This window comes from Furipterus horrens, unplaced genomic scaffold (assembly GCF_987537825.1).
Source record: "Furipterus horrens unplaced genomic scaffold, mFurHor1.1.pri manual_scaffold_13, whole genome shotgun sequence".
NCBI classification, from domain to species: Eukaryota; Metazoa; Chordata; class Mammalia; order Chiroptera; family Furipteridae; genus Furipterus; species Furipterus horrens.
The window spans coordinates 35,532,212-35,675,202 of record NW_028327183.1 but is presented as its reverse complement, the minus strand read 5'-3'; the positions used below and the strand labels follow the sequence as shown (position 1 = coordinate 35,675,202).

General features: G+C 46.0%; 4 protein-coding genes, 1 long non-coding RNA gene, 1 other non-coding gene and 2 pseudogenes across 9 annotated transcripts in view; 3 read left to right on the top strand and 5 right to left on the bottom strand.

The window, feature by feature from the left end:
• Window positions 1-4,084: 4,084 nt before the first annotated feature.
• On the top strand, window positions 4,085-4,387 carry LOC149994491 (non-histone chromosomal protein HMG-14 pseudogene; annotated as a pseudogene).
• A 15,632-nt stretch (window positions 4,388-20,019) lies between these two features.
• LOC149994490 (S-phase kinase-associated protein 1 pseudogene) lies at window positions 20,020-20,660 on the bottom strand (annotated as a pseudogene).
• Window positions 20,661-39,551: 18,891 nt separating this feature from the next.
• On the bottom strand, window positions 39,552-63,331 carry HPN (hepsin). Of its 3 annotated transcripts, XM_090260232.1 has the most exons (13): window positions 63,169-63,331; window positions 62,586-62,654; window positions 57,294-57,395; window positions 57,176-57,217; window positions 51,036-51,165; window positions 50,841-50,963; window positions 50,657-50,697; window positions 50,091-50,256; window positions 49,801-49,991; window positions 40,766-40,861; window positions 40,429-40,571; window positions 40,105-40,269; window positions 39,552-39,886 (listed from the first exon to the last, which is right to left on the bottom strand). In XM_090260232.1, exons 2-13 carry the CDS (start codon window positions 62,599-62,601, stop codon window positions 39,848-39,850), a joined length of 1,254 nt encoding a protein of 417 aa, XP_090116358.1. In that variant the 5' UTR covers window positions 62,602-62,654; window positions 63,169-63,331; the 3' UTR covers window positions 39,552-39,847. The 3 variants fall into 3 exon arrangements, with proteins under 3 accessions (XP_090116358.1, XP_090116360.1, XP_090116359.1); XM_090260234.1 differs by lacking the exon at window positions 50,841-50,963; XM_090260233.1 differs by lacking the exon at window positions 57,176-57,217.
• A 1,891-nt stretch (window positions 63,332-65,222) lies between these two features.
• Window positions 65,223-74,503, bottom strand: SCN1B (sodium voltage-gated channel beta subunit 1). The gene is made up of 6 exons (XM_090260385.1): window positions 74,114-74,503; window positions 72,305-72,471; window positions 71,296-71,536; window positions 66,511-66,652; window positions 65,929-66,005; window positions 65,223-65,846 (listed from the first exon to the last, which is right to left on the bottom strand). The coding sequence occupies exons 1-5, from the start codon at window positions 74,151-74,153 to the stop codon at window positions 65,939-65,941; spliced, it is 657 nt and encodes a 218-aa protein (XP_090116511.1). The 5' UTR covers window positions 74,154-74,503; the 3' UTR covers window positions 65,223-65,846; window positions 65,929-65,938.
• Window positions 74,504-77,098: 2,595 nt separating this feature from the next.
• On the bottom strand, window positions 77,099-99,690 carry GRAMD1A (GRAM domain containing 1A). 2 transcript variants are annotated; one of them, XM_090260958.1, is made up of 19 exons: window positions 99,372-99,690; window positions 90,792-91,002; window positions 90,684-90,704; window positions 90,153-90,237; window positions 89,918-90,021; window positions 89,734-89,829; window positions 88,785-88,865; window positions 85,514-85,626; window positions 85,219-85,369; window positions 84,497-84,695; window positions 83,402-83,545; window positions 82,104-82,222; window positions 81,884-82,026; window positions 81,180-81,283; window positions 80,924-81,094; window positions 80,736-80,823; window positions 79,442-79,549; window positions 79,239-79,359; window positions 77,099-77,549 (listed from the first exon to the last, which is right to left on the bottom strand). In XM_090260958.1, the coding sequence occupies exons 1-19, from the start codon at window positions 99,641-99,643 to the stop codon at window positions 77,457-77,459; spliced, it is 2,424 nt and encodes an 807-aa protein (XP_090117084.1). In that variant the 5' UTR covers window positions 99,644-99,690; the 3' UTR covers window positions 77,099-77,456. The 2 variants fall into 2 exon arrangements, with proteins under 2 accessions (XP_090117084.1, XP_090117085.1); XM_090260959.1 differs by lacking the exon at window positions 99,372-99,690 and adding an exon at window positions 96,553-96,738.
• LOC149994485 (uncharacterized) lies at window positions 96,940-118,351 on the top strand. Its single transcript, XR_016507832.1, has 4 exons — window positions 96,940-97,407; window positions 104,525-104,607; window positions 117,082-117,202; window positions 118,121-118,351. It is a non-coding gene; the product is annotated as an uncharacterized LOC149994485 (long non-coding RNA).
• LOC149994486 (signal recognition particle RNA) lies at window positions 107,034-107,334 on the bottom strand. Its single transcript, XR_016507914.1, has one exon.
• Window positions 118,352-141,885: 23,534 nt separating the features above from the next.
• ZNF792 (zinc finger protein 792) overlaps window positions 141,886-142,991 on the top strand; it is a 7,523-nt gene continuing 6,417 nt past the window's right edge. The window contains exon 1 of the mRNA XM_090261020.1: window positions 141,886-142,329. Coding sequence (XP_090117146.1) covers window positions 142,294-142,329 — 36 coding nt within the window. The 5' untranslated portion in view covers window positions 141,886-142,293. The remainder of the gene's footprint in view (window positions 142,330-142,991) is intronic.

Genomic DNA, 142,991 nt, shown 5'->3' with positions numbered 1-142,991 from the left:
GAAATTTCGTGGACCCAGAACCACAGCACTTTCACTGGAATCTGACACATAATTTTTATTTAACTTGAGCCGATGCATTTCTTTTAGTTTTTAAGTATATTTTATTGTTTATGCTGTTATGGTTGTCCCACTTTTCCCCCTTTGTCCACCCCTGCCTGGTACCCCATTTCCTCCAGCAATCCCTCCCCACTTCGTTCATGTCCATGGGTGGTGCATGTAAGTTCTTTGGCTTCCCCCTTTCCTATACTGTTTCTTATATCCCACTGTCTATTTTGTACCTACCAATTGTGTTTCTTGATCCCTGCACCATTTCCCCATTTCTCCCCTTCCCCCTCCCAGCTGATAACCCTCCACATGGTCCCCATACCTATGATTCTGTTCCTGTTCTGGTTCTTTGCTTAGTTTGTTTTTGTTTTTTAGATTCAATTGTTGATAGTTGTGAGTTTTTTGTCATTTTAATGTTTATAGTTTTGCTCTTCTTTTTCTTAAATAAGTCCCTTTAACATTTCATATAATAAGGGCTTGGTGAAGATGAACTCCTTTAGCTTTACCTTGTCTGGGAAGCACTTTATCTGCCCTTCCATTGTAAATGATAGTTTTGCTGGATAGAGTAATCTTGGTTGCAGGTCCTTGATTTTCATCACTTTGAATACTACTTGCCAGTCCCTTCTTGCCTGCAGAGTTTCTTTTGAGAAATCAGCTGACAGTCTTATAGGAATTCCTTTGGAAGTAACTCTCTTCTTTTCTCTTGCTGCTTTTAAGATTCTTTATCTTTAACTTTTGACATTTTAATTATGATGTATGTTGGTGTGGTCCACTTTGGGTCCAATTTGTTTGGGACTCTCCGTGCTTCCTGGAATTGTATGTCTATTTCCTTCATCAAACTAAGGGAGTTTTCTTTCATTATTTTTTCAAATAATTTTCCATTTCTTGCTCTTCTTCTTTTCTTTCCAGCACCTCTATGATTCAGATGTTGGTATATTTAAAGTTGTCCCAGTGGTTCCTAAGCCTCTCCTCACTTTTTTCCAATTCCTATTTCTTCTTTCTGTTCCAGGTGAAGGTTTATTTCTGCCTTTTGTTCCAAATTATTGATTTGAATCCCAGCTTCCTTCTCATAACTGTTGGTTCCCTATAAATTTTTCTTTATTTCACTCTGTATAACCTCTAGTTCTTTATTTTTCAGCCATACTCAATCATTCCTCTGAGCATCCTGATCACCAGTGTTTTGAACTATGATCTGATAGGTTGTCTATCTCTATTTTGTTTAGTTCTTTTTCTGGGGTTTTGTTCTGTTCTTTCATTTGGGCCATATTTTTTTTTCCTCCTCAATTTGGCAGCCTCCCTGTGTTTATTTCTGTGTACAGGGTAGAGCTGCTTTTACTCCCTGTCTTGGTAGTATGGCCTAATGTAGTAAGTGTCCTGTAGGGCCCAGTGGCACAACCTCCCCTATCACTCAAGCTGGGTACTTGAGATGTGGGATGAGTACAACCTCCTCTTGTAGCTGAGCCTTGGTTGCTGTTGGCAAATCAATGGGTGGGATTTACCCAGCTAGTCTGCTGGAAGGACTGGCTGTGGCCACTGAGCACCAACACCTGCCCTCCATGTAGGGTCAGCTGTGCAGGACTAGGGTGGTGATGCTTTGATGTGGTCTGTAGGTGTCCACTGGGTGCACTGGTCCTGGGGTTTCCTAAGTCGTGCAGACGAAGGTCAGCCCCCACCTGTGTTTTTCCTGGGGCACCCTGTCTGAGCTATAAAGAACCTGAGATAGCTGCTACATGTGCTGGGTTTGAAGATTACCAGGAGAAGTCAAACTGTGAATCTAAGTTGTCTGATGATTGTGCCAGACCTAGAGCTCACTGAGGCCAGCTGTTGCTTGTGTGATAGGATTTAGGAAGTTGTGAAGTATGAGCCAAGACCAGCCATTCATATAGAAAAGCTGCTGGGGTGAGTCTGTAAATTGGGTAGGGCAGAGTCTCTGAGGATCTTCAGGGTGGGTCAAAGAGTGTTAGTCAGGCTGACGGAGTCTCAAATAGGGCACCAGCTTGCTGGCTGTGTGTGGGGAGGATTTAGAAAAGAGACAGTGGCCTCTGCTGGCCTTGATGCCAGACACTGTAGTTTCTCCCTATATATCTCTGGTCATTTCAAGCTGCTACTCTTGTGCTGGAGCTCAGAGAGAGTGAGTCTTAGTAGGTGAGTCTGTGTGTGGGTTCTTTAAGTTGAACTGCTTGGGGGTCCAGCTGTTTCTTCCATGGACTCAATCCCTGATGGTTTTTGCAGCCAAAAGTTGTTGGGACTTATGTTCCTGGCACTGGACCCCTGGGCTGGTGGCCATGGTCTGGGGCTGGGACTCCTTGCTCCTGAAATATCCCTCCTGAATTTTTATTTACCGCACGTGAGTGAGAGACCAGCCCATTCCACTTCTGTGCCCCTCCTATGCATCTCCATGGATGTAATTTCTTTAATTCCATTGTTCTCAGACTTCCATTCAACTGTAATTCTGAGGTTCTGGCTGATGGTTGTTTTATATTTTAGTTGTAATTTTGATGTCGTTGTGTGAAGAGGCAAGGCATGTCTGCCTATGCTGCCATCTTGACTGGATCCTGCAAATGTATTTCTTTTAGCTTCAAACTGATCAAGAGTCTCTAGAGGACAATGAGTGCTTCTCTTAGGTTAAGGCTCTCTCTGTGGACAATCTGGGTGCCGTTTACCTGGATAAATGTCTTTGAAATGGACCTGTTTTCCCTCCCAAATTCCACCTTGAAAAGGGCTAAAAGACCAAAGGACCCACAGGGCTTGGCAGAGACAGAAGCACAAGTGCTTGGAAACTCAACAATCCTCCCATCAAAGGCGGTGATATATGAGTGCCTGGATGCCCGCTTGGTGCCACGAAGGAGTGGATAGCACTCAAAGACGCCACTTAGGGTCCCACACTTCTGCCCAGGTTCACAGGAGGAGGGGGAACAGTGCATGGCTTGGGTGGAAGTGTTATGCTGGAATAGCTCACAGTGCACCTCAGCCCAGATCACCTACATAGCCAGGGGATACCTGCCCCCCATGGAGCAGCTGAAGTGTACAGGAGGCATGCAGTCAGTGTCACTGAGCACAAAGCTGTGTCACATTGGCTGCTTCTGACACAGTGTCAGGCAGCTATCGGGCAGGCAGACTTGGCCCAGGAGCTGGGACACGAGAAGGCATGGAGCTTGTAGTGGCTGTGGAGAGGGCAGGCTAGCTTTAAAAGAAGAGAGATGGGACTTAATATTTAGCCAAGCATTATTATTCTGGAACATTATCATTCAGAAGAAGGCCAAGGGAGAAGAGGGAGGGTTGAGGGGGCCAAAGGCAGGTCATAGGGCATAGGTGAAAGGTGGTGGCATCATGAGTTAATTTAATAGTAATAATGAAATTATGATAATGGTGGTGGTGGTGATGATGATGACAATGGTGATGATGGGATGATGAAGGTGATGAGGATGGTCTGAGAAAATATTTCCTGAACACGCACTATATGCCAGGCCCTGCTTTATGCTTCTTCTAGGTATTATTTCTTATAATTCTTAATATTTTCTTCCTGAGTTCACTGAAGAAAACAGAGCTAGAAACTGTGAAAGGTCATTATTGTCTTATCAATTAAAAAAACCCACCTATAACTGAGCGGTTACCAGTTTACTTTTCACATGCCATCTTGTTTATACTTTACAACAATCCCTTGAGCTAGGGACTTTCATAACACTTTTTATAGATAAGGAAACTGAGGCCCAGAGAGGTTAAGTGACTTGCCTGAGGTCACACAATTCAACTCCTAAATGACAAAGCTACAACTCAAAACAAGGCTTTTGGGCTCTGCTGAACCCACACTCACACTTGGCAAGATTATCTGTGCTAAAAGGCAGGACACACTTCCACACTTGCCTGGCCTCTCCAGCCCACATCAGCCATTGGCCTGCCTGGCCCCACTGGCATTTGGGCTTCTGAGCCCTGATGAGCAGCAAGAAACTGCCTAGAGGCAGGAGAAGTGGTAGGGCCAGGCAGTCCAGGTTAGCAAATGTTCTCAGCCCCCACCAGCCCTCCCAGCCCTGCCACCATGATGCCCAAATGGAAGATCAGCTCTGTGGAGGAAGCGGTGAAGGAGGAGCCCAAGAGGAGATCAGCAAGGTTGTCAGCTAAATCTGCTCCTGCAGAAGTGGAAACCAAGCCAAAAAAGGCAGCAGGAAAGGATAAATCTGCAGACAAAAAAAATGCAAACGAAAGGGAAAAGGGGAGCAAAGGGAAAACAGGCTGAAGTGGCTAACCAGGAACATGAAGAAGCTCTACCTGCAGAAAACAGAAACTAAAAACAAAGAGTCCAGCCTCGAATGAACCAGGAGAAAAAGAAGCCAAGTCTGAGTAATACCACTTATTATGTGTTATTAGTGGTCCCTGTCTCCCTTCATGTACAATCCAGAAGAATATTTTTATCAACTACTTTGTAGACGCAAGTTTTCCATAGCTCTAGAAACATTTTTAAAAATGAGGAATTCCACCTCGTTCCATTTTTTTAAAAAGTGTAAGTACTTTTTTTAAGAGGTGAAATTATTTGTTGGTTGTTTCTTTTCTGGTACAACCAGAGGCTTTGATTGTCTTGGGTGTCATCTTAACGTTCTATAAATAGGGGTAGTTTTTATATCCAATAATATAAAGAATACAAAATGGCAATTTGAAATCAGTTGTGCATTTACTATGTCTTGAACATTTTAAATTACTTTATTCTCATGTTTTTGGTAGAATTGTTTCCTAAAGAAAACCACTCCTTGATCTTGGCTCTCCCTATCATAAATTTGTGCACTCTGTAACATCTCTGTTGTGGTAGTTCAGTTTTCCTAGTAGCTTTGTTACTGTGCTGTGAAAGATTGAAAATTTAACTATGTAGTATATTATATTAAATTGTGAATTAGTTGGACTTTGATGTAACAGCATATCAATATTTGCAGATATTGGTACTTGATACTCTATTGAGAAATTAGTCTCCAAATTTTAAGCTGGAAAGTGACTGGAATAACTTCAGAAAAGAATCACAACTATATGACTTTACATTCTTGTTATGTATGTAAAGAATTGTGTACAAATTGAAATGTCTGTGCACTTATCCTCAAAACAACGAATAAAATCTCACTTATGGGGATAAAGAAAAAGAAACTGCCTAGAGGGATCCCTAAGTGTAAAAAGAGGTGACGGGCAGCAGACAGGAATCAGAAGAATGGACAGGTCAGTGCACATGAGTGTTCAGGTGCTCACGAAGTTCAAGTGCACTTCAACCTAAAGGCAGCAGGAATCAAACCAACACGCATCCTGCTGACTCTCTGAGTGACCTTGTTCAAGTTACAGGAACTTTCGGGGCCTCAGTTTCCTCATCGGTAAAACAAAAGGAATGTTAGGGGGATTGAATAAGCTAATGCCTATATCAGAGTCACTTTCAGCCACTAAATCCTTCCCAGCTCCCTTTGCATATGGGCAGGACCATGACTAGTTCTGGCTAAAGTGTTATGAGCTAAGAGTGTGAATTTCAAGGTAAAGGATTGAGTAGAGGAGGTGCACATATCACCAGGGTGGCATGAAAACAAACTTGAATGGTGCCATAAAAAACAGTGAGTCTGTAAGAATAGAGAATAATCCTTGGCCACGTTGGGCCATGGAGATGTTGGGTTAGTTTGTTACTACAGAGAGTTTACTAACCTATGCTATCCTGGCTGACTTGATGGCATTCAATGTCAGCTTGCATTATTACCGAAACATTCCTTTTTATGCTCACCCGAGGACATGCTTATTAATTTTAGAGAGAAGGGAAGGGGGAGAGAGAGGGAGAGAAACACTGATGTGAGAAACATTGATCACTTACCTCTCATATATACCCCAACTGGGGACCAAACCCACAACCCAGACATGTGGCCTGACTGGGAATCAAAGCTGCAACATGTTGGTTTACAAGAAGATACTCAACCAACCGAGCTATACCAGCATTCTTATTGAAGCATTTTAAGCAGGAAGATCCTCGGGGTGGACAATTATCCAGCAAGCTGTGCAGTGACTCAACTTTGTAGGAAGACATCCTGGAGGTGGCATCGGGCCAGCTGATGAGATCAGGCTGAGAAAGATCCTTCCTTGGCACACTCACCACAGGCCACCAGGTATCTCCAGCACCACATATGGAGGCCACGTCACTGGCATTCCTGGGCACAGCTCTCCAGAATGGCACACAAAGTGTCCCTTGAGCCCTCTGTTCCACAGAGGTCACGGACATAGTTCTTCATATGGACCCAAGGTTCCACGTCTTCAGTGCAACCCCTGTAGGGCCCATTGCAGGCACCAACCCATCTGCAGAAGGCTCAGCATAGGCCTGCCTTGTCCAATGCACACAGAGAGTCTAGGCCTGTGGTGGAGCTATGGACATCAGAGAGCCATGTACTGTTGGAGCCACTGAAATCATCCTGAACGTTCATGTGGAAGTCCCCACCCAGATCACACAGGGTGCCAACTTAGGTCTCAGGCACTGTTACTCAGAGGCTGTAGAGTGGCCAGAGACTGCCTGGACTGTGATGGCCAAGGGCGTGATGGCCCAGAACACACCTCCAGCTAGGATCAGAGGCCAGTTGCTGTTCAGCTGGCACACAGGCACCTGAGATGTCGGCCAGCCCTGGCCAGACACCAGCCCCTTTTAATCCCTATTAGTCACTCCCTGTGAGTCACTCTCCACATGGCATTTAATAAGTCCTTTAAAATCACAAATCAGATCCTGTCCCTCCTTTGCTCAGAACACTTCCATGGCTCCAAACTCCTTACTGTGGTCTGTGCAGCCCAACGAAGCTGGCCTCTGTCACCTCTCTGTCCTCATCTCCTCTCACTCACTCCCTTGCTCACTCTGCTCCAGCCATATATCAGACACCATTCCAACCTCTGGGCTTTACACTGGCTGTTCCCTCTGCCTGGATAACTCTTCTCTCCTGTGCCTACATGACTCCCTTTCTCATTCCCCTCAGTGCTTCCCTGCTTGTCCTGTCTTCAAGTATAATACCCACTGCACTCTCTTGCCTCCTTCCCTGCTTTATTTTTCTCCAGAAAAAACTGTATTAACTTTTTTTAAAAAATTGTAATGCAGTATTTATTTATTTATTTATTTGAGAAAGGGGAAGGGAGGGAGAGAGAGGGGGAGAGAAACATCAATGTGTGGTTGCCTCTCGCATGCCCCAGGCCCGCCATCCAGGTATGTACCCTGACTGGGAATTGAACTGGCAACCCTCTGGTTTGCAGGCTGGTGCTCAATCCTCTGAGCCAGGGCTTTATTAACTTCTGATGTAGTAGAACTTATATATATTACAGTTAGGTTATTATTTATACCTCATTATAATAATTACAATACTGTGTGTTGGTTTACTACCTTACTCCAGGATTTTAGTCTATTTTTCAACAAAATAAACAAAGTCCCTGCCCTTGGAGAATTTGTATGCTGTCAAGAGGAAGGCAGACAGGAAATAAAGAAGTGGTCAATAGAAAATATAAAATAACATATAAGCAAATACTTTGAAGGAAGGAAAATGGAGGATTATAATAGATAGAGACTGGGAAGGGTGACTCCTTTCTTGGGGGTGGTCAGGGAGGGCTTCTCAGAGGGGGTGACATTTGAACTGAAACTTCAAGGATGAGTGTATCAGTTATGTGAGCACACCAAGGAACAGTGTGAGGTGGAGCTGTCTCTAACGCCCCGACTTGGTTGGAAACTACTCTGTCCAGCAGAGGTTTCACAACTACAGCAGAACAAATCTATCCAGGACACTGTATTTTTTTCTGGGGGGTAAGGGAGATGGCTGTTCCCTCTAGTGGAGAAAGTGCAAGACCTCCATCCCTCATGCTTTTTTTAAAAAATCAATTTTATTTATTATTTATTTATTTTTAGAGAGGGGGGAAAGGAGAAGGAGAGGGAGAGAAACATCACTGTGTGGTTGGCTCTCACATGCCCCCAACTGCGGACCTGACATGCAACCTAGTAATGTGCCCTCATTGGGAATCGAACCATCGACACTTGGTTCACAGGCCGATGCTCAATCCATTGAACCACAGCAGCCAAGGCTTCATGCTTTTTATTGAGAAGGGTACACATGGGAGATACAAGATCAAAATTCATAAATCATCAATAGCTTTTAGGCGCCTGGATTACAGTTGACAGTTACAGATTACAAGTGTCAATATAGAGGGCATGGTGACCAGTCTGTGTCAGTGTCTATTAAACATCTTGACACCACACTGGTGTTCGGTGCAAGGTTTCATATGTCCCTTCCTAGAGATTGTTTATAGTTAACTAAGAGATAAGAAAAGCAGAAAATCTATTTCCCATGGAACTGGGAATTATTATTATTCCTGGCACTGCAGCTTCTAGGTCTAAAATTCCCATTCCAATTCCCATTCTTAGTGGCCTTCAGTCCTGTCTCCCACACAGTCTTCCAGTGTTCTGTTGAGACTTAAAGACTTCTCAAGGGAGGAGAAGCCTGGCTCACAGCCAGGGCTACAATTCCTGAAACCACAGGAGCAGTTCTCCACATCTCCCCCTTTTTTGTTTTTTGTTTTTGTAGTACCTATAGTAGAAAGGCCTATAAAGCTTGCTACTTGCTTTTCTCAAATACAATCACAGGTAAATAACTTGTAGACACATCGGAGGACACAGAGTATAACAATGACCAATAAAGATCCAGCTGCTCCTATTATCCATATACATAAATTTAGTCCTTGAAACCAATTTTTAGGGTTAAGTCATTGAAGGTTATCATTTAGGGTTTGAAACACTTTTTGTTCAGCAAGCTGCTTAATGCCTATAAGCTGCTGATGGAGTTCAAATTAGAGCCAATCAATTTGGCCTTTCAGGTTGGCAGAGAATGTATCCCATAGATGATGCTGTATTGTCAGCCCAAGAATGCTGACTAGAGTTCCATTTTAACGGGGTGACAGACAGTGTTCAGAATCCGGGGTTGCAGGCAATCTTTTGTCGGGTGACCAGGGCATGCTGTCATTCCCCTAGCCAAGGTATGGCCGATTCCATGGCTGAGAGTCAGGCTAGGTTTTCCTGATCAATACAGGTCTGGAATAGGGCATTATAGGGACCAGTCTATTGTTTAGTCGGTGGCTGTTCAGGGCCTGGAGTCTTCCGGGTCTTCAGTAAGATTTGGTCCCCTGGTTGAAGTGGATCTAGAAACTTGTCAGGCAGATAGATAAACCTGTAATGACTAAACTTGTCCAAAATGGTTAATTTACATAATAACTTATAAACCAGACTTTGAATCTGTAAGACTGTGGAGACATCCAGTCGCAGGGCCTTTGCTGGAAGGATAGCATTTTTTATGACATTACAAACTTAGGACTTTCTGCAGGTGAAGCAGAAACAAGCCTATTTCTGCAATTTAGGGGTTTAACAGTGGCAGCTATTCCCTGGGAGGGTGTTGGGAGTATAGAGTGGCCCCCATCATTTCTGCTTTAAAGCTGGAGAAAGAGAAACAATTTTATTTTTGGTGATTACTGCATTCCTTTAATGTGCATAAAAGTGGGCTGTTTTAATTATTTAATGACCTTGAAAATTTTCACAGAGACTAGAGAAGACAGGAGAGATAGCAAGCTTGGCACAGCTTATTCCTGGCACTGCAGCTTCTAGGTCTAAAATTTACAATGTTTCAAAGACTTATATGCTTACTTTTCCTTCTTATTTCTTTTCCACTTCCATTTCTATTCTTGAGTTACCGACCCGAATGTCCTTTCTTTCCATGTCACATACAATCTCTTCACTTTATTCCTTCTTTTTCCTTCCTTTTCCCTCACTTTATTTTTTCCTTCCTTCCCCCTACACAATCGTTCTTCAACTTGCACAGACCATCTATGACTTACTTGGACTTTCTGCAACATACAGAATTCTTTTGACCCAACATTCTACAAGAAACATAATAAAATTTTTTTAAAACTTAAGTCTAATTAAGTTGTTAAATAGTTATATTCTTTGAGGGAGACTCCATAGTCCCCCTTTTTAAAGAATATTTTTAAAGGTATGATGGGCTATGTAGCCTAGTTTATTACCAGTTTTTATTTGCTGTGGTAGGCCTAAGAAATTGAATGCCTCAAGCCAATGTACTTGAATATGCTTGGCCAATTTTCCAGTAAGAGCGAAGGCATGCAACACCTCAGAGTAAGTATTTATTGATATATGGAGGTATTTAAAAATTTTTAAGAGGGTGTAATGAGTGACATTTGTTTGTTAAATTACTTGGGGGGTCAATCCTCGAGGGTTGGTCCCATTGCTGGGTGATGCTTCACCCGGCACCTGGCAGTCCGTGTATTCCTGGATAATTTGATCAGCTTGAGAAGGAGGAATGCCAAATTCTTTGAGAAGTGCTTGAGAATGTTGGTGATAAAGTTGACGAGAGGCAACTGCCTTTTGGAAGGTAGTTAATACACTGACTAAGGCATCAGCATGTTCATTGTCTTCTGCCATAGGACCTGGAAGGCCTGTATAAGAGCAAATGTGGGTGACAAATATGGGATGTGCTTTCAATAAAACTTTGTAAAGTTAGGAATAAATAAAGCAACTGGGGGTCTATAAACTTCTTAAGTAAAGCTTGATTTATGTGGAGCATAGTATGCACCGTATAACCAGAATCACAGACTAGATTCAGGGGTTAATTTGGCCATTGTTGGAGGGCCACAATGGCTCCAGAGAGTTCATCTCTCTGGGTGGAAGAGTGGTTGTGAGTTACACAATCTTTCCAACTTTGTCCGTCCTCCATGTAATGGCTGCTTTTCCAGTTTTTCCTGATCCATTTATGAAAATAGTTTTTGCCCCAGATGTTGGGGTAGACTAATTTTACTTTTAATACATAAATTTAATTGAGGTATATTTTGTAAAAGTTTATTTGAAGGAAGATTGACTTTGAGTTTTTTGGTATAATTAGCTATTGTGCATTGAAAATTTAGGGGTTGGAACTTCTGGCCAAGATGGAGGCCTAGACTGACACGCTCCATCTCCCTCCACAACTAAGAAGGAATACAACTACTGCAAAACCAGAACTAACCAGAAGTTTCAGAAAATAAAGCTATATTGAAGTTCAACATATGAAGTCATAAACAAGTGGTACTCATCCAGACGGGTAGGAGGGGTGAAGTCAGGGTGGAGAGGTCAAGTTGTGCTGCCAGGGACAGCTGCAACGATGAGCGGCGGAACTGTGATAAGCACAAATGCTTGTATTTAAGGGGAGGTGAGAAGCACCAGGGGAGCACCCCTGGCTGTAGTTCAGACCCATCAGCTTGCGATTCCAATGCCGGGAAAGAAAGACCCCCATTGCCTTGGGTCGTGAGGCCGAGAGGGCGTGGGGACAGAGGAGGAGGCTCCTGGTCTCTCAGTAGAGAGACAACAGCAGGAATCCATCTTGGACCCCCGCCCCGACACAAAGTGCCACAGTGTGATGAGAAGGGTCACCCAGTAGTGATGAGGGCACGGGGCTCCGCCCCCAATAGCCTATGTACGAGGTGTGACAGGTCCGCCCAAGAAGGAAAGGTAAACAAACCTGTCAGGATGGCAGGGATAATAATAGAGATCCCAATCACGCAGCTGACCAGAAAGCAGATACATGAATTAACGGATGCACAGATAGATCATCTTTCTGAGGCTTAGTTCAGAGCTATAGTTATAAGACAGCTTACAGAAATAACAGCAGGATTTAATCAACATGGGGAAGGAATGAAGGCTAGTCCTGCTAAAATGAATGAAAACACATACAAAGCAAGTGGTGAGGGAAGGAAAACCAGGGATCAAATCAACAAATCAGAACATAGGGAAGAAACAAACAGTCAACTAGTGCAGAAAAAGGAAACAAAAAGTGAGGAAAATGAGGAGAAGCTCAGAAACCTCTGGGACAACAATAAGTGAGCAAATATACAAATTATAGGGTTGCCAGAAGGTGAAGAAGAAGAACTAGAAATTTAAAAATAATGTTAAAAAATAATGAAGCAGAATTTCCCTAACTTAGGGAAGGAAAGAGACCTACAGGTCCAGGAAGCACAGAGATAATTAAAATTAAAGATAAAGAGAGAATCTTAAAAGCAGCAAGAGAGAAGAAGAGAATTATGTACAAAGGGGTCCAATAAGACTCTCAGCTGATTTCTCAAAGGAGACTCTGCAGGCAAGAAGAGACTGGCAAGAAATACTCAAAGTAATGAAAAGCAAAAACCTACAGCTACAATTACTCTATCCAGAGAAGCTGTCATTCAGAATAGAAGGGCAGAGAAAGTGCTTCCAGGACAAAGTAAAACTGAAGGTGTTCATCAGATCCATACCACTGTTATATGAAATGTTAAAGAGACTAGTTTAGAAGAAGGAGGATCAAAACTATGAACATTAAAATGAAAACTGTATCTCAACAACCAACAACAGAAGCTAGGGAATTGAAACAAAGGCAAACTAAGTAGGCAACGAGAGTGGGAAAAGAATTATAGGTATGGGGAACATTATGGGGGGAGGTCAGCAGGGAGGGGGAAGGGGGAAAGGGAGGAAGATGGTACAGTAATTAAGAAGCATAGTAGGAGGGAGTGGAGTAGACAGGAAGATGTTGAAAAGAACTATATGCACAACCAATTGGCATGGACTAAGGGCGAGGTACAACTGGAGGGAGGGGCGTCACTGGGTGGAGGGAAACAGAGGGGAAAGAAATTGGGACAATTGTAACAGCATAATCAATAAAACATATTTTTAAAAAAGAAAATTTAGGGATTGATTAAAAAGCTGTTGTAAATAAACTTGAGTTAAGGGTGTTGAAAAGATGAATAAGCTGGTAGATAGTTATACTGAAGCTAGGCCTTAGCCGATTGATAAGACTGGGGAACACAATTTTTGTTGAGTTAGATATGACACTTGTTTTTGACTAACTTTTGGCATCTGAATCCAAAAATGACCGTAGTTTTTCTCTATCACGTCAACTTTTTAAGGTATAGGATACCCTCCCTTTGTCTCCAAAATTATACAAAATGTACATGCAAAGGAAAATAAAGAAAAAATTACCTGAATATACTGTTTATTTGGAGTTACTTTATTCACATAAAGGCTATATATTGTTACTTTAAGTCAAATTGTGTACAAGTAGTAAAGTTCTGCTACCAAACATACATATTAAGGTTTTTTATCTTTTCAAATGACAGGCTAAGAAATGCCAAAATGAGATACTTGAAACAGTCTCCTTCAGTTAGCAAAGCTTTAACAAATTGTTTCATGAAACCCAGTTTTATGTGCAGAGGTGGTAATATAATGTTCTTTCTGTCAACAAGTGGCTCATGTAAAATGTTTGGATCACCATGTTTGAGGTCAGATCTTGGAGGCCAATTTGACTCCACTCAGTGCTTCTCATAAGCTCTGCTGTCCCACATACACAGAAAACAGGGATACTTGGTGTACCTGCATTACTGACCAGGAAGGAAGAAGACCATTTTAAGGTCAACACAGATGATCCAATTGTGCTTGTGATATTGCAACAGATCAATAATTCTCTTTATGTCTTCATATTCTTCTTGAAAACAAACTGGCCATTTGGGACTGCACCAAATAAATTGCTATTGTGGAGGAGGACACACTTCAAGCTCCGCTTTGAGCTATCGATGAACAGTCACCATTCAGTTACGTTCTAGATTGGAATTCCCAATTCCTTCATTAAACCATGTATGTTATGGCAATACACAAAGCCACCGTCACTTCAAAAGTACTGCAGAAATGCACTTGCTCTTGATTGAAAGTAGGATACCTTTGCTCCTTTTTCAAGCAAGTTTTTTCTCCTGTAGTTTCAATGCTAGGAGTTCTGAAGCTTTTTTGGGTAGTCCCAAATCTCATGCCAAATCATTCATCTCATGTTGATCAAACCCCTTATGAACTGAGTAATCTTCAATTTCAAAATCTTCATCGTTGCTGTCACTTAGTTCTTCACCATACTCCTGTTTTTAGAAAGAGTATCCCTCTTTTTTTTTTTTTCAGTGAAAACTGGCACTGGGATTTCAGGTGAATTAGGCACTTGGCGTATAGCTGATGGTAAACCAGGATACTTTATTTTACATTTATTTTTCTTGTTCTATCCTGATGTTTTCACTATACAAAAGTAACAGTCACTTGAATGATCTCTGGGCTTTCACCAAACCATAGGTGTACCAAATGGCAATTTATCATGTGTTCCCTTCATCACATTCATAAACTCTTGACACACTGCTGCACACCTTGTGAGAGGCCCAAGACTTATCTTGATCACCAATTTTTACTTTAAAATATGCAAAATAGGCTTGCCTGACAAATGCACTGATGTTTGTCCTTTGACTGGGAATGGTTAAACTGCCACAGATATAACAAAATAAATCAGGGTTGTTTAGGCACTTACGATGAGAAGTAGCAGAGGCAGACATGATGTGAAGGAAAGGAAATAAGTACGTTATGTAAATAAACAATAAATTCTGCTAACTCTTTGTATACAGACAAGAACTCGGACTGCACTTCGGAATACGATTCACTATATAGAGCGGCACACAACCTCTCACCACACTGTCTCATGTGTAACTGAATAGCCTAGACAAGTATGAACCTGTCGCTGGTCTCCAAGGTCGTTCCCCACACCCCCACTCGAGATAAGTTTTCTCTCAGCCAATAGGAGAGCACTAGTGCTTCCCTCGACCCAGGATTGATCCAGCCTAGAGTGGTCGCATTAAGATAAGCTATAGAGAAAAACTTAACGTGATAGAAGAAAACTAACTGCAGTTTTGAAAGGCATGCCTATTTAAGTGTAAAACAGCTGAAAATTGAACAACAGGAATTATGTTAAAAATTGTTCTCCTGTGTAATGCCTAACAATTGTTGGAGATTATTGAGAATTAAAGGCTTTAGAGAATTAGTTTGGAGCACTTGAGACTGTTGAGGCTTTGACTGTTGTACTTTTTTAGGAGCTACTTCTAAGTCTGCCTAGGCTATAGATTATTGTAAATGAGCAAAGGTATTAGCCAATTGTTTTTGAGTTTTTTGTAAAATTTTCTTTTTTGACAAAGCTTTCCAAGTATTTTAAAATATATTAAGCCTGGTTGGTCTAGAGTTTTCTTTTTGGTAAGAAGAAAAGGTCCAGCACCACATGCTTCACTGCATTGACTGCTGAGCACTGACTAAACCCTTGGGGGCCCCTATCCATTTGCCCTCCACTCATGGGGCCAAAACAAGAGTATTAATGGAGGTTTACATCTCATATGTCTTCAAGCTGCCAAACTCTTAAGTGACATATTTATTCCTCCTGCCTTGACCCATGACCTTCCTAATGCCCTGGAGGTAGCTGCCAAGTTAGGGCTTTTGACTCCTCAAAATTCCTGGACAGGATATGGTGCCCAAGGAGAGACTGCACTAGACCTGCTTCCTTTCTGCCCAGCACTAGCTGTGACTCACAGTAAAGGACGTCTTGCAAACTCATGCCACCCAGCCTGTGCTCCTCAGCTCAATGTGGTCCCCCCACCTCTTGCACTGGAACCTTGACATGTGCACACTGGCTGCATAGTATACTCCCATGAGGATGGTCAGTGAGGGCCCTGGAATGGTCCCAGAGCCTTTTATGTAGGGAATCCTGGCTTCTGGAGCATGGTCTAGAGAGGGGTTAGGAGGGAGTTCAGGCTCTGGGACGACCTTCCCAGAGGTCCTTGGACTCTGTAGGCCTTGGGGGTAGGGGACACAGTCAGAGGAGGCCAGAGCCTGTCTTCTGAAATATGCAACTGGGACAGGGATCTTCTGCTGAGTTCTAAGGTCACCCCTCCTTCTCCAAAGGGCTACCATATGGTTACCATTCTGTCAGCCTGTTACTTATGTTCATTAGTCATCAAGGTTCCCTGAGACTCAGGACTAGACTTGGGTGATTCCTATCTGGACCACCCCAAATTGTCCTACCAGCAGTGAGAGCCACCATATTGCCATGTCCACACCTGATGGGCCCATGTGGCAGCCCAGGGCTCCTGGTGCCCAGTCTCAACCCAGATGATGAAGAGAGTATGGTGTGACTAGCATGTTCTGGCTAATACCTCCTGGCCAGGCCCTTGAAACTGGTGGTTTGTTTCATTGAAGGCATGTAGGTGGAGGTCTCTGTAGAGTCATAACGTCCCCTAGCACTTGGGGTGGCAACACCAAACTCTCCTGAGTTAGCAGCACAGCTTGTGGGGCCCACAGGCATAAGGGTGGCACTCAAACAGGTGTCCAGGCCCACAGCACATGCACATCTGGTCACAGGTGGCTGGCTGTGGGCAGCACCTTGGTGACCTGTGCCCTGCTGGTGGTAGCCACAGTGAGTGTGAAGCATGCAGACACCTGCCTCCAAGGCAAAGCCCTAGTGGCAGAAGCAGACAGCCATGCACTTGCAGGTACAGGTTGCTGAGGAGTTAAGGCTGGCACAGGTGCCTGGGCAGGTGGTCTACAGAAGTCTTAGTAGCTGTTGGCTGGAAATGCCATGCCTTCAGGAGGAAAGAGATGGGCAGGTGCCACCACCCTGAAACCCTGGATCCCTCAGTCAGAGAGAGAAAAACCTAGGTTGGGTGCAGGGCAGGAAGGGGTCAGGGATGGACCACAAAACACTTCCCAAACTGCCATTGTGACTGGTTAATGCTTTCCCTCCATGTAGTTTATTAGCAAATCATGTCCATGGAGCACTTAAAAATTGTAGCACATAATGAACAATGGGGATGACTCTGGATCAAGTGAAGGGAGGTTAGGTAGGAGGTAGGTTAGAAAGGGGCTGAGAGAAACCCTGGTTCTGGTGTGAGGTTTGGGTCACCAACTCAGGGAGCAGGGCTTGGGGTCTTCCTGGGAATGAGGGGTGCCAATCAGCCGGAGAAGGTGGCATCCTAGCTTGCCAAGGGGTGAGGTCCTCATAAGAAGGTAAATGGGCACCTACTGCACCCCAGGCTGGCTCACCACTCTAGCAGGTAAACACTGCTCAGGTACAAAGTTCGGCATAGGCCTCCAGTGAGGTACACAGCATGTGTTGTCCATGTCATACTGGCAGAGGTTGACAACACAGGCCTGTGTGTAGCATGTGGGGACCTCATGTCAGTATCACTCAGCATAGAGCCTGAGGCAGTTTGACAGAACTCTGTAGTGCTGTTCTATGCAGGGTCCTGTCCTGGCAGGGCTGGGAGTCCCCAGTGTCCTGCTGGCTGCTGGGGGATTCTTGGGCCTCATATTGGCCACCTCCAAGCCTCCATTTCTGCCTCCCCTCCTGGCCAGCCTCTCCCTTCCAGCCCCTGACAGCCCCAGGTACAGTTTTATAAACTCTAAAAAACCCCAACCCACAGTAACAAGTGACTTTTATATTATTGCTCTGCAGTGTAGTTGTTAGAGCATGGATTCTAAAATCAGTCTTGTTGGCTTCGAATTCTACCTTTGTTACTGGGGCAAATCTCTAAATCTGTGCTTTCCAGTACTGTAGTCACCAGCTGCCTGTGGCTATGGAGCACTTGAAATGAAGCTAGTGTGACTAAGGAATGAGGTATTTAATTTAAATTAATTTAAATTAAATAACACATGAAGTTAGTGGCTGCGCATTGGACATCTCCAGACTGTTTTGGTAATGGGAGAGTAGTTCCTTCCTGTTCTTTGAGAGGTGGTAGAGTGGAGTGTTTAAGATTAAGGGCTGTGCCCGATTTCCAATCCCCATTCCATCATTTTCTATTGTGGGAAATGGGGCAGTTACTGATCCTTATGTGCCTTGGTTTCCACATTTGTACTAAGAAGCCCCATATGTTTGCTACTAGTGGCTTGTTTCAGCCTGTTTGTCCTTGAGGCATTGACTGCTTGCCTGCTGTGTGTCACCAGCTGAACCTTTCCCCTAACTCAGGCCTCCCTGGCCCAGGATGCCCACTCACCCAAACCAGCTGTCTTGGGTTGCCAAAGTCAGCATCACTGGGGGCTGGTGCCCTGCTGAGGAGTACCTTGTAATTACTGGGGTCACCACTGAACTTGCCACACAAGCACAGAGGCAACCAGGTACTCAAGCCTCACCCGCATGAATCGCATATTGAGGCTGTCGAATCACACCTGGAGCTGGCGCCCACCTGCAGTAACACCAGGCTCTACTCTGCTCCCACCACATGTGAACACAGCTGCACCAGAGGGCTTACTACCTTGCCATTCACCTGGGGGTGGAGGAGATCAGGGTCTGTCTCCTCCTGACATTTCTCACCCCTGCCCAATGCTATCTGCACAGCACACCCCTCCACAACAGTTATACGGGGTAGGGAGGAAGAAAGCACTAAGGGGAATGTCCAATTCTGCATGTCCAAATCTAAGCTCTCATCTTACCCCAAACCCCAACCCCCCATCTTCTCTATCTTAGGCACAGGTAGCTCCATCTTTCAGGATGCAGAGACCAAAAAACAGGTCACCTGGAACCTGCTCTCTCTCTCTCTCACCCCACATATGATCCTTTTAAATATTTTAGAACCTCACCACCTTTCCTCATTCCCTACTACTCTCCCCCTGATCCCAATCACTGACACTTTCCTTCTGTACTATTATTGAATCAGTCTACCTGCCCCTCTTGACTCCAAAAGTTTGTTTCCACACAAATCCAGAGGAAACCTCGCCTCATTTAAAATTATAACCCCATTCCATACACACATGCACTTCCAATCTTTCATGTTTTGTTTTTTCTGGGACATAGTACAATCTAATATATTATATATTTATCATATTTTTAAATATGTTTTATTGCTTATGCTGTTACAGTTGTCCTAATTTCTTTTCCCTCTGCTCCCCTCCACCCAGTGTCCCCCCTCCCTCCAGTTTTCCCCCCCCTTAGTCCATGCCCATTGGTTGTGCATATAGTTCTCAACATCTTCATGTCTACTCCACTCCCTCCTACTATGCTTCTTAATTTCTGCATCATCTCCCTCTCTTTCCCCCTTCCCTCCCTGTTGACCTCTCCCCTATATGTTCACCATACCTATAATTCTTTTCCCACTCTCGTTGCCTACTTAGTTTGCCTTTTTCTCAGTTCCGTAGCTTCTCTTGTTGGTTGTTGTGATAGTTTTCATTTTAATGTTCATAATTTTGATCCTCCTTCTTCTAAACAAGTCCCTTTAACATTTCATATAACAGTGGTTTGGATCTGATGAACTCCTTCAGTTTTACTTTGTCCTGGAAGCACTTTCTCTGCCCTTCTATTCTGAATGACAGCTTTGCTGGATAGGGTAATCGTAGGTTTTTGCTTTTCATTACTTTGAATATTTCTTGCCAGTCCCTTCTTGTCTGCAGAATCTCCTTTGAGAAATCAGCTAATAGTCTTTTTTTTTGGGGGGGGGGTGTTGTCACAGGCTTTAATGCTAAAGGTTCAAATTTCTTTACATGCATGTAATGTGAAGTTTTCCCCATATAGGATCACTGATTATAAAAAGATGACATACAACTAGGGTTGTCTTTTTTAATTGAAAAGTTAACTATCTAATTATATTTCCCCCCAAACCACAAATTGAGTAGTAACTCAGTCTCTGGCCAACATATTCAAAGCTGAGAGGATCAAAAATACAAAAGCAAGCCCTCAGATCCAATTAAGGGAGCCTTGCTACATATGGGCTAATCTGTATCAGTGATACTTCTTGATTTCAGGGAACTGGAAGACATCCTAATAACTCAAATCAGAACATTAATCTCAAGTAGCCTTTTTCCAGCCTCCAACCCAAGAAGATAATACATTGTTAATTCTATTTCAGAAAACTTTTGCAAGTTGTTTTATTTACAATGGCCAACTTTTAAAAGGTCGCTAAACTAAAGTTAACTGGACAATAAACTAGGCAGAAATCGCTTTACAAAAAGAGGGGAAGCCCAAAATGCCACTTACTATAGAGAACCCACAATTTAGTTTTATTCAAAGCAAAGAGAAAAAAACTTTTCGATCATACTGGAAGAAACTCAGCCATAGTTTTGGAATCTGTACCCAAACTACACATGCAATGAGGACAATACTTTGTTAATACAGTTAATTTGCTGCTGCATTTGTCTACTGTTTGTCTAATATTAACAATTATAAACAGAGCAGTGCAACTAGTATTTGGAACAATCCTTACAATGTTACAGTGTCAGGCACAACATTTCACTTCTCTTCGCACCACTGGTTCTCTTTGCATACCTGGGCTTCCTCTTCTTCAGTAAAGTCGTTTTTGATGTTGAAGGTCTTGCGAATCTCTTGAGGAGTTTTCCCCTTGTCATATCGACAACAGTCTTGCATGTAACATCAAGCAAACCTTTGATGTCTAAATAGTTTGCAGCCAGAATAAGTTCAAAAAGTGTTCCTTGGTCAACTTTCAGGAATTCTTGGTCCCATAAAGGGATATCATCTGTTCATTTTTCTTTGTTCTCATCATCCTCAGGAGGACGGGGGTCATCCTTGTGATGGGTGCACCACTGAATGACCTTTTTTAATATTGCTGCATTAACATTTGGTAGAGGAACTGGATCATCATCACCTTCATCATCCATTCCCAAATCTTCTAACATGGTCTTGATAGTCACAGACTGTTTGGTCATTTCAACATCAACTTCAAATATCTCTCCATCAGAACTCTGCAACTTAATTGAAGGCATGGTGCTCAATCTCAAGGAGAGAGCGGGCCAAGACTGATGAGAGCGGGATAGCGTCAGCAGACACAAGGAAAGGCAGAGAACAACGTCCTTTCAGCTAATAGTCTTATTGGGACCCCTTCATACATCATTTTCTTCTCTCTTGCTACTTTTAAGATTCTCTCTTTATCTTTAATTTTTGACATTTATATTATAATGTGTCTTGGTGTGGTTCTTCCTGGGTCGTTTATTTGGAACTCTCTGTGCTTCCTGGACCTGTAAGTCTATTTCCTTCCCCAAGTTAGTGAAGTTCTGCTTCATTACTTTTTAACGTAATTTTAAAATTTCTAGTTCTTCTTCTTCACCTTCTGGCAACCCTATGATTCAGATATTCACTCTCTTATAGTTGTCCCAGGGGTTTCTGAGCTTCTCCTCATTTTCCTCACTTTTTGTTTTCCTCTTTCTGCACTGGTTGACTCTTTGTTTCTTCCCTATGTTCCGATTTGTTGATTTGATCCCTGGTTTTCCTTCCCTCACCACTTGTTTTGTATGTATTCTCGTTCATTTCAGCAGAACTAGCCTTCATTCCTTCCCCATCTTGATTAAATCCTGCTGTTATTTCTGTAAGCTGTCTTATAACTATAACTCTGAACTGAGCCTCATAAAGGTTATCTATCCGTTCGTCCATTAATTCATGTATTTGCTTTCTGGTCAGCTTCGTGATTGGGATCTCTATCATTATCCCTGCCATCCTGGCAGTCTTTTGCTTCCTGGGTGGGGCTGCCACACCTCCTATGCTTTAGGGGGCAGAGCCCTGTGCACTCTTCACTACCAGGTGACCCTTCTCACCACACTGTGGTGCTTTGTGTGGGGGCGGGGGCCCAAGATGGATTCCTGCCATTGTCTCTCTGCTGAGAGACCAGGAGCCTCCTCCTCCATCCCCATGCCCTCTCAGCCTCACCGTCCGAGGCAAGGGGGGTCTGCCTTCTCTGGCGTTGGAATCGGGAGCTGATGGGTTTGGTCTGCAGCTAGGGGTGCTCCCAGGCGCTTCTCACCTTCCCTTAAATATGGGTGTCTGTGCTTACCGCAGTCCCGCCACCCTTCACTGCAGCTGCCGCCGTCAGCACAACTTGACCTCTCCACCCGAGCTTCACCGCCCCTACCCGTCCAGATGAGCACCACCACTTCTTTTTATAACTTCATACATTGGACTTCCATGAAGCTTTATTTTCTGGAACTTTTGGTTATTTCTGGTTTTATGGTAGATGTATTCCTTCTTAGTTGTGGAGGGAGATGGAGCGTGTCAGTCTAGGCCTCCATCTTGGCTGGAAGTCTATTTATCATATTTTTTTTACTGTCTCTCTTCCACTGTTATATTGTAAGCTCCAGGGAAAAAGGGACCTGACTTATTTGTTCTCTGCTATATCTGCAGAGCCTAGAACAGGGCCTGACACAAAACTGATGTTCAATAAAATTTGTTGAATGAATGGATGATGGATGGATGATGAATGGATGAAGTGATAGAAGAATGGATCGGTAGATTAAGGAAGGAATAAAAGGATGGTGGGATCAATTATATGCTACATTGTCAGAAGGGATTTTTAATGAAGGGATGAGTTAATAGAAGGGTAGATCAATTGAGGAGTAGGAGAATAGTAGGTAGAGGAATGGATGTATCAATAAATGGATGGAAAAGTGGATGAATAGATTGAAGGATGGAGGGATAGATCAATAATTAAGTGAAAGGATGGTTGTAGGGATTGATGGATAGGTGGATGGATGCCTACAGCAAGGGCTTAAATGGATGAAGATAAAATGAGGGATTGGCCTCAATAGGGCTGAGAGTTGGATTTACCCTTCCACCTTCTCACCTGAACTTGCTGCCCTCTTTCCAGAATTACATGGGTACAAGAAGGACACATGCTGGCTGTGGAAGTGCCTGTTAGAAGCCTCCATACTATAGGAGAAGTCCCTAGTGATGGGAACCAGCTCACAGGAATTGGCCAGGTTGTAGGTGCATTAGCCTTGAAAGTGAGCCACAACCCCATTGAAGGTAAAGTGATGAATGTCTCCAGTGGCCATGCAGGTGCCTAGGGGGCTCAGATAGCCCAGCTGGCCACCCCACAGACCATAGACCTCCCCAACAGGGAATTGAGCTGCACTGCAGCCCAAATGCCTTGGTCTGTCACAGCTGCAGTAGTGGGGGCATCCAGTTCATTGGGGTCAGGCCCCCAGCAAGGGACAGAGGTCAGATCCAGCAGGGTCAGGCAGAGGTGTGGGCCTGGCAGCTGGACTGGAAAGAGTGGAGGCCCATGGGCTGATTGAGCATGAAGATGCTCGTGAAAGTGAAGCTCAGAGTCAACAACAGGGGGTGCCTTTTGCTCTATGAGGTTCAGAGGGCAGCAAACGGTGACACTTATTTCCTTCAGCAGAAAGCCCAGGCATGGACACAAAGCAAATACCCAATACATTTTTATTATTATTAGCAATAGTAGTATGGAACCTGAAAAATGGTCAGGACTCAAATGTTAGCCACGAAAATAACACTAACAACAATAAAGCATACAGAGTCTGGTACCTATCAATGCTAAATAATTTTACCTGTTAAAATTATTGTTTTTTATTATTGTTATTATTGTCAGATGGTTCCTTGGGGCCTACCACCCAATAAATGTTGACTAGTAAAAACAATACTAACAACAACAAGTACTCAGCACGTGGAATGAGCTTAGTAAAAATTAGTACTGGTATTGGAATCATCAATAATGTAGATGTAACTTGCAGCGCATTGTAAATCCCCAATCTGCCATCAACACCAGTTGAAAATGGGTGTCCTGGATTGGGGACCTATCCATGGCATGTTTTGGGGGTTCCTGATCTTCAAGATGACCAGCCCCTTCACAGGAGTAATGCCTGGCCCTCTGCTCACCCAGTAGGAGTGGCTGCTATGAGCACAGCCAACTTGCTGGGGGAGCAACACAACTGACTGGGACCCACAGGGTTTCCTCATCACAGGCACAGCACGCCGTGCAGGCGCAGGCAGGCAGGGCTACCACTGAGCCAGTGCCACTGGTCAGAGAGGCAGAGACATGGGCAGCGGGACCAGGGGTCCAGGCAGAGCAAGTAGCGGCTGTGTTTGGGGTATGGCAAGGCTGAGCAGGGTGATGAAAACCTGGGGGATGAGCAGAGGCAGATTTAACCGTGGGTGCACTGGGTGCACGCCCTCGGCCCCGACTTCTGAAGGGCCCTGCAGAAACCCCAACTTTACACTCTTTTCTAATGACACCAAGTTTGGTTTCATATGTGCAATTTTAATTATGTACAAGTTTACAATCAGTGGTAAAACCTGATAGTATGTTTATATTTGCTTATTTTCTTTATTTCATTACTACGTTGCATACTATACACATACTATGCTGCATAGGCCCCACATGGCTGCACTATCACTCATCGCTCATGGGAGCAATAGAATTGTATTTGCTGCTTTGTACTTACAAAGGTTCTCTTGCAGTGCAGACTTACGATGTACGCAAATACGCAAGGATGTAAATTAGTTTGTGGATATGTACTTGTTTCATTTACGGTTTTAAAAATAGCTTTCTGTGCGTATAAATAAATATTCAGGTAAGTTGAAATTATATTAAAATAAAATTAGTTCTTATTGTTGAAATTATATTAAGATAAAATTAATTGCTGTTGTTATATCAGTGCCTGGATTTTTGTAGTTTATGAAAATTTTTTCAATTTTAATTAATCATTAATTTATTGCACTATAACGAAAAATCTCTTCTCTAGTTTTCTAATCACTCATACTATTAAATTTTATATTTTTCTTTTCATTGGTAGCTAGAAAAATGAAACGACATCATAACTGTGATTATTATTATGCTATTATTAATTACATTATACATGTATGTTACATTCAAATTTTATTGGAAATAAACATTAATAGTACATAATGTTTTTTAATGTGTTTTATTGATTATAATGTCCCAATTTCCCTTCCCTCTGCTCCCCTCCACCTGGTGGCCCCCTCCCTCCAGTTGTCCCCTCCTTTTAGACCATGTCCATTAGTTGTGCATACAGTTCTTCTCAACCTGTCTATTCCATTCCCTCCTACCATGATCCTTAATTCCTATATCACCTCCCTCCCTCTCCCCGTTCCCCCTCCCTGTTGACCTCCCCCCAATATGTTCCCCATACCTATAGTTCTTTTTCCACTCTTGTTGCCTGTTTAGTTTGCCTTTGTTTCAATTCCCTAGCTTCTGTTGTTGTTTCTTGTGATGCAGTTTTCCTTTTAGATTTCATAGTTTTGATCCTCCTTTTTCTAAACCAGTCCCTTTAACATCTCATATAACAGTGGTTTGGATCTAATGAACTCTTTCAGTTTTGTTTTGTCCTGGAAACACTTTCTCTGCCCTTCTATTCTGAATGACAATTTCGCTGGATAGAGTATTCGTGGTTATAGGTTTTTGCTTTTCATTACTTTGAATATTTCTTACCAGTCCCTTACTGCCTGCAGGGTCTCCCTTGAGAAGTCAGCTGATAGTCTAATTGGGACCCCTTTGTACATGATTCTTTTCTTCTCTCTTGCTGCTTTTAAGATTCTCTCTTTATCTTTAACTTTTGACATTTTGATTATAATGTGTCTTGGAGTGGTTCTCCGTGGGTCCAGTTTTTTTGGAACTCTCTGTGCTTCCTGGACCTGTAAGTCTATTTCCTTCCCCAAGTTTGGGAAGTTCTGCTTTATTATATTTTCACTTAATTTTTCAATTTCTAGTTCATCTTCTTCGCCCTCTGGCAAACCAATGATTCTTATGTTGGGCCTTTTATAGCTGTCCCAGAGGTTTCTGATCCTCTCATCCTTGCTTCCCGTTTCCTCTCTCTGCACTGGTTGACTGTTTGTTCCTTCTCTATGTTCTGGTTTGTTGATATGAACTCTGGATTTTTTTTCCCTCACCATCTGTCTCGTATGTGGTTTTGTTCCTTTCAGTATGAGTGTTTTTCGATTCTTTCTCATCTTTTTCCAGATCTTTTGTTAATTCTGTAAGCCACGTGATAACAATGGCCCTGAACTGAGCCTCTGACAGGTTTCTTATTTGTTCATCTGTCAAGTTCTTCATCTGTTGCCTGGTGAACTGCGCCACTGGGATTTCTATAGTTGTCTGCCTCATTTTGACAGATGCGTTTTGTTTTCTTGTGCCGGCTATAGGGGGCAGTGCCTGTGTACTCGTCACGACCCAGCGACCGGCGGCAATCCGCAACCTTTTTCGCTGCGCTGTGGCCCTTTGTCGTCACAACCCAGCGACTGGCGCCGTTCCGCAACCTATTTCGCAGCCCTGTGGCGCTTTGTGTGGGGGCGGGGGTCCAAGATGGATTCACACAGTTATTCCGCTAGGAGACCGGGATCCGTCCTCCCGTCCCCTGGGCCTCACTGTTCGAGGCGATGTGGTGGCTGATTTCCCCAGCATTGGGGTTGCAAGCTGCCGGGGGTTCGACTGCAGTCGGGATTGTTCTCCCTGCTGCTGGGATTGTTCTCCCTGCCGCTGTCCCTGGTGCGACCGCAAACAGCACCACCCACTTTCGCTCTTCCTACCTGCCCAAAGGGTGCCGCTGGTTTATAACTTCATACGTTGGGCTTCCGTGTAGTTTTATTTTCTGGAATTTCTAGTTATCTTTTGTTTTGAAGTAGTTGTATTCCTCTCTAGTTGTAGAGGGAGACCGAGCATGTCCGTCTAAGCCTCCATCTTGGCCGGAAGTCCCTACACCAACTCAATGTTTTTTATTTATTTAAAAATATGGTTAACATGTATTTTTATTTTCCCTGTCTCTCTCTCTTTTTTTTTAAGGGACCTAATATTTTCTTCTGCACTCAGGGCCTCAGCCAATCTTAATCCACCTCTGGGTATGAGGAGGCCTAGGATCTGCACATCCAGTGTACCTGCTCCCTGATCAGGTGCTTCAAATTCCGGCCCTGTCCCAAATCTGTTGCTTCACTTCTCTAGGGTCCAGCACCACCACCATGCCCTGCCACAAACTCTAACATGGGCTCTTTATACTGGCATCAGGTTTGTTTTCAGGGGTAGGCAAGTAAAATAAGTTATTTGTGACAGTGCTTGGCACATCATGAGTCCAGGATAAATGTGACCTATTTTTATTCCAGAAACAGCCCCTAGTATGCCTACCTTTCTGCCTCCATGAACACTGTCCCACCCCTCTCCCCTACTCCAAAGCTTTCGAGGGCTCCCTACTGCCTGGGGGTTAGTTAGATTAATACTGCCTCTAACATCATGAGGACAGAGCAAGGTTTTAGGGGTGTCCTGACCCTTAGGATGGCCAAGGGAGTGGTGCCCCCCAGAGAATGTGCCTTGCCCCTACTGCAACTCTAATGTTCAAACCTCTGATCTCCAACCACTAGGGAGCCAGCCAAAACCATGCTGCAGGGGAGGACAGCAGGATGTGTTGGAAATAATCAGAAAGTTCCAAATATAGATTAGGTTTTTCATGATATTTGGGGAATAATTGTTCAATCTGTTAGGTGTGAACAAATCATGGCTTTTTTTTTTTTTTTTTTTTTGCTCCTAATTTATTAGAGTCATGCTAAAGCATTTACAGGTTTACACAATATTTGGGATTGGCTTTACAAAATGTAAATAAATACGGTGAGAAATAGGTGGATAAAACAAGGTTGGCCACAACTTGGCCATGATTGAGCTGCCTGATGGATACAGAAACATTGTTGTTAAACCATTCTTTCTACTTTTTTTTATGTCTGAAATTTTCTATACTATAGAATTACAGAAAATAAGAAAGAAAGACTTGAAGGATATTGCTATATTAAAATTTTTTCCATTGTTGTGTTCAAGTCTCAACAATGTCCTTTATTAGCTGTGAACAAATGACTTTATCTCTGTGAGCATCAGTTTTTCCAACTGTGAGATGGAGATGAAAAGAGTCATTGTCTCTCACTCACAAGGTGTTTCTGATGAGGTGACAGCAACAAGTGCCTGGAGTCCTTAGCCCCATGCCTAGGACAGTGAGGATGCTCAGTAAGTATTAGCAGTTGTTGGGATTATTATCTTGGCATCTCTGGGAATTAGAAGGATGAGCCTCTCAGATTAGGCTTTCTGAGGGTGAAAAAGAACACCCAATTCATTTGACAGGGAGGTAGGGAACAACACAGGGTCATAGAGTAAGCCCAGGGGTGGTATTAAAATATATAACAACCTGTAGAATACAGGCTCTGTACCAATCAGCATGCATCCAGCTGAAGCCTCAGAAGATTCTGGAAGCCCCTGCCACACCAGGCTTTGGCATGTGGGAAGTGACTGAGGGCACCCAGTACTGAAGTGTTTCTGTCTGTGGAGCACATGGATGATTTCCCACCCTGCTCAACGATGACTCCCCATAGAAGGAAGAATTCTGCCAGTACCTGTTGGTGATGTTTGCATCCTGGCTGATTGTGGCTTATGTCTGCAGGGCCAAGCAGAGGATGTGGTCACTGCAGCCAGCAAGACACAGATCACTGGTATACACCCACTGAAATAACTAGTATTATTTTGGGTGAAGTTCATGCATTAAACTATATATGATACATCTGCTACATGTAGGCACTTTCTGAGACACTTAGCATAACTCAGTGAAAGAAGCAGACACCGTCCTTGACATAGCTGGATACATGTGGGTCTGGGTTATTTCCCTGTGACAGGGGGCAAAGGGCCCCTAAGGGTCCTGCAGGAGCCAGCACTGCCTCCTGTCTTACACATTCTGCCCCCTTGACTACAGTCTGGATAGGCAGCCTCATGGTTATCCCATAAGCCTTGCTCTTCTTCTTCAAGGTTAGGCAGGCCTCAGCACCATCCCTGGGATCACTGTTACCATTAAAGTTGCCGCAGAGCCCACTGGTGTGACCCTCATAATGCTGTGACAGGATGAGGCTGAGGCTGTAGGTGAGGTCTGTGCTGAGCCATAGGCCAAAACCAGACTGCATCACAGAGGAGAGGCTGTTCCCGTCCAGGACAGGCCTGCACTCAGTCAAGCTTGCAGGAGGGTTGTGGTCTGCCATTCATCTAAAGAGCAGATAGATAAAGGAGGATTCAGAACAGGACCAGGTTGATTTGGTTCAGTGTTGCTTAATACATAGTAGGTGCTCAAATATATGTAAAATGTTTTTAAGTGAGGACACAAAGGCAGAACTGTAACAGTGAATATTTCTTATTTTATCCGCTTAGTATCTTTTTCTCCTTTCTTTGGATTTCCTTGGGATACCACCCCTCCAGTATCTAGTCATGTATTTCACAGGAGCTTTCAGCAGATGACCCAGACCCAGCCAATCAGCTAGTCCAGATGACTGGTTTAGAGATGGTCACATGACTCAAGCTGGGCCAATGAGGGACAGCTCCGAGACTTTTCAGAAAGAGGTCCTGTTTGTCCAGTGGCATTCACCAAATTGGCAGCCACCTTTGTTTTCACTGTGTGGGGCAACACATACCTGGGAAGGAAGCCACCACAGGAAAAGTAGAGCCCAGAAATAGAGACAAATTCTGGCCCTTTTTTTTGAGCACTTGGATTTAGCTATGCCTGAAACCAACAATTTTTTTTCTTCAGTTGTTTGAGAGGTGTTTCTGTTGTTTTAAACATGCATTCTGACAAATATATAGAGAAAAGTGAGTATAATCATAGCACAGAGATAAAAATGGGAAAACATTGGAGAGAAAATAATCTTTTCCCTTAGGACTGTGGATTTTGTAACTGGCATCTGAAGTGAGGATTATCCTAAAGGACCGAGCCCTTGAACCTGTGGAGTCTGATGCTCTAACTCTGGGTAGTTGCCGTCAGAACTGAATCGAACTGGAGGACATCAGCTGGTGTGCAGAGAGCTGGAGAACTAGTTGGTGACAGGGTAAGGCATGCACATATTTGGCATCAGAAGTATGAGTAAAAAAAGCTCAGAGTGGTTTTTTACATTTTTAAATCGTTGGAAAAAAATTGAAACAAGAATAACATTTTTGTGAGACATGACAACTATATAAAATTCAACTCTCAGGGCCCATAAGTACTGTTTTAATATAACTCAGCCCATTTGTTTACATATTGTCTAGGGCTGCTCTTGCGCTACAACAGAAAAGTTTAGTGTGGCTCAGAAAGTATGGCCCAGAAAGCCTAAAATATTTATTATCTGGGTCTTTACAGTAAAATTAGTAACAAATAAAAGAAGATAATTTCAGATTGAGAAGCTGGGTTGTAAAACAATGAGCGCCTGAGACTTGAGTACAGTGGACAGAAAGACCTCACTGCAGAGGTGACATCTGAGCTGACATCTAAATGATGGGAAAGAGCTTGTCATTTGATACCTGGGGAACAGCATTCCAGGAGAAAGAACAGCAAATGCAAAAACCCTGAGGTACAAATAATCTGGCATGGTCCAGGAACAACAGAGGTCGGTGTGGCTGGAGACAAGTGAGCTAGAGGAGAAGGGAGCGTAGGAGGTGAGGTGAGCTGTTGAACAAGAAGAGGTGGCATGTGAGGGTCTCTTGGGAAGATGTGCGAAGGTCAAATTTCAAAGATGAGGGTAAAGACATAATGGAAAAGAGATTACTGAGGAAGGATGTGTGTGTGTGTGTGTGTGTGTGCAGAGTGCACACACGCGCATGTATATTGAGGGGGAGTGTCTCCCAGTCTCAGAATTAATAAAGGAAGTCAGGAAAGGAGAAATGCTCTGGAGTGGAAGAGGGGAGTTTTTTCAGCTCCAAGTTAATCTTGATTTGGGCACCCAAAGTCCTGGGCAGGGGGAAGTAACTGCACCCTTCCTGGGACATTTTCTTGGTTCTCACTGCCTTGAATGCTTTCACTCAATCAATGTGCTCCCTCCCTTTTCTTCCGCAGCACTCCCCACATGCCCTTGGCTGTCCTTGACTCCAGTATTTAATACTCATAACCCTTCTCCAGCACTCCCCAGCACCTGTCCTGCCTCATTTTGCTTACATACTATCTATGTATTTATCTGCACTCTTTGTGATTTTTTTTTCAATTTCAATTTTAATGTTTTTCAATCGCTGTTGATATTCACTGTTTTATTAGTTTCAGGTGTACAACATAGTGTTTAGGCATTTATATAACTTACAAAGTTATCCACCCCCCATCAGTCTAGTACCCACCATGCACCATACATAGTCATTACAATATTATTGACTATATTCCCTGTGCTGTACTTTACAGCCCTGTGACTACTTTGTAATTGCCAATTTGTAACCTCCCACCTGGCAACCATTGGTTTGTTGTGTGAATCTATGAGTCTGTATCTGTTTTATGTGTTTATTTATGTTGTTCTTTAGATTTCATTTGTAAATGAATTTATATGGTACTTGCCTTTCTCTATCTGACTCATTTCACTTAGCATAATAACCTCTAGGTCCATCCATGGTAAGATTTCATTCTTCTTATGGCCTAGTAGTATCCCATTGTATATAAGTTCCACCACTTCTTTATTCAGTCAGATATTGATGGACATTTAGGTTGCTTTCATATCTTATCTATTGTAAATAATGCTGCAGTGAACATAAGGATGCACATATCTTTTTGAATTTGTGGTTTAGAATTCATCCAATAAATACCCCGAGTGGAATTGCTCATAAGATAGTTCTATATCTAATTATTTTAAAAATCTCCATAATGTTTTCCATAGTGGCTCCATCAATTTGCAATCCCACCAACAGTGCACAAGGTTTCCTCTTTCTCCACATTTTCACCAACACTTGTTGTATATTGATTTATTGATGATAGCCATTCAGACAGGTGTGAGGTAATATCTCATTGTGGTTTTAATTTGCATCTCTCTGATGATTAGTGACATTGCACATCTTTTCATACGTCTACTGGCCATCTGTATATCCTCTTTGGAGAAGTGTCTATTCAGGGCCTCTGTCCATTTTTAACTGGATTTTTTTGCTTTTTTTGTGTTACGTTGTATGAGTTCTTTGTAAATTTTGTATCGTTGGTGAATATGTTCTTCTTTTTGGTAGGTTGTCTTCTCATTTTGTTGATGGTTTCCTTTGCCGTGCAAAGCCTTTTCAGTTTGATGCAGTTCCACTTGTTTACTTTATTCTCTTCATTCCCTTGACCAAGGAGAGACTTACTAAAAGAATAGTACTGAGAACAGTGTTAAAGAGTTTACTGCCTATGTTTTCTTCTTGGAGTTTTATGGTTTGGGGCACTATATTTAAGTGTTTAATCCATTTTGAGTTTATTCTTGTATAAAAAAGTGATCTAGTTTTATTTATATTTTTGCATCTACCTGTTCGGTTTTCATAACACTATTTACTAAAGTGACTATCTTTGCCTTACTGTATACTCTTGTCTCTTTTGTCATACATTAATTGACTATATAAGTGTGGGTTTATTTATGGACTCTCAATTCTGTTCTATTGATCTATGCATATGTTTTTAGGGCAGTACCATGCTGTTTTGATTACTGTAGACTTGTAGTATAGTTTGATAACTCTATTCTTTCTTCTCAAGTTTGCTGTGACTATTTGAGGTCTTTTGTGGTTCCATATAAATTTTAGAGTTATTTGTTCTAGTTCTGTGGAAAATGCCATTGGTATTTTCAGAAGGATTGCTTTGAATCTATAGATTGCTTTGGGTAGTATGGACATTTTAATAATAAGAATTCTTCCTATCCATGAGCATAGTAAATTCCTTCTATTTTCTTCAATGTCTTATAATTTTCTGAATACAGTTATTTCACCTCCTTGGTTTAATTTATTCCTGGTATCTTAATGCAGTTGTAAATGGGATTGTTTCCTTGATGTCTCCTTCTGATTGTTTGTTATTGGTATATAAAAATGCAATTGATTTCTGAATATTAATTTTGTATCCTGCTACTTTACTGAATTTATTTATCATTTCTAATAGTTTTTTTTTGTGTGTGTGGAATCTTTAGGGTTTTCTATATATAGTATCATGTCAGCTGCAAATAACAATTTTACTTTTTTCTTTTCTATTTGGATGCCTTATTTTACTTTCTTGTCTGATTGCTATGGCTAGGACTTCCAATACTATGTTAAATAACAGTGGTGCAAAGGAACATCCTTGCATGTTCCTGATCTTAAGAAAAACACTTTTAGCTTTCTCTTGTTGAGTATGATGTTAGTTGTGGGTTTGTCATATACAGCCTTTATTATGTTGAGATGCGGTCCTGGACCAGCTCCCACTGCACTCTCCCCCTGCAGGTAAACACCTGCTAGGTGACCAGTGGCACCTACTGGGCACTGTTTTCCTATAAGAACATCCAGTGGCAGAAGCCCCACAATGGCCTGGGGCATCATGGCCCAGGTGAGTGAGAAACCAAGAGAGGTTGACCAGTTCTCAGCAAGGTAAAGAGATGACCTGGCTGACCCTATCCCCAATAACACACCAGGTGGGTTTCAACAGTGGCTAGCAAAAGATCTACTTTACCCTCCCTGGCTCTAGGACTTCTGACATCCTGTGTGTAGCTGACACCAGTAACATGGACATCCTGTGGTACTGGACCTTCCACACCAACACCTTTGCAGTTGGTTCCCAATGTTTGTGCCTACAATAGTGAGGCAGTTGGGGCCCAACCTAGTCCATCCTCAGATTCAGGAGTTTATGCCCCAACTTCAAGCACCCCCACTCCAGCACCACTTTCTCTAGAGCCCATTTCCTGTCTCTTAGTGCCTCTTTCTGGAATTGCAGTGTCTGTAGCCACTGGTGCCACTATGGGCAGGAAGGCTGGGTGTGCTCCTGGCTGGAGGAATGCCAGATGGGTCAGCACTGGGCACCTACATACCTCTTGCCATGCTGCCAACCCCCTCACCACCCCTCCTGCTGCTGGGCTCCCAGGATGGCAGCTATGGCTCCAGCCTTGCCAATTTGTCCTGGCCCTTCTTCCTGGTATCTGCAAGGAGGTAGTGTCCCAGTGTCAGAGGCCCTAGTGCAGCTGGTGATCGAAAGGCCCAACAAAACACATGCTGGTGAATGAGGCTGGGGGCTGAGAGGGAGGGTGGAGTAGGGATGGGGCATCTATGGAGTGACGGGCGCAATCAGATGAATGGGTAGTTACAGAGATTGTCACAGAGACTAGCAGGCAGTGAATCAAATGACAGATGAACAGGCAGATAGAAAGAATGACAGGCAGAGAGATAGTGAAGAAGACAGAACATCAGACAGATGGACATACAGATGAGCAGGAAGATAAAATGGTTAGGCAGATGGACAGAGAGTGTAGGATTGGTGGGAAAAAAAGAAGACAGAATGATACTGGAATGAACAGAAGAGACAGCAAGACAGAAGTCACATAGACAGATGGAAATGGTGGACAGATAGCAAACTGAATTGTGGACTTGCTTGAGGCACACAGATGGTCACTGGATGGATGGAGCCTCTCTGAGCCTGGTCCTTACCACAAGCCTCTTTGCCCCTCAGTGTAGCCCTTCAGAGTCTTGGCACGACTCCTCTACTTTACCCTCCCCACCTGATGGCCAGCTTCAGACCACTCCAGGGCACCACCCAATTAGTGCCACAAACAACAAACCCAAAGTGTGGACTCAGCAGGCTCCAGAGCCCTGCTAAAGCAAATTCCACTCTGTGGGGTCAGGCCCCACACGACAGCTTGTCCTCTGTAGTCACTGCCAGCCAGTCTGAGGTACAGTCCCACCCACTGATGTTCCAACAGCAATCAAGACTTCACTATGACAGGAGAGCACACAACCCATACAGGGGACACCCTGGCTCAGGTAAACAGGAGGACTGAGCTAGTGGGCCCCACAGGATACCCACTATATAAGGACACCCAGCCAAAACTGGGACACATAGCAGATATACCTAATAAATAGAAACAAACATAGGGAGGCAACTGAAATAAGGAGACAAAGAAACATGGCCCAAATGAAAGAACAGGACAAAACTCTAGAAAAGGATATACACAAAATAGAGGCTAATGGTCAGATGCAGAGTTCAAAACAGTGGTTAAAAGGATGCTCAACGAACTTAGGAGAAGAATAGATTATCTCAATGAGAAGGCCAACAAAGAGATAGGAAACATTAAAAAGAAGATAAAAGGCATAAAAAATACCATTCAGAAATAAAGAATACAATAACAAAAATGAAAAATATATATATATATATATTAGATGGAATCAACAGCGAATTAGATGAAACAGAGGAATGAACCAGCAATTTGGAGTAGAAGTTAGTAAAAAACACCTAATTGGAACAGCAGAAAGGAAATAATTTTAAAAATGAAGATAGTTTAAGGGGCCTCTGGGACAACATCAAGTGTACCAACATCCCTATCACAAGGATATCAGAAGGAGAAGAGAGAGCAAGGGATTGAGAACCTATTTGAAAAAATAATGGCTAAAAGCTTTCCTAACCTGGTGAATAAAATAGAGATACAAGTTTAGGAAGCGCATAGAGTCCCAAACAAGATGAACCCAAAGAGGCCCACATCAAGACACATCATAATTAAAATGACAAAGATTAAAGAGAGAATCTTAAAAGCAGCAAGAGAAAAGCTGTTACCTACAAGGAAGCTCTCATAAGACTATCAGCTAATTTCTCAAGAGAACTTTGCAGGCTGAAAGGGAATGACACAAAATATTCAAATGACCTACAACCAAGTCTACTCTACCCATCAAAGCTATCATTTAGAACTGAAGGACAGAGATCAAGAGTTTCCCAGGCAAGAAAAAGCTAAAGGAGTTTATCACCACCAAACCAGTATTATAAGAAATGTTAAAGGGACTTCCTTAGGAGAAGGAGAAAATATTTAAAATATGAATAAAAAAATATATCAAAGAAAAATGCTAACTGACAGAAGCAAATACATAATAAAAGCAGTGGATGAATAACTCTAAAGCTAGCACAAAGGTTAAAAGACAAAAGTAGGATGATCATGTGTAATATAACAGTAAATTAAGGGATACACACAAACACACACACGCATACTAAAAAAGTAAAAAATACTGACAAAAACAGACAGGGGTGTGAATAAAAATGTTAGTGATTTTAGAAGTTGTTCAAACTTATGCAATCATCAACTTAAAATATACTGCAATAAACATTGCTTGGTATGTATGAAACACATGGTAACCACAAACCAAAAATCCAGGAGAGATATACAAGAAACAAAGAGAAAGGAATCCAAACACCACACTAGAGAAAGTCAACAAGATGTAATAGAAGAGAATGAGAGAATAAGAAAGGAACAGAGAACTTTAAAAACAATCAGTAAGCTCTGGCCAGTACGGCTCAGTGGATTGAGTGCCAGCCTGCGAACCAAAGTGTCACTGGTTTGATTCCCAATTGAGGCACATGCCAGGGCCCCAGCTGGAGGCACTCAGGAGGTGGCCACACATTGGTGTTTCTCGCCCTCTCTTTTTCCCTCCTTTCCCCTCTCTCTAAAAATAAATAAAATATTTTTTAAAATTGGTAAACAATAAACAATTAATATAGTAGCAATAACTACATACTTATCAGTATTTATTTTAAATGTAAATAAATTAGCTGCCTCAATCAAAACACAATTGGATAAAGAAGCTGTTATATACAATTATAAACAATGGAATATTACTCGGCCACAAAAGAGAATGAAATCTTACCATCTGCAACACATGGATGGGCCCAGAGGGTATTATGCTAGGTGAAATAAGTGAGACAGAGAAAGACAAACACTATATGATTTCACTTATATGTGGAATCTAAAAAACAAAATAAATGAACAAACAAAACAGAAACCAGTTCATAGGTACAGAGAACAGACTTCTGTTTACAGGATGGTATAGGGCTTGGGAAGCTGGGGGAAAAAGATAAAGATATTAAGAAGTATATATTGGTAGTTACGAATTAGTCATGGGGATGTAAAGTACAGCACAGGGAATGTAGTCAATAAATTGTAATGCCTATATATGGTGTCAGATTGGTGCAGGACTTATCACGGGGATCACTTTATAAGTTATATACATGGACTGTGCTGTGCACCTAAATGTTGAATGTCAACTGTAATTGAAAAATTTAAAAAAATTTTTTTAAAGATATACCCAAAGCTGAATATCACCATCTTAGAATACATTTGACACATAAAAACACATCAGAAAAATGCATCAGGCATGTATTAATGTCAGAATTTTATTACCTACATTATAGCAGGCAAATCTTTCAGGCTGAACACTTTCGTGAGGATGACGTCTCTTACTGCAGCTGCTACTGTGCTTCTATAGCAAGTAAGTTCCTGTGGCAGTTCTAAAACATGGCCCAGAATTTTTTGACAGTTCGAGAGTTGGCACCTGTCTCTGTCTCCTCTCTTTTGGTCTGGGAAAGTTTGTGACTGCTTCTACCAACAGAGTAAGCCGCAGTGAGGCTGGGTGTAAAAGCCAGCACTGCTGGAACACTCGGTCTGGAGCCCTGAGCCATGTGAGAAGTCCAGATGCCCTGAGGCAGCCATCTTGGCAGGATACCCAAGCCAGCTGCACAGACACTAAGTTGGTAATCTTAGGGGAGCCCAGTCTCTGAGCCATTCCAGCCCAGACATCAGGCTTGAGAGTAATGAAGCTCAAAATCTCAGTCTCTGTTCACTGAGTCACTCTACCCTTTACCTGGCTGAGGACCTGGACACCACAGAGCAGAGACAAGCTGTCCTGCCTGACTTTCTGAGCCATAGAATCCATGTGCTTAATGAATGGATACTATTTTACACTGCTGAGTTTGGGGTGGTTTGTAATACAGTAATGGAACTAAAACAGCTGCTCACTTAATAATTGCAGCATTTTAATAGTATTTCTTTTCTGAAGAAATTAAAATTCATTCCCTACTTGCACCACTATTGGAACATTCACAGGAATTATTTCTGAATATAAAATGAATTCCCATCATAATCATTGTTAATCATGTGCCATTTTACTTATGGAATAACTGTTGTGACAGAATAATTGTACACTTCTTCTTTAATTTGACTGGGGAATGCAATTTATAAACCACATACGGATCTTTCCATTCCAAGTTACACCCAGGAGGTTTTTCCATATTTAGAAAGTGAATATTCAGCTATAAACCTCACTATGAATGCAGAGCCTTGTGTTATTCTTGATGTGGCTACATTAGATACAACCAGCCAAGCACTTCTGGTTTGGGGATGCACAGCTATGACATAGAGGTAAGAGTTTTGATAGTCATTTTTTCTGAAGACCAAAGTTCCATCAGTATTTCAAAGCAACCCTGTGTATGTTATTATTATTTTTCTAATTTCTGCAGGTTTCTCTGGAGTGGATGGCAAGGTTGGTGGGAATACGAGGAGAAACTGAGGCTCACTGACCCCTAGCATACAGAGGAAGCTGACGAATAACCATTGAGTGAATTGCAATCTCCCCACCCTTTTCCCCTCCAAGGCAGCCATGATGCTGGCAGAGCCCAAGGGGCCCCCTGGGTGACATTTTTCCCAGTAGGTTGCCTATTGATTTTTTAATGCCCAAACTTCAGACAGATACCCTAGAATAGGGCCACAGGCCCTCAGACCCACAAGTTAGGGCCATGCCCTCTTCAGTTCCCTCCCCACAGAGCAGCAGCATCTCTACTTAAGCCAGCTCCCTCCTGGCCAGGATATGATTGTGTCTGCTCAGAACCCTGAGGGTGGGCCATGTTCTCTGAGTCCTAGAACTTCATAAAATACATGGGGAGTACATCTTCAGCTGACAATTACAAAGGAAATTTTACAGTCACAGCCCTGTGACTCAATACATTTCTAACAAAGCCATGTGAGTCAAGTCTCCAATTACATTTCACACAGGATAAGTAGGACAGCACAGCCAGATGCAGATGTCTGGAAGAACTGCGTGGAACTCTGAAAACGAGGCATGGGACTTGGGTGCTCTGGTTGGACAAAGCAATGGTGGGGATCAACCATATTAACAGTTTGGTGTGCAGGGAGTGATGCTTGGAGCATTTTCCAAGACAGTAAGTTATTCAAAGGTGCATTCCTGTGTCTATTTATATTTTAGGAAATTGTTTCGGGGCTTGTAGTTGATAGGCAAAACATTGTAATTTTTGTGGTTTAAAGTCATGAGAAACAGACACTAGTCTTGCAGATCACCTAGTTTTCAGCAACACTTGGGCAAGGCTAGGCAAAAAAGGGCCTCCATTTCTCAGTTTAGAGGCAGCAGCGCCCCCTGGTGGCTAACGGACCCCCACAAGATGGGCAGATGCTCTAGAAAACAGAGTGGATGCCAAAAGCTGGGACCCCACCTCCAAGCCTGGATGAAGGAAGCTGTGGGGTTCTCAGGCTGTGCTCACAGGTCTTGGTGCTCCTGTCTTCATCCTACAGGGCCCTGTTTCCTGTGTTGGTCCAAGGTGGATGTCTTTTTTTCTTATTGGGTATCTATGTTCATTGTTTCTAGAAATAGCACCCCATTTTGGGGGGGGGGTATCCCCTATACTCATGTAGCTCTTGAGAGTCAAACCACTGATCACATCTCATGTGTCAGGTGCACAGTGGTTTGATAAAGGGATGAGCATATTACCCATATCTGTCCAGTGAGAGCCAGGCTTGGGCATTCTTATGCTATAGCTATTGGGAAGGAAGCATTCCCTTTCCATTGGGCCTACCATGTGATCCATGCCTTATAAGCCCAGGATTTGGGTGAGTGGTGGGGACATTGCTGTCTCTGCTTATAGAGGAGGTTGCTTGGAAGTGAAGCTGACCCAGAGAAAAACAGATTTGAAAGGAAAAGAGGTATAGTCCTGATGAAAAATATTTGAGCAGCTGGATCCAGCAGTACCTGAAGCCAGATGCTTCAGGGCATTTCCAGTTACATGAACCAATAGGAATTAGAGGATCACTGTCCCTGCCTGATTTGTTCCAGGCCCTAATTCCTCATTTCCTTCCCCCCAAATGTTCTCATTGCTTCTTACATTTGCTAATTCAGAGGCCACATTAATCAAAACCCATCTTTATTATTTAAAGAACAGCCTGCCATTAGGGACACTTAGATAGGGGTCTCCAGATGGCAGAACAATATTTACAGGGGGATCAAGGAAGGTGAGGCTTGGGTGGTCCCACGGCTGAGTGGGCCCGCCACTATGGAAGACAGGATGCTGGAGAGAAGGTATTCTTGGACGTGTGGGCCAGGCCCAAGAATATAAAAGTTACATTCCAGCCCCAAGGTGGGGCTAAGGCCACCTAGATCAGCTCGGACTCTGGAGGTGTTCTTAGCAAGGAGAAGCATCAGGTCAGAGCTGAGTCACCATGCCGCTGGCTTCGGAGTGAATCTGGGGAAAGACAATTGGGGACTTCTGAGGTCTGAGGGGCTTCCTTGAAAGTCCTACAACTAACACCCTTCTCCCCAAAAGCCTTTTGAAATCCATCTGTTCCATTGGGTGCCTCTTCTAGGCCTGAGCAAAGGTCTCCAGAAAACCCCTGCCTCCCTTTCCCCCATGAGAGCCCCAGACTTTCCCGCCCTCTGGTGCCATTTGGGCCCAACTTTCACCTTTATGGTCTGGAAGATCCACTCCCGGAAGTCACTGACTTTGGTGTAGACGCCTGGCTTCTGGGCCAGAGCACAGCCAGTTCCCCAGCTCACAATGCCACACAGTCGCCAACGTGGGGTCCGAGAAATGCTGTCCTCACACACGAAGGGGCCACCACTGTCTCCCTGGTGGGAGAAGTGGAGGCACGGCTGGAGACCCTTTCGAATGGCATGGGCTGTGGCCACAGAGCCCTCTGACCCTGAGCTAGAGAGCCTGACCACCCACTGCCCTGTGTCCCCATCTCTAGAGTGGCAGGGCCAAGGGCGGCCCCCACAATCCCTCACCTGGCAGGCATCAATGCCACCTTCATGGTAGCCAGCACAGAACATCTTGGGCTTGATCTGGTTCCCGTAGAAGTCAGGGCCATTGCAGACATCATTGCTGATTATGGGGACTCGGGCCTCCTGGAGTACCCCAGCCTGTTGGCCTGGGAGGTGTGCAGGCAAGGCTGGCGAGAGCTGAGGAGCATACAAAATCCCCTTCCCCTCTGATGACCACCCCAGGCTCCTCAGTGTCCCTATGGCCTGGGGCCAAGAGGCACTAAACCTGCCAGACTGCCCTTCCCCAGTCTATTTCAGAGTCTTCCTAATGGTGGCTTCCCAGGTGAAGAATGGAACTCACCATAGTACTGCGTGTTGCCCCAGCCAGTCACTGTACAGATCTTGCCATCCACCAGGGCCTGGCCAGCAGCTGGGAGGCACACAGGCTGGATGTATTCTGTGAGAGAGACCACATCAATCTAGCCCCACCTGGTACCAACTTCTGTCTGGCTACCTCTAGTGCACCCAGCACATCCTTTCCTCTGTTCTTTTATAACAACCACAGTAGAAGTTGCTGTCTATTGAGAGCTCTCTCTGTATAAGGCCTCTTCCTGTATCACTTCCTTTAATCTCCCATCCGCACAAGGAGATAAAGGTGACTATTACTCCATTTTACAGAGGGGGAAAAGAGGCCACCTCACTTTTCCAAAGTCTCATAGTCAATGGCAAAACCAGAATTTGGACCCAGATTGCCCAATTTCCAAGCCTGTGTTCTTAACCATGGCCCAGGAGGCCAAACCCCATTTAGAGGGTGCCTTTGTAAGAAATAGAAAAAGGCACCCCTGTCTTGAGATACTTGACTTTCACTTGTGAAAAACCATAATGATAAATACACAGGTCTACACTGGCCACAGTGAAAATGGCACCCTTGAGATGTGGCATAACTCATGCAGCAGTCCTGGCAGACCTGCCTGAGCCTCAGACGCTCAGATGCAAAATGGACACAATTGTTTCCCTTAGAGCTGATAGTAAGAAATTGGTGAAATGCTGAGTAGCATGCCTAGCTAATGGGAAATGCTCTCATAACTAGTAATAGTAATAAATAATGACAATAGCAATGACTGCTATCATTAACTGAGGGCTCATTATATGCTGGCGTCGCTCTAAGCTTTTTACTCATATTCACCTTTTTCATCAACTCAATGATACTAGGAAGTCATTTAAGAGGTGAGGGAAACTAAGGCACAGAGAGGTGAAGCCACATGCCCCAGATCACACAGCCAGCAAGTATCTGCATCGTAAACCCAAATTGCTCCCATCCTATCCCCTTGTGCCTCCTGAACACTTCCTTACTTCAATGTTGTTAACCCCTCACTCTTTTCACAAAAGAGGGGACTTTGTTTTGTTTTGAAGAAAAAAACATGTGAGAGTGGCGTTGCTAGACAAGCACAAGGAGTGCTGGAGAGGGCCGCAGGACCAGTGGCGGGTGACCCAGTTCAGTGCGGCTCACAGTGGAGAGCTGCAGCAGGCCCACAACAGAGAGAACAGCAGCCCCATATCCAGCTAGATCTCCTCACAGCCAGCCAGCCAGAAAGGAAAATAAGAAACACATGGAACTTTGACCAGGGTCGATCCAAAAAGAGAAGAAAGTGGTAAAAACCAGACATTACTGGGACAAATTCTGCCATGGTATTTTTCATGAGCTATTTTCTTGCCCTCCCAGTTTATGCATTTTAAGTCACTAGTTGTTATATTATAGTTTATTACAAATATCTTATGTTGCTCCTCCCTTTTATTACCCCACCTTAACAGCCAATCTCCACTTCTTACTTTGGTCTTAAATTATATCTTCTCTCCTACTACAACTAGTATCTATTCTTTCAGCTTAAATTTGGAAAAATTTTTCCCTGTCTTAGCCTGTTTTTCACTCCTCATTCCTAGCATAGCTACCCCCTCTATCATCTCAGAATCACTTCCCTTTCTTTTGGACATCTCTTAAACTTTTCTTTTTTCTTTTTTCCCTCTTAGTCTCATCCCACCTATATCAACCATAGCCCAAAGGTTGTGCTGGAGAAAAGCTCTTTCTTTAATTTGCTTCTTACCTACTCTCCCTCTCGCTCTTCTTCTTCATTTTTTTTGTTTGGTTGGTTGGTTTATGCTCCCTCTCACACTAAATATATAATATATAACTTCTGTGTAAACTTAACACTATACTTCATTCTGCCTTCTTCCTTCCCTTTTTCAACATACAATGTAAATATTACTTACTGTCTTTCATTGCATGCCCCTACTCACTACTGTTATTACCCTTCCACCTTCTCTCTCAAAAATCATCTTTCCTTCAGTTAGCCAACTCTTATTTGTTTTTCCTTTAGTATAATAGTCTTAATCTTGTTACGTCTATATTAATACTGGCTCATTGACTGCTGATAGTGTAATTGTGGATGGGGGATATTTTTCAGGGTGTGGGTTTCTTGCCTGGGCTATGTGTTTGTGTTTTAACAGCATTTCCACAAAAGAATTCAAGACGTGGTGGGCAGAATGAGCCTCAATCAACTAGCCAGAGGGAAGGTTCCACTAAAGAGTAACACAACAACAACCAAAACTGAAGTACAACCAGATAGCCTCACCAAATGGCATAAAGGACATCCCAAGATCAGGCATCAAGCTCAGGAGATAGAAGAAACTGCACCACTGAATCCCCCAGATGTCCTATTACAGAAGGTCACACCACGAAGGTGGGAAATCAAAGCAGACAAATCTAAGAAAAACAAACAAGAAGAGGCATCTAAAATGGGGAGACAAAGAAACAACCCCCCCCCCAACAAAAGGAAAAGAGAAATCCCCAGAAAGAGTACTAGATGAAACAGAGGCAAGCAAACTATCAGACATGGAATTCAAAAGAATGGTTATAAGGAAGCTCAATGAACTCAGCAAACTCAGAGAAAACTACAATGAACTTCAGGGGAATTACAGAGAACTCCAAGGAAACTACAAAGAATTCCAGGGAAGCTACAAGGAACTTACTGAGAACTACACTAGCATTAAAAAGGATGTAGAAACTATCAATAAGAGCCAGGAGGAAATAAAGAATACAGTTTCTGAACTTAAGAATACAGTAAAAGGAATAAAAATCAGGCTAGAGGAAGCAGAGAATTGGATCAGTGAGCTGGAGGACAATATAGAAAAAAATTCCCAGACAAGGCAACAAAATAAAAAAAGACTGAAGAAGAATGAAGAGGGTTTAAGAGAGCTGCAGGACAACATGACACATAACAATATCCATATCATAGGGATACCAGAGCGAGAAGAAGGGGAGCAAGGGATAGAAAACATGTTTGAATAGGTAATGACAGAAAACTTCCCTGACTCAAGGAGAGAAACAGTCACACAAGTCCAAGAAGAAAAGAGGTTCCCAATGAAGATAAACTCAAAGAGGCCCACTCCAAGGAATATCATAATTAAAATGGCAACATTCAACAACAAAGAGAAAATCCTAAAGGCAGCAAGAGAGAAACAGCTATTAACATATAAGAGAGGTTTGATAAGGCTATCAGCTGATTTCTCAACAGAAACACTACAAGCCAGAAGGAAATGGCAAAAAATATTTCAAGCAATGAAAAACAAACGCCTATAACCAAGACTTCTCTATCTAGCAAGACTCTCATTCAAAATGGAAGGTGAAATACAGAGTGTCCCAGACAAAAGAAAGCTGAAAGAATACATTTCCACCAAACCAATATGGCAAGAGATGCTAAAGGAACTGCTTTAAGAAGAGAAAGAAAGAGAGAGAGAGAGAGAGAGAGAGAGAGAGAGAGAGAGAGAGAGAGAGAAGAACACAGGTACAAAGGGAAAAAAAATCACAATGAATAAGTACCTATTAATAATAACCTTAAATGTAAATGGATTAAATGCTCCAGTAAAAAGGCGTAGGGTAGCTGAATGTATAAGAAGACATGACCCACATATATGCTGTCTATAAGAGACCCACCACAGAACAAAAGATCTACACAGACTGAAAGTGAAAGGATGGAAAAAACTATTTCAAGCAAATGGACATGAAAGCAAAGCTGGGGTAGCAATACTTATATCAGAAAAAATAGATTTCACAACAAAGGCCATAATAAGAGACAAAGAAGGACATTTCATAATACTTAAAGGAACAATCCATCAAGAAGATATAACGCTGATAAACATATATGCACCCAACACAGGAGCACCCAAATATATAAGGAAAATCTTGGAAGACAACAAGAAGGATATCAACAGCAACACATTCATAGTAGGGGATTTTAACACCCCATAATCAACAATGGACAGATCTTCAAAGCAAAGAAACAGCAGGGATACAACACTCTAGCAGTGAACAACACTCTAGATCAAATGGACTTAATTGATATATATAGAACCTTTCACCCCAAAGAAACAAAATATACATTTTTTTCAAGTGCACATGGAACATTGTCAAAGATAGATCACATGGTAGGACACAAAACAAGCCTCAACAAATTCAATAAAATTGAAATTATATCAAGCATCTTCTCAGATCACAATGGCCTGAAACTGGAAACCAACCTCAAGGAAAAAACTCAAAAACATTCAAATTTATGTAGACTGAATAACATGGTATTAAATAATGAATGGGTCAACAATGACATCAAGGAAGAAATAAAAACGTTTCTGGAAACAAATGATAATGAACACACAGCAGCCCAAAACCTGTGGGACACAGCAAAAGTAGTCCTGAGATGGAAGTTCAAAGCAATACAGGCCTACCTGAAAAAGATAGAAGAATCTCAAATAGAAAATCTAACACGACCGTTACAAGAACTATAGGAACAACAACAAACAAAGCCCAGAGCAATAAGAAGGAAGAAAATCATCAAGATCAGAGCAGAATTAAATGACATAGAGACTAAACAAACAATTCAAAAGATAAATAAAACCAGGACCTGGCTCTTTGAAAAGATAAACAAAATTGACAAGTTGTTAACCAGGCTCATCAAGAAAAAAAGAGAGGACCCAAATAAACAAAATCAGATATGAAATAGGATAAATCACAACCAATGCCACAGAAATACAAAGGGTTGTATGAAATTACTATGAACAAATGTTTGACAGAGATTTGACAACGTGGATAAAATGGACAAACTTCTAGAAACATATAGTCTTCCAAAACTGAATCAAGAAGAGGCAGAAAGCCTGAATAGACTGATAACAACCAGTGAAATTGAAACCGCAATCAAAAACTACTGGCAAACAAAAGCCCTGGACAGGATGGCTTCACAGGCAAATTGTACAAAACATTTAGGGAAGAACTAACTCCTGTCCTTCTCAAACTATTCCAAAAAATCCAAGAAGAGGGAAGACTCCCAAACTCTTTCTATGAGGCCAGTATTACCCTAAATCCAACACCAGGTCAAGACACAACAAAGAAAGAAAACTACAGGCCAATATCACTGGTGAACATATATGCTCAAATCCTCAACAAAATATTGACACACTGGATCCAGCAACACATTAAAAAGATCATACACCACGACAAGTGGGATTCATCCCAGGGATGCAAGGATAGTTTAATATTTGCAAATCAATAAACGTAATATACCACATAAACAAAATGAAAGACAAAAATCATGTGATCATATCAATAGATGCAGAAAAAGCATTCGTTAAAGTACAACATCCATTTATAATGAAAACATTCAGCAAAATGGGAATAGAGGGAGCAAAACTCAACATAATAAAGGCCGTATACAAGAAACCTGCAGCCAACATCATACTCAATGGGCAAAAACTGAAAGCATTCCCCCTAAGATCGGGAACAAGACAAGGATGTCCACTCTCTCCACTCCTATTCAACATAGTTTTGAAAGTTCTAGCCACAGCAATCAGACAAGAAAAAGAAATAAAGGCATCCAAACTGGAAAAGAGGAAGTAAAACTATCATTCTTTGCAGATGACATGATAGTGTCATAGAAACCCTATAGACTCCACCAAAACTCTACGTGACCTAATAAATGAATTTGGCAAAATAGCAGGGTACAAAGTCAGTATTCAGAAGTTGAAGGTAGTCTATACACCAACAATAAAATATCAGAGATAGAAACTAGAAAGAAAATCCCATTTACTATAGCAACAAGAAAAATAAAGTACCTAGGAATAAACTTAACCAAGGAGGTAAAAGATTTGTATTTGGAAAACTACATAACACTGAAGAAAGAAATTAAGGAAGATACAAATAAATGGAAGCATATACCATGTTTTTGGGTGGGAAGAATCAACATCATTAAAATGTCCGTACTATCCAAAGCAATTTATAGATTTAATGCAATCCCTATTAAAACACCAATGGCATATTTCACAGACCTAGAATAAATACTTCAAAATTTTATATGGAACCAAAAAAGACCCCAAATAACTGCAGCAATCTTGAGGAAGAAGAACACAGTAGGAGGAATCACAATACCTGATATCAAATGATACTACAAGGCTACTGTAGTCAAAACAGCCTGGTACTGGCATAAGAACATATATATAGATCAATGGAACAGAATAGAGAGCCCAGAAATAAATCGTGGTCTATATGGACAACTAATATTTGACAAAGGGGGAAAGAATGTGAAATGGAGTGAAAATAGTCCCTTCAACAAATGGTGCTGGGAGAACTGGAGAGGGACATGCAAAAAAATGAAACTAGACCACCAACTTACACCACACACCAGAATAAACTCAGGATGGATCAAAGATTTAATGTAAGTCATGATACCATAAGTCCTAGAGGAAAACATAGGCAGAAAAATCTCATATATTCCATGTCGCAATATTTTCACTGATATATCTCCTAGAGCAAAGGAAATAAAGGAAAGAATAGACAAATGGGACTATATCAAACTAAAGAGTTTCTGCTCAGCAAAAGAAAACATCAGCAAGATGAAAAAGGGAACCAATGGTATGGGAAAACATATTTGTCAATGATACCTCAGACAAGGGTTTGATCTCTAAAATATATAAAGAACTTATAAGACTTAACACCAAGAAGACAAACCATCCAATTAAAAACTGGGCAATGGACCTGAACAAACACCTCACCAAAGAGGACATACAGAGGGTCCAAAGGCATATGAAAGAATGCTCAACATCACTAGCCATTAGAGATACAAATTAAAGTCGCAATGAGATACCACCTCACATTGGTCAGAATGGCCATCATCAACAAATCAACAAACAACAAGTGCTAGTGAGGATGTGGAGAAACGGGAACCCTAGTGCACTGTTGGTGGGAATGCAGCAGACAGGTGCATCCACTCTGAAAAACAGTATGGAATTTCCTCAAAAAACTAAAAATGGAGCTCCCTTTTGATCCAGCAATTCCATTGCTAGGATTATACCTGAAGAATCTTGAAACACCAATTCAAAAGAACCTATGCACCTCTATGTTCATAGCAGCACTATTCACAATAGCCAAGTGCTAGAAACAGCCTAAGTGCCCATCTGTAGATGAGAGGATTAAAAAATTGTGGTACATTTACTCAATGGAATACTATACAGCAGAGAGAAAGAAGGAACTCCTGCCATTTGCGATAACATAGATGGAACTGGAGAGTGTTATGCTAAGTGAAATAAGCCAGGCAGTGAAAGACAAATACCATATGATATCACCTAATACAAGAACCTAATGAACAACACAAACAAATGAGCAAAATTGAACCAGAGACACGTAAACAAAGAGCAGACTGACAATAACTAGCAGGGAGGGGAAAAGGGGGGGGGGAAGGAGGAGGGTCTAGTCAAGGAATTAGTATAAATGACCCACAGACATGGACAACAGGGTAACGGGGTGGGGATGGATTGTGGGAGAAGGGGTGGGCAGGGTGGGGATGGGAGCAATGGGGGAAAAAGTGGGACAACTGTAATAAATAAATTAGCAATTCCAAAAGAAAAAAGAAAAAAAATGTATTGATCACTCTCTTAAATGGAAAACTAGTATCATGAATCACTTAAAAAAAAATAGCCATAAAATAAGTATAATGCAAACCACAAAATGGTGCTGGCCTCCCTGGAAGCACAGATTCCAATGCCAGGAGGCCTGGGCTCAAATCTTTGCCATTTGCCAGGTGCGAAACTTGAGGTATTATTTACCTTGTGTATGTTGGGACTCTTCCCATGTGTAAAACAGGATCATGAAAGGACCCACCCTCCCAGGCTGTGATGAGAACTAATGAGCATGTGCACGGTATATCAAAAACAGTGCCTGACACTCAAAAGGTGCCATGTAGGTGCTGGTGTTCATTACTCTCATCACTATAATATCATTTTATTGTATTAGTTCATTATTATTTCGACTGTTGCCAGTTGGAGGCTCGCCGTCATCAGTACTATGGTTTTGTTATCCACGTCATCACCATGAGTCCACTGTGGCTTGTGGAACGTGAAGCCCAGGCATGCCCTCAGCCCACAGGCCAGCTTGGAGAAGTGTCAGAGACACGCTGCACCCACGGGAGTCTTCCTCATTGAGAGCATGGGTGCCCCAACAGCTGCAGGGGAAATAGCTCTTAACTGCCTCTCTTATTCATTCATATATTTAAAATATTTTTTCATTTCATTGGGTTATTTTTTGGTAAGAGCTATTTTTGAAATTTAATTCATATACCATACAATTCACCCACATAAGTGTACAAGTCAATGGTTTTTATTGAGTTCACAGATAGATGCTGAGTAGCATTCTGGGCAATAGTAAGGTGCATCTACCACCACAATCAATTTTAGAACACTTTTATCACCCCCCAAAACTCCCTGTATCCTTACCTATCACCCCCTAATTTCCCCATCCCTGTCCCCATCCCTGGCAACCACCAATCTGCTTTCTTTCTCTACAGAAATGCCTATTCTGAACAGTCCATATAAATGGAAGCATATAGTGGCCTGTGTCTGACTTCTTTTTTAGTGTAATGTATTCAAGGGTCATCCATTGTGTATCATGATTCAGTACTTTGTCCCTTTCTGTGGCCAAATATTATTCTATTGTATGGATCAACCACATTTTTATCCGTTTGTCAGAGGATAGACATCTTGTTTGTTTCCATCTTTTGACTGTTGTGAATAGCACTGCTGTGAATGTTTGTGTACAAGTTCCCATGTGAACACGGGTTTTCATTTCCTTCGGGTGTGTCCTCTGGGAGTGGAATTGCTGGGTCGCATGATAACTCTGTTTCACTTTTTGAGGCACTTCCAGATGGTTACGAAGTGGCCACACTGATCATTCTTTTTGATGGACACCCACTTATGACCCTCAAGAGCATTTCCTTTATCACTATGGACTTCTAGGACCCTGGATCCTCCTCTGACCTCCCAGCCTCTGGAGTCCCCTGGCCCAGGCTCAGCCCCCAGACTCACCTGTGAGGGGCAGGGGGCTGGAGAGGTGGACCAGAGCAATATCATTGCTGTTCTCCTCACTGTTGGGATCTCGAAAGGGGAGATAGCCCCCATGGTAGATTACTGCCTGAACTCCCAGCTGCAGGCCATGGGGTGAGGCCTGGGCCACAGCACCGGCAAACACTCGCCATCGTGACAGGACCCGGTTCCGCCTACCAGAGAACAGGAGAGGAGGGTGGCAGCCTGCCTGGGCTCAGCCTCCCCATCTCACTGACCCCTGCCAGCCTCCTTAGTGTTATGGGGCTACTTACTCAGGGAAGCAGTGCGCAGCTGTCAGCACCCAGTCTCCAGAGAGCAGGGACCCCCCACAAAGGTGTGCTCCATCATAGCGAAGACTGACTTGCCATGGCCACTTGCCCAGGCTGGTGTCCTGGCCCCCTACAATGCGGTCAACGGGCAGCTTCCTGCGGCCGCAGTCTGTGGGAGAGGGGCAGTCAGGAGGAGTTGAGTGGGGGGGACCTGGAGCCCTAGGGGCCAGCCCTGTCCTAGAAGGTCTGGGAGAACACGCGCCACTCTAGGAAGTGTGAGGGTCATAACAGGGACCTGAGGCATCCGAGGAAACATGGGCCCACCCTGGGGGAGTCTGAGATAACATGCCCCATCTGTGAGGACCTATGGGGATATGGCCCTGCTTTGGGGGTAGTGGGGACACAGTCTCATCCTTAGAAGATCTTAGAAGATGTAGCCCTGTTTAAAGGTGTCTGGCAGGACAAGGCCCCACTCTAGTGGTATCTGAAGGTGACACAGCCCTATCCTTGGGTGACTTAAGGGGTCATGGCCTTATCCACGAAGAGGGTTCTGGGTTTCAGGGTCTCACCTTGGCAGGTGGTAGCCAGGAAGCGGCCCCTGGGACAGTCACTGTAAGAGGGATGGGGATAGAAACAAAAAGAGAGGCGAGTTCAGAAGAATAGAAGGAAGATGAGGAAGAGTGGGTGTGGGGGTGCACCTTGGGAGTTGCGGGGCCCGGGGTGTGTGCCCCACCTGCCCGCTGCCCTTCTCACCACACGGAGATGACCTCGAGCAGCCTCTGGGCATGGGGCAGCCTTCCCTCATCCACACAGAAGAAGCCTGATGTGCCGTTGGCACCCGCTGTCCGCACATCCAGCTCCGAGTGGGTCAGTGCCCTGGGCAGGGCGGGGGTCAGGCCTGCTCCTCCCAGCCTCCCTCTGCTACCCCTCCAAGGGGCACCCCAGTACCTGAGAAAGCCCATCTCCTCACAGCTGAGTCCTGCCACCCTGGCGTTGGAGCGCGAGGAGCACAGCAGCCGCCATGTCCCCTCTGTCTCGTCAAACACTGTGAGCCGAGAGTCCGCTGGGCTGACCTGCACTGCAGAGGTACAGGATGGGCCACATGGGTCATCTTCCTGCCCCAGCCCCTCCTGGCTGTTCTGCAGCCATGGAGTTCTAGTCCAGAATCCTGGCAAGACTGATCAGAGCACCCTAGGCCCCCCACACTCGTGATTGTGTCTGGAAGAGCCCAGGACTCAAATTGGACCAAGGACAGTGGCCCTGGGACTTTGGTTGGCCCTGCTGGAACCAGGGAACTGCCTCTTTCCAAAGGGATTCCTAAGCTGGTTGCTGATGTACTGTAGGTCTGGGACTTGGCTGGGACATTTGGAAAGAGGGAAACTGTTTCAGCCAATCTCCTAAGAGAATGGTGTGTGAGACTGGATCTGCTGGTGCCATCTTTTCCCCACTGAGGGGAAAATCAAGCCAACGTGGAGGAAAGCCAAGAGAGTTCTGATAACAATTTTAAAGCCTATTGATGAAGCTAGACTTGAAAAACTCCTAGAATTGCTGGATAAATGAGTTAATCATTCCTTTTTCACTTAGTCAGTCTTTTCTTTTTTCTTTTGCATCTGAGGACCCTGGACTAATACATCAGATTGCCAAAATATTTAAATAGATAGTCTATAGTCTTAAACTTTAAAAAAGAGGAAAGGATAGTTATCTTATCTGCAGGGCTTGTCAGAGCCTTCAATATATTAAAGTGCATAATAATATCCCAAGTGGAGAATATAGTATTCATTCATTCATTCATTCAACAAATGCTAACTGTTAACTAGACACATACTTTATGCCCAGTCCTATAAGAGATGATGCTGGGAACCCAAAGGAGACCAAGACAGCCCTCGCCAAGTCAAAGTCTGAGGTGAGGGAAGCAGAAAACAATAAAAATGTCACCCAACCAAGCCCATCTTCACAAACTGAGAAGGAGCAGGGCACAGATGCACAGGAAGGCTGGATAGAGCTTGTGATGGATTTCCCTTGTCTGGAGATGGCGGTGTTGAAAACTGATGTACCCTCAGCCCCTCCCAGGCCTCTCCCAACACATGGCCAGAGAACCCTTGTTTGCACCTAAGCCAGGTCTCAGCCCTTAGTTGTATTTATGTACATTCATCAAACACTCAGTACATGCCGACTCTAGTTTAGGCAATGAAAATATCAGACAAAACCCCTGCTCTGTGGTGCTCAAAGGTCAGTAAGTGAGATGGATAATGAAAGGGACAAATAAGGAAAATAGTTTGTGTGTCACAAAAGATGGGGCCAGGGAGACAAATCAACCTTGACAGAATCAGGGGTGCTGGTGTGAGCAGTGAGGTTGAGGGGAGGTTGCAATTTTCAATAGCTGGGAAGAGGAAACCTCCCTGAGAAGTGGTAAGTGAACAAAGATTTGAAGGAAGTAAGAAAGAGAGTTGCAAAGTGAGGGAACAGAGAACTAGGCCAAGGGAACTGCAAGTGCAAAGATTCCACGGCTGGGGGTGGGGCTGAGGAGTAGCAAGTAGGCTGGAGCAGAGTGAGCGAGGGGAAAATGACACAGGAGACAGACTAGATCAACACTAGGACTTTGCTTATGAGGTGCAGCTGGGGAGACTCCTAGCCCAGAGGGCCTGGCCTGACTGGCTCACAGGCTCCCTCTGGCTGCATGCGGGGAGCAGACTGCAGGGGCAGGATGGGAGTAGGAGACCAGGGAAGAGGCAGCTGTGAGGTCCAGAAGGGAGAGGATGGAGGCTGGGCCAGAGGGGGCAGTAGAAGGAGAGAAGAGTTTAGGTCCATCCACAGGGTTTGGGGACAGATTGGATGAGGGAAGGAGAGAGAGGTCAAGGACAATTTCAAGGTGTTTGGCCTGAGCTACTAGAAGGACAAAGCTGCTATTGACGGGGATAGGGAAGACAGGGAAGGTAGGTTTGGGGGAAGAACAGCTGTGAGTCTCTTCTGTTCTCCTGGGCCTCCTGCATGACTGGTGTTCTGAGAGCACATGCAGGGACACTGACTCTGGTATAAGTCACTTTTGCAGTTCAGGAAAAAACGGGTGAGGCCATCCCCAAGCTGAGCCTTCCCAAAGCTCCGCAGAACTGGACAAGGACTTCCAGGGAGCACTCTATCCTGCTGAGGACCTACTGTGTGCCAGCACTATGCTACATGCTTTCCCTACCACCTCAACCAAGGCCTCAGCATAGCTCTATGGCCACAAAGATCTACCCATCTTCCAGATGGGGAAGCGGAAGCTTGGAGAGGTAGGGTGACTTGCTCAACATCACCAAGTGAGTGAGAGGCAGAGAGGGGACATGTATTTTGGCCCAAGGGACTCTAAATCCCAAGCTTTTAATGTTGCCCTACACATCCACTCCTAAGGATAAAACAAGAATTACAATGGCTGTGTTCCCTGTGCGGGGATCAGTGAGCTGGCCTCATCCTGTGTCACAGCTGAGGGTTCTTCGAATCCCAAAATTACACTGGGAGGAAGAGACCATTTCTTTGCCCATATCACAGATGAAGAAACTGAGCGTCAGGAAGGATGTATTTTCTCAGGGGCCAAAAAACCGACAAAGCCAGGATTTAAGCCTAGGCCTGCTGACCTGCATACTCCCCGTGGGTATCACAGAGACCCTTACTTGTCTTCACCTCGAATATACTCACCCATAGCCCAGACTAAGAGCTCCCTGGCTGATAAAAAAAAAGATGAAATACTGCCATTTGCAATAACATGGATGGATCTTGATAATACCATGCCAGGAGAAATAATCAGATGGAAAGTCAAGACCACATGATTAGACTCGGATGTGGGATATAAAACTAAAAGCAACAAATGAACAGACAAGATAAACAAATAAGACCTCACAGACATAGACAGCAGTATGGTGGTTACCAGAGGAAAGGGATGGGGTGGGGGAAGTAAAGGGTAAAAGGGGTCAAATACATGGAGATGGAAGGAGATTTGACTTTGGGTGGTGGGCACACAATGCAGTATGCCGATGTTGTGTCATAGAAATGCACACTTGAACCCTATATAACTTTATTAACCAGTGTCACCCCAATACATTTAATTTAAAAAAAATTTTTTTAAGTTTCCTTAATCATGGCCCCTTGCTCTGGGGTGGGGGCAGGGGGTACCCACCAGCCTCTGAGTTCCAAAATCAAGACATGGAGTTTGAAACAACAACTAGGGTGGAGGTGAATTCTTATTTTCAAGTAAGTGCCCCAGACTTCCAGAAAGTATGAGGTTTTAGGAAAACATTATCACTTTATGAATGTGTTTTGGGGAAGGTGGAGGAGGGAGGGAATATAAAATGCCCCCTCTAATTACTTTTAGAGCCACTTCTGTGCCCCTTTATCACTTTTAAATGCTTTATTCTCATTTGTATAAGTTTAAGCAAGACAAGGTGTGTTCTGGGTCACCTGGCTTGCTTACCAAATTGTTTGATATATTTGGAAGTGTGACAACCTCAGAAAAATGAGGTGGGAATAGAGTTTTGGGTTTTTGTCTTGTATGGTTTTTTGGTAACTTCCCTATGCTTTCAAAAACTCAAGTACAGTTGAAGTGCAAGGGTACTGTCACTGGCCATAGCTGGGCCAGAACTGTGGCTGTGTTACCTTCCTTCCAGGGGAAGCCCAGGACAAGTTAGTTCATCTCAGCGATTTGTCTTCTTGCTTAGTTAAGCAAAGATTTCCTGAGCACCTGCTACATTCAGGACACTGTCTGGGGCAGGAAAAAATATGCTCCTTCTCTCCTAAAATTCACTGGGAGTAAATGGTCCACTTCAATGTGAGGGAAGTTTTACCTGGGGCAGTGGGAATGGCCATCGGCTTTGGGGGAGCATGGAGTCTGGGGGTGCAGAAAGACCTCACTCAGGGAAGTTAAAGCCCAAAGGGTGAGAAAAAAGCTAACATTCACCAAGTTGGCCAAGAGCCAAGCACTGCATGGACCATCATGTCCTCTAAGTCTCACCCCAAGCTGACAGAGAAAGACAGCAAGGCTCAGAGAGGGCCCCCCAAACCTGCATCTAGGTATGAGCTGGAAAGAGATAGATGAACAAAGGTTGTGGTGCCAGGAGGGTCCTTTTGTTACAGAAACAGGGGAGTCCAAAAACAAACCCCAGAGTTTGCGGCTGGGAGGCAGGGAGGAAGAGAAGCAGCTGCGGACATTTTGGGCTGGTTCTGGCGCTAGGAGGCTCTTTCTCTGGCCCTCACTCTCTGGCTCTCGCTCTGGTGGGCTCCCTCCATGTGGCTTGGAGGGGCAGGGGTCTCCAGGCTGCTTTAAGAAGAGGCTCTTGCCAGGCTGCTTTGAGAAGAGAGGAGATCCATGTGGTTTGCAGGAAGAAGGCAGTTTACAAGAAGGCTGAGAATCCAGGCGGTCCTGCATTGAGAGCTGGAGGGCACCACAGCACAGAAAGGACCTCCCCAATCAGAACTGAGTGATTGGCAGCTACTGGTAAAGCTGAACTGTGCCTAGGAATTAGGGAAATGGTGTTTCTGACTTTCCTAAGACTGCCCAGGTCTGGGAGGGGGAGGCAGGGCTTTGCGTAAATAAACAATTCTTTTTCTTTTCACCAAACTCTGGTATTCAGAGTTATGATTCTGGCAGCGGGCAATCGGGCCCCTAACTAAACAGCCCGTGGGTTCTGTTTCAATCGGAGCAGCCCAGGGGTTCTGTTACACTTTGAGGGTGTGAGAGCACCAGGAGCAAGGGTGAATTGAGGGCAGAGAGGGCCTGTGGCCCAGGAGCCTTGGATCCTGCAAATTGTTGGGATTTCAGGCCAGTTCCGGGGGGAATCAAGGGGGAGGGGGCTTCTGGCAGGAACATGGTTCCTCTGCCCTGCCACTTATGTGACATGTGGTCTTGGGCAAGTCAGTTCACTTCACTGGGTCATCTGCAAATCAGTAGTGATGATGGTAGCCCCAATGCCACAGGGCTATTGTGCAAAGACCACAGCCAGGGCCTGGCATTTGTGAGCCCTCACTCTGACAGCTCACTGGCTGTTTCTTGAGAAACCACAGCATGTAGTGATTCTGTACAAGAGCTGGATCCACGCTTCCTGCGTCCAGATCCTAGACCTGCTGCTTACCAGCTCTGTGACCTGCAGCAAGTCACTTGGCCTTTCTGTGCCTGCGTTTCCCCATATTAAAATGGGTTGTTGTGAGGACTTCATGAACTGATACCTGCAAAGCCCAAGGCCTGTGTCTGGCACATGTAATTGATCTCTCAGTGCTGGCTATGAGGACTAACTCTAATGTTGGCTCCCCTTGTCTGGATTTTATATCTTGGGTCCTTCATAGAACTAGATGAGGCTCATGGGAGTGAAAAATACATCCCATCAACCAACTTCCCCTTCCTTCTTGCTGTCCTGGAGCACAAATGGCAGCCTGGAGTTGGCATTTGGGATAATTCATTCATTTATTTCATAATGAGCTTCTGCTTCTATTTATCAGTGTGGTCATTCTCTCCTACCTGCTACAGACACATCTCTATCAGGTAAGTCTAAGAGCTATTCCTGGTCCCATCATTGACCAGCTGCGTGTCCTCTCTGGTCCTCACTTTCCACATCTGTCAATAGGGATAATAGAAGCTATCATTGTTTCAGACTTGTTTTGACTATGCCCTGCAGTAAGAAACAATTTTGTATTATGATGTGGCCCCAAACTTCTGTTTTCTGGGGCAAAGCATCCCATGGCTCTGAGCCACAGTTTTCCCCATCTTTAAAATAGAGAGAATAACAGCCTTGCCCTCATAAAAACAAACAAAAGATTAGCAAGAGTTTTTCCTGAGAGAGATACATTTCAATATTTTCTAGTCTAATACTTTTAAAATTTGGTTTTCAACTCATGGATTTAATTTCATGATACATTTATGGGTAACACATTTAAAGTCTGAAAAAAACTTAGTTAGACAAGTGAATTGCTTAGAATAGCACCTGGTCCAGAGCAAGCACTCAACATGAGTGCACTTTTGTTACTAGCCTCTCTTCATGCATTCATTCAAAAAATCTTTCCATTGAGCTCCCACCAGGTACAGGTTTCCTACATGGCTCCCCAGAGTCCCAGCCTGCTTTACTCACCTGGATACAGAGGCTCCTGATCACTCCTGAGTAGAACAGTCACTGCAGAGAAGGCAGAGGTGAGGGCAGGCAGGCTGAGCGGGCAGGGGAGGGTAGAGGTGCTGGGGGCCATTCTCACCAATGGCCCAGGACGCTGCCCCGATGCCTGTCAGGAGCAGCAGGGTCCCCGCAGTGAGGGCTGCTAACTTGGGTCCAGAGCAACATGGCACAGTCTGGCCACCTGCAACAGACACCATGCTGAAGCCACTGCCAGGCCTGTCCTTGTCAGGGCAGGGTCTGGGCACAGGGCCAACTCTGCCCTGCCTCCGGGGCTAATTTAGTATGTAGACCTGCTATACCCTAGTCCCAGTTTCCTGGGGCAGGGCTGTAGCTTTCCCTGCAGCAAAGACAACCAGGTGCCTAGCTCCCTGAGGGTTCCAGCTGGGAAGGGGGCGTGGCCAGGACAGCTGCCACCCTCCCTGCCTGCACTGCTGACTCTTATGAAATTTCTCCTCCCCAATGATGCTGCGCTTTTGTAACTCCCTCATCACGTTGAGCCATCTCTTCCTGGATCACTCACTTCTGCTAACTTTCCCATAGGTTCTTGAAGCCTCTTGGTGGCTGTGACCCCTGACCTTCGCCCTTTTGGCAGCTCCCTTCCTTGCTGTTTGGCATTTCCTCACCACCTCATTTCTCTCTGCTGTTCCAGACTCTTTGTCCCAGGGTACCCTCCAAAACCAGACCTTTTCCACAGGACCAGCTCCAAGGTCAAGTTTGCCCCTAGAGGAGGAGAGCTTAAGTTTAGAAAACTGCCAGACTCACTTAATACTGGCCTTCCCCATTCCTAGCTGAGACCTTGAGTAGGTGACATCACCTCTTAGAGCCTCAGCTTCCTTATCTATTTAATGGGCATCTATCTAGTACTCACCCCTAAGAATAATTCTTTTAAATAATAAAGTTCTTTTGAATAATAATGAGAGCCAAACTCTTCTCAGATGTTTACTGTGCACCAAGCACTGCCCTAACTGCATTAAATTATTCAGTTCTTATCTCAGTGATGATTCCCATTTTTCACACAGGGAAAACAGGCTCAGAGAAGAGTCACATTCCTGAAGCAACTCAGCCAGGAAAAGGCAGTGCTAGAGCCCAGGTGTATGACCACGAGGCCGTGCTGCCTCGTCCTGTGCTGCAGTCCCTGCACATAACAAGGCCTCTATAAATACTTTTACATCATTAAAGCTGTATGGTCCCGGGCAACTTTCTTCACTTCTCTGGACCTCAGTATCCTCATTGGTAAAACGGAGCTTTCTTCATGCATTGTCCTTTTGAGCACCTGCTGTGTACCTGGCACCATCCTAGCCTCTGGGGACACATCCAGAAACAAGATGGAAGAGACACTGGCTCTCATGGAGCTCACATTCACATGTGTGTAGGTGAGGGGGAGAGGTAAACAAGTAGACAAGTAAACCAGATTGTGGCAAAGACTAGGAAGAAAATAATGCATGTCAGGCATAGTAGGTGGCTTCCGTAGGGTGCTCAGGGAGGACCTCCCTAATAAGTATCTTTTAAACTGAGAACTGAAGGGTGAGGTCAGCCATGCAAAGACCTCTAGGAAGAGCACTGTGGACAGAGGAAACAGCACAGGCAAAGGCTTGAGGCAAGATAAGCAGGATCTGTTAGAGGGCAAAAGAGGCCATTGATATGGCCAGAATGGCATGCACTTGGGGAAGGCAGTGGGACCAGGGCTGGGGCCACTAGAGAGGCCTGGTAACCAGAAGAGAAGACACATTTTATCCCAAGTGCAACAGGGCACCTGGGGATTTCAGGAGCAAAGAAGGGAAAAGGCTCCTGAAAGCCTTCAGCTGGGCCTGGCATGCACCTGACTGCCCTGGGCATCTGGAAGGCTCTCCCTGGGCTGTAGGAGATCCCACTCTTTCATCTGGGTCATGGTAGTATGACTGGTAGGCACAGGGCCAAGCAAGCACCTGGAACGGAGTGGAGAGTGGTTCAGGACCTTCCTGGGGTGGCCACTATCTGGGTGTCTCAAGGATTTGAGAGGCCAGTGATTCCTATTGAGGCATGAGCGAACACTTTCTCTCTCCAAAGAGGCCCCAAGTGGGCCAGGCCAGCCCAGCTGCAAGCTGGTACACCCTTCCATGTCTCAAGAGGGCGTCTCAGGCCCAGTTCCCAATTCTGTACCCAAGCATTTTCCTTGTTCTAGTGGGAGGTCCTTCTTCCTTTGTTTTCAGATGGGCTCTGCCACTCAGAGCCCAGCCTAGAGGCTCTGGCATGTCTGTAAGGGCAGAAAGCACTGCCACCCATGTCTCTCAGGGTGAGAGGAAGAGACTCCTCTCATGTTCTCTGGTCAGGGGACTTCGTGCAACCCAAAACAGGCACCACTAGTGTGAGAGGAAATGTCCTCATTCCATGAGGGGACCATTCTCGATGTGATTCTTTGGGAGCAATAGGGTCTTTGCGATCAGTAAGCCAGCTCCCACACCGTTCCCCAACTTCTCCCAGAGGCTCTGCTCTGCGCTCCTCCAGGGGCACCTGGCTGCCCTTGTCTTCTCATAGGATGGTTCTTCTGCCCCCACCATTTGAATGCAAAACCTTCCCAAGTGACATCTCTAGCTCCTTGTCTCTAAAACTCCACTCAGCTGATGGCTTGTGTCTCAGTCCCGCTCAGATCCAACTTCAACTCTCTGAAAGAAAATTCCCTCATTTTAATTCTGGGGCACCCAGATGCCTTTCCTTCTACTTGTTGGCAGGGCCTTTTCCATCTCCTGACCTAGTCACTCCCTGAAATCTGGAATTAAGAGAGCTGGCCGCGGCCTCCCTCTCACGCCTCCCTCTTCCAAGCCTGTGTCACCCACCTCCACAGTTTCCCTTTTCTGTCCCCAACCTTGGACTCTTTGAAGACCAGGGTTCCTGCAGCCTCTGAGTTGCCTCTGCCTGGAATTCTTGAGGACTTTCACACCCCCCAGGTCCCATACTGATCTCCAAGTCCCCCCAAACCCTCAGGTCCTGTCTCAGATGCCCTCATCCTCAGGGCTGTCCCTCCTCTGCAGGACGCCTCCCCCACTTCAGAGCTTGCCAGCTCCACAGCCTATAGGCCTCTTGAACGTATCCTGCCCACTTCTCCTTCCCTTCCCTCAGCCCCATCAACCTTGGCTCAGGCAACACTCTGGGCCAGCCTCCACATGGAAGCCTGTGGGGCTCTTCATAGCTATCAAATCTAACCTGTCCCTTCTTTACATAGTACCTTCCATGACTCCCCAGTGCTCCCTAGGACAGAGTCAAAGACCCTCAGCCCTGTGCTGCCAGCCACTCTAAGATGTAAGCATGGCTGTTAGAGATCTAAGGGTTGAATACATGTTTCTCCCAATCTTCAGACAGTCATATGGGTCATTATCAGAGACCTGAGAGAGCTCCCAAAAGGCAACCAAAACCACAGAACTTATAAATACAAGTTAGGAAAAAGGAACACAGAATAGCCGCCAGTGTGATCTTGTAGAGAGACCAAGCACTGCTGAGACATCTACCTGCCCCTCATCGCAAACAGTGGGAACAGCCTCAATCACCCTCCCAGCTCCATTTCAACTGTACCTCCAGGAAGACTCAAATTATCTATGTGCCACTGCACCCCCAGAAGTTATCCCCAACATTTAGTTAGGAGGCTCTTCCTTCTGCTTGGCACACCCTACTTTTGTCCTCCTCATCCTGAATGTCAACTCAGATATCAACTCCTCCAAGTCTAAGTCACCAGAAGCACCAAGACCCTCGAATTGGGCAACACAAACACAAGCAGCCACTGCAACAGCAATGGCTCCCTATCCTGTGGTTCTTAAAAATCTTTGTAACTGTCCGTGAGGAAGGTATAATTATTATCACCACCTGACTTACAGATGAGGAAGAGGCCCAGAGAGGAGCAGGCGTCTACCTCGGATCACCTAGGAAGTAGGCTCAGCACCACAACCTTTTAGCATCTATGTCCAGGTTTGACTACACCTCCAGCCAGACTCCGAGCCCACACCCAAGCTGCTTCAGTTCTCTCTGTACCCAGGCCTGCCTCTGTCCATCCTTTCCAGCGCATTCTGTTTTCCTTCATCAGGTCATTCACCCACAGGCCCCAACCCTGGTGATTCCCTTCGGTTGACTCTAGGAAGGAATCCTCCAGATGGTATGGGGCTTCACTGTTCACCTACTCAGCAAGGGTACAGGGCCTTCTGAGCCACAGGAAGCCTGGCTGCACTCTGGGCCATAGTAGAATGATTGGAGGTCTGAGTGGCTAACTGTGCTGAGACCCAAGGAGGCCAGTGATCCACATTGATCATATCAGACGACATACTCAGCAGTTTCTGCATTTAAATACTCACACCAGCCTGTGAGGTGTGCATGAGTTCCAACTCCATTTTCCAGATGATGAAACTGAGGCCAAGAGTTAGGCATGCTGCTTTGCTCAGGTCCTCACAGCTACTACTAAGTAGCAAGCAAGTACTACTTTCTAGGACCAAGCCCAGCTAGCCTAGTTCCAGGAGGAAGAGAGGGGGTCAGCCCAGCTGGAGAGGGCAGGAAAAAGAAGTTGCATTTTCTCAGCCTCTCCAGCTGGCTCCCAAGTGTGGAAGAGGTTAAGAGGTACCCAGGCTATGGGAAGCCCTTATTAGGGGCTGCCAAGAGCCATTGGGTGCCAGCCACTCAGCAGTGGCTTCTCTCCATTACCCTAAAGTGGTTTCTCTGCTCTCTCTCCCCTTTTCATCCTTCCTCCCAAGTTCAAAGTCCTCCTGCTCTTTTGCCCACAGTGCCAGGAGGTAGGAGGAATGTCTGGAATTGGTGCGGGTCTTGAATCCCTGGGATTCCAAGCCTGCTGACCAGTCATGACAACTCTGGTTCATGGTATGAATCTGACATGCTAAGCCCCATGCTGTGTCCCTGCTCCCAGAAACCTCATGCTGGTAGGTGGCATTGGGATCCATGTTTGACCCAGGAGGGAACTGAAGCCTAGAAAAACCATGTCATTTGCACAAGATCATACAACAAAGAAGTGGCAGAAGCAGATTCAAATGCAGGCCAAAAGGTTCAACTCCAGAGTCTGTGTCCTTTCCCATAACAGCCAGTCTCCCATTGTAGCCCCAAGCGGAGGGCAGGTCTAGCCAGGGTCAGCTGAAGAATTGCTGAGGGGAGGGGGAGGAGAAACTGAGGCAGGGAGCCAGGAAGGTCATGTGGGGTAGCAGGGAGGCAGATGGTGCACAGCCTCCCAGAAAATTTGGTTAATGGTTAATCAGGTGGAGATGGATTCAGAAGGGGGTGGGGATGGGCCCAGGACGAGTACCAGAGAGAGGGGGCTCTAAGGGGACAGAGGGTTGGGAAGACAGCACAGAGGGAGGGGCATCAGGCAGAGCCAAAGTCGGGGCTCAGGAAAAGGGGGACTCACCCTCCTTCTCTGCCATGTCACAGCCTCTTGTTAATGATTCCCCGCTGACCTCCTGGGCCCGGGCAGGACCTGTGGGGAGATGAACGGGGAGGCAGGGCCTGGGGGAGCCCAGCCCAGCTCCAGTGCCCCCAGTCCCAGGCACCCACCCAGAGAGACTGGAGGACCTGGGACCTGGCCAGAGCACGCTGTGATCATGGACACAGATTAGGCTGGGTTCAAGGATGGGGTCAGTGTCTGACTGGTGGCCAGGGAGACACCTGGATTTGCAGGCCTGGGAGCTCCCGTGTCTGAGCCTCAAGGGGAGGGTATTGGAGGTCTGAACTCCTGGGTCGAGCAGGGGCCTGAAATCCTGGGTCTTGGGGAAAGAGGACTTTGGGGGCCAGGAACCCATGGTATGAGGTTGGAGGGCTGTAGGGGCCTAGACTCCTGGATCTGAGGGAGGAGACTGGGGCCCAATCTGAATCTGAAGAAGAGGGGGCTGCTCCAAGGTCCTTGGAAAGAAGTCAGAGAGCCCACTCTTGGGGTCCCTCTCTTGGGAGGTGAGCATTAGGTTGGGTGGGAGTGAGGTGGCCCCAGTCCTTACCCTGGGGTCCGGCAGGTGGGGGCGAAGCTGAGAGATGGTGTCAGTTGAGGGTCAGTCTCCAGGCCTGGGCAGGAGCATGATGGCCCCGCAGTAGCTGCGCGGCCGGGAGGCAGAGGCAGCAGCGTGGGGCCTGCTAGGCCAGGCTGCCTCACCTGAGGAGGAGGGAGCTGGGTAGGAGGCGGGGAAAGGGGTGGGGAGGGGCGGGCAAAGGGATTGGCAGCGCCAGAGGCCACCTGGCTGGTGGGGCAGGGTTTGCTGGGGCTGGACCAGGCCAGCCCAGCCACCTGCCTCCCTCTAGTCTGAGGGGTGGGCCCAGGTGTGCCAATCAAGGGGAGGTGGGAGTACGGACAGGCTTGGCCTGAGGATGGGGCTTTGGGGAGAGAAAGCAGGCAGGGGGTGTTCACAAGGACTAAAGGATGGGTATATGAATTAGAGGGAGTCAGACAGAGTGCCCCAACTGCCCTTCTACTTCTCCTGCCTCCTGCCCAGCCCCCGCCTGGTAGGCCTGACTCCATCCCTGTCCACCCCCACCCCTTCCAGCACCCACTGTCCAGCTCCTGAACAAGGCAGTAAGGCAGTCCCTGCCCCTGCCCCAGTTCCAGGCTCTGCCCCAGACTCCTTCCCCAAACTTCTCCCCCAGCCCCAATTCTTGCTCTAGCCTCTGCCCTTTCCCAAGTCCCCAGCCCAGCCCCTGTCTGCTTTGCTCTGCTCACCCTACCCGCCCCCCACTTACAACCTCCTCCCCCCAGCTGCTTTCCTATAAGTCACGGGGGCTGGTTTGCTTTGGCAGCCTCTCTGCCGCCTGCAGCAATGACCTCTGGATCCAGTAAAGTCCTAGATATGGGGGAAGGGGGCTTGGCCCAGAGAAGGCAGCACTGAGTGCTGAGGCCCAAGCCAAGGGGCCGGAAGTGCCCAGGGGCAGATACACACTGCCTCACCAGCAGTCAAGAGTGATCCATGTCACATTCCAGGGCCAGATAAACACCCAAACACCTAGGGACACCATCAGATAGTTGGCTGTAGACAGCTACATAAACACAGACCACAGCTACTCACCTCAGCTAGGCTGTTTCTGTCCCTACACAATCAGACCCACCTATTCACCCCATTCAGAGCCACAGCCTCCCCAAGGGGTCACTCTGGTGCAGACCTGGTGCTGCCCAGACCCCAGTCTCTCTCTCCCTCTCTCTCCATTCATGTTTCTCTCTCTCCTTTCCTCTCCAACTCCCACCACTCCAGGGAGACCCACACTGCTAAGGAATAAGTGAAGAAATAAAATGGAGTCACTATAGTCAGGCTGCTAAGTTTCTAAAATCAAGTAGGCTGAGGTATGAGGAAACTGTTCTTGCTTTAACTAGACTGGGAACTTGAACTTCTGAACTGTGTGGAAATGCCTGGAGATATAGAGAAATCCTATAGATAACCCTCTGAAGAACTCAGGATCCCTGACATCTGGAAGATCACCATTTTGGACCAGTTCAGAAGCTAAGAATGCAGAACTGATTTTTTCCCCATCAACATTGTACTTTTTAATATAAAAACTTTCAATTTTTCTCTTTTCTTCGGAATACTGGGTGTTACGTGGTAGTGTTTCTTGTTTGCAAACCCCAAAACCTTTGAATAAAACTTTGCCATTTTTAATTTTAACAAAGCCTCCCAATTCATTTATGCTTGGTGGTTTGGTCAACACTGCTAACCTGGAACACAAAAAACCCACGCCACTGCTGCCTGGCCTCTTCTCTCCACAGCAGCACCCCTCCCGCACTGCCTCCTTGGCTCCCTCCTGGCCTCCCTCCTGTTCATGGTTCCCACTGATCTAATGACACCCCCAACCCCACATTAATCAAGCACTAAGTGGATGCACCTGCTGAGCCTTCAGGCAGCTGCTGAGTCTGAGATGTTGCAACCACCTGCTTCTTCCCCATCCTTATCCCTTACTGTGTATAGAGAGGTCCCTCTACCTGCCTGGGATGGCAGGTCCCCAGGAAAGCTGAGGCTCTTGGATTTGAAGGTGAGGTGTACAGGGTAACTGGGCTCATGAGAGAGACTATGAGTCAAGTCCAAGAATCTTTATTTCATGAACAAAACTACCAGTGTAAAGAGACGAGGTTGACTGGGCCCCTTTCTAAGTGGCCACAATCCAAGGCTGGTGAGAGAGGGCGGAGTTGGGCCAGGTAAGAGTGCATCACAGGAGAGGGGACACCAGGTCCAGCCAGAGGAAGCACGAGGGAAAATATGAGTGAGGGTTCAAGTAGGTCCCAAACCCCCCTGCCCCAGACTGTTCCGACCTGGCATGACCCTGCTGGGCAGAGAGAAGCTGGGCCCTGTAGTGTGTGTCTGAGCGGCCAAAGTGTGCAAATCAGCAAGAAGGAAGGGTGCGGAGCTGCTGCCCCCACCTCACCACCCACCCCCCCAAAAAACAGGCAGCAGAAGCAAGGGTGGGGGCAGCAGTAGTATTGCTTTACCCATCATGCATGGTGAGAGCAGGTGAGTGGGCAGGAGGAAGAAGGCTGGATTAGGGGTGTGAGCCAAGCCCCCTGTCCCCTCCCACCCTGGAGGCTCCACTGGCAGGACTCTGAGGCTGTGGAGGCCCAGGAATGGCCAACCCCCATTGGGGGCAGGCTGTGCCCAGATGTTCCTAATTAGGGCTGGCTCTTCCTTGAGGCGAAACCCAGGGCCTAAAGGTGAGGGAGAGATAGAATCAGGGACCTAGTGATCTGACACCATCCCAGGCCCACCAGCCCCTGCCCACCTTCCTACCTTCCCAGGGCTATTCAGCCACCTGGACTCCCGTGCAGTTCTCTTTACTTTCTGAGGTGATGGCCAGGTATTCCGAGCTGTGGGGGTAAAGGCCAGGTGGACAGTTGACCCCCTCATCAGTCTGGCCCATTGCCAGGAGACTGAGGAGGGTTGTGGTCCCTGCCCCAGGTGCACAGGGCTCTGGAGTTAGAGAAAGGAGAGGGCTGTGGGCTGGACTCCTAGTGACCCACAAGAGGGCCAGGCTGGGGGTCTGGAGCCCTGAGTCTGAGGTAGGAGGGGATTGGGGGCTCAGACTCCTGGGTCCTGGGGAAGAGAGATGCTGGAACCTAGACTCCTGTATCTTTGGGGGACTGGATGTTGGGCCTGAACCTTGGGTCCTAGGAGAAGTGGGGGCTGAAAGTCTAACGTAGGAGGGGGCTGGGAACCTTATTGCATCTCTGATGACAAATGCCCCCCTCTGGGCACGACTTGCAGATGGTACCCTGGGTAGCTCCCCTGCCCTCTCCCCACTCAGTTCATGCTCCCCTCTGGGAGGTACCCGGTGTCTTTCTCACCTCATCCCTCCACACCGACCCCACTTACGCATTTTCTTGCGCAGCAGCCTCCGTGGCAGCAGCAATCTTCTTGTAACAATAAACCATCTCTGCTACAAGCCATATGGTCAACACCACGATGAGCACATACATCATGATCTCAGACACGATGGACGCCATGTCTCTGTTGGCTGCAGGGGCCAGGCAGGAGTAAGTGGCTGCTGAGGCCAGGCTCAGGAGGCATGACAGCCTGTGTTCCTTGAGCTTGTTGTGCCAGCTTGGGCAAGTGGCTCAACGTCCCTGGGCCTGGTCTGCAAATGGGGATGTGCTACCTCCCTAGAGTCGTTATTGTTCCCAATTACCAGCTATGGATGGGTTTCGGGATCACCTCACCCTGCCTCCCTGTGTAACTCCAGGTGCATGTGTCAGTCAGGTGGCTGTAGGTGCCCAAGAGCCTTAGCTCTGCAACCAGAAGGCTCTGGTTCAAAGCCAAGCTCTGCCACTTCGTCAGCTGTGTGACCTTGGGCAAGTGACTCAACCTCTCTGGGTCTCAATTTCACATATCTCTTTCATGAGAGTGTTGTGACCATTTAAAAAGCTTTAAAAGTCCTTGGACTAGTGCTTGACATATAGATGTCACTCCATAAATGTTTGGTATTATTGCCCTGGCTGGCAGGGCTCAATGGATTGAGTGTCAGCCTGTGAACTATAGGTTGTTCGTTTGACTCCCAGCCAGGGCATATGCCTGGGTTGCAGGCCAGGTCCCTAGTTTGGAGTGTGCAAAAGACAACTGGTCCATGTTTCTCTTGCAGAGCATCAATGATTCTCTCTCTCTTTTTCCCTCCCTTCCTCTCTCTCTAAAAATAAATAAAATCTTTTAAAAAATGTTTGTTATTATTAATATTATTATTGGGGCAGTACAGCAAAGGAGTTAAGAGCTTGAGATTTGGGATCAGAATGCCAGGCTTCAAATTCTGACTCTGTTTCTTAATAGCTGTGAGACCTTAGGCAAGGGACTCTTCCTCTCTGGGCCTTGATTCCCTCTCTGTAAAGTGTGGATTATTATACTCATGACTTCTCACGGGTTACTGGGAAGAGGAAACGTCAGTTAACATCCCTCATGTGCTTGGATGTGCTCACAGGCAGCACTGCCTAAGTGTTGGCTACTGGTGGCTGTTTTCCGCAAACCCTCTATCCTTCCACACACTGGCTCTTGCCTCCGTCAGCTTCCTTTCATTGATCCTAAATTTAAACTGTAACAGGAGTACACTTAGCCAGGCGACCAGAGTCAAAGGCTACTGTGGCATCCTGGGCCAGATTTTGCAGGTGCCCCTTCTGGTTGCCCAGGATCTCATCATTCCTGTTGTGCCCATGTGGTCTTCTGCACTGTCAGGGAGCAGCAGATGGCACAGGTGCTTTCTGGGGTTCCACACTTCATTCATTGTCTCAGAAGATCTCATGAATGCATCTTGTACAGTGAATATATGCTCTCAGCCAGGCCCTGTACTTCATTCTTTATCTGATCATCTCCATAAATGACTCTTCAGAGTAACCCCAAAGATAGAGACAGTCCTGACTTCCCATGTCAGCTGATCTCGGAAGCACCTAAGTTGATATATGTTGGATATGGCTCGTATCACTAGAATCCTCAACCCTGCTTTGGGAACTCAATGCCCAAATGGATTTAAGTCATCTGGTATCCCCTTCTCTCCCAATCTGATTAGGACAGTGATGGGCACAGCTCTGTAGCCCATTTTCCAGATAAGGATACTGAAGCGCAGAGAGGGGAAGATGCTGAGTAAGGATGCAGAGTCAGGACTGAACTCAGAGCCAGAATTCAACCCCAACTGTAACTGACTGTCAGGTCTGAGCTCCTATATGCCCTGTAAAGCTTCCACTGCCAAAGAAAGACTGTAATGGCTGCTGTACAGCGAGTGCAGTCTCCACCAACCCACACACACCTCAGGAGGGAGGACCATCGCTCCCTCATGTTACAGATGAGGAACTGAGGCACAGGGGTCACAGAACAGCCCAGAGACATCTTCTCTGAGAGGATCTTTGATCTCTTCAAAAACCCCAAATCTTCCAAGAGCTTCCCCTGCGTGCCCACACAGGCCAGGCTTCTCGCCAGCCTCAGATACTTCTTCACCTCAAGATATTCTTCACTTATACTGGGTACATCTGATGAAAGACTGAAGAAATCAAAGTCACTGTAGTCAAGCCACTAAATTACTAAAATCAAGTAGGCTGAGGCAGAGGAAATGATTCTACTGTTGCTTTAACTAGCCTGAGGACTTAAACTTTTAAACTCTTCAATTTTGCCTGGAGATAGACTCTATATGTCCTATAGGCAACACTCTGATTACCCCTTAAGGACTTAGAAAAGAATGTTCATGTGTCCAGACCTACTGACGTCCACTGGACACCTGGAAGATTATCATCTTGGATTAATCCAGAGGATTAGAATGCAGGGCTGATTTTTTTTAAAGAAGGCACTTTTTATTGTAAGAACTCTTAGCTTTTCTTTCTTCTTAAGAACACTCTGAGTATTGTCTAGTTGTGTTTCTGGTTTGCAAATCCTAAGATTCTTAAATATATCTTGATCATTTACTGTACTTCTAGCCCAAGTCTCCTGAGTCATTTCCACTTGGCTGACATATCCAAAATAGTTTTAGCCCTGTGCCCTCATCTGCCAGCCCCTCTCCTGGTGGAGGACCCCAGGTGCTTCCTACCATCTTCTGCACCTCTGCCAGGCCAGTGAAGGTCTCACCACCAACACCCATTGCCCCTCCTTTAGAAGTCATTCAGTTCATTCCTCAGCAGTTACTAATCACCAGGAGGCAATATAGGCTGATAGGTAATGTTGAGACTGCAGTAAGAGAGTGAACAATAATAAAAAATAATATGGCATGGCTGACAATGCTAATAATACAATATCATGGGTAGTGAAAGAAATACTATTGTGTGATGAATAATATTAAAAATACTTCCAGTATGGGTGGTGATGAATACATTACAGTATAACAAATAAAAATTTAAAATATTATAATATGATTTATATTTTTTAAATACTATATATATAGCATGATGGGTAATGATAAAAATATGATTAAATGGTAGACAATGTTAAAAATACTCAAGTATGATGGATTATGATAAAAAATGCTGTTGTATACTTGGCACTGTTAAAGTAGTATAGTATAGAGTATAATATAAAATACTATAGTATAATGGGAAATGTTAAAAGGCAATACTATAATGTGTTGGGTAATGCTGAAACTGCAGGTTCTGGAAAAACAACATAAAAAGCTCTACATTATAATAAATGTTGTTAAGAACATAGGCTCTGGGAGGTAATACAATATCGTAGGTGATGTTAAAAAAAGAAAGACCTTACTGAGTTATAAGTGTGTCTAAGCCAGACCACAACCACAAGATGGAAACAACCTGATGAGCTCACAGAACCTCCCCACCCTCCTGACCCCTCACCTCAGCACTGATCTGAGAGACAGGATTGACACAGACTTTAAGCCACAGTATCTGGGGACATCTTTGTCACAGCCACTCCACTTTACCCCAACTCACATGGGCAAGGTTCCATCTTCTACGTACGTGGGTGGCTACCCACCAAGCATCTGTGCCCTATACCAAAGTCTCTTTCAGACCCATCTCCTGCATTGAATTTTGATAGATCACTTTGATAATAAACATACAAATGTTAATTATCAAAAGAAACCCACAGGCTCTGGAAGCCAGTAGAAAACACTGAATTATACCAAGAACAGAAATGGCAGTTACACAGGCTTGATTGACTTCTACTTCAGATCCCAGCCCTGTGACCTTGGCCATGTAATCTTACCTTCCTGAGCCTGGGCTTCCCCACCTGTAAGAGTCTTGGCCCAGAGGAATTCTACATAAGGCACTGAGGCCTGTCTCAGAGAAAGGAAGGACAGTGCATGTTGCCCATGATACTGTGTATGTGCTGCGGGCCCCGAGGGATGTCCCTGCCACGGTTTTTTGGTGGTCCAATGTCTGGGATATCTCCCTAACTCTCTAAGCTGATATGGGTCATAAGGCCCTGGAAAATTCCAATTTATACCCATTGGAAGATGGTTCAGAGACGGGGCCCAAGGCAGCTGAAGCCAAAATGATAAAACAGTTCAAAAAACACCTTAGATCCTATTACTCACTGCGGCCTCAGACCTGCAGCACCAGCCTCTCTCAAGAACTTTTCAGAAATGAACCCTAGGCTCACTGAGGTCTGCTGAGTCAGGATCTGCACATTTGCTAGACTTCTGGAGGTGGTGTGCACAGTTGAAGTGGAGAAGCACTACTCTAGGTGACACAGTCCTATCTCTTCCCCTACTGTCACACTCTTGACAGACAGAACTGTCACCACGGCCCCCATGTACCAAGGCCTTGCTGCCAGGCATGCAGCAGTTGACACCCAGCACATCACTCAATCCTCACAACCTCCCCGGAACACAGAAATGGTTCAAGCAACACTCTGAATGAGAGATACCATTACCATCCTGTTTCCTACAGGACAACCTTCGGCTCAGAGACAGAAAGGCACTTGCCAGAGGTCACACAGCACAGATAGCAGAGATTTCACACCCAGAACTTCCATGGGAGAGGCCTGCTGTGACATCTCTGTGAGTTGAAGGGAAATGGAGGACAAAGCCAGAGCTGGGGAAAGAGGTGATGCCATCCCTGCTGCCATGCGCTTAGCTGACCCAGGAGCTGAGCCAGCTTGTTCCCTACCTGCCATCTGTCCCTCCATCTGGCTGCCAGTGGGCAACAGAGACTAGGGGACAGGCAGGGCCCAACTCACCTTTGTCTACCACCTCCACGTGGATCTTTTTGATGACGGTAGTGTTGTGCTCATAGTTGTCGAAGAAGAGCAGACGGTAGACGTGGCACTCGTAGTCGCCCGAATGGTTGTAGGTGACATTCGTGATGCAGATGGACAGGTCCTGCAGGTCCTTGGTGCCCCGGCTGCCGTTCCATACCACACGGCCCTCAAAGCGCTCATCCTCCTCCAGCTGCAGCACCTCGTTCTCATAGCGTAGGATCTGGGGGCAGCAGTGGGGGGGTCACCGATGAGCCCATGTCTCCCACCTGACATGGGTTCATCAGTGACCCTTGCCCTTACACACAGAGACAGATGGACTCACACATGGGCTCAGGCAGGGAGGGTACAGTGAGTCTAAGGGTTATGCCTGGGCCTGCTCCAGACCCTGATTGTGCCCCTAGTCCTGAGACACACACACATTCACACACATTCCTCACCCACCACCCCCCAGCACCCATTCAGCCTTCCTGGCTTTGATTTTCTACACTTTTGCCTGGGACCCCAGGCATAGACCTCAAGTACGGTCAGAGGCAGCCTGATCCAGTTGCTGTAGACCCCAATTTTCCAGTCACCCTAAAAGTGTATGGCACCTCCTCAAATGTAATTCAAAATACACATAGTATAAATGAGGTCCAAAAAGTTCTGCTTCTCCTCTTTGATGACCACGCAAACATTTTTGCTGGTACTAAATAATTCCAAAGACATTGTGCCAACCACAGGCCAGGGGCATCAACTCAATCAATCCTCACATAGACCTATGAGCTACACACCATAACCACCCTCTCTTTACAGAGGAGAAAACCGAGGCTCAGACAGGTTCAGTGACTTGCTCAAGGTCACCACCACCTATTCAGTGGTGGAGCTGGAAATTGAATCCAGGTCATCAATAATAGCACATTATTGAAAGCAAACAATCACCTCCCACAATCCTGCCCTTGCTCAGACACCTACACCCACCCTCCCATACCCAGACTGTGCACCCACACACCTTGACAAACTCCTCAGTGCCCTTCTGGCGGAAGGTCCACTCCGTGAAGGTCTCGGCGGTGGTCTCACTGCGGCGCTTGCAGGAGATGCACAGAATTTTGAATTCCTTCCCGTACTCGGCCTCTGTGTTAGAGTCCACCTCCACACAGCCTGCCCAGGCTGAGGACACTGCAGGGACAGCAGGGGCACCCGTCACCCTGGGCCAAGCCAGACTTGCTGTTTGTTGGCCCTCAGGCCCCTTGGAAACCATCTGTTTCCCCTCAATAATGCTGACAAATGGACAGAACCGGACACTGAGACTGGCCTCGCCACTTGCTGCGTGCCCTTGGCAAGTCACCCATCTGCTCTGAGCCTTCATTTTCCTCTGTGGATGGCGAGGAAAGCAATTATCTTTGCTCTGGAAGTTGCTGAGCAGATTCCATAAGTTAGGTAAGATCCTAGCAGTGGGCTGGCACACAGAAGGCCTCCAAACAATAGGGCTGTTACTGTGCTCAGTAACTCCGAGTCTGTGGTACCCACCTACACCTTCTTCAGAATGCCACTTGTCTGAGGTACTGCAGCATCTAGGTGGTGTGTCTAGAATTCCAGCTGCGTTAGAAGTTAAAGGTGGCAAGTCATTTTCACCTTCATTGCTCTGAGAAACCAGCCAGCCCAAGGTTGGGAGAAGGCAAGTCCTCACAGAGGGAAGTGGACACTGGAACCAGGGCAGACCCACACTCCATCCCTACTCCCCAGTCCCACAAGTTCCTGTGCCACCCCCTCCCCAACTTCTCCTGACTCTGTCCTCAGGCTCCCACCTCCTATCAGCTTCTCCAAACTCACCAAGCTCTTTCCCGCCTCAGAGCCTTTGCACCTCCAGGGGATTTTACTGCCTTTGGGTCCCTCCTTCACATTCTTACTTGCCACATCCTTCCTGCCCGCACAAAGCTCACTACCTAAGCTAATGCTGTCTCTCCAGCTGCAGCTCTGGGTCTTTTTCTTTGTTCCTAAGACTCTTCCTCTATTAATCTAGGGGGCTTCTTGTCCTCCTCTTGCCACTTCCCTAAGTAACTATCTCTGACTCCCCCCATCTCTCCTAGAGGTCTCTGGGAAGGTCCCACCACTTTGTCTCCTCTTTCCAGTCTCAGACACACTCGGCTCTCTCTCTTCACCTTTCCCTGTCTCCCTTTAAACTCCATTCCTTCCCCTACCTACCAGTGTCTCTATCTCTTTCTGCCTCTTAATTTTCTCTCTCCACAATTCGCATGAACTCTCCTTAATCTCTCCTCTCTCTCTCTCTCTCTCTCTCTCTCTCTCTCAGCTGCATCTTTCCCGTCTGTCTGCCCTCTACTTCCATCTCCCCAGTCTCCCAGCGGATCACTCCGGAGCAGTCCAGGTCCTGCAGCGTCTCTTACCCCCTCCCTCTCCTGTTACCATCTCTCTCCGTCTCTCCATCTCCCGCTCCTCAGTCTCCGGGAACTGCCTCCGCCTCCCACTCCCCGCCCCCACCCCCGCCCCCAGCCGCCGAGGCTGTGGGTGTCACATTGCAGCCTGCGGGGCTCCCGGAGCAGCTGACTCCGCGTTTCCTCACCCCCGGCTGGACGCCCGAAGCCACGAATCTATGCCAGCCGGGCTCCAGCCCGCTCTGGACCATCTGCACCTTTCAAGCCTCCCAAGCCCCGCGCCCGCCGCGCACAACTTCTGAAGGGACTCAGTCAGGTCGGGGGATGAGCGGGAACGGCCCTCGCTCCACTCTCCGGGGTCCCAAGCGCGAACCCGCTGCCCCGCCGCGCCCTGCTGTGCCCCTCGCCGCGCGCCCCCGCGCACTTACCCAGCGTCGTGCCGACCATGAAGGCCAGCAGTGTCCCCATGACTGCGGTGCGCGCGCTGCGCCCCTCTCCCGGGCCGCCGGTATTAATAGCCGGGCGAGAGGCGGCGGGACCCGGCGGCGGTTAAAATGTCCCTGGGAGCGCGCGGGCGCAGCTGCTAAGGCTCTGGGACTAGTGGGGGGGGGAGCGCGGCCCCCCCGCTCCGGTTACCGCCCGGGGCCCAGCCCCGGGGCCCGGCGTCCGGGCATCCCAGCCGCACGGGCGGCGGCCGCTGCTCGGGCTGCTGCGCTGGCACGCGCAGCCGGGCTCATCCACCAGATGCCCCGACCCAGACCCCCTTAGGCTCGGGCGCTTGGGCGCGGGCGGTGCTCTCCTGCGCACTGCAGCGGCGGCGGCGGCGGCGGCGGCCCGGGAAGGAGGAGGGAGAGGGAGGAGGCGGGATGAATCACCGCGGGGGGGAGGGCGCGGCCGCCCAGCCTTTGCCGCAGCGGCCCGGGAGGCGCCGCTGCACCGGCCTCTCCCGGTGGCGCAGGGACCACGGCTTCCGGGCATGGGCGCATGGCCTGGGTGTCTGGCCCCTCTAGACGCTGGGGACCTCCGGGATCAGCGTCTGGGAGAGGTCACCCACAGTCACAAGCGGGCTGAGAGGGCGGTTTGGGGGCAGGGCTTCAGACTTCACATTATAGAGATCATCCTCATGGGATCTAGGGGTCTTGCTGGGACCTCCAAGGGACCTCTCCCTGAAATCCCTGGAGTCAGGCCTGGAGGTCACTATGTGGGAACCCAAGTGGGCATGGCGGGGTGTGGGGTGGGGAGTGTCAGGCTAGGGCTACTTCTAATACTCCAGATGCCTCCAAAGCAGGAGGGAATCCAAACCAGAGGCTGCCCTGTGAATCTGGGGTACTTTCACGAGGATGCCCCCTTCTTTGTCTTTGACATCACCTTCTATTCCTCTCTCCCCCTACTCTCGAGCTGGTTGACCAGGTTCCTACTTTCCCAACAGAGCAAGCTCATTTCTGCCTCCCTGCCTGGATCACTCTTCTCCCAAAGCAACCAAAAGGCTCACTCCAGCTCCTGCTTCAATGTCACCTTCATCAGGTCTGTCCACTCCGGGGAAACTGCCTCCCCCGTCCCTTACTTGACCTCCTTTACTCCCCCCACCCCCTACAGCAGCTGTCACCAGACATTATACTCTTCCGTTGTGTAGTTTCTCTTCTCTGTTCACTGTCCCTCTAACCCTGGAATACAAACTCCCCCAAGGTGCAGACGTTATCCTGTGCTCCAGTGTCTCCAGATACTTGTTAAGTATTTGTCAAGTGAATAAATAAATGCCAATGCTAGAGCCCTTGTGATGATGTATCCATTCCTACCTCCCTAAACGTGTGCAGCAAGTTATACTATTATCACCATTTCACAGAGAGGAAACTGAGGCTGGGTCATCCCTCACCTAGGGTCATGACCCTGGCCTCAGGATCTGGAATCCTGCCCAGTGATGGCAGGTGGCCTGTCTTATCAGTAGGTTCCGCCAAATGGAGAGGACGAAGGTGGGGGATCTAGGCTGTCAGACTGTGGTGGGAGTGAGACTTCTGGTTGTGGGTCACTGTTCAGGTCCTGGCCACCAGTTCTGGGTGGGATGAAGTTCCAGAAACCCCCCTGGCTGCGCTCTGCTGGGCAAGAGGAACCAGGACGTGGGGTAGGTCTCGGGCAGAGGGACAGGAAGCCAGGGACACGGGACACTTTTGTGGTCTGGGCCTCTGGGCCAGCACCTGCTTCCTGGGTTGTGCAATTCTCCTACAGAAAACAACCTTCTTGCTGTTCTGAGCCCTCGCTCTGGCCAAGGTGGCAGGCTGAGGCACAATGAGGACAGGCCTTAGGCACTGAACAGGGGCACCCACTGACAGCCCCACAAGCTGATGTTCCCTGAGCACCTGCTATGTGCTTGATGCTGCTCTATGCATTAACTCATCTAATTCTTCACACAAGGTGGGTATGGGAAACTGAGGCTCGGAGTGGGTAACTTGCCATGACCACATAGCCAGAGGACAGGAGAGGCAAGTTCTGCTCTTTATTACTTGTGGCACATCCCTCCTCCAGTCCTCTGTGCCAAGCCGTTAATTACAAACATTCTTACAGCCTCACTGACATGTTGAAGTTCTCTCTTTACCACTCAATCCCTCTGGAACTAGCAGAGGGTTTGAGTAGACAGATCTAGGTTCTACCTAGACCAGGGACTTCAGCTCCAAGCCCATTTCCTCATCCACTGTGGAGTCCTGAAGGGGTTAGGACCTTGCACCTACATGTGGAGCCACCAGGGGCCAGGTCTCCATATTGAAGGGCCTCAGGCATGTAACTATTTGTCTCCAACTCAGAACCAATGTGAGAATTAAATGAACATCAGCCTGGTATATACCTGGTGCTCAGTACATGAGTTACTTTTCCCCCTTCAACTTTTCTGTGATGAGTAACATTATTGGATACTTATCCTATTATAAGCTGCCACTTTTTATTAACTCCTTGCATCCTCATAAAGGGGTTCTCAACATGGGATCACTGGATAAGCATCACCTGGGAACTTGCTAAAAGTATGGGTTGTCAGCTTACCCTGGACCTGCTGAACCACACTGAGCCAGTAGGTCTGGTGATATGCTCTCCAGGAGATTCTGATAACAGCTTAAGTTTGAGAATGACTCACTTCTACCAACCCTGGAAAACTGGGGCTATTCTCATGCCCATTGAACAGAAGAGGGAACTAAAGCTGAACGAGGCTGACCAGCTCCAGGTTACAGGCCCAAGTATCAGAGGTAGAATTTGAACCTAGGCCACCACACTGGACCCTGATGATGCAAAGGTTGTGTAAGATGCTAGGGAATTCCAGGTCGTCAGTGACTATGGCCCCAGGAAATGGACAGATCCCCCTCCCTGCCATGCAGGATCTAAGTGCAACAGGAGGCTCCCTCCTGCTCCCCGGGCTCACGGAGACAGCCACAGTCATTTCCAACCCTTTATTGGGGCTCTGTCAGCCCAAATAAATATATTAAACCCAGAGCTGAGGGAATCGTGCATCCAAGGAGATGCCCTCCATATCCCAGCCAGACAAAATAAGTTAGTGGGAGCCTGCTGAAGGCCAGGCCAGCTCCCTGGCTGGGCAGGCAACGGCAGCTGGATTTGCACACGCTGGTCTAAAGTGCATCTTGGTTCTGTGATCCCCGTGTCTGCATGGCCCCTGGCTAGGCCACCGGGATGGGTGCGCAGGAGGTTCCCAGTGCTCACACCGTGCCAGCAGTGGTCACCGAGGTTCTGTGTCCATCTGTCCACTTGAGGGGACAGCTGTGTGACTGGGCATCCTCAGGAGAAGCTATCGTCAGTCCGTGGCTGGGAGTCGAAGGGAGGGTCTGAGACAGTGATGCCTTGATGCAGCTTCTCCAGTGAAAACTTCATCTGGGGGAAGAGGTAGGCAGGGTGGGGAGTGAGAGCCGGAAGGGTGATCTCACCCCTGCCACCCGCCACCCCCCACATCCTGCATTTGAGAAACTGGGGAAGGTCCAGAGAGGCCGTGTCCCCTGCCAGGGTCACCATGTAACATGAGCAGAGCCATACTGTACCCAGTTTAACTTCACACAGACAGCGGATGGAAGGGGCCCAAATGGCCTGGGGTCAAGTCCGGGCTCTGCTACTTACTGGGAAACCTTGGGCAAGCCCCATACCTGTCCCAGGTGCCTCAGCTGAAAGAAGGGTCAGTAACATCCCTACTTCACCAGGTCACTTCAGGGATCTGAAGGCACACATGAGGTGCTCAATGCATGTTATTCTTATCCCCTGCTGTGTAACCTTGAGCAAGTTATGTTTGGGGGACAAGCGCTCCCCCCTCACAGGCTAGCCATGAGAAGCAAAGCAGTTGGTCATTTTTGCACTTAAAACAGCTCAGCTCGATCAGTGTCTGCTGTTTAGTATTCATTCAAGAAGTAAGCTCTGTGCCCATGGCAATTTGAGCAGAAAATAATGAGAATTTAACTCAGGATGGGAAGGCCCTGCCCTCTCTTGCTCTGAGCTATGAGGCCCTGGCTTCAAATCCCCCTACCCTGTCCTCTGTGGCCCTTCCTGGAGTCAGGGTCTCTGTCCAAGCATAATTTCAGGGTGACATGAGGCCCCTAAGGTAAGCCTCAGCATTATGGCCCAGAGTGACCAGACACGATTTTCACTGTCACCTAACTTGGGTTCTGATACCCTTGGGTGGCCAGCCAATGCCAGCTGCTCCCTAGCTTCCCACACCCACTCCCCACATTAGGTACCAACCTCAGGTGTCTGAAATTTGTGCTGACCCACCACATTTATTGAGCACCTGCTGTATGCCGGGCACTGGGCTTACACTACCAATAGCAAACATACATAAAGTGTTTACTATGAGCTTGGCACTATTCCAATATGAACTCATTTAATTCTCATAACAGTCTTTGAGGTAATGTCAATTACTATCCCATTTACAGAGGAAGCCAAGGCCCCATGTCACTGACAGGAGGTCACACACCAGAATTTGAACCTGACCTTCTGAATAGATGCTGCCCCTGAATTACAGGGGGTGTATGGGGCAATCCCTTCTAGAGGTGAGACCCCAATATCTTTTTTAAAACCTCTCTCCTACCGTTATGTGATCCCTCTTAGCCGCCCCAAAGTGGGGAGGGACTCAGGGACTAAGTAAGCCTTGCCTACCCCTGGCCACTGTGACTGGTTCAGGGGTGGGCAATGTGACCCCACCAGCCAGTGAGAGTAAACACTTTCCTTTGGAAGTCAGCCTAGAGCTGAACGTACTACCTTAATCATCCTGGGGGAGAGGAAGCCCAGAACTAAGCCAACCATGGGGGTGGGCAGAGTCAAAAGATGGTACTAGAGACCAATTCTTATTGCCATGGTGTGGCTGGATCCAGCCATGCTAAAGTCAGCCACACCTGGACTGTTTCACCAGGATGAGAGTCAATAAATCTTTCTTCCATTCTGCTCATTTTTCTGACAACCCTGGAAGGTGGGGGACTATGAATGGTTTCCTCATCTTATGGAGGAGGAAACTGAGGCCCAGAGGCACTGGCCACATCCTGGGGTTTGAGTGCAGGGTCCCTAGCCCCAGGGCTGTACCTCATCCAAAAGCTCCACCGAGGCCCGCAGGATCTGCCTCCACTTGTGTACCTCGACGCTGTGGAACTGCTTCTGCAGGGCCAGGACCTCCGCCCACTCTGCGGCTGTCTGGGGGAACTTGCTGTAGGGGGTGCAGGGCCTGAGTAGGGCCTTGGCCTCCCACTACTGCCCAAGCTCCCAACCCCCTCAGGATACCCACTCACTCCTTGGCCAGTGCCAGACTGTGCCAGGACTCGAAGGTGTGGGCCGTCCTCTCCAGGGACCAGAGGCGGTAAAAGAGGAGAACGTTGAGGGCGATGAGGATGATGAGGCTGGGGGCAGGGGTTAGAGGTCAGGAATCAGGATTGATACTCCCACAAGTCGGGCACACACACAACCATATCTTGAAGGGACACCATGACTACCCCTCTCTTCAGAGGACGAAGATAAGACTCAGAGAGGGGCGGAGACATGCAAAGTCAGGGCTCAAACCCCGGCCTGTCTGACACCCACAGCCTTAAGAGCCACGCCAAACAACCTCACTGGGACAGCCAAGGATTCGGAATAGAGAAGGGGCTGAAGCCAGGGGTGAGACATGAGGTGAGGAGAAGTGCGGGATGCAGGACCCTACCTCACACAGATCCTGAGGAGGCAGTGAGGGAGAGACAAAGAGATGAGAGCTGCTCGGCCCACCCTGCCCACCCCACCGCCCCTCGATCCAGCTCCCAGGAGAGCATGCCACTCAGCCTCTCTCTGGACATGAAGTGGCCCAAAGAGGCTGGGTGCATGGCCAATCCAACTCTTGCCTTCTAAGGTCCAATGGAAGCATGGGCCTCACTTCCGTTTCCTCAGTGTCCTGCCCCTCCACATCTCCAGACCCTTGTGCATGTGGGTCTCCCTGCCTAACCTTCTGGGGTCTCAGCTGAGGAGTCCTCTGCTTTCCCAGGAAGCTGTCCCTGACTGTCTACTTGTCCCGCCTAGAGGAAGTCTTCATTGGCCACCCAAGGCTTCTCTATCTAGGCCCTGTCCCCTCTGCCTATGTTTCCCCCATCACTTTGGTCTGGGGCCAGGACTGTACCCCCAAGAGCTGCTTGTCACTACTGTGTGCCCAGCATCCCAACTTAAGGTTAAACACAGAAAACACAAATGAAATCTGTAAATAAAATTACCTCTTTTGCACACCTCTCCTGGTTCACATAATTTTGCTTCCTTTGGGTACCCGTTCCTTCAGAAAGCCCTCCCTGCTCCCTTGGTGAGGTCAGGTCCCTCTAACCTCCCAGAGTCCCAAGGTCCCTCTCCCAGCAGGCAGACTTCTCCATGATGAACAGAGCAGTACACTGTGCAGAGTGCTGCTTGGCACATCTCGAACATTGGCTCCTTTAATCCTTGCTATGAGATGAGCACACATTCCCACTTAAGCTGAGGCCCAGTGAGGCCAAGCACTTGCCCAAAGCCACACAGCTAAGATGCAGACCCAGGCCTGTCTGACCCTGAAGCTTGCCCGGCCTCCTTACTCACACAATGCTGACGAGCACCAGGGCACCAGGGATGCCTGTTCTGGGGCCCTGGTCCACGGTCGGTTCTGAGAAGCGGGAGCTAAGGGAACCTGTGGGAGAGCAACTCAGAGTCAGACAGACACATCTAGACCATCCCACCTAGCCCTGTTCCTCCTCCTGCCCTGCCTGGGGCCTGACGGACAGACACACCCGAGGTATGCATGCCGGCCCGGGTGCAGGGGTCAGGGTCTGGGTGCTGGGGCCCATCCCCGTGACTCCTCCAGCTCAGGGGCCGCTTCCGCCTCCGCAGGCCTGACAGCAATCCCCGGGCATCCTTTCCACCTTCCTCCAGGGACTGCTCAGCCTTGGTGAGCTCTCGCTCTGTGTGGACACAAGAGAGAGCTCTGCAGGTCTGTATCCAGCCAGGCTGTGATCCCGTCCTGCTCTGGCTGACTCTGTACCCTACCCAAGTGGTGGAAATAATCCTCAATGCCGCTCCACGAGTTCTTCTCAATGAGAGACTTCACGAGGCTCCAGGGCTGCTTCCGGTAGCGGATCTCAGAGGACACTCTGGGGTTGGGGGAATGGGGTCACGGTCTGATTCCAGCTTTGCTGTCCCATGCCAGGGGATGCTTTCCTCCCTCTAATTCAGAGAGGGCCCCCATGTACCCACAGACAAAACAGATGCACTTGCCCCACCAACCCGTGGCTTCCCTATGATCCCCGCTCACCCACAGTGCAAGCCAGCCAGCATTTAGTTCCTTCTCTGTCCACACCCACTACCTTGCAAGTCTCCCATCCATAAGTGTCACCTCAGCACTGCCCACCCAAACTTCAGGCTTAATACACATCTCTGCCCTGAACCCCTTCCATCTTGCTGCTGCATGCAACTCCACATGGAGGTCTAATATAGCTTGACACGTCCCCAGCTGAGCTCCTGATCTTCCCCCAAACCTACTTCTCCCCATCTTCCCCATCCTGGTCAATGGCAGCTCCATCCTTCTAGAGGCTCAGGCCAAACACCTCTGGGTATTCCTGGCCCCTGAGGGACCAACACTTCTGCTTGCCTGCCAGGGTAGCAACCAACATTCACAGCAATTGACTTTGGCTGGGGAGCGTGGGGTGGGGGCCCTGGGACCACCAGGGTGTCAGGTGGAGGCAGCTGCTCACCGAAGACGAGCCTTGTTTCGGGCAAGGCCCAGGATGCAGTAACGGTGGGCAGTGTAGAAGTAGTCCTGGTAAGGGATGCCCTGTGTCAGCACTTCCGAGTCCACCACACACCCGCCTGCCTGCGGGCCACACCGGAACAGTGTCTGCAGGGTAAGGGAAGAGGGAGTCAGGGCTGTCCTACCTGGCTGTCTCTCCCAGCTGGCCACCCTGCCTGGCTCACCTGTGTCTCTACCACGGAGGCGCTCTTGGGACCCAAAGGGTTGCTGATGGGAATGGTGTAAGTCAGCACTCGGCGCTGATGGCACTTGCTGTCCCCACTCCAGGGGCTCAAGGTCACGTCTAGGGCAGGGAAAGCAGAATGGGACACTATTCTCCAGCCCTTTGCCTACAGGCTGTAGGAGACTCAGTCTTTTTGGAAGATTCTAGTTTTCTGGGGCCTTGCCCCCAAACCCACCCTTCTTCCATGTCCCCACCTTGGTGCCTACCCCACCTTCCTTGGGATGCCTAAAACTTTAGATGTTGATGATACTCAGAGCTAGAAACTTTCCCCTCCCCATACTTCTCACCCCTCCTGGGGCCATCTCATCCATTCCTGAAGCCTCAGTTTCCCTCTCTGTACCAGTCCTGGGTTCTCTGCTGAGCCTCTGACCTAGAGCCCTATGACCTCCTAAACACCTTCCCCTCCAAGTCCCCTGGTCTCCTTATACCCATTGGGCCCCACACTGGCCTCAGCAACTCTTCAAACCTGCCTCTCTTCTGGAGTCCTATCTCAGGAGTGGTCCAACTGTCCTCCAAGCCCCGTTGCCCACCAGAGCCCTGGGCCTGGATACTCCCTCCCCTCTGATTCCTGAGCTCCTCTGCTGGTCCCATGGTCAGCCCTTCCACTTCACCTGCTGCTATGGCTTTCGCTGTGCACACTTGGCCACAGGGACCCAGCCTCAAGGGATTTCTCACAGTGCCTCCCTCCAGCCTCAGGGCCTATGTAGGTACCTGCTGGCCTCCTGGGCTCCTCTCCCCCACTTCCTCCCCTTTCCCTGGAAAAGTTCCTCCTCAGGCCTTAGTTTCCATTTCACACCCTTCCAGCAGCCTTTCTTGATACCTCTTGGATCACAGCTACCTCTGACACATCTATTTGTGTGAGAATCTACCCCCATTCTCACTAGATCCTAGGACATCTGTCCTGGTCTCTGCATAGAATGGGTAATAAATGTATGATCATTTTATTTATGAAATGTGTACTAAAAGCTACTGTTCTAGGGGCTTTTCTAGTATTAACTCATTTAGTTCTCCTGAGACCCTGATAAGGCAGGCACTATTATCATACTTCCATTATGCAGAAGGAACTGAGGCATAGAGAGGCTGGAACCCTGCTAGTCAGAGGCAGAGCATTCTGGTCTCGTGGATGCTGCTTTTAACCCCACTGCCCTGCCACACCTAACCTTCACAGCAGTGCCTGCCTGTCTCTGGACTTGCGCTCCCACCGCCTCCCTGTGCCTGGGGGAATCTCAGGTCCCTAACCTGTGAACTTGCACTGCTCCAGGAAGCCCTGCAGGAAGGGTGAGTCTGAGAAGAGCATCTGCTGGAGCCGTTCAGCACCCACATGGAAGACAGAATTGATGAGGAGACGGCCAGAGAGGTCGGGATGCAGGGCAGCCAGGTCCGCTGGGAGACACAGAAGGGCAGCAGATGAGGCCACTGGCACTCCTCCTCCCTCAGAGCGGTTCCTCAGTCCCGCTCTGGTGACCACTCTTCCCTACTACTGGCCTTGTGGGGTGGATGCGCAGACCTATCCTCCTAGACCAGAGCAGACACTGTGCCACAGGGGTGGCTTTAAGGTGGCATGTGCCCCGAGATCAAACGATCAGAGCCACCAGGATTGCTTCTGCTTTTCCAGCAATCATGGGCTCATAGCCTGTGACTCTTGGCCACAGGGACTGGTTCAGGGGTGTGTGACTTCAGTGATTGGTTCTGATGATTATGTGAGACCCAGGCCAGGCAGCCACAGTGATTGGTTTAGGAGTTGGCTACTCTTCCACTCAGAGCCAGCCCTAGAGCTTTCAGTACAGCCACTGGAAAAAGCATCTTTTCTCTCTGTTGGGCTTGTATGGAGGAGGGCAGGGTCTCTCTCTGCGCCCATAAGAGAAGCTACCTGAAAATGAAGTTGGCACAGAGAAATGGAAATGATGATGATGATGGAAATTATAACAGCCAATACTTACTAACTGGCCCAAGCACTTTACATATACTAACTCACTTAATTCTCTGAACGACAACCCCATAAAGTAGTTTATTATTGCTAATCCTATTTTTCAGATGAGGGAAATGAGGCTCACAGAGGTTAAATAATTCACCCAGGTTATGTACCTAGGAACCATTGTGGCCAGAATCTGAACCCTAGTGAACTGGCTTCAGAGTCTGTGCTCCTATCCACCCCACTGTGTTACCTTTAAAACAGAGCTAAAGACAGATGCCTAACAACACTACTGAATGCCTTACCTGCCCACTCACTGGATTTTTTAGTCCAGTGAGCCAGCAAATCCCTTGCTTAAACCAGGCTACCAGAGTAGTTTGTCATGTGCAACTGAAGCAAATGATTTGGGCCACCTGCCTCACCTTCTTCCCCCGTGGAGGAGGAGGAGTTACTCGTGTCTGTCAACAGCTCCTCACTGGGCAGCAGATCCAAGGGGCCCAGAGAAGTGGGCCCTTCAGGTGGGGTGGGCTCTGTGCTCAGGAGTTCAGCCACCGGAGTCACTGTCTGGCTGGAAGAGGCGTCTGGCTGTCTGTCTGTCTGCTCCTCCTTGTCCTCCTCTGCCTGCAGAGAATGGCTTAATCCCGCCTTGTCCCACCTCCATCCCAGCCTGGGGGCTTCCTGTGTGCCCATATCGGCCATAAGAATTCAAGACTAAGAAAACCAGTGCTGGGAGGTCACACATATATGGAGGGCTTACAGCTGAGCTTCGCCGCCCAGACGAGGGCTCCTCTCTGCCCCTTGTAGGCCTATCTGGAATGCCTGGGCTTTCTTATACCTGTCCTGTCCATGCTTCGCCTGTGTCCTACCTCACGAATCCATCTATCTCTTGCCTCTTCTCTCACTCTTTCCATCTGTCTGTCTCCCCTTTGCCTATCTCTCTAGTTCCCTACCTGTCCCTGTTTTCCTTGACCATCTCCTCGGGTCCATCCTCTCTCTCCATCTATCCCCTCTCTTACCCCTCTACCCACCTCTGTCCCTCTGACCATTCCCTTCCTAATCCCCCCAATCTGTCCCTCTCCCTGACACCACCTCTAGCCTTCCTCTGGCTCTTCCCCTCAGCACCTTTCTCTCTCCTCCTGCTCACCACATGGTCTGCATCGCTGCTGGCTCGGGAAAGGTTGGGGGTGATGCGTCCACGGCGCGAGCCCACGGGGCTTGGCTCTTGGCTGTGGTCGGCTGTCCCCGAGGGGGCAATGTCACTCAGGGCAATCACATCTCCCACTTCCTTGGGGCTCCTGCAATGAAACGGAGGACGTGGGATCACTGTATCCTTGAGACCCCACACACCCACCTCAGTCCACCCAGAAGTCCAGGAGCTCTTCACACAGCCCCTCCTGTCTCCCCCAACCCTGGGAACCAGCTGTCAACCTTTGACTCACCCCAGACCGTTCAGCTGCAAGGGGCAGACATAGTCCTCATCCTCACTGGTGAGGCCCAGCTCTGAGCCATAGCACTGATGCACCAGGTGCCAGAGCTCGCGGGGACTCAGCGTCTGGGCAGGCAGGACATGGTTGGGGTTGGCCTCTACCACACCCAAGCCAGAACCCTTCCCACCATCCCCACCAGCCTCAGCAGTTCCTCCAGTGCCCACACAGGGTAGCATAGTCTCCTGTCTCAGATCTCACACCCCATGACAGCCCAGTGGGGAGCAGCCAGTATGGTCAGGACTTTCCCCTCCGATTCTCACAATACTCACAGCTACAGGTTAATGGTCCCAAATTTACAGAGAATATGAGGCCCGGGGAGAAGTCATGTTCTCAAGGTCACACAAGTGACTGGAGGCTACTCAGGGATTCAAACCCAGCCAGCCTCCAGAACCTCTCTTCCGCCCCATCCATGTTGTCCTACCCCCATCCATTTCTCTAGTGTCCTGAGGAGCCCTGGTTTCTCAGCTACCCACGGCCAGAAGGGGTGGATAACAATGATAAACTAGTAATAGTAACAGTAATGATGATAGCAGCAGCAGACACTCACTGCATTGTTGCTGCATGTCAGGCATTCTTCTCATCCCTTCACATGAGCTAACTCACTGAGTCTTTAAAACAATTCTGGCCCTGGCTGGTGTAGCTCAGTGGATTGAGCACCAGCCTGCGAACCAGAAGGTCGCTGGTTCAGTTCCCAGTCAGGGCACATATCTGGGCTGTGGGCCAGGTCCCAGGTTGGGGATGTGCAAGTGCCTCAGGCAACCCATCGATGTTTCTCTCCCTTCCTTTCTACCTCCCTTCCCCTCTAAAAATAAATAAATAAAACCTTTAAAAAATAAAATAAAACAATTCTGTAAAGTTGGTGCTAATATTGTCATTTTAAGACAATGACACTGAGGTACAGAGGTGCCCAAGCAGCAGCACTGAACTGTGATCCCAGGGGCTGGTCTAGCATGCTGGAACTAACCACGGGACAACCCTGCCTCATAAGAGATGACACTGCTGAGCATTTATTCTGAGCCCAACTCTGGCTGCTGTGTAGGGAGAATCCCCATCTGACCAATGGGGTTCAGTAACTTACCCAGGTCACTCAGCTCCTCAGTGGTGGGGATAGAACTCCAAGCCTGACAATCTGGCTTCAGGACCTAAGCTCTGAACCCTCCTCTGCCCTCGCCCTTCTCGCGGGCTTTGATGCTGCACTGTCTCCTCTCTCGGGCTCCTGCTCCAGCACTCCTGCCCCTAATGGCCATAGCTGGAGATGCCCCTGAGAGGGAGGACATAGTGCAGTGCTGCTGGAGGAGCGGGTTTGGGCCTTCTGAGTGCTAAGGCCGGTAGCCATGAGCCATGCCAACCAGACATCTAGCCACCCTCACTCCCGGCCAGCACAACTCTGATTTGTTTGGGGTGAAAATCTTCTCCAGACAATTCATCTTTCCTTTGCCACACACCCAACTTCCTTTGCAACTGAAAGCAGTCATGTGACTCAGTTCTAGCCAAAGAAATACAGAGAGAAATCTGCTAAAGGAAGCTTTTCCTTCCTGATAAAGGAATTTCCACTTTCTATCCACCACTGTCACCCTTCATGTTTGGGACACTTCCATGAGGGCACGACACCTGGACTAGAGCAGTCACCTTGTAACCACAAGACAAGCATGTGGACAAAACATCAATATGCAGAGGATGACAGTGTGGGAAAATGGACAAGAACTTGGGTCCCTGATGACACAGAGAGGCCTTCAAACCCACCCTAGACCACCTGCCTCCAGACCTCTTGTTACATGAGCATCAGTGTGATGCAGTGGTTGAGTGGAGTCCAGAACCTGACTGCATCGGGTCAGAACCCACCTCTGCCACATAAAAGTCCATGTGACCAAGTCTAACACTCTGTGCTTCATTGGTGAAATAAAGATAATAACCATGCTGCCTTGTAGGGTGGTTGTGAACATTAAATGAGTTAATTCATGTGATACCAGATCAATGCCTGGCACTTAGCACCTTTAAGTGTACCTTGTGAAATAATTCAGTATCTATTTGCTTAAACCATTGTTTGGTTGGCATTTCAGTCACTTGTAGCCAAATGGATCCTATGTAAACCTATGTAACCACAGTGGGCACTCCAAAAGAGCCTGTTGAGGGCTAGCACTCAATGGGCTATCAGACTACTCAAAAGCTTCAGGGCAAAACATGATTCAAAATTAAGATTTTGGATTTAAGAAAGGTAATACAGTGATAATATTGTATGCTGTAATACAGCACCAATAATATCATATTTTGTATCCAGGGCATAATGTGCCAGAGGTTCTCAAAGTGTGATCCAAAGATTTCTGGAGCCCCCTAGACCCTTTAAGGGTATCCATGAGGTCAAAACTATTTTTATAAGTATGATAAGTAGTACAAGGTGTTACTTATCTTGTCACTTTTATTCTCTCATGAGTATACAGTGGTTTTGTGGAGGCTCTATGACAGGTGACACTGTCGTTTTCCTGGTTGCTAATGCAACATGTTGTGTATTCTTGGGCTTAAAAATTTCCCAGTTTCAGTTTCTAAACAGTTGATATTGATAGACATAACCTACTCACACAAATGCTCTTTGGAGTCTACAATTATTTTAAAGAGTGTAAAGGGTTCCTAAAACTATGAAGTTTGAGAATCATTGGTATATTCTATTAATATATTGGATACTTCAGATTGAATTACATCTAAGATCTATCCTAGTCATGCACATTAACAACATGAACAGTCATAGTGAGATACAGATCTGTGCTACGCAAGAGGCATGTATGGCCATTTAAGTTTACATTAATTAAAATTAAATTAAATTAAAAATACAGATCCTCAATCACACTAACTACTTTTTAAGAGTTCAATAGGTACATGTGGCCAGTGGCTACTCTACTGGACAGCATAGAGAACACTTTCATCAAAGCAGAAAGCTCTATTGTAGTGCTGATATGCATAATAAATACCATGCTATTAGCTGAGATCAGATTTTGCTGCCACATATAAAAAGTTACAGTGAATAAGGGGCTGTGGATACACATTTCTAGTGGGCAGGGTCTGGCACTAGAACCAATGGTGGCCCCTCATGCAGCCTACGGAGGAAGCTGCCAATATGTTGAGCCCATGGAGAAGAACTGGAGGGTCCTCCAGTTCAGGCACCTCTGGTTCTGTGGTCCCCCCATGGTCCATCCCCTAAGTCCTCTGCCCAGGCCTCATCCAGACCCACCTTTTCAAGCAGTGCATTCTGCCAGAGGCGGAAGATAAGCAGGAAGCAGCGGTCCCGGGCTCCGAAGGAGGTGAAGAAATGCTGCAGGAGAGACATGGGGTGTGGGAGAGACACGAAAGGGTGGAGGGGAAACTCCATCCTATTCCAGCTCTGTTCCCCATCTCCATCCTGATGGATATTCATTCATTCATCCCTTCATTCATTCTACAGAATGTTTATCTTATGCCCAATCCAGTACTCGACACTGGAGTTACTGTGATAGGGAGATGGCCCTTAGCCTTGTACCCAGAGCTCACAGGCCAGGGCAGAAGACAGGCACATCTCCAGATGGGGTCAGTCCAGAGTGACTGGGCTGTGAGGGGGCAAGCCTAGGGCACTTTCCCAGTTTCCTTTGCCCATAGGGTGGTCAACTGATCTTCTCTTGGCCAATAAAACACAAAGGGAATTCTGCTGTGAAGCGGGAAGTGGGGTGTGTGTGTGTGTGTGTGTGTGTGTGTGTGTGTGAGTCTCTGTGAGGGTGTGTGTGTGCATGCGTACGCAGTCACATTTCTTTCCCCCTTCCTGTCTCGGCCATTGATATGAGGTAGCCATCTTGGGACCATGAGGCAATATCACAGGGACAGAATGGAGTCTCAGGGAAGGCTTCCGAGGAGGGAGGACGTCTGAGTTATAGATGCATGGGAGGGAAGAATTTTACTATTAATCCTATCTCAGAGCAGCTGTGTAAGGGGACAGACTGCAGGGACTGAGACAGCAGGAGGCTGGTGTGGAGATCCGGGTCAGAGACGATGGGAACCTGGGCCGGGCCAGGGCAGGGCAGGGAGAACAAAGAGAAAGTCAGAGACAGAGCAGATCAGGGTGCAGAAAAAATCGCTCTGGTAGGGAAAGAAGGGAGGAGTCAGCTAAGATCAGGGACCAGATGGCCTTACCAGCAGGTCCTCTCACTCACCTTCTCACTCTCTGTGCAGATCTGGATGGCGTTGGGGATCAGCTTGGCTGTCTTTTCCTTCTTCAGGCACGTCACTTCCTTCAACTGGATGGAAATCTAAGAAGGACAGGCAGGTCAGGAGGGCCCAGAGCCCTGCCTGGCCCTGCCTTCCCCTGGGCCCCTTCTCATCCCTGCATGGGCTCACTGTTGTCTCCCAGCGGAAGATGTTGCTGTAGAAGCAGATCCAGTTCTCGGAGAGATAGAGGCGGCCCTGGAGGAGGATCTCGCGCTGCAAGGCACAGGAGTAATCTGAGGAGGCCAGGGGAGAGACGGGCAGATACCCGAGTCACACGGCTGGCTGGGCCAGCACCCAGGAGGTTTGGGAGGGCAGAGATGGGAGCTCAGGGTTGGGTCAGGGCTCGGTGGGCATCAGGACTCACCCACAATGAGGCGTTCAGCTTCAGGGAGTTTGCTGAACAGTTTCCGGAAGTCCTCATTCCGCTGTTTGTACGTGGGGCTCAACATCTGGGGGAAGTTTGGGAGGCGTGAACCCAGGTGGGATTCACACCCCTAATTCTGCCCCACTATGCTCCTGGAAGCCCCTCTGTCTCCTCTGTCCCAGACAGGCTCTCTGCGGCTTCAAGTCTAGCTCACTCTGGCTTCCAATGCCAGTAACACGAGAATAACTGTGATGAGAGCTCCCACTTACTGATTTCTACATAAGCCAGGTCCTATGTCATGTACCCATCAGCATCACTGACTCTTAGTGAAAGTTCCCTTCAGCCTTGTAAGGTTGGGACTGTTTTTCAAGGAGAGAGGTCCAGAGGGGTTAAGCAACTCATTCAAGGTCACACAACACATAAGTAGCAACACAGGTATGACCCAAGGTCTGCTGACCTGAGCACCTGCTTCTTGATGGCTGTCCCCCTCCCTCCAACCCCTCCAGCAAGTGTCCCTTGCCCAGCACTTACACTGTACCAGCTCTGCATCTTCTGCAAGAGAAAGGAGTAGAATCAGGACAAGCCCCAAGACCTCCAGCCTTTCACTCCTCTCCCAACCCGCCTTGGGCCTGCACCAACCTTGCTGTTGCGGATGAAATTCCGGCTGCCCAGGCTCTGGGTGCTGGGTGTCCCAGGTATCCCACTCTTCTCTGAGGAGCTGTCTGACCCCTTCTCCACCATGGTGCCTGGTTCTGGCTCAGATGGGGGCCGGCTTGGGGGCAAGAGCTGCAGCCGCTTACGGAGAGATGGTGAGCTGCTTGGTGTGCTCCGGCCAGAGTCGGGGGTGGTACTGGAGTAAGGGGAGGAGAAGAAGAGGTTATGGGACAAAACAAGCCAGGGTGTGCAGACAGGCCTATTTTGGGAGGTCTGTGCATCAGCCCACCAATCCCTACCCAAGCATTCTACTCAACTTCCTAGCAGCATAGCCCAGAGCAGGTTCCCTAACTCTCTGTCCTCAGTTACTACATCTGTGACATAGGGATCAGAAACACATGTCCTCATCCGGTTATCTGGAAGATTAAATGAATCAATACATGTACAGTGCTTCTAACAGAGGCTAGAATACAGTGAGCTCTCAATATGGCTGCTGTATTTTGAATTACCTTATTAGCCATTTGTACAATAAATACTTACTGAGCAGCCCCTTTTCACTCAGTTACTTGAGCTCAAAACCTAAGTATCTTATTTTCTTTCTTGCTCCCCCTCATTTCTAATCTGTTAGTAAGTCCCACCTGGTCCACCTCCAAAATCTACTTCCATTATTTCTATTAAATCCACTTCTGCTCCAGTGCCCTGGCCTCACCTCCTTAGCACTGGTAGCCCCCTACAATCCACTCCTCACCCACAGCCAAGGGGGCCTATGAATGTGAGTCCAGGCAGGTTAAGGTCCTCCTGGATGAGTCCTCACCAGGCTCCACCTCAATTCAGCTAAAAGCAAAGTCCCTACCTTGGCACCCAAGGCCCTAGTATGGTCACCGTCACTCCCTCCATTCCAGCCTCCTTTAGTCCCTGAAACCCACCAAGTGCATCTCTGAGTCAAGGCCTCTGCACCTCTATTCCCTGTGCCTGAATGTCCTTCCACAGCCCCAGCATAAGCAGCTCTGTCTTATTCCACTCAAATGCACTTCCCCTGGGGGCCCAGTTGGAAGTAGCCCCCAGCCTCACTCACACCATCTCAACTCATCCTGATCACTTATTCAGTTTGTTGTTTGCCCCAGACTATAAAATTCAGGAGGTCCTTGTTGCCACTGTGTCCCCAGCACCCAAAACTATATCTGGCACATAGTGATCTCTGAATACACACTGGTGACTACATGAATAATCCGTGTGCTGCCTAGAACTGGGAGCAGCAGAGACCACCAGATGTGGTTCCGACCTTGGGGAATTAGCCTGCTGCTAGAGGCAGCCCCAGAACAAGTAGAACTCTCAGAGGACCGGATAAACACAATCTGTCATAGGGCTATGGAGTCAGTCTGGGGGGATTTGAAGGGACACTCATGTTGACTTTGTAACAGGACCCACTATCGGGCAATCTATGCATATGATGAATTGTACTGATCCTCACACAATGCTGTACATTTGATACTATCACACACACCCCTTCGCAGAAGAAACTGAGGCCCAAAGTGGCAAACCACTTGTCCATGGTTTAATTCAGAGCAGGATTCCAACACGGGGAGGAGGTGGGAGTTCTGCAACCACTTGGGGCTCCTCAAACTTCTCTCTTGCCTCCAAGCTTTAGCATATGCTCTTCCCTTTGTCCACGCGGTTCTTTCTCTTCTTTGCCTAGCAAATTCTTATGCATCCTTCAGGACTCTTGCTCCCCACCTTCTCCCTCCTGGATACTGCCCCCACTTCTGTAGGCCCCCATAGTTCCCATCCCAGCTCTAAACACTCTGCCTATATGTCACTCATCCTAGCCCTGACTACTCTATGATGTTACTGTTTGATGACATCTTAATTTCCTCCACTGATCTGTAAGTTCCCTGTTTACTTGATCACTGCTCTGTCCCTAGTATTGCTCAGGACAGGAGCCAGGCAGGGTAGGCATTCATGTCATACTTGTGAAATGAATTTGTGGCAATATATGAAATAGATGTGACCTGGGCCACCACCACTCCTCCTAGACTATCAAAGCCAGCTTCTTCCAAGGTCTCCCTGCTCTGTCCCTGTCCCCCTACATGTAGCCAGAGGGAGCCTATAAACCACAGTCAGGTCAGGGACCTCCTGGTGAGCCCTCCCCTGGCTGCACCTCACTCTGGCTAAGGGCTGGACACACTCATTATTCCTATGCTCCTGCCTTGACTGTTCCCTCTGCCCAAATGCCATTCCTCCCGGATGTCTGCAGGGCTCCCTTGCCTCCTTCAGGTTTCCGCTCCATGGACACATCTCCAAGACATCTTCCTTCACCTCTCTATTTAAAACACACACCTCCCAACCCAATCCCCCACCTCTCCATCTTTCTCCTCAGTGCTTCCCTGACCTTCTGTATTTCTTATCCTCCCACATAGAAGATGCACTTCAGGGGGAAAAAGATTTAGTTCCTAGCTGCATGCTCCTTGAGCATTTGCTCTTGTGGACAGAACGAATGAATGACCCTCCACCCCCAACCCCTCACTGAGAACTTGGATTCAACCAGGTGTGTGACTCATCCAGCCCTCCAAGGGCTGAGGCTGCAGCAAGTCTCAGTTTGGCCACTTCCTTGGGTGACCTTGGACTAGAGTCTGAACCCTTCTGTGCCTATTTCTTCTTGAGTATGATGGGAATATAACACTATCCACCTCACAGGGTTGTCTGGAGGAGGAAACATATACACACAGCCCACCACATGGAAGGCACTCTGATTTGATCATTCAGGGTGTCAGACTGAAATAGAGTACATGGCCCTGCCACTGCCCCAGGACACCTGTGTCTAAGATGCTACACTGACCCTGACAGGTATGGCAAGACACTTCAGCCTGGTGTATGGAGTCCAAACTGACCCCAAACTGCAGTCATTTGCTCTCTAACTACACATTGGTCACCTGCCATGCACCAGGCACTGGACACACGGAAGGTATAATCCCTACCCGCAGGACCTAATGTTCTGTTTGGAAAACAGTCAGTCAATAAAGAAACACGATGTAAATGAGGATGATACTCTCACTGACACCAGTCACATGAACAGCAGTAACAACACCTGGAAGTTTTGAGAAATGCAGATTCTGGGACCCACTACAGACATCCTGAATCAAAGACGGGGTGGGGCCCAGGAGAATGATGTATGTTCAAGTTGGAGGACCACAGTGATAAAGGAGGGTTCGGCGGGTAGGTGGGGTGTGTAGGGCACACTTGAGCTGAGCCCCAAGGAGAGAAAATAGATATGACAAAGGGAGGGGGAAGATTGTTTCAGGGGCAGGAACAGTGAGTTCAGGGGTAGGGCTGAGACTGGCAGGCCTGAAGAGTGAGGTGGCCAGTAGGGCTGGGAAAAGAGGACAGGAGGGCACAGGCCCACCCATAGGTGCTGTGGGCTCTGGTCAGGAGTTTATGCTTCACCCTAAGGGCACTGGTGAGCTATGGACAGGTTCTGAAGGAGAGGTGACCACATTCCACACCTGCTTCATCTTCTCCCTTCTGGTCTGAACTGCAGACCCTTTCTCAACCTGTCTTAGTCTCCTGCAGCCACAGGTCAGGAGAAGGCATGGAAGGCAGGTCTAACACAGACAGACAGAACAGGGCAGGCCTCAGGTCCCCAGATCTTGCTCCTAGGCAGGAAGTGCTCAAGGGCAGACACAACTCTGAGGCTGCCTGAGCAGGCAGGCAGCAGCAGAGAAGGGAGGAGCCTGAAGTGGCTAGAGGACCGTTATGGGGGTGGGGACTCAGAAGAGAATAGAGTTTTGCCACTGCAAACACCTCACCTCCAGCTTCCTGGACCTAAAAAGGCCCAGAGCTCCCTCTGATCAGAGAGAACCAGATGCACACACAGGTATGCATTAAAGCGAAACTCAACAGCCAGTGTCACAGGCAGTGTAATCCCCAACAGTTACAGGAAGTCTTCCCTACACCTCCACCCCTAGCAGTAGTACCACAGGAATGTTACAGTCACAGAGCCACAAGTCCCAGCATAATTACACACACATCTGCAGCATTACAAGTGTGCTACAGCCACAAAGTCCCAGAAGTTACATGCACACCCATGTGCACGCACACACACATACACACAGCTGCAGAGGGTCACAGAAACACAGAAAGCCACAAAAAGCCCTAGATAAATTACATTCATACGTAGAGCTACAAGAACATCTCAGAGAAGAGTTAAAAGCAAACAACGTTCCCAATTACAGAGAGAGTCACACAAAGAACAGTCACAGAGGATCACAGATAACGCATGCAGGACCTAGGGAAATTAAGTCACAGGGTCATCTCAGCTCCTATGGTGCTCACCAACTGGTGGGGAAGACAAAGCAAAGTCCTGCTCTAACATGGCAAGGGATGGAGATGCCAGCAGCTGTGGCTGACAGAGAACTCTGACACAGCTCATAATAAAGCAGCCCCAGGGGTTGTGGCCACATCTCAACAGCACAGAGGCCAGGAACCTGCTTTATAAACTATGACAGGGGAACAATGTCAGTTATGATTATTGCTCCAGAGAACCAAGGGTGCCCCCAAGGTCTCAGAATGGAGGGTCCCAGACCCACTAAGAGCTACAAGGGGTCTCTCTGTCTCTTGTTCTTCATGCACACAAAGCTCAAGGATCAGCTGCACACATGGAAGCCCAGGCACATACAGATAACAATGTCACCAACTGACACACACAGGAACTTTCACACAAAGGTGGAATCTGAAGTAAATTATAGGCATAACCCCAGAGGATCTCAGTCATACATGTCTGGCCCCAGACGTACAACATCACACTTGAACACACAGGTAACTGACATTTGCACACAGGTTCAGAGGTAAGTTACAGGCACATTCAGAGGCAGGTGGTTGTAGCAGCAAACAGAGCCCCAGGCACATATGGTCACACACTGCAGTCACAACTGGACACACGGGCAACTTACAGTGACACCTGGAACCACAGATGGAGTCAGATATAAATTACACACACCCAGCCAGGGGGGAATCACAGCTCTCTGCACCCTAGGAACCCAGACACATGCATGCACACTCCAAAGACCCAATCTGACAGCAGAAGTCTGAAGGATGAGATACATCACACACATGCAACAACAGAAGGTCGTAGCCACGTAAGTTGAGCCCCCCCACACAATAGTCATAATCAGACACACGCAGGGAACTTACAGTAACACATGGAATTCGAGGTAAATTACACACACACACACACACACACAGGCAAAGAGGATTACAGCGGCCTGCAAACTAGGAACACAGACCCATACACAAGCTTCCAAAACACCTACAATTCATAATCGGAAACACCAGGCCGAGACAGGGTGCAGGAGAGCCCCAGAGAGGCCAGGAACGGAGGGGCTTCTCCCGGGCCTGCGCTGGGGTCCCAGGCCCGTGAGCCCGCCCTGCCTCCAGTCCAGGCCCAAAGACCCGGGTCAGCCTTGCTCCCACCCCTCGACTCCCAAGCAGAGGCAAGCCAGGCGGGGAGCCCTCCCTGCAGGCCTCGCTTCCCGCGGAATCAGCCCCGGACCCCAGCGAAAGCCCTGCCAACTTGGCGACCAGCCAGGCCGGAGCCTCCCCACCGTCAGCACTCAGTCCCCGGGTGCAACCCCGGTCACCAAGCCCGATCCCCAACCCGGGCCGGGCCCAAGAGAACAGGCTCCGGCGCTCGGCTCTGGCAACACCCCACGCCTCGCACAGGCGACCCCGTCTCTTCCCGCCCGGCTCTTACTCAAACATGGATGCGGCGGTGGGCGCGCCCAGCCTCAGGGCAGCGCTGGGCTGGGCCGGCTGTGAGAGGCTGGGCGGAGATCGACGTCCCAGAAGGACACCCGCCTCGCCTTCAGAGGCCACCGCCCCACCGACCCTGCAGCCGGCACGAAAGGCCCAAACTGCCGGAGGCCGCGGCGGCGTCACGCACCCCCTTCCCGCTCCCGCCCCGGCGCGTCACGGGCCCCCGCTCGCGATGGGGGGGAGCGGACTAGCCCAGGCCCCGGGGCGGGGCCTAGATACCCGAGGCCAAGAGTGACGCGAGCCAGGGAGAGGGAGACGCAGAGGGTGCTGGTCAAGGGCCTGCAGGGACTGCGGGACAGAGGGAGGCCCCAAGGGAGAAGTAAGATACAGGGACTTGGGGGCGCAGGGGGAGGAAGAGCGCGACCAAGAAATCGAGGTGGGGCGGCTTAGACGCCGGAGATACAGGGAGAGGGAGAGAAAAAGATGGAGGCCGAGAATCTGAGGAGGGAGAGACAGCGAAACACAGAGGCCACCTGAATTAAATCAAAATGCCTCCATGGCAGCTGCCTTGGCACAGGATGCCACCCTCTACACTGGTGCCCGGGAAAGGGGTCCTCCACTCCAATGAAGCCCCTGTCCGGGAGCTCCCCGCTCTCCTCGGCGGAACCCAAGAAGTGGGGCGGAGCTGGGAGTGGATAGATATTCTGGGAAACCGGGCGTTGGGGCGGCTGGCACGGGGGAAGGAGCGGCATCGCGGCTGAGCGAAGGGCTCTCCCCGGGTGGTCCCAGCGCTCGTCAGCCAGGCCAAGTTGGAATCCAGCCTCCTTGGCGCTTATCCACGCTGTGACCTTGAGTAAGTCAGACCTCTACTGTGGTAAGGGCTTTCCCACGGGACAGCGTGGGGAAGGGCAGCAGCAGCACTATCACAGACAGAAGCCCTGTCTCAAAGATGGGAAGTGAGTGGCCGAGGTCACCCAGCGGGGAGGCAGCAGAGTTGAACGCATCCCTGCATTGAGGCCATAACCTGCGACTGTCCCTGTGTCCGCTGCCTGAGTCTGTAGATCCTGGGCTCCTTTTGTCTGAGAACACAGCGAGTCCCACCACACAGCTTCTGGCCAGAAGCACCCGCGCACAGAGAACTGCTCCCCACCCCTCTGCAGGATAGCCTATTCCTTCCGCTAGAAAAAACTCCATTCCCATCCCCCTTCGCAGCCTCCAAACAGCATAACTCGACTTCTCCATTTTGGTGAATGGCAGGCTCCAAAATTAGGTCTTTCCTGACCGCTGTCTTTCTCTCACACCTACACCATCTATCCGCAATCGAAACTCTTCTCCCGCTCCTCTACTCACCTAGCCTCGGTCCTCTCCCTCCTGGAGCACCACAGTTACCTCCTCCCTGTCTGCTGCCCCAACCGCCCTCTCCCCACAGGCAGCCAGAGGGAGTCAGGTCTCTGAGCTCTCCTGTCGCTCCACCTCATTCCCAGCTAAAAGCCAAGTTCTCACCTTAATACCTAAGACACCGTTTTGACTTCATTTCTGTCTTTCTCCTGCTCACTTCTGCCAGCCCCCTGGCCTCCTGCTGTTTTCCTCTAACTCACCTGCACATTGCTGCCCTGGGGTCTTTGCACCTGCTGTTCCCTCTGCTTGGAAGCTGTAACTTCAGTTCTTCCCTTGACTGCCTCTCGCCCTGCCATCTCAGGGAGGCCCTCCTTCCACCATCTCCCTCCATCTCAGTACTCTCTTGGCCTGTTTCTTATTTTGAAATACTTTAACATTTTTAATTAGGGAATGTTTATTTTGAACAAGAAAAAATATAAGTCATCACCCCATATAATTGATGTGGACATTTTGCCATTTTTGCTTCAGATCCTTTCTTTTTCTTTTAAAGAAGTGAATGATTACAGTTATAGCCAAAGGCCCAGATCCCACCCCTGTATTCTCTGCGTCTTCCCCCAAAGTACATACTGCCCTGAAGTTGGTGTGTGTTCTTCCTGTGTATTTTCCCATCCTTTTTCTACATAGGGATGCATCCACCAACAACATAATGTATACTATTGCTCTATGTCTTAAAAAGGTACCTAATTAGACTCCTACTGTATCATTTTACAACCTGCTTTCTCCAACATCATTGCTTCTGAGAGCTCTACTTCATAAACTTTATTATCATATGTTCATTGCTGGAAAAAACCTCAGTGGATATTTCTCTTCAGGGCCAATGTAGTTCTTTCCTCTTTTCTCCTGTAGCCTTGAACCTCCCAGTTCATGTCTTCTTACGCCAGAAACAGTTTCTTTGCAGAAGTTTTGCTTAAGCTTATTATTTTTTGCCTGAGTTGCAGAAAGAAATATCTTTTATATTGGCTTCCAGTACATACTTAGAAATAAGTGTAATGTCACAAAGCTTCAGGAAACCACACTTATTCACTATACCTCATACACTATGTTATTTTCAATTCTATCCTAGTTCTGTTTAGGAAAAAGTGCTGATTGCAATGCACTACATTGGTTTCATGGTCCTTAAATGGGCCATGACCCACAGTTTGAAAAACATTGGTGGGTTGAAGAGGGTGTCCCTCTCCAGTCTGAGTAGACAGACAGATAGGCATTGTTCAGCTGAGCTCAGAGTTGCTTGTCCCAATGCGTACTCCCACTTGCCTGCTTTTGTTTGTGCATCTATTTTACAACTTCCAGTCAGGCTCAGGCCACATTCTAACTGAACTTCAGCCCCCACCTGGACAGTGACAGCCACAGGAAACCCACTTTTGAACATGAGTCCCTAGAAAGAGAAAACCCTTTTCCTGTCCCACACTTGGGTCTCACCTGTCCTGGAGCAGACTATCTAGGTCTGGGGTCCTCAGCAGCTGCAGGTGCTGGGGCATTGAGGTGCAGTGGGGAGACTCCCCATCACTGGATGGCGTTATCTGAATGGAGGGCACCTCCAGGAGCTTCCAGGGCTCGGGGGCCAGGCGCTCAGCCCTGCCATCATCCTGTGGCTGCTGGCCCTGCCACTCGGCTGGGGAGACAAGTGAGTCCTGGGAACTACCCTGGGTCAGTGGGGGTGCCCCAGACAGCAGGGGCAAGAGCTCAGCCATGGGGAGGGCTCCACCTGCTTGTCTGGGGGCCTTGGACAGCAGGTGCGGTCTCTGTGGGAGAAAAAAAAGAAGTGAAGGGGAGAGCTCCTGTCCAAGTCTTGCCCCTCCCAAAAAGGGAGATGAACTGAGGTGCAGAGCATTGTGTGAGAGTCAGAGAGGTTGGGTGGGATTTACACCTCTGCCAGTATCATGCCTTCATGACCCTGAGCCTCAGTTTCCACTTCTGAAAATTGCAGGTCCTGATGCTGACATCCTAGGGTGGCTGAGCAGTGTCAGAGAACTCAGACATGGAGGGCCCAACACACAGTAATGGTCAGTGAATGTTCATGAAACCTGTTCAGGAACAGCATTTATTTTTTCTGAGTATTCACCAAAGCCAAGCTCTGGGTTTTCTATAAATCCGCCACCCATATCCCTTCCACACACAGGGCCAGGAAGGAGCCAGGCCTGAGGAGCCCCAGGGGCTCAGGCCTAGGTAACAGGCTGATCAAGAGAGGCCGAATCCAGGATTTCCCTTCTCTGTTAGCTCGGCCATTGCCCCTCCCAAAACAAACAACAGGAGAGTGGCTGGGCTGGTCTGCGGCCACTTCAAGATGGGAGGAAGCCAGACTGGTTTCTGTGGCTGCAGCTTTGATATTGGAGGCCACTTGGGCCTGGGGAGATCAGTGTCTGTCCTCACAGCAAGGGCTTCTTGGTACCCAGCTGCCAGGGAATAGGGAAATGGGACCGGTGGGACCCAGAGAGGGTTTCCTCTAGTTCAGGGAAGACTCCGACTCTTACAAGCCAGGCCTGGACCCCAGGGTTCTTTCCAGGCACCCCACGACTCCTACCTTATGGCTTCTACCTCCTTCTGTCCTCACAGAGTTTGGATTCCCAGGGTGAAGGCAACAGAATAGGCCTGTCCTTCCCCCCAGAGTCTTGGCTGGGCCAGGGAGTCATGACCTTGCCAGTTGGAATAGCATGTCCACTGGAGTCGTATTCCCCTCGGGCCAGCTGGGAGAAAGAACAAGGTGGGGGTGGGAGTGTGCAAACCACAGAGGAGGTTGAAGTTGGCTGTGGTCTTGCCCTTCCGTCTTGACTGTCCTGTTGAGGAAGGGGTTGTCTTCACCCTAGGCCTCTACTGACCCATCCTCCTGTTGGACGGCAGCCAGCCACAACCTAGCTTCTCTCCCTACTACTCTCTGAGAACTGCTCCTCCAAGCCTTGAGATCTGCCAGGTGGCCAAATCCAACACACTTTCCGCTTCTCATCTTCCCACCTTGCTCTTAGAAGCTTGAACCTGGGAGACCCCTCTTCCTTCTGGGAGGGTCTCACGGCCTCCAAAATGCCATTGTTTCTGGCTCTCATCCCATGTCACTTTTGTGCACAGCTCTGTCTCCTGTACCTGATCTGTAAAAGTGAGTATTCCTATGGCTTCAGTCCAGGCACTTCTCTCTGACTTTTCCATTTTTATTACATAGTAATCAATACATACTAAAGTCTGTCTGTACCATAGATATGAGTTACAAAGTATAACAGTAAAATGAATTCCATAACCTCTACCCACCCAATTTGAGAATGCCCCTCACCTACTGCCTTTGGCCTCTCTCCATCCCACCCTGCCTTCCTCCATCTCTCATTCATCAGATATCACCCACCCACACATTTTTGTTATTTTTGTTTTTTTTAATTCTTTTGCTTTGTCTGTTTTTCCCCACTCACATTTTTAATAAGTTTTATCACATTGATATACATCCCTAAACAATATATTTTTTAGTTTTGTCTGCTTTTGTGCTTTATAAAATGGAATGATACTATGTGTCATCCTCTGTGAACTTGTTTTTCTTTCTTTTAAAGAAGAATTTATTTTTTTTTTACAGATTTTAGTTATTTATTTATTTTTAGAGAGAGGGGAAGGGAGGGAGGAAGAGAGGAGGAGAAACATCGATGTGCGAGAGAAACATCAATCAGTTGCCTCTCACTTGCCCCCAGCTAGGAACCTGGCCTGCAACCCAGGCATGTGCCCTGACCAGGAATGGGCCTTTAGGTTTTTGGCATGGCACCCAACCCACTGAACCATACCAGTCAGGGCTGTGAACTTGCTTTTGTCACTAAGCATTATTTCTAAGAATCATCCCTAGGGATGAAGATTATACTTCATCCGTTTTTGCTGGGGCATAATATTCTGTTGTGAGAATACATCACAACTTACTTATCAATTTTTCCAGTGCCCATGGACACTGGATTGTTTCTGGTTCTCTGCTCTAATGACCAGAGCTGCTGTGAATGTCCCTGGGTGTGCTTCTTGGGCAACTCCTGGGTTAGCCAGCGTCCCACCAATGCCTCATCTGTTCAGGTCTGTCTGTGAGTGTTCAGGTTGGTTTTATGGATCTGTCTAGCCTTGGGTCTATAAGATATTGCCTCACTTACTTTAGCTTTAAAGTAAGTCTTCGTATTTGGTAAAGCAAGTCTTCCCATCTTGTTACTCTTCACCAGAATCAGCTTGTCAAGTTTCAGCAGGGGAAAATCAACAATGGGGCTTTAATTGTTATGCTATAACCAGCAATTGATATCTTTACAATACCGAGTTTTCCAAAATGTCTACATAGGGTCACTTTCCATGTAGTTAGGTATGTTTTAATGTCACTCTGGGTGTTTAGGGTACTTTTAAAAATTGTTATAAAGTGCAATAACATAAAAATTACCATCATAACCATCTTTAGCTGTAGTCCAGCTCAGGAATGTTAAGTACTTTCATGTTGTTGTGCAGCTATCACCATATATGTTTAGGTAATTTTGAAAAATAAAGTTTCTTGTAAAGTTCTTTTATATTTTTGCTAGATTTTTTCTCCTTCAGTATTTTAGGTTTTTAAAAACCTTTTTGTGACAGCTAATACACATAGGAAAGAGCATAAAGTATAAGTGCACAGCTTCTTGTATCATTATAAAGGAAACACCCATGAACCCATCACCCAGGTCAAGAAAAAGCATGTTGCCAGCAGCCCCAGATGCCAATCAAATCCTCCCTGACTTCTGTAATAATAACACCCTAACATCTGTAATATTCCCTTTCTTTTCTTTTCTTTAGAGTTTTACTACTTGAGTGCATATTCCCCAATGCCCTACTTTAGTTTTGCCTGTTTCTGAACTTCATATAAATTGAATAGCACTTTGAATTCTTTCATATTTGGATTTTTCCATTTAACCTTAGGTTTGTGAATCATCCACCTTATTGTGTATAGCTAAATTTGTTCATTTTAATATTGTATAATATTCCACTGATGAAACAAATTGTAGATAAATACTACTACATACTTACTGATTATGTTAATGGACATTTGAAGGCTTCCCAGTTTGCAATGTTAAAAATAGTGCTGCTTGAACATTCTTTTACATGTCTCCTTGTGTTTCTCTCTTGTCACACAAATATCTATTCTTCCATTTGTCTATCCCTGTGCTAAATCCACACTATTCTAATTAAATATACTAATTATGATATATCCATATCTATATGTGTAAGATTCTTGCCTGTCAGTTTATATTTAGGAATGAGGCCCAGCCCTGGCTTCTGTGGCTCAGTGGATTGAGCGTCAGCCTGCGAGCCAAGTGTCGCTGGTTCAATTCCCAGTCAGAGCACATTACTAGGTTGCATGTCAGGTCCCCAGTTGGGGGCGCAAGTGAAAGGCAACCACACATTGATGTTTCTCTTCCTCTCTTTCTCCTTTCCTCTCTCTCTAATAAAATAAAATAAAATAAAAAACAAAATAAAGAAAGGAATGAGGCCCAGCAAGAGGCTCAGCCTACAGTTTAACGATGAAGGGGAATGTGGAAGACTGAAATAAGATAAGATTTTGCAGAAAAACATTAAGAGTTCTATTTAGGAAAACTTATTGGAGATGCCCGCGGAACCTGCAGATGGGGAGACTCATCAGGCAGCTGGACGAACGGAGCAGGGCTGCCTTGGGAAACCTCAGCATGTTGATAGTGATTTAGGTGCTCAGCTGTCAAGATAGCCTCACCTCACCTGGCACATCTTTTCCCAGAACCTACCCTCTCTCCCTGTACAGGATTGTTTTCCAGAAACATCAAGGCTGACTCAATATTCTTTCTTTCTCTCCTTTTCTTTCTTTCTTTCTTTCTATCTCTCAAAAATATTTTTTAAATTTATTTTTAGAGATAGGGGAAGGGAGGGAGAAAGATAGGGAGAGAAACATCAATGTGCAAGAGAAACATTTATCGATTGCCTCCTGCACACCGGGAATCGAATGGGTGAATTGAACAGGTGAATCGAACTGGCGACCTTCTGGTTTGTGGGAGGATGCCTGACTCACTGAGCCACACCAGTCAGGGCAAGAGTCTTTCTTAAGAGTTGAGTTAAGGGCACCTAGGTTTACAGTTAAGGTTGTCTTTACTTTTTCTGATCTCTGCCTTACAGATTTTTGAGTAAAGTTCATGGTTGGCATTAGGGCTATGGAGAGAAGGAAACTTATTAGAAATTAATGTCCTTGGAAATATGAGAAAGGATGATGTGTGGACATGAAATCTCAAGCAGAGCAGGGCTACTAAGAACTCCATGTGAAGGCCCCCAAGTTTCCTGTCCTAAAAGCTCTGTGGCCTGAAAACCACCTGCTTCTTAGTTCATTATCTACCTTCCCCACACTCAGGGGAGTAGCAGCATCCTGAGATTGTCTGTTGGAGTCTCTTCCCAGTGGGGGCAGCATCATGGGTTGAGGGGTCCAGATTTTGTGCCATTTCCATAGCATCCTTCCACATGAAGAGTTGATGCACAGATAGGGTCCATGATGACTTCCATTTTCCATTCCTATGTGGGTATTCAATAGAGTGTGGGCTTATGTACTTCTGACAAATAATAAGCAATGATGTGATATTTGCATTCCCCAGATACTTCAAGATTTCCTGACTGTATCTATCTGTTTCCATTGAACTGTGACTTCTGGTTTCTTCTCTGTGTCCACATGGGTTTGGTAAATTGACTTCTTACCAAGTCTCACCCACACTCTCCATATACGTAATGTTTCTTACCCAAGTGTGTCTGATTTTAACAAATACCTTCCCACACTCTCTACTCTGGAAAGTCCCACATTTACTGATATCCTCCTCTTGAGTACTTTGCCCAATCACTGAGCTAGACTGAGCTTCATTTCTATAGAACTGATGAGTTTGCAGGTACTAATTGGCTGTTTCCTCCCAGCCATCTTCTGCCTTAACCTCCCAGACAGTGTTATTGGACATCTGCTTCTTGTGAACTTGCTTTGTCTCTCCAGTGTCTCAGATTCAAGTGTTGGTTCTCCTGCTCTCAGAGTAAAGACACCCTATCCAAGACTGCTTCCTGCTCTTAAACTTGGGGCTTTCTCGGGAGGAAGTTTAATGTACCTTGAGCTCCCAAGGACTCAGCACCTTGACAAGGACAGGCCAGGAGGGATGAAGATGGGTATTTTTGCATTCTGTCAACCGGAGGATTAGAGACTAGGCCTCTGAGGGCTTCTTCCTTCTCCCCAGAAGCTAGTTTTCTTTTTGCCTTCTCATTTTATATATTTTATTCTGACCCTAAAAACTGCAAGGAGGGGCCCAAACAGTCTAAGAAAGTATGGCGTGTTCTACTTCTCAAAACTGAAAGAACCACATGTTTGTTTTCTTTTCTAACAATGTAGGTTAATTTCTGCAAGAATGTGTCAGAACCAAATATATTATTTTCTGTAGAAAATAACTGCTTTGGAGGGATCTATAATGCTCTGTGGAACTTCTTCTAGCATTTTGCTCAGACTGAGAATTCTTCAAAGAAACTTCTGGATATTGGAGACTTCATTCCAACAATGATGGTGGGGAGCCTTTTGATAAATTGCAATGGTTTTCTAGGTTGTTTCCCTTCCCACTGACACACACCTTGTAGGCTGCTCTTCTTTAGGCCATGGACAGATGGACCCAGTCCTAGTAGTCAATGAGCTTATAGCCCTCGTCTGTAAAGTGTGGAAAATGTTATTGTTACCAAGTGAAAAGGGGTTCTTTCATGTGGTGCCTTGGTGTAAAACCCAACAATTAGTGTTGGGGAAAACAAGTCTTTATTTACAATATTCCAACCTGGGGAGGGCAGTGAGCACTCCTGCTCAGAGCCCTGTTCTCCCACGGGACCCAGCACTTCCCTTACTCCCCAAAAAGCTATAAGCCAAAAGCATGCCCAGAAGTTCCCCATCCATTATCTGTCAGGTCTCCCCTTCAGGATCTGGGGTACAATGTCACCAGCCTCCATATAACAGTCCAAGAAAGCATGTGCCGTGTTGCACTGGGTCATGCATGGTTCTTTATCGTCTCTTCAAAGCCGCATGGTTCTCTCCCTGCAAATGGCTGCCGCCTTATTTTTAAATCCCTGTCTGTGACCTGTGAGGCAGTGGGTGTGGTAACTGGTTCTGACCATCTGCAGAACCTCGCACAGGCCACTTATGCTCTTTCCTCACCATTCTATGGTCAAAACCCCTCCCATCTCCTTGGGGCCTTGGAAGAACCAAAGCTATTTGCATAACTATGACACTAGCTACCAGCCATAGATATGCAAAGGCATCTTGAAAGCTTTCCCCTTCCCCCATTCCCCAAACCACAGGCTGTGGGGAATTTTGGGGCCCTGCTCTGTAACATTATTACCTGCCTCAAGAACTTTTGAGAGACTCTAATAAGATAATAGAAGTAAAATGCTTAGGCTGGGCTTGGGCACACAGTGAGTGCCAATCACTGTTTTAGCTATTATTATAGGTCCCAGGTGGTAAGGGAGGAGTGTTTAATTAAGCATCCATAGATCATGATTTCAACAACCATGCTATACAAGATGCTGGAAATCAGATACTGGGAAAATACAGCCAGGAGAAACAAACATTTTAGAATGCTTGTCATGTCTCCATGCTGGTTTTATTTAGCTTTAATTGTTTTTGCATACCATTTATTAAGCAAATTCTTAAAATGAGAAGGCAATGCATGCTTGCTTGGAAAGAGACCAAAGAAGGGAGGAACTGGAAAGATTTCATTTGGCTCCACAGTCAGGCCTATAAGGACAGTCCTCCAAACAGGTTAGGTTTGGTATAGCTAATTTTTTTCTGTTTTATGTATTGGTATTATGCATTTTTTTGCTTTTATTTAAAAATATTTTTAAACACTTATGTATGAATAATTTTATAGGAAACAACTAGCCTTGCCCCTGATGCCTGAGAAAAGGAAGGGCAGGAGTTGGGAAACAGGCCCTGCAAGGACCAGACATCTCTAGATAAAGCACCTTCTCACAGAGGCCCACACTGCAGTGCGGGAGGCTTGCAGGTCCACAATGACAAGTTGGTTGGGACAACCCTCAACTTTTTGTGTTTTTGTTTGTTTTGATTTTTATTACATTAAATCATGGAGGGTGCAAAAGAGACAAGGTCTTGCTTATGTTACCCAGGTTGGAGTGCAGTGGCTGTTCACGGGTGTAATCCCGCTACTGATCAGTCTTAGAGTTTTGACCTGCTCCATTTCCCGACCTGAGTCAGCTCACCCCTCCTTAGGCAACATTGTTGTCCCCTACTCCTGGGAAGTTCCCATACTGATGCCTACCTTAGTGCGGACTCACAAATGGCATAGCACACTACAGCCCAGAGCTCCGGGGCTCAAGAGATCCTCTGCCTCAGCCTCCTGAGTAGGTGGGACCATAGGCCTGCACAACCATGCCTGGCCATTCTCAACTCTTGTACATTCAGCAGACCACTACCTGTTCTGAGAAATGAGAGCAAGAGTCTGGTTACCCACTACTACATCACCCAAGAGAAAAGACAGACACTGAAAGAAATGTACAAGAATGTTAATAGTGTTACAGAAACGGGAGAGTCCAAAAAGCCCCATTTTGTGGCTGGGGGATGGGGAGAAGGAAGCAGCTTTCAGAATGCCTCCACATGCCTGAGGCTGGTGGCTAGTGTCTTTTTTATGCAAAATGGCTTTAATGCACCCAAAGCCTCAGGTAGATGGGAGGGGTCTTGGACCAGGGATGATATGGAGAAAGCACACAGAGCCTGCGTGAGATTCTGTGAATGGTCAGAACTGGTTACCTCACCCACTGCATCAGAGGACGTAGTCAGGGATTTAAAAATAAGCGGCAGACATTTTAACTGAGGCTGAGGCTGACTGTGCGGATTTAACTGGGGACAGGCTGACCATGTGAATTTAACTGGGAATGATGATGTAGTTTTAAGGAAGGGACATACCTTGCTGCTTTGAAAAGGAACAGACTGATCATGTGGATTACAAAATGACTATACAGTTTACAAGGAGGCTGAGAATCCAGGAGGTTCTGGATTAAAAGCTGGTGGACTCGATAACACAGATGAGGTCTCCCCTATCAGAATTGAATGGTTGGCAGCTACTGGTAAAGCTGAACTGTGTTTGGAAAGTAGGGAAAGGGTTTCTCTAACTTTTCTAAAACTAGCCTGGTTTGGTAGGGGGAGGCAAGGATATGTGTTTATGGGTGTTTTAAAGAACATAAGACTTAACAACAGAAATCCGCAAATAACTAAATCTATATAACTGTTAAAGAATTCTTTTTCTTTTCACTAAACTCTGGTATTGAGAGTTATAATTTTGGCGGCGGGCAATCGGGCCCCTGACTAAAGAGCCCGTGGGTTTGTTTTCAATTGGAGCAGCCCAGGGGTTCTGTAACAATAGCAGCTTTAGTCATAGTAGCCTAAATCTTGAAACAACCCAAATATCCATCAACAATATAATGATTAAATAAATTGTGATATATTCATAAAATGAAATACTACATGACAATGAAAACATGCAAACTATTGCTACAAGCATCAACATGGATGCCTTTCCATTAATAGGAATTTCAGAAACAGGCAAAATTAATCTATGGTGCCAGAGGTCAGAATAGTGATTACCTCTAGTGGGTAATTACTGGGAGCTTCTGAAGGGTGAAAAGTATTCTATATTTTAAAATGAGTGGTGATGGTATATATATGAAACATTAATTATGCTATAAATTTAAGATTTATGCATGTTATTGTATGTGTGTTATACCTTAGTAAATATTAAAAAATACAAATTTAATGACAAGTTGCAATATATCATCAACATTAAAACTATTTTACAGCTTTATTGAAGCACAATTGATATATAAGAAACTGCACATATTTCAAGCATACAGTGTGATATTTGATATTGACATATGTGTATACCCATGAAACCATTACTACAAACAGGCTAACCAACATATCCATCACTTCCAAGTTTCCTTGTGCCCCTCTCCACAAGCCACCCATCCTCATGACTTTAACATTTTTTGTTAACATTTTTCACAAATAAAACTTTTGCTGAACATTTTCTTTTAGGAATTATGACAGACAAGCAAGGAGACCTTAGGCCCCATTTCTGGCATAACTAGGGAGGGTCTAAAAGACCAGACCATGGCTTGAGAAGAAAGGCTCCCAGTATAATGAAAGCCAAATGGGTCTAGGCCGAAGCCAGAGGGAGTGCCCACGGTTATGACTTCAGGCAGAGCCCGCCAGTACCAGAGGCTCCTCCAGATGAGCAAACAGTGGTCACTTGACTGGGATCTGAAGAGTGGGATGCACAACCTGGCAGCTGGAACGTTGCTGGACCTGCCTGGCATTGATTTGGAGACAGGGGAGATTGTAAGGTGCATTGTAAGGGTTTTCTTGCTATCTCCCCTGGCCTGCTGGGGCAGGGCAAGGCAGGTTAAACAGCTCCATAAGCACACAGTCCTCTGAATGAGAAACTTCAGTGGAAACCAGGGATATTTCCTGCAGGGCAGAAGCAAAAGCTTCCCTCTCTCCCCCCAAAGCTCATGGGTCAGAGGTAACTAGAAGTGTTTAGAGCTGATGGGTTGGGGTGGACACCTGATGTTTGCAAGTTACTTTTGATGCATGAAAAGTAAGAAGCAAGTACAATGAAATGTTAATGAGAATTTAGGAAGTGGCTATACAGGTGTTCACTATACAGTTCCTTCAACTTTCCTGTGTATTTGAAATTTTTCATTCAACAGATGTTGGAAAAAGGATCCAAATGTACAAAGTTATCAAAAGACAAAAAGAGAAAAGCAACCTTAAAACAATCTCAGATGAAGACTGCTCAACTGAAAATGCTGCTGGGCTAGGAAGCCTAACAAACCCAAAGAATAAATTATAGAATAAGTAAATAAATAAAAAGAAAATAAATAAAGTAGAAAATAAATACATAGAGTAATAATAAAATGTACACTTGGAAACCAGAGAACATGAAAGACAATGAGACGATCTTAAAGGCAGTGGAAATAAAAGATAGTTATTGATATGAAATCAAAATTTTTGCTGATTTCTCAACAGCAAAAATGAGAACAAGAAGCCAGAAGATCATGCCTCCTATGGGCTGAGAAAAAGTTGTTGCCAGCCCAGAACTCTCTTCCCCACAGTCTCTCAAAGCTGGAGATGAAATAAACACATTTTTGGACAAATAAAAACTGAAATATTGTGTTATAAACAGATCCTCAGATCCTTAATAGAGGAAATTCTAAATAATTTGAATCTGCAGAAAGGAGCAATACCTGAGAGAAGATATGAGCTGTCAGGTGGAATAATGAACAATAGAAGTGACCAATATGTGGGCAGATCTAAATGGACAGTGAGAGAGTAAAACAACTAATTTTTGTTTTTCAGATTAAAAAATAGGGAAATTTTACTCATAAGAATAGATGCAAAAATCCTAAAAAAATTAGCAAACTGAATCTTGCATTTGGGTTTATGACCAAAATACAAGGATAGTTTAACACAGAATATCAATGAATGCAATTCAACACATTAACACACCCAAAGATGCAAGGAAAACATTTCTAAAAGTTTCAAGATTGGTTTTTTTTTAAAGAATTTATTTATTTGTTTGTTTATTTGTTTATTTATTTTTAGAGAGAGGAAAGGAGAAAGAGAAACACCACTGTGTGGTCGCCTCTCACTTGCGCCCCCAACTGGGGACCTGACATGCAACCTAGTTATGTGCCCTGACTGGGAATCAAACAAGAGACACTTGGCTTGCAGGCTGACGCTCAAGATTGGTTTTTGATTAAAAACTCCTAGAGAACTATAAATAGAAGGGTATTTTAACAGACAAATGGCATATGCACTAAGGGTTAAATGGCATATGCACTAAAAGGAAAACTAGAAAGTAGAGTATAAAACAAAATGGATAAGAGAAAAGATAAGATTAGATAAGTCCATAAATACCCAAAAAAGAGAAACCAGAAAATACAGCAGTGAAAAAGCATTAAAGAAATAGAAGAAAAATCCCCACAAGTGAAAGAAATTAGAAGTCCAGCACAGGTGTTAAAATATGATAATAATACTCAGAACATCGGTTCTAAAAGTTTTCAGAAAGAAAAAAGAAAATTATATGCTGGAAACTCTGGGGAAAAGCTATTTAACCTATACTTTATCAAACTATCAATTTTCAGATATACAGTGTCTAAAAAATTGCCTCCCAAGCAATTCTGAAGGTTAGGACTCTCTCAGGAAGCTCCTGGAAGATATTTCCACAAACAAAACAAAAACGAAACGAAACAAAAAAACTAACCAACAAAAACAAACAAAACAATACAAAAAAACCAACCAACCAACTAAACAAAAACAAACAAAACAAAACAAAACAAAAAAACAAGGAAAGAGAAAATGGGATAATTAACATACATGATGGTGAAGGGAAGTTCCAGCCTGAAATCTCGGCAGCTGGCTGAAAGAACAGCCAGTTCAGCTTAGAGCAGAAGAACAAAAATATTGGAGGTTAAATTATTCAGAGGGGAACAAAAAGGGCAAATTTTAGCTCTAGTTGTTAAGAAAACAAAAAGGTTATGTGACAATGAAATGTAAGTCACAGCGCACTATATAGCAAAGCTCTGACATTTTCCTAAACATAATATAATCGCTGAACATTGACAATAAAAATCTTGAAATAACTTTTGGGGATGGATGGAAGGGAAGGTAATATGTGTCTGGGAGAGGAGTGGTAAAAACTAATTTATCATCATCTAGTAAAAAGTAAATTGGTAATGTATAAAACTAAAAAATCAAGACTACATACAAACTTATTATTTGTAAACATGAAGATCAAAATAGACATATGCACCAAAAAAAGCATGGCTAATTCTGGAGAGTAGAATCAGGAATGAGAAAACATGGGGTAAAGGAGACATCGTCGGCAGCCGTCCGTCTCGAGAGACGATGGTGTAGCTTCTTAAGAGTCTATCTGCACCGCCGAGAATGGCTGTGCAGTCCGACTCGGGAGTGACACGGTATCTGTCTCCTCTCGTGTTGAATCGACATCTTGCGATGACGCTGGAGTGTCCTCTCCAGTGAAGCTGAAGCTACAGAGCCTGGGCAGGGTGATATGGAGGGTCTGCTGTTGCCCATGCAGCAGACCCCCCCTCTCTTCGCAGCTGAAGGGTCCAAGGGAAAGACGGAGTCGATACAGCTTGGCTTCAGGTGCGCCACAGGAGTTGCCGGTGTTGACTACAACGTCAAACCGCCTTAGGGACTCCGGCTCCGGATTTTCTGTCGGGGTTTACTCCCTTAGCCTTTCCCCTGAAGAGGTATGCCGCAAGGCAGCGGAGGTTTTTTGGAGTCAGAGTTTTCCTTCTCTGATGTGCCCTGACTGGAAGATCGAACCAGCGACACTTAGCTCGCAGGCCGACGCTCAATCCACTGAGCCAAACCAGCCAGGGTTAAAGGAGACAACAGCTTGTTGAAATATGTCACTTTTTCTATTAAAATTTCTATTGAAATTAAAATTGAAAAAGTCTGCATTTATTGGTCCCAATAATTTCAATTCTAAGAATCCAAGTGATGGAAGTACAGTAGTCCCTTGCTATATCACGGTTCACTTATTGCAGCCTCACTGTATCGCGGGATTTTTAAAAATATTATATTTCATTATTCATCACGGATTTTTTGCTGTATTGCAGGATTTTGCGGTACTGTATATGTAGTTAAAGTTACGTAGGTTTAAAGTGTAGAATAAACGTAAGGTTCCTACTTTGCGGGAGGGTCTAGAACATAATACCCGCAATAAGTGAGGCAATACTGTACATGATATGCCTAAACATTTTCGTACATAATACTCTTTATTTTTACCCAAGCACTCATGTAAGTTTCTTCCCTAGTGATCTGAGAATGGGGAAACAAAGTTTTTCTTTCCTTTATCCTGGGGTGTAGTTCCTAAAGCACTTCACCTTGTTACCATTGCTCTTCCCTCAGCCTGCCTATCATCAGTCTTGGTGACCAGTGATGGTGGCCTCTTCACCTGCCATCATCTGCCCCTCATGAGGCCTCCTGCAGCCTGGATGTCAGACATTGATTCCTGATGCCAGGGCAGCATGGGCTCAGCAGGAGTCTTGGCCACATCCCCACCCTGCACAGGCACTGCAGGTTCTTGGATGGCCAGGACTCAAGGAAGAAGGTGGGAAGCAAGCCATGGGAGAAGGGCAAGCTTAGCTGGTCAGGAGGAGTGGGCTCAAGATGGGGCCTCATTCTGATGGGCAGAAACATGAGATGAAGCCAGAGCACATCATTTCACATCCTTCCTACATCTCAGCTGTCTAGGGAGGAGAGTTGTTTAGGGACCCAAGAAGAAAGGTTTCTGAGTCCAGAGGAGTAAGGGCACTTGACAGGAGAAAGAGGGGAGCAGGAAGGCACTGAATCAAAGAGTCAACATTCAGAGGTTTACTGAATTCTCTAAAGAACAACATAGCATTTCCTTGGATCAGGAAATATTCAGACTTTTAACTTCCGTTTTCTGCACCATTGAGAGGAACAGAAAAGGAATGGAATGCAGGAGATTTAGCAATCATTTGAGAAGATAAAATCATCTCCCTCCCCGTGGTTCTGACAGTATTCTTTTCTACATACCCCGTCTGCCACAGCTGTTGGTTCAGAGGTTAGAACCTTGCCCCCCATACCACCTGCAGACTCGTGGTTGTGGCCAATTACTCTTCTGAGTCTGCTTCCTCCCTCTCAGATTTTATTTCACAAATCCCTTCACCTTATTCATAATTCACTCATTCCACAAATATTTTGTTAAAGCATTAGAGATACAACAAGAAATACTATCATAATTGCTACCAAATATTGAGAATTTACTCCACACCTAGTGAATCTTCTATAGAAAATGAGAAATGATATAGGTCAGTGGACATTTGGTAGCAGATTAACTGAGAATTCCAGAATGACAAAACAAACCCTCAACTTGGGGAGGAGAATGGAGAAGGAAGAACAAAGACAAAATCCGAGGGAATGTTCTCATGTGGTGAGGAAAGAGCAGCCAGAAGTGGGATATTGACACATCCTGGACATAGTGCTGAGAAACTCAGGAAATCAATTTCTTGTTCTAATTCTTCCTGACTCGTTTTGCAAATTTCAACATAACCATTTACCTCTCTTGTCACTTATTTTTCCACATCTGTACCAAGGTAATCTAATGCAGGTGGGTATTGTGGAAATGAAATAATGCACATAAAAGTGCATTGGAAATTTCAAAATGCTCTATAAATGGGAAAGGATAAATATTTTTCAGAGTTCCTCCTGAAATGCTGAGTTTCTCTCTTCTTCAGGTACCTTTTTTCTTGAGGTTCAGTTTATTGGGTCTACCACCAGCTGGGGTCTGCCCAGGTCATGTAGCAGTTCTGGAAGATGCATCATGTGTTGCATTCTGCCAGGAGAGAATCAACACATCTCCTGCTCTCCAGAAGCCTGGACTGGTGAGGCACCATCACCAGTCCTGGAGCACCGATCAGGTAGCATCATCACTGAGCATCTGCAAGGGGGATTACAATTACTGTTGAAGGAGTTGGTGCTTGACCTGGGTCTTTGAAGTCCTTTGAATATGTGATAACACTTCTTCAGTGTTTCATATTTTCACATTTGTCCTGACTTAATTATAACCAGGAAGACGCTGAGGTCTGGGGTCTTGTACTCCCAGAGATCCGTGGGTGTGGGGTTTATGCCCTTCTCCACCTACACCAGGCAGTGGGGGTCTGCGCAGCACAGCTCCACTCATGCACAAGGTTCTGCAGTGTGGAATTGTTACAGAACCCCTGGGCTGCTCCAATTGAAAACAAACCCACGGGCTCTTTAGTCAGGGGCCCGATTGCCCACTGCCAAAATTATAACTCTCAATACCAGAGTTTAGTGAAAAGAAAAAAGAATTGTTTATTTAATAGTTATATAGATTTAGTTATTTGAGGATTTCTGTTGTTAAGTCTTATGTTCTTTAAACACCCATAAGCACATATCCTTGCCTCCCCCCTACCAAACCAGGCTAGCTTTAGAAAAGTTAGAGAAACCGTTTCCCTGCTTTCCAAACACAGTTCAGCTTTACCAGCAGCTGCCAATCACTCAGTTCTGATTGGGGAGACCTCGTCTGTGTTATAGGGTCCACCAGCTTTTAATCCAGAACCTCATGGAGTCTCAGCCTCCTTGTACACTGTATAGTTAGTCCTTTTGTAATCCACATGGTCAGTCTGTTCCTTTTCAAAGCAGCAAGGTATGTCCCTTCCTTAAAACTGCATCGTCAGTCCCAGTTAAATTCACATAGTCAGCCTCAGCCTCAGTCAAATCCGCACAGTCAGCCTGTGCCCAGTTTAATTCACATGGTCAGCCTCAGCCCCAGTTGAATCCGCATGGTCAGCCTCAGCCTCAGTTAAATCCGCATGGTCAGCCTGGCTAAAATGTCTGCCGCTCATTTTTAAATCCCTGACTACGTCCTCTGATGCAGTGGGTGCAGTAACCAGTTCTGACCATTCACAGAACCTCACGCAGGCTCTGTGTGCTTTCTCCATATCATCCCCTGGTCCAAGTCCCCTCCCATCTACCCGAGGGATGCATTAAAGCCATTTTGCATAAAAAAGACACTAGCCACCAGCCTCAGGCATGTGGAGGCATTCTGAAAGCTGCTTCCTTCTCCCCATCCCCCAGCCACAAACCCTGGGGATTTTTGGACTCCCCTGTTTCTGTAACAGAATGAGCTGGATTCATGGAGGCTCTCAACCTTAGCTGCACATTAATAAAATCCTCAGGTGCCCTGGCTGGTGTGGCTCAGTGGATTGAGCACTGGCCTGTGAACCAAAGGGTTGCTGGTTTGATTCCCAGTCAGGGCACATGCCTGGGTTGTGGGCCAGGTCCCCAATTGGGGGCCTGTGAAAGGCAACTACACATTGATGTTTCTCTCCTTCTCTTTCTCCCTCACTCCCTTCCCCTCTCTAAAAATAAATAAAATATTAAATAAATAAAGAGTGTTCATCCCATCATGAGGACTCTACCTTATAAAAAATAAATAAAATAAAATCCTTAGGGGAGTTTTTAACAATCCAGTTCTCAGGATTGTTAAAATCAAACTCAGGGTGGTGGGGGGTGCCCTTGCATCAGGGATTTTTTAAGTTCCTTGGGTGATTTTAACAAGCAATGAAGACTGAGGACCACTAAGCTGGAGTGCCTCTCAAGCGTCAATGTTCACATGAATGGTCTGGAGTCTTGCCAAAATGCAGATTTTATTGAGCAGTTTTGAGTTTGGGGTCTGAGATTCCGCTTTTCTTGCAAGATATCAGGCAATTGTGGTGCTGCAGGTAACGGAACCACAGTGGCAGAAGGGAGCTGGAACTCAGGCAACCCTCCCAGGCGACGGGGATTGTGGTTTTTGCGTCCTCTGGTGGCCAAACACTCCCTTGCAGCACCCAGCAGAGAAGAATGGAGGTTAGAAGCTTCCTCTAATAAGATACAATTTCTGGAGTATTTACAGATTCTTCTCCAAAGCCCAGCCACCAGCATCTTCATTTCATCCTCATAGTAACCTTAGTAGAGCCCAGCCATAACTGCCTGGACTTCGGACCCATAAAACTGTGAAGTAATAAATGGGTATGGTTTAAGCTGCTAAATTTGTAGAAATTTGTTTTGCAGCAATAGAAAATGAACACAGGGATATTTATAGGCTAATAACAGGACAATGAGGATCCTAAGCCCACAAGCTTGGCCAGTGACCCGCACCCTTGTCTCTTCTCTCAGTTTAGGTAGATCTGTTCCCAACTCCTGCCCCAGTGGGAGAAGAGGTAGAAAGGACTGTACTTCCATTTGTCAACATTTATACCTGCTGCCTCTTTTTTCATGACTGTACACATCTGCTTACTTACTGATGTCTGTTGTCAGTAACACTCATGAAAGTTCAAGGATGGCAGGGGGTTAGTTTACTCTCTGTGGCAGATTGTGTTTTCCAAAGATGAATTCCATCCCAAGTGCCCTTCTTACCATATGACCTTGAGACTCCTCCATCAAGATATGCGATCTATGTTTCCTTCTCTTGAATCCAGCTGACCTGAGACAATGGTGGAAACAATGCTAGGTGATTTTCATGGTTAAATCATAAAAGGTGATACACTCTGTCTGTCTTTCTCTCAGGATGCTCCTCCTGGGAACCCAGGCACCATGCTATGAGAAAGCCCAAGCAACGACATAGAAGGGCCACCTCTGGGCATCCTGGCTACAGCTTGAGCTGAGAGACAGCACCAATTATAGGCATGTGAGTGAGAAAGACTTCAGATTACAGCTCCCTGCCTTCAAGCCTTGCTAGATGATGCTGAGGAGAGCAGACACGTCTAAATTGCGGGACTTGGAGCAAAAATACACGTTGCTTTAAACCATTAAACCTTGGGATGGCTTGTTATGTGGCAATAGGCAAATGGAACACTCTCAGACTCTCCCCCAAGACAATACACTGAATTTGATGAGGTGTAGGAGTGGGGGTGAGGAAACCCTGGTTTTAATGAATTAAAAGTGAGTAACGTATTTTCATTAATGACTATTACAAAAAATATTTTATTTTTAGAGAGGGAAAGAGAGAAAGTAGGAGAGGGAGGGAAACACTGATGTGTGAGAGAGAAAAATCTACCAGTTGCCTGTTACACTCCCCCAGCCAGGAACCTGGCCTGAAACCCAGGCACGTGCCCAGACCAGGATGGTACCCAACCCACTGAGCCACATCAGCGAGGGCTAATTACTATTTTTAAAAGGCAGTCTCCTTAGAGATTAAGTCTAGTGCTTATAAACTGTTAGGAAATCAACCCTAAAATGTTTTAGAAAGACTGGCATTTTTCTAACTTTTCTTGTCATTTAATTCATTTAAAAAGTTGTCTCCTTAAATAATTCTCAAGAACAATCTAGACAAGAGGGAATTATAGATTTAGGTATTTTTCTCCAGGTACTTCTGTACTTATGGGAAGCAGACTTCTAGGCAGGCCTTCAATGATCCCATCCCATCTCCTATATTGGTGCCCTTGTATAATTTCCTTCCCTTCACCATTGCTCTGGTTTCCTGACTTTCTTCTGACCAATAGACTATGGCAAAGGGGATGGGATGTCACATTCATGATTAGGTTACAAAAGATTGTGCCTTCTCTCTGCTAGCAGACTTTCTTAATTGTCCTATTGGCTTGCACAGTTGGATGACACAGCTGCCATGTTGGACAAGAGGACTTGAAAGCAGCCTCTGGCCAACAGCCAGCAAAGAACTGAGGCCCTCAGTCTCACAGCCTGTGAGAAACAGAATGAATTTGGAAGCAGCTCTTTTCTAGCTGGCATCTTGGAGAGACCCTGAGCAGGGGAGCAGGTGAAGCTGTGCTTGGACTCCTGACACACAGAAACTGGAGATAATAAATGTGTATTGTTCTAAGCCACTAAGTCTGGGAACACTTTGTTATGCAATAATAGGTAACTGATATACCACCCTTCCCCTTGAGGCAGGATAGTAAGAAGCTAGGAAAATTCCTTGGCAAATGGATAGAGAAACTGAGACAGATAGCTCCACAAACTGGCCAGGCACTTTACAGCCAGATATAAAAGGTCATCTCCCTAGACATAACATCTAGGCCTCAGTTGCATTTCAGCTCCAGGACCAGCTACAATGACTAATGACCCCCTGCCCTGTCACTGACCAATCAGTGGTGACCAGGACCCTGAAAGGGCACTTCTGGAAAACTGATGAATATTCTGCTGAACACTCTCCTGAGACCTCCCCTAAGATTCCTGCCTGCAAGAGAGAGATAAAAGCCTCAAGACAAAGGACCCAGCAGGGACTCTCCCTCTGAGGAGTAGCCCTTGCCATTCCCTTTCTCTCCTTCCCTTTCTTCTTCTCCCACAGGCACAAGTCTCCTAAACTCTAAGGGACCCCGAGACTTGAAAACAGGGGAGCAATAGTCAGGGGCAGCTTGTTCCAGGCTAATTCCCTGAAACTGTCTCCAAGGCTCTCTTCTCTCTAACTTCTCAGTGAGCTAAGGCAGCCCAGCCAGGAGTCTCCAGTTTCTTCTTCTATGCTAGGCCCAGCTCTAATAAGCATACCCTCATAGTCACCTGGACTCATATTGTGAAATCTTTCCTACACAAAGTCAAGAACCTGCACACTACAGGCTGGCCCTAGGTAGACCCGCTCATGGCCAGGCCCCTGTCCAGTAACACCCTGGTTGCCCGTGTGTTATTTATCAGAATCCCCAGTCACAATCAAGCTAAACATGTGCCCACACTCCCCCCACACAGCAGAGTTCTCACCCATGTGAGCTAGCCAGTGTCTAAATGAAGGAAGTATTTCATCTCCACTCTGGCTTTTTTCTTCAGTTTCTGTACCTGTGTTTGCTGAGCTGATCTTGGAACATTTGACTCCTTGCTTCCCTCTTATGAACCTTCTCCCCTGGAGCCTGTGTCAGATTCTGTCTGATCAACTGAAGCCTCAAGCATACTCTCCATCCCCCATCCCCCTAAAGTGGCAAATTCATGTGCATGCCCTCTAGGCCAGGTGGGGCTCCAGCTCTGTACAAGTGGCTTTCTCAGGATGTACTGGCTCTTCCTATGACAGGAAGAGCCATTTCCTCCAAGTCATGAACTGTCTGTCATTTTGTAACAGAACCCATGAGCTTTCCAGTTATGAGGGGCTCAATTGCCCACCGCCAGCAGCATAACTCTCAATGTCAGATTTTGGTGAAAAGAAAAAAGAATTGTTTATTTAAAGGTTATACAAATTTAGATTATTGGTGGGTTTCTGCTGTTAAGTCTTATTTTCTTTCAAACACCCACAAACACACAGTTCTGCCTCCCGCTACCAAACCAGGCTAGTTTTAGAAAAGTCAGAGATACTGTTTCCCTACTTCCCAAACACAGTTCAGTTTTACCAGCAGCTCGCAATCATTCGAGCCTGACTGGGGAGGTTTTGCCTGTGTTATGGTGCCCTCCAGCTCTTAGTGCAGAACGGGGTGGAATTCCCAGCCTCCTTATAAACTGCATCGAGCTCTTCCTTTCCTTTCAAAGCCACAAGGTATTCTCTTCCAAAATGCCTGCCACCTTATTTTTAAGTCCCTGACTGTGTCCTGTGACGCAGTGGGCAGGGTGACTAATTGCAGCCACTCAGAATTTTACATAAGCCCTGTAAGCCTTTCGTCACTATTTTATGGTTAAAGCCCCTCCCATCTCTTTGGGGACCCTGCTCTGTAACAATTGAGCTCCTGCCTCTCCTTCTGTGGCAGTTCTGGACCCTGGGTCAGAAGCCGTTTATGTTTTTCCATGTTGGAATCTGAGAAGTCGTGCCCAGTACAGCTGATGCATGAATTCTTGATTGGAACAGGCCAGAGGGCAAGAGGAGCAGAAGTGTACTTCTGGAACGAGTTTTGTTGGAAGAAGATTTGGATGCAGGACAGTGAAAGTTGGGGCCACCTGAATATTTCTTCTTTGTCTCCCTGCCTTCCCTCTCTGCTACCACATCTACACATTCATATTTATGTGACAACATCAGTTGCTTGCCACATGAGGGTGCCTTTACACCCCAAGTTTTCCTTTTGTCTTCACACATTATGTTTTTAATTTACATTCTGTAAACCAGAACCAATCACTGCACACCAAGATAAAAAGACCTGCTGTGGTTCTCAAGTACTGGAGAAAAGTGTACTTTTCCAGGACTTTTGGGTTAACTTCTGCAGTGCTTTTCAGGTCCAGACATAGAAGAGAATGTTTTCTATGTTCCAGAGCTAGGCATACTGTAGTGCCACCCCACGTTATGAAAAAGGATTCAGCAAGACTGGGTAGGTAAACACCATGTGAGAAATGCTCACAATAAAAACCAGGACATAGGACTTGAGTTGGGCGCACCCTCAGCCAGGAGAATGTGCGCACCAAGCAGACAGAGAAAGCTGGTTTTATAGTCAAGTGCCCCACTCTGAAGTGAAAGTGATTAGCTCCCCCACCCCTCTCCTTCTTCCCCATTTCTCCATTACTGGTTACTCTAGAGTTGCAATCTAACGTGATCATCTAAATGTCCCTATTGTGATTTGTAAATATGCTAATGCTGTCAACTCCCTTCTCAGAGACGCTTTAATTACATTTGCCCTTTGTTATTACTAATTTTCTACTGGTTTGGGAGTCACTATGTCCTTGTTTTCTACAATTCCCCCCTGTCTCTTTTGGAAAATTGACTACTCAAACCATTCTATTTATCCCTTTGAATCTAAGGAGGATTTCTCGATTTTCCTCCTCATAGTCAGGATTCCCTTTGGCCTCTAGGAGGAGGAGATTATGAAAAGTTGCTGGCATTTGTTTAGTTAGTGCAGTCTCAATTAGTCTCTGAACTAAACCTCTGATGCATGAAGTAATACAACATCCTAAAGCTGTGAGGATGCCTGCTACCACTAGGAGGGATACAAGAGCTGATGAGATCATTCCTTTCCAGTTGCCAAACCAACTTTCTAACCATCTTGTTATGGAATTGTCAATACCTGAGTTTTTCACTAGTTCATTTGCTAAGGTAGTTAGTCCCTGCAGAGCCTTAGTGATAGATCCATCAGGAGCTGCATTATTAGGGATAAAGGTGCAACATTGTCCTCCAAGCATTACACATACATCTCCCTTTTCTGCCAACATCATATCCAGTGCCATCCTGTTCTACCAAGCCACTCGACTGGTGGCATCTAATTGTTGAGCAATTCCTTCTATAGCATTCCTACTATAATTGATAAACCTCTGCTGGTTATTATAATATAGTTTATCCAATCAACATTTTTATTAATTGTTGACCACCAGAAGAGCGCTGACTCAAACCCTGTCGCTATCTGATTTCTAGCTTTAAACTCATCTGGAACTCCTCTGGGGACCGCAATGGCGTCAATATAGATATGAGGATCAAAGGATCCACCAGGCACCATTGACCTCTTTTTCCTAGCAGGGGCAGTCTGGATCGGTTTTGGAAATGCTAGGGTAAATGGGATAGCCAATTGAACCAGGGCACAAGTTCTACTCCACCTGTCAGGTAGGATTTTCCACAGATTCCTCTGTCCACAATACCACCAGACCATCTGCTCTGGGGATTCAGAGGGGAATATAGTCGCCAGCCCCACTGTGAAGGTGGCTCGCATATCTGGTATGAGTGCATGTTCGGAGTTCTTCTGCAGGGGTACCTGAATTCGCTTCTCACCTAGAGAGTCAAGAAGAGTAATTCATGGGCCCCACTGAGTATGAAGGGAGGGATTGAGTTCCATTACTCCTTATAGAGGGAAGAGGAGAGACAAGCTTCTGCAAGTGTCATTTCCCCATGCATTCTCATCCTGGTAGAGAGCGAGCATACAGGCCATTCCCAAGGGATCAGAGTCCCAGCCTAGTGGAAATGGTATGACCTGTGCCTGGGGTCTCCCTGTGGTGCAAGCGTAACAGGTGCTTTTATTCAGGGATTTAACGATAAATTTGACCCATTCTACCCAAGCATTTGCGTCTCCGTACCCAGTCTCTATCTCTAAGGTTTGTCTGAGATCTAATACCTTAAAAACTTTTACCTTGGCTGGATCATTCTGGGGTCTTTTCTGAGGTGTTTCTGAGGTCTGGGAGGTGAGGGGGGTGTAGTTAGATTTTCTAGGGAAGGAGGATTGTCACTAAGTGAAGACCTAGCCACCCTACTGGATCTATGCCAGATACATCAGCTCCTAGGCCGTAAACTCTGGTAGCCACACGGAGTTCCTGACTTAAGGCCTGTGGCTGGTTCAGTGTCAGAAGAAGAGGGTTGCACTGAAGAGGCTGGCAGTTTGGGGGAGGAGCTCCTTTGCTTAAAGTTATTTTAGACAAAAGAGAGACCAATTTTAAAGTGAGCCCACAGACCAACCCATACTTCGCCAACCCAACCACTTAGTTCAACCAAACTGTTGAGTCTCAGGAGGTGGCTATGCAGATGGGCTTCTTAAGTGAGGCTTGTATGTACAGACAATCACTCAGGTAATGAGATCATAGGCTTATGCCCTATGAAAACAGAAAGAACACACATGTTAATTCACACAACACAATTCACAAACCAGTCTCTAAATTTGCAAGACTATCTTATTGGGAAGATATCCAGTTGCAAGGCATTTGACATTCTTCTTGCCTGTAAATTAAGCATCTTTGATAATGTCACAGACCTGGTTTAACTTTCGAATGAAGACAAACTTTTAATTAAAATAAACTTTATAGACACAGTTAGCTGCACTAGTTTATAGTCTACCACTGAGCATTGTGATTTTCTTCAAATCATGATTTTTCTCCTTAAGATTACCCTCCTTGTTATTAAAGGGACTGCATTAAGTTCAGTTTTAATTTAGCCTGTTCATTTGCATAAACACAACAAGAGCAGCAGTTGACCACATAAATCTTTTAAGTCTGCTTTGCTGGAACTCACACAAAGAACCTTTGGGTTGACCTTCAGTCTGCCCTCTGGGCACAAAAGCTGAGCCACACACCTGCCATCTGGCCTTGCCTGTAAAACCCATGCTTTTATAAGTCCTTCAAGTTTTCCATTGTGCCTTAAGTTTCCTCCTAGCCATTTCTCAGGAAAGCAACCTTCGTTCCTTCCCTAGAAAGATTGCCATGAACCACACAACCAACCAAGGTGAACTAGTTCATCTACCTTCTGCAATTTCTTACAAATATTTGGCCATTTTCTGTTACAACGGTGTCTTTTAAGAGTCCCTGTCCTACAGCATTCTCTGGATTTAGACCAGAATACTTCCTCATCTGGTCCCTGAATAGGAATGCTGATGGAGCTGTATCTCGAATACCTTGGAGACATTCTGTGCTTGGGAAACGAACTCCTTGATTCCCCTGATGACAAGGCTCTTAAGGTCTCTCATCTGAGCCCTATCCTCTGGCCTGTTATCCCATTCGGGGTTTATACTGGGACACTTTTGTTAGGCTGGGACAATTCCCATATCCTCATAGCAGCCCGTCTGATCACTCACTTCTCTTCCCCACTGAAGATGTCTAGTATAGACATTAATTCTGTCCACATGTATATGCTGGGTCCAGGGAACTGATCTAATTGTTCTGCCAATCCAAAGGGGTCCTCTACCAAGTGCTTCATATCGTGCTTGAAGTTTCTAACTTCAGTGCTTGTTGAAGGAACATTTGACTCCTCCAATATGTCCTGGACCCATGAAGACCTCCCTAAGGGGAAACAGCGGCTGCTCTGAGGGAATGGGGAAGTTCTTCAGGTCTTTCTTACATTGTTCTAATTCTTTTCTTAATCTAGAATAAGTTCCCACCGGTGCCTTAGGTGTCATGAGGGTGGATACTGGTGGGGTATCTGCTAGGTGTTCCTGGCCTCTTCCATCTGTACTGTCTGTCGGCAGTGCCTCCGCCCAGTTGGCCACCGGCTGGCCAACGCTATAAGGCAGTGGGAGATAGGACAGAGGGTCCCAGGCTTTATCTTCTTTCTCCTTTACAGGGAAGAGACCTGCGGATCTCCTGGTAGGTGGTGATCAGCAGAGAGCATATTCCCTCTCTTCCTTAAAAGCTGATGCCTGGCCCTGGCTGCTGTGGCCCAGTGGACCGAGCGTCAGCCTGCAAACCAAGTGTCACTGGTTCAACTCCCAGTCAGGGCACACGACCAAGCCACATGCCAGGTCCCCAACTGGGGGCATGAGTGAGAGGCAAGCACACAGCGATGCCTCTCTCCCTCCCTTCCCCTCTCTCCAAAAACAAACAAACAAACAAACAAATAATCCAAAAAAAAGCTGATGCCTCATCACTCACATATAAGACCAGGGCTTGACAAACCCAACATTCATCAGGCCCAAATTGGGGCCAGAAGACAGATTTCCCCTCAATGGGTTCCTTTGGCCAAAGGAAACGACAATAATTTACCATTGTCCGTTTTTTCTTACTTTTGGTCCTGGGATCCTCTCCCCAGTGCTCTAACATTCTCCCTAATGGACTGTTGCGTGGAATGTCTGTGCGGCCTTCCTTGGCCCCCACCCCTTTGAATTTCCCTAGGCCTAGAATTTCTATTTCCCATCCTCAGCTGATTCCTGTGGCTGAATCTGGTTGTGTTCTCAACCTCCTTTACCAGAGATTTATTGAACACAGACCCCATGAGCTCAATCACCCTCCACCGGAGAATTACTACCCACGCCCTGTATACTCAACTTCCCTTTCTGGAAGTTTCTTGTATACAGTCCTGTGTGCTCAACCCTCTTACAGAGACTTTGCACACAGCCTGAGATGCTTCGTCTGTCTCCAGCTGTTTTTCTCACAGGAGAACAGACCCAGTGGAGGGGCACTTCAGACTCGCTTCGTGTCTAGAGACACATCCCAGCCACACACACAATAGCTTCCTGAGGATGCCCAGCCACTAAGGCAGTACTTAAGTCCAATTTTCTTACCTTGGCCCATGCACGAGGTTACCTGGTTGCTGCTGTGTTTGCTCTTGTTCCCCCTGCGTTGATCTACTGCTGTCCCAACAAGAAGTCTCGGGTCGTTTCCGGACACTGAGGAGGGTGGGCCCTGGGTCAAGTGAGCCACCCAAAAGCGGGTAGGACACATCTCCCCGCCTCGGCTCAGAGCCCCTTCCCACACACAGGCAGAGGATCCCAGACGAGCCCCCAAATTGTGAGAAATGCTCACAATAAAAACCAGGACACAGGACTTGAGCAGCAAAGCGAGGCATTTATTCAAGAGTCTGCAGAGTCGGGTGCACCCTCAGCCAGGAGAATGTACTCGCAAAGCAGACAGAGAAAGCTGTTTTTATAGTAAAGTGCCCCACCCTAAAGTGAAATTGATTAGCTTCCTCGCCCTAAAGTGAAATTAGCTTCCCCACCCTAATTAGTTCCCCCACCCCTCTCCTTCTCACCGTTTCTCCATTACGGTTACTCTGGAGTTACAATCTAAGGCGATCATCTAAATGCCCCTATTGTGATTTGTAAATATGCTAATGCTGTCAACTCCCTTCTCAGAGACCCTTTAATTACATTTGCCCTTTGTTATTACTGATTTTCTACTGGTTTGGGAGTCACTATTTCCTTGTTTCCTACAACCACACAGATGCAATCAGAGCCATTGGTTGTCTTCTCTGCCAGAAACCCCCACCTGAAGTGAGGCTGCTGTTAGTTTCCTCATCCTCTGAGAAGCCAATGAACATTTCTCTGTGGGGAAATGCTCTGAGTTCTCCTGTGAGAAATAAGGAAAATGGGAGCTATGCAGTACAGAGGTCCCTAAGATGTAATAAAGTACCACAGGCAACAGGAAATAATGGTTTCAGGAAACATGTGTTAGCAGACTTGTGTGCTAATTTTTTTCATCCATTTAACAAATGCTTACTGAGTAGTCACTAGGTTTCAGACACTGTGCTACAGAAGAGGATAAACATATAGAGCTGTAGGGGTTCAGAAAGATTTGCTCCAAGATGTGCTGCTGTGGTATATGGATTATTTTGAACTAAAGACAATCGAGAGTCTTCAGGCTCATGAGAAATTTTTGCTCCCCTCTTCTCAACTACCCAGAAAAATTTAATTAGGAACCTTTCCCTAATAAGGAGCTATTATCAAAATAACTTTATGACCATTCTATAGGGTAGGACAAACTTCTAATCACTGATCCTCTGCTCTTTTTATCATCCTGCAATGACCTTCTTTATTTCCCTCTGAAGCCCCAAGGTGCCTTATCTCATCCCTAGCCCAGAACGTTATATATGCCTCATTTTTCCTTTCTATTTTTGAACCTCTCACATATAGAGGAAAGGAGGAATTTTTCACTTTCCCCACAGAACAAAATGTGTAATCAGGATCCACTCCAAATGGTGCAAAGACACAACCATAAAGCACAAAAAGCATGAAATACTATAAATAAATATAGAAGAGTATTTTTAAAAATTAATCTCAGTGCCCTGACCAGTATAGCTCAGTTGGTTGCTGATCGTCCTACAAAGTGAAAGGTTGTTGGTTCAATTCTCATTCAGGGCATGTGCCTGGGTTATGAGGTCTGTCCCTGGTTGGGGTGCATATGAGAGGCAACTGATTGATGTTTCTCTCTCACATCAATGTTTCTCACCCTCTCTCTCTCCCTCCCTTCCCCTCTCCAAAAATAAACAAACAGGAGATCCAAGATGGTGGAAGAGCAGTGGAAACTACACTAACCTCCGCCCAGGACCAATCCATAATTACAACTTAATTGTGGAAAAATCATCCAGAATAACCAACTGAACACTAGCTGGTGAGAAGCCTTATAACCATGGATGGACAGAAACGGCCACTTCATCACAACTTGATTGGTAGAAAGTGTGGAGACATGAGACAGCTGGCGGGGCTCCCATGGTGGCAGCTGAAGGGATAAAGAAACACCTCAGCAGATGGGGGTTCCCCCTGAGAAGGGGGCATTCTAAATCTTCAGCTGGGCAGAGCCGAGAGTAAAATAGCATCTGGCTGTGAAAAGTGAAAAGTCACAGGGTGTTTTGCTGGCCTGAGAGAGATGGCTGGAGACACAAATAGTTCTTAAAGGGACCACATACAAAAACACATTGGCACCCACTTACCCTGTGCTTTAGCAGAGAAAGGGCAGAGTGGACTAGAGACACTTAAGGAAAGTTTGAGGTGGTGGCTTTGAGGAGAAAACTGAGGGAGCAGCTGACAGGGACCCAGTGCTTACTCATTCTCCATACTGCAGGCAGACCACTCACCTCCAAGTGGCATCAGCCTGAGGGGAAGTAATAGCCCTGCCTGCAGGAATTAATTTGCCCTGCCCTCCGTGCTTAAGCCTGATGGCTGATCACAGATTGAGTACGTTAACAAATGAAGAAGACAGACAAAGACAGTAGATCTCTGGTAGTCTTGAACAGGCTGCCTAGGCCCAGACTGGACACAATTTAATGTCACCAGGGGTAGATCTAGGAAGTAAAGAAAGTACAAGATGTGGTGGGTGGAGTGACTCTCAGTCAACTAGCTGGAGAGAAGGACCCACCAAAGAGCAACATAACAACCAAAACCCAAGTACAACCAGACAGCCCAAATAAACAGCATGAAGAGCATCACAAGAGAATCAAGTTCAGGAGATCAAAGAGACTGCACCACTGAATCCCATAGATCTCCCACCACAGAAGGTCACAAAATGAAGACAAGAAGTCAAATCAGATCAATATAAGCAGCAGAAAAAGACAAGAGGAGTCACAAAAATGGAGAGACAAAGAAACAACATCCCATCAAAAGGAAAGGAGGAATCTCCAGAAAGAGCATTAAATGTAGTAGAGGCAAGCAAACTATCAGACATGAAATTCAAAGTAATGATTATAGGGAAGCTCAATGAGCTCAGTAAGCTAAAAGAAAACTACAAAGAACTCCAGGGGAACTATGAAGAACTCCATGGAAGCTGCAAGGAACTTACTGAGAACTAAACCAGCATTTAAAAAAACATGGAAACTATCATTAAGGGCCAGGAGGAAATGAAGAGTACAATTTATGAATTGAATAACGTGGTAGAAGGAATCAAAGTCAGGTTAAATAAGCAGAGGATTAGATCAGTGAGCTGGAGGACAATAAAAAAAAAAAAAATTCCCAGACAGTGCAACAAAATAAAAAAAGACTGAAAAAGAATGAAGAGGTTTTAAGAGAGCTGCAGGATAACATGAAACATAATAATATCCATATTGTAGGGATGCCAGAAGGAGAAGAGGAGTAAGGGATAGAAAACCTGTTTGAAAAAGTAATGACAGAAAACTTCCTTAACTTGATGATAGAAAAAGTCATGCAAGTTCAGGAAGTACAGAGGGTCCCAATCAAGATGAATCCAAAGAGGCCCACTCCAAGACATATCATAATTAAAATGGCAAAATTCAAAGACAAAGAGAGAATCCTAAAAGCAGCAAGAGTGAAAGAGCTAATAACATACAAGGGAGCTCCAATAAGACTATCAGCTGATTTCTCAACAGAAACACTACAAGCTAGAAGGGAATGGTAAAAAAGTATTCCAAGCAATGAAAAACAAAGGCCTACAACCAAGAATACTCTACTCAATAAGCTCTCATTCAAAATGGAAAGTGAAATAAGAAGTTTCCCAGACAAAAAATGGCTAAAAGAATACATCTCCACCAAACCAGCATTGCAAGAGAAGCTAAAGGTTCTGCGTTAAGGAGATGAAGAAACACAGAGAGACAGAGAGGAACATAAGTTCAAGAGGGAAAATTGAAAATGAATAGGTACCTGTAAATAATAACCTTAAATGTAAATGGATTATATGCATCAATCAAAAGGCATAGGGTAGCTGAATGGATGAGAAAATTTGACCTACATATATTTTGTATACAAGAGACCCACCTAAGAACTAAATATTTACACAGACTGAAAGTGAAGGAATGGAAAAAAATGTTTCAAGCAAATTGACATAAAAAAAAAAAAGCTGGAGTAGCAATATTTACATCAGACAAAACAGATTTCACAACAAATGCCATAACAAGAGACAAAGAAGGACAGTTCATAATACTTAAGGGAGCAATCCACCAAGAAGATATAACCCTTGTAAACATATATGCAACCAACATAGGAGCACCCAAATATATATGAAAAACCTTGGAGGACATCAAGAAGGACATCGACAACAACACACTCATAGTAGGGGACTTTAACACCCCACTGTCAACAATGGATAGATATTCCAAACAGAGAATCAAAAAGGATGTTGTGGCAATGAACAACACCCTAAATCAAACGGCCTTAATATATACAGAACCTTTCACCCAGAGAAGCAAAATATACATTCTTTTCAAATACAGAGTGAACATTTTCAGAGATAGACCACATGGTAGGACATAAAACAAGTCTCAACAAATTTAAGAAAATTAAAATTATAGCAAGTATCTTCTCAGATTGCAATGGCTTGAAACTAGAAACCAACCTCAAGGAAAAAACTCAAAAACATTCAAATTCGTGTAGACTGAATAACATGCTATTAAATAATGAATGGGTTAACAATGAGACCAAGGAAGAAATCAAGAAAATTCTGGAAACAATGAAAATGAACACACAATAGCCCAAAACCTATGGAACACAGTGAAACAGTCCTGAGAGGGAACTTTGTAGCAATGCAGACCTACTGAAAAGGATAGAAAAATCTCAAATAAAAAACCTAACCCTACATCTACAAGAAATAGAGGAAAAACAACAAACAAAATCCAGAGCAAGTAGAAGGAAGGAAATCATCAAGATCAGAGCAGAAGTACATGATATAGACACTAAAAAAACAATTCAAAGTATCAATAAATCCAGGAGCTGATTCTTTGAAAAGATAAAATAAACAAGCCTTTAACCAAGCTCTTCAAGAAAAAAAGAGAGAGGACCCAAATAAATAAAATCAGAAACAAAAGAGGAGAAATCACAACCAATACCACAGAAATACAAAGGATGGTAAGAAATTACTAAGAGCAACTCTATGACAAGGAATTTGACAACCTGGGTGAAATGGACAAATTTCTGGAAACATATAGTCTTCTAAAACTGAATCAAGAAGCAGAAAGCCTGAATAGACTGATAGCAACTAGTGAAATTGAAACAGTAATAAAAAACTCCTGGCACACAAAAGCCCCAGACTAAATGGCTTCACAGGTGAATTTTACCAAACATTTAGGGAAGAACTAACTCCTATCCTTTTCAAACTATTCCAAAAAAATATAAGAAAAGGGAAGACTCCCAAACTCTATGAGGCCAGTATTATCCTAATTCCAAAGCCAGGTCAAGACACAACAAAGAAAGAAAACTACAGGCCAATATTACTGATGAACATAGATGCCAAAATCCACAACAAAACATTGGCAAACGAGACCTAGCAATACATTAAAAAGATCATACAGACTTCCCACCAAGATGGAGGTATAGCTAGACACTCTGCATTTCCCTCCACAACTAAGGAGGAATACAACTACCTCAAAACTGGAGAGAACCAGAAGTTCCAGAAAACTGCATGGAAGTCCAACAGACAAAGATATAAGAAGTAATGTCCAGATAGGCAGGAGGGGTAAAGCTGGGGCAGAGAGGATGCGGTGTGGTGAGGGCAGCAGCAAGGCAGTGGCTATGGCTGGCAGAAAGCACAGTAACACATTATAAAAGTAGAGAGGGACACCTGGGGAGCAATCCCAGCCCCAGAGGAGACCGAACAGCTTACAGTTTCAGCACCAGGGAAAACAAAGCTTTATTGCTTCTAATTGTGAAAACCAGTGGGGATTGGGGCAGCAGAGGAAACTGCCAGTCTCCCAGCATAGTCCATTTGTTTAGAGGGCCCCCGCGGTCCCAGAACATTTGAAAACCCACTGACTCTGGGAACCACAACCAGGGCTAGAGAGGCACCAGTCCCATATGGGAAGTGAGAGAAGTGCCTGTAAAAGGGGCGAGTACTGAGCAAGCGGCATTGTTCCCTCTCAGACCCTTCCCCCACATATAGTACCACAACGTGGTGAAAGTGGTCGCCCTGCACTGACAAATATTTAAGGCTCCACCCCTTAAATGTAACAGGTGCAATAGCTCTACCTAAGACAGAGGAAAACACAGGAGACAGTCAAGTTGAGGAGACAGAGGTATGACCCGAAACGGGGTGCAGATCAAGGTTCCAGTGGGAGAACTAAGCGATGAGGAGATAGCCAACCTAACAGACACAGAGTTCAAATTACTGATGCTAACGATGCTTACAAACTTTACAGGTATGCTTGAGTACAGCAAATGCAGAAGGGGAGAAGTGAAGGCTAGGCTAAGTGAAACAATGGAAAATCCACACAAAACCAATGGTGAAGGGAAGGAGACTGGGGTTCAAATAATTGACTTGGAACATAAAGGGATATATAAACAGTCAGCCAGTACAGAATGAAGAAACAAGAATTGAAAAAAATGAGGCTTAGAAACCTCTGGGACAACTTTAAACATGCCAACATTTGAATCATGGGATGCTAGAAGGAGAAGAGAAAAAGGAAGAAATTGAAAACTTATGTGAAAAAATAATGAAAGAAAACTTCCCAAATTTGGTGAAGAAAACAGACATACAAGTCCAGGAAGCACAGAGAGTTCTAGACAAGCTAGACCCAAAAAGGACCACACCAAGACACATCATACTTAAAATGCCAAAGGTTCAAGATAAAGAGAGAATCTTAAAAGTAACAAGAGAAACGAAGACAGTTATTTAAAAAGAGGTTCCTTTAAGACTCTCAGCTGATTTCTCAAAAGAAACTTTGCAGGTAAGAAGGGACTGGCAAGAATACAAAGTGATGAAAAGCAAGGACCTATAACCTAGATTACTCTGTCCAGCAAAGCTATCATTTAGAATGTAAGGGCAGATCAAGTACTTCCAGACAAGGTAAAGCTAATGACTTCATCATCACCAAGCCATTATTATGTGAATTGTTGAAGGGACTTATTTAAGAAAAAGAAAATAAAAACTATGAACATTAAAATGACAACAAAATCACAACTATCAACAACAGAATCTAAAAAATAAAATGAAAAACAAACTAAGCAAACAACCAGAATAAGAAACGAATCATAGGTATGAGAATCATTTGGAGGGGGAAGGGAAGAAATGTTGCAGGGATTAAGAAGCATAATTGGTAGGTACAAAATAGACAGATGAAGTCAATAACATAGGAAAGGGTGAAGCCAAATAACTTATATGCATGACTCATGGACATGAACTAAGGAGGGGGGGACAGCTGGAAGGAAGGAGGGTACTGGGCAGAGGGGAGCAAAGGGAAAATAAATTGGGACAACTGTAACAACATAATCAATAAAATATACTTAGAAAAATGCAAAGGACCACGTAAGTTAGATAACCTGATTAGATATAAATCTATTAAAGAAATTGAATCAATGATTAATAATATTTCAAAACATTTTAAAAAGTCAAGATGGGTTTACTGGTGAACTATACCAAATAATTAAGGAAGAAATTTTACCAATTCTCTAAAATTTCTTCCAGAAAATAGAGGCAGACAAAAATGCCTACTAACTCATTTTGAGGCTAGCATTATCTTAACATCAAAACTAGACAAAGTCATTATAAGAAAATAAGACTATACACCTATACTTGTGAACATAGATACAGATATATTCAAAAAACTATTATCCAATTAACCCATCAATATCTAAAAATGATAGAGGAACTCAAGAGTTAAAGATTTTAGCTTTAGTTATAGTTGATGGGCTGAAATGATTAATGCATGTGGAAAACTGTTGCTTTTGTAACTGGAATACATGACCTCTGTGACTCCAGGAGGTCGACAGGCAATTCAACCTTTGTGCCCCAAGGTGTTTGGAAGCAATGGAGATGGTATCTGAGCCATTGTGTTTGAAGGAGGGAATGTCTGTGACATAGATAAAGAATTGTTGATCAATAATAAATAATAAGTAAAGTCACCACTGGAGCAACTCTTACCTGATTAACCTTTTTCTAAACCCCTTACCTACCATTTTCTTTTTATAAAAAGGTTGGCTTGAGATGAGATGTTAAGATGCAGTACATAACCTGCTGTTTTCTCAGATTGGCAGTATCTGAATAAAGCACCCATAAAGATTCAGTTCTTATCTGTACTAATTGGCTCTCATAGTGACAGGCAGCACAAATGCCAATTTTTCTGGTTTCATTTTCTGGCAACTCTGGTGGGATACATTTAGGACTCTGTGGTAAGTCTGGGAATTTGGTGAGGGGACCTGTTGGCTGCCTGCATTGAGGGGCCCCAAGATGTGGATGATCTGGAGACTCCCTATCAGCTGCCAACTTATTTCACTTGAGGACTCTCCTCTTATTCTCTGCATTCCCTGTTGCCTTCACTTTTTAATTTTTTTATTTAGGGACATTTTAACCCATTGGGCCTTACATGCAATTTTATTTTATTTTTCAGTATATCTTATTGATATTATTACAGTTGTCCTAGTTTTTCCCCTTTGCCCCTCTCTGCTCAGTACCTTCCTTCCCTCCAGCAATCCACTTCCCCTTAGCTCAGGTCGATGGCTCATGCATATAAATTCTTTGGCTTCTCCATTTACTTTACTATTCTTAACATCCCCCTATTTTGTTCCTACAAGTAATGCTTCTTGATCTCTGTACCTTTTCCCCCATTCTCCTTCTTCCCCATCCCCACTGATAACCCTCCATATGATCTCCATATCTATGGTTCTGTTCCTGTTCTAGTTGTTTGCTTAATTGGTTTTGTTTTTTAAGACTCGTTTGTTGATACCTGCAAGTTTGTCATTTTAATGTTCATCGTTTTGATCTTCTTTTTCTTAAATGTGTCCCTTTAACACTTCAAATAATAAGGGCTTGGTGATGATGAAGTCCTTTAGCTTTACCTTGTCTGAGAAGCACTTTATCTGCCCTTCCATTCTAAATTATAGCTTTGAAGCCTCTAGCCAGTCTAATCAAGAAAAAAAGAGAGAAGACCCAAATAAACAAAATCAGAAATGAAAGAGTAGAAATCACAACTGATACCACAGAAATACAAATGATAGTTAGAAATTACTACAGACAACTGTATGGCAAGAAATTTGACAATCTAGAACAAATGGACAAATTTCTAGAAGCATACAACCTTCCAAAACTGAATCAAGAAGAAGTGGAATGCCTCAACAGACCAATAACAAAGAAGGAAATTGAAACAGTAATCAAAAATCTCCCTGAACACAAAAGCCCTGGACCGGATGGCTTCACAGGCGAATTCTACAAAACATTCAGGGAAGAACTAACTCCTATCCTCCTCAAACTGTTCCAAAAAATCCAAGAAGAGGGGAAAATCCCAAACTCTTTCTATGAAGCCAGTATTATTCTAATCCCCAAACCAGGTCAAGACACAACAAAGAAAGAAAACTACAGGCCAATATCACTGATGAACATAGATGCTAAAATCCTCAATAAAATATTGGCAAACAGGATCCAGCAATACATCAAAAAGATCATACATCACGATCAAGTGTGCTTCATTCCAGGGATGAAAAGATGGTTTAATATTCGCAAATCAATAAATATAATACATCACCTAAACAAAATGAAAGACAAAAATCACATGATCATATCAATAGATGCAGAAAAAGCATTTGATAAAGTACAACACCCATTCATGATGAAAACACTCAGCAAAATAGGAATAGAGGGAGCATACCTTAACATAATTAAGGCTATATATGAGAAACCTGAGGCCAACATCATACTCAATGGACAAAAACTAAAAGCATTCCCCCTGAATTCAGGAACTAGACAAGGTTGTCCACTCTCTCCACTCCTATTCAACATAGTGTTGGAAGTCCTAGCCACAGCAATCAGACAAGAAAAAGAAATAAAAGGCATCCAAATTGGGAAAGAGGAAGTAAAACTTTCATTATATACAGATGACATGATAGTATACCTAGAAAATCCTATAAACTCCACTAAAAGACTACTAGATATAATAAGTGAATTTGGCAAAATAGCAGGGTACAAAATAAATATACAGAAATCTAAGGCATTTCTGTACACCAACAATAAAATATCAGAGACAGAAACAAAAAAGAAAATACCATTTACTATAGCAACAAGAAAAATAAAGTACCTAGGAGTAAACTTAACCAAAGAGATAAAAGACCTGCACTCTGAAAATTACATAACGTTGAAGAAAGAAATTAAGGAAGAAACAAATAAATGGAAGCAAATACCATGTTCTTGGATGGGAAGAATCAACATCATCAAAATGGCCATACTACCCAAAGCAATTTACAGATTCAATGCAATCCTTATTAAAATACCAATGACATATTTCACAGACCTAGAACAAATACTCCATAAGTTCATATGGAGCCACAAAAGACCCTGAAGAGCAAAAGCAATCTTGAGACGGAAGAACACAGCAGGAGGAATCACAACACCAGATATCAAACAATACTACAAAGCCACTGTAATCAAAACAGTCTGGTACTGGCATAAGAACAGACATATAGATCAGTAGAACAGAATAGAGAGTCCAGAAATAAATCCAGGCCTCTATGGTCAACTAATATTTGATAAAGGAGGTAGGAACATAGAATGGAGTGAGAAGAGCCTCTTTAACAAATGGTGCTGGGAGAACTGGATAGGGACCTGCAAAAAAATGAAACTAGACCACCAACTTACACCACACACAAGAATAAGCTCAAGATGGATCAAAGACTTAAATGTAAGCCGTGACACCATAAAAGTCCTAGAGGAAAACATAGGCAAGAAAATATCAGATATCTCACGTAACAATTTCTTCACGGATACATCTCCTAAAGCAAGAGAAATAAAGGAAAAAATGAATAAATGGGGTCACATCAAACTAACGAGTTTCTGCTCAGCAAAAGAAAACATCAGCAAGATGAAAAGGAAACCAACCACATGGGAAAACATATTTGCCAATGACATCACAGACAGGGGACTGATTTCCAAAATATATAAAGAGCTGATACAACTCAACATCAAGAAAACAAACAACCCAATTAAAAAATGGGCAAAGGACCTAAACAAACACTTCTCCGAAGAGGACATACAGAAGGTCCATAGACACATGAAAAAATGCTCAACATCATTAGCCATCAGGGAGATGCAAATAAAAACCACAATGAGATACCATTTTACACCAGTTCAGAATGGCCATCATCAACAAATCAACAAACAACAAGTGCTGGCGAGAATGTGGAGAAACGGGAACCCTACTGCACTGTTGGTGGGAATGCAGACTGGTGCAGCCACTATGGAAAACAGTATGGGATTACCTCAAAAGATTAAAAATGGAACTGCCTTTTGAACCAGTGACTCCACTACTAGGATTATACCCGAAGAATCTTGAAATATCAATTCAAAAGAACTTATGCACCCCTATGTTCATTGCAGCATTGTTTACAATAGCTAAGTGCTGGAAACAACCTAAGTGCCCATCTGTAGATGAGTGGATCAAAAAACTGTGGTACATTTACACAATGGAATACTATGTAGCAGAGAGAAAGAAGGAACTCCTGCCATTTGCAACAACATGGATGGAACTAGAGAGAATTATGCTTAGTGAAATAAGCAAGGCAAAGAAAGAAAAATACCATATGATATCACCTAATACAGGAAACTAAAGAACAACACAAACAAAAGAACTAAATAGAACAAAGAGCAGAATAGCAGTCAATAGAGGGGAGGGGGGAGGGAGAGAAGGGGGATAAGTAAGGGAAGGGTTTAGTCAAAGAACATATATAAATGACTCATGGACATGGACAACGGGGAGGGATATGATTGCGGGAGAGGGGGTGGGTTGGATGGGGAAGAGAAATTGGGAGAAAAGGGGACAACTGTAATTGAAAAACCAAAAATAAATAAATAAATAAATAAATTATAGCTTTGATGGATAGAGTAATCTAGGTTGTAGGTACTTGTTTTTCATCACTTTGAATACTTGCCAGTCCTTTCTTGACTGCAAAATTTCTTTTGAGAAATCAGCTGACAGTCTTATTGGAACTCCTTCATAGATAACAATCTTCTTTTCTCTTGCTGCTTTTAAGATTCTCTTTATCTTGAACCTTTGGTATTTTAATTATAATGTGTCTTGGTGTGGTCCTCTTTGGGTCTAGTTTGTTTGAGACTGTGCTTCCTGGACTTGTATGTCTATTTCCTTCTCCAAATTAGGAAAGTTTTCTTTCATTGTTTTTTCAGGTAAATTTTCAATTTCTTGCTTTTCTTTTTCTCCTTCTGGCATCCCTATGATTCAGATGTTGATATGTTTAAAGTTGCTCCAGATATTCCAAAGCCTCTGTTTTTTTCAATTCTTGTTTTTTTCATTCTCTACTGGTTGACTATTTTTTCCTTATGTTCCAAATCATTGAGCTGTACCCTGGCTTACTTCCCTTCACTATTGGTTCTCTATGGATTTTTATTTATTTCACTTAGTGTAGCCTTCATTTCTTCCCTTATGCATTTGCTGTACTGTCATTTCTGTGAGCATTGTTATCCCCAGTGTTTTGAACTCTGCATCTGTTAAGTTGGCTGTCTCCTGCTTGCTTGGTTCCCACTCTTTTAGGCCATACTTCTCTGTCTCCTCAACGTAATAGTCCCCTGTGTTTGCCTCTGTGTAATAGGTAGAGCTGTCACACCTGTTACATTTTAAGGGGTTGAGCCTTAGGTTTTGTCAGTGCTGGGTGACCCATTTCACTGCTTTGTAGGGCTGTATGTGGAGGAGGGGTCAGAGAGGGAACAATGCTGCTTTATTGGTACTGGCCCCCTTTCCAGTCACTTCGCCCACTTCCCATATGTGACTGGTGCCCCTCTAGCTGTTGCCCTGTTGATGGTTCCCACAGTGAATGGTTTTTTTGACATTCTAGGACAATGGGGGCCATCTAAATGGACTCTCCTGAGAGAATGGCAGTTTCTTCTGCCACCCCAACCCCCACTGGTTTTCACCACCAGAAGCAATGAGGCTTTTTTTCTTGGATCTGAAACTGTGAGCTGCGTGGTCTGGCCTGAGGCTGGAATCACTCCCCAGGTATCCCTCCTGGCTTTTATAATGTATGACTGCTCATTCTGCCACTGACCATAGCCACTGCCTTGCCTCCACTACCACCACACTTCGTCCTCTCTGCCCCAGCTCCCCATCTCTGCCCCTCCTAACTGCCTCAATGAGTACTACTTCTTTATATCTTTTTTTGTTGAGCTTCCATGCAATTCGATTTTCTGTTAGTTCTGGTTGATTTTTGTTTTGAGGTACATGTAATCCATCTTATGGTTGTGCAAGGAGGTGAAGCATGCCTACCTACGCCTCTATCTTGGCTGGAAGTCTACCTTCACTTTTGATTGAATTGCTGCACTTTCTGGTTCAGGATTATGGTCCTGGCTTATGATTTAGAACAGTTGTCAGGAATTAAGGTGCCTTCTGGTTTGTGTGATACTGTAGAGCTCTGTCTGGTAGAATTGGTAGAGGAGCTTCTGTTCTAGGAAACAGCCTCTTTTGGTGAATTCTGGCTTAAGAAAAATTGGCTTTTATTGAAATACTGCTTGGTTTATATACAATCTGGACTCAGGAGCACACTGGCCACTGAACAGGTCTTTAAATTACTATATTATACTGCAGTTAGAATTGTTTTGTCAAAGATCATGGCAATGGTATGAAATATCTTATGTATAAGCTTTTATGACTTTATATTATAAAGATGCATATGCAGTATTAAGAGGAAAAAGTTAATGTCCCAGAGAAAAGGAAATTTACCTGTGGTAGAGAGCAGACACTCAGAAGAGAGCAACCAGAAAGAGCAAGATGTTATGACTGCTGCAAGCATGGTCAGGGTTTCCATGGCCCCTCTAGCCCTGGAAGATCATCCTCCTTATCCAGCTGAGGGAGCCAAAGGAGGTGAGCCTGAACTGTTTTTTTCTTTCCTGAACCTGTAGGGACAAGGACTTCCAGTAGGAGTAGGGCCAGAGGGCTAGCCCACTGGATATTATTGGGCACATATTCTGTTTTCTACATGGGATCTGTTAAACTGGAAAAACTCAAATCTTTCTTATAAGAATGATCCTACTAAAGTAACTGACTTAGTCATGTAATTTTTTGACACCCACCATCCCAACTGAGCAGACATACAAGCCTTACTGAGTATTTTACTTACAGTGGATGAGCAGAGGTGGGCATTAGATAAGACAAATGAAGAGGCTTGGAAACTGCACCAAGAAAATCCAGTTGGAGCTCCCAACCCTACTAAGGCAATACCTTTGACTGAGCCCTCTTTGGACCCTAATGAGAATGGCCTTTCTCTCTTAGAGCATTATAAGTGGTATATCCTTGAGGGACTGAAGAAAGGAGTCCTTAAGCAGAAAAGTCTGGTACAGGTGGTACAACAAAAGGCCTCTGAGGACCCCTCTGAGTTTATATGTTCATGAAAGGTAGAGCATTGCCCTAGGAGTCCTCACCCAAATGCTTAGTGACATTCCACAACCCATTGTATACTTGTCAAAGAAACCAGATCTTACTGTCCAGGGGTGGCCAGCCTGCTTGAGAGCTGTGGTAGCCATCTTCTAGCTTTCACAGAAAGCTGAAAAGTTTTCCCTTGGGAGAGCCTATCACCATTTATTCATCCTACCATGTGTTGAGCCTGCCAGAGCAAAAAGGAAATTTGTGGCTCACTGTTGGAAGAATGGGCAGGTACCAAGAAATTTTTCTCCACAATCCCAACATCTCTCTCAAAACTATAAGTAAGTTAAATCCTGCCTCTCTTCTCCTGGAGCCTGACTTGGCCACACTAAAACATGACTGTGCTGAAATAATTGATGAAGTTTATTCCAGCAGAACTAATTTACAGGACCATCCTTTAGAAGAGACTGGACTTGATATGCAGATGGAAAGTTACATGGGCAAAGGAAACAGAAAGGCTGGGTATGCAATTGTGACTCTTGAAGAAATAGTGGAGGCTAAGGCCTTGCTGCTGGGAATCCCTGCTCAGAATGCTGAACTGATTGAATTGATGAGAGCACTAGAATTGTCACACAAAAAGAGTGAATGTTTATATCAAGTCAAGGTAAGCTTTCCCAGTTTTGCATACACATGGTTCCTGTGAGGTTGAAGCCTGCCATTCAAAACAAAGTCTGCTATTAGGCAGCTGACCTCCCCCTGCCCCAAGCTGCCCTAGACTCAGGCGACTATCAGCAGATGGCAACTGTCCAACCATGAACCTGCTGACTGTACCAGAGGGCAACTTAGCCTATCCTGTACTGCTTACATAGTCCAAGCCTCAGAACTCCTTAAGAACTCACTCCACCCTGACCCTCACTGCTGGTGTCTGCCTCGATCCCAGCCTGCTGTGTCACATACTCAATAAACAATCTTGTTCACCATTTGGCTGCTGGCCTTCTCTACCTCCACTGACCCCTGAAACCTAACAGTTCCATCTGGAAGGAAAGAAGTCTATTAACCTTCAATAAAAAGGAGATTAGCATGAAGCAGAAATTTTAAAATTATTAGAAACTGTCCAGGTACCTTTACAGGTGGCAGTTATGCCCTGGGCATCAGAAAGAGGACCTGAAGTGGCTAGGGGAAACAATCTGGCTGGTTGAGCTAAAGGAATGTTTAAAATGCCTTTGGTATCTGTTCTAGAGTTGACACAATTTGACCCTGAATATTTGACTGCAGACTTACAGAAAGCTGAGAGCTGGAATTTTGATGAAGGAGCTGATAGTGGATGAAGGAGTAAGAAAGGAGTAAGTATACTGCTTCCTGCACATTTAGTAGAGCCAGTCTTGAAGCATTTGCACGAGGCCACTTACTATGGAAGGGATTCATTAACCACCTATATTAAACCGTGGCTCACAGGACCTGGAATTTGTGTTGCATGCCAGAATAACAACCCCAAGACAGATCCCCATCAGAAGAAAGAAGAGATACAGTACCAAGGACAGTGCCCATCTGAGGACTGGTGAATAGACTTCACCCAGATGACTAGGGTCTGAGGATGAAAATACTTGTAGTCTTTGTTGATACCTTTTCAGGATGGATAGAAGCCTATACTACTAGAACTGAGAAATCCTCGGAGACAATGAAAGCCCTACTGAAGGAAATAATCCCCCACTTTGGCCTACCTGGCAGCATCCAGAGTGAAAATGGACCTGCTTTCGTTTCAGAAATGCCACAGAAACTTAGTAAATTTTTAGAACTCAGGTGGAGACTCCACACCGCAGGGGGACCTCAGACTTCTAGAAAAATAGAGAATATGAATCACACCTTGAAGAAAAATGTAGCCAAACTGTCAAGAAACTAATCTCCCACACGCAGAAGTTGGTCTTTTATAGACCTGGAGGGCGGGGCTTGCCCCCAGGCAGTCATAGAAGTCTGGGAAAAGCCCCTTTAAGAGGAAAAGCTCCCGGTGGGATTGGGCCAGTGTCACGGACAACCAGAAAGGCCTGGTTTCCTTTCCCCAGGCGGCAACCCACCCGCTTGGCCGGATGCAGAAGGGAGAGCACACAATTCAGGAGGCGTCACCGGCTGGCCCTGGGCCAATGACAGTTTAGGAAGAGTGGCGTTTCTTTGGGGCTGGAGGGAGGGGGCCGGAACTTCCTGCATTTCAGTCCAGCAAGTCACTTCCCTAGCGCGTCTGTGTACCCCCTTCCTATGGGGCTCTTCCTACGCAGCTTTTCGGATGACTGGGGGACACGGAGGTCAGGACCCTCCTCCGCAGCAGCTGTGATCGCCCCGAGTCGGGGACCGCCAGGGTCCGGAGGGGCCATACGCTGTCTGCGGCCCTAAAGGGGGCGCTCCGGGCTCCCGGGAGACTGAGCCTAGGAGCGTGACCCGCAACGCAGGTCACACATTGCCCAGGGCAAGGCAAGGTGGGCGCTAGGCTGAGCCCGCTAAAGCCGCCTCTGTCACCCGCCTTTATGGCAGATGCGGCAGGGCTGAGGGACCCGGCGCAGGTGAGTGGTCGTGTGACAGGCCCTGAGGCGCTCAGACCCCTCCCCGCCCGCGGGAGCCTGGCGCCTGGACAGAAAAAGTAGGCGTAATCTGTGGCTTTTCTCCTTTCCCACTGCTCTGTTTTTGAGTCTGGGGCCAAGGAGGGGAGTCACTACCAGCCTAGGGCGCAGAATACAGGTCAAGGATCAAATAGAGCGGTTTCCATTTCTGAAACGTAGGGGGATGAGGTAGGAAAGGGTTTCCTAGGCACAGGACCTAGGAAATGCTTGGCGGTGAGATTGAGAGAGCAGGGGGGCCCAAGTAATCTTTGGAAGGGCGGGCTGAGGAGCTGGGCTTCTGTTCGGAGGATGTTGGGAGCCACAGAAGGCTCAGAGCAGAGGAAGGTGAGCTGACTTAGGCCTTATACCTGTGGATGCAGAGTGGAAAACTGACTGTGTGGTGAGGCTACTGCAATGTCTAGCTGAGTCGTGCAGGTGGTCGGAGGTGGAAGTGATTGGATTTTGGGTCGTCTTTTAAGTGGGGTTGACAAAAATTTTTGATGTGGAGAGTGAGAATGAGAAGGGACAACGACTCCATGGATTTTGGTTTTAGCAGCTGGTAGGATGGATTAGCCATTAGCTGAGATGGGGTAGTTGGTTATAGAAGGAATTTTCAGTGGGAAAAC

Bases quoted from the DNA above. Each gene is read 5' to 3' on its own strand.
- HPN (XM_090260232.1), bottom strand. The intron at 51,166-57,175 runs GTGAGTAAAGCA...GTACCTCTGCAG, and splicing joins TCAGGAGCCTCTGTATCCAG to TGCAGGTCAGCCCAGCGGAC. The intron at 40,572-40,765 runs GTGAGTTCCATT...CACACCTCCCAG, and splicing joins GGGCAACACGCAGTACTATG to GCCAACAGGCTGGGGTACTC.
- SCN1B (XM_090260385.1), bottom strand. From the start codon at position 74,153: ATGGGGACACTGCTGGCCTTCATGGTCGGCACGACGCTGG. The intron at 72,472-74,113 runs GTAAGTGCGCGG...CTGTCCCTGCAG, and splicing joins CATGGTCGGCACGACGCTGG to TGTCCTCAGCCTGGGCAGGC. The intron at 66,653-71,295 runs GTGAGTTGGGCC...TGGCCCCTGCAG, and splicing joins CGTGGAGGTGGTAGACAAAG to CCAACAGAGACATGGCGTCC.
- GRAMD1A (XM_090260958.1), bottom strand. From the start codon at position 99,643: ATGGCTGAGCTCTTGCCCCTGCTGTCTGGGGCACCCCCACTGACCCAG. The intron at 85,627-88,784 runs GTGGGTCTGGAT...CTGCCTGCCCAG, and splicing joins AGAATGCACTGCTTGAAAAG to ACGCTGAGTCCCCGCGAGCT. The intron at 84,696-85,218 runs GTGAGCAGGAGG...CATTCTCTGCAG, and splicing joins GCAGCGATGCAGACCATGTG to GCAGAGGAGGACAAGGAGGA.